The 132041-nt window shown below is 44.6% G+C and overlaps 3 protein-coding genes across 5 annotated transcripts in view; 2 read left to right on the plus strand and 1 right to left on the minus strand.

Moving 5' to 3' along the window:
* HEMK1 (HemK methyltransferase family member 1) overlaps nt 1–5039 on the plus strand; it is a 21144-nt gene extending 16105 nt beyond the window's left edge. Inside the window, exons 6-10 of the mRNA XM_062500839.1 lie at nt 474–523; nt 1750–1855; nt 2501–2596; nt 4326–4439; nt 4767–5039. Of these exons, the coding sequence (XP_062356823.1) occupies nt 474–523; nt 1750–1855; nt 2501–2596; nt 4326–4439; nt 4767–4803 (403 nt within the window). The 3' untranslated portion in view covers nt 4804–5039. The remainder of the gene's footprint in view (nt 1–473; nt 524–1749; nt 1856–2500; nt 2597–4325; nt 4440–4766) is intronic.
* Nucleotides 5040–56734: 51695 nt separating this feature from the next.
* CISH (cytokine inducible SH2 containing protein) lies at nt 56735–65539 on the minus strand. Of its 2 annotated transcripts, XM_062501003.1 has the most exons (4): nt 65460–65512; nt 65039–65337; nt 60200–60423; nt 56735–59722 (listed from the first exon to the last, which is right to left on the minus strand). In XM_062501003.1, the coding sequence occupies exons 2-4, from the start codon at nt 65083–65085 to the stop codon at nt 59220–59222; spliced, it is 774 nt and encodes a 257-aa protein (XP_062356987.1). In that variant the 5' UTR covers nt 65086–65337; nt 65460–65512; the 3' UTR covers nt 56735–59219. The 2 variants fall into 2 exon arrangements, with proteins under 2 accessions (XP_062356987.1, XP_062356986.1); XM_062501002.1 differs by having other exon boundaries at nt 65039–65539.
* Nucleotides 65540–73900: 8361 nt separating this feature from the next.
* On the plus strand, nt 73901–118928 carry MAPKAPK3 (MAPK activated protein kinase 3). Of its 2 annotated transcripts, none has more exons than XM_062500573.1 (10): nt 73901–74125; nt 105690–105829; nt 106649–106713; nt 108772–108851; nt 110274–110397; nt 111843–111918; nt 112098–112222; nt 113922–114007; nt 116654–116734; nt 118139–118928. In XM_062500573.1, exons 1-10 carry the CDS (start codon nt 73901–73903, stop codon nt 118295–118297), a joined length of 1161 nt encoding a protein of 386 aa, XP_062356557.1. In that variant the 3' UTR covers nt 118298–118928. The 2 variants fall into 2 exon arrangements, with proteins under 2 accessions (XP_062356557.1, XP_062356558.1); XM_062500574.1 differs by lacking the exon at nt 118139–118928 and adding an exon at nt 117258–117320.
* The last annotated feature ends 13113 nt before the right edge of the window (nt 118929–132041 follow it).

The raw sequence follows: 132041 nt of genomic DNA on the forward strand, positions 1-132041 counted from the left end.
TCCATGGATATTTTCATTGCGTCTTTGTGATCTTGTCCCTGGCATGGTGCCCTATAGCTCTTGGGAGAGAAGCCAGCAGGACAAGCTGTGTTACTGCTTGACTGACCCAGATTAGATCCTGCCTGCTTTACAGAGCTTCCTTATCCCAGCTGTATTCTCTGGATACTTAGATGAGTCTTACTGGATCAATCCCAGTGCCAGATCCATCTGGGCACATGGCACACAGTGAAGGAATCCCTTCCTTTCCTGATAGGGCAGGACCACAGGCCCTCAGCAAAGGGAGTAGAACTTGGGTGTAAGGCCATTGTGGTGGGAGGAGAGAATATGCTGGGAAGCTCTTGGCAGTTGTGAATATATGTGTATCAGATAAGAGGTGCAATATTTAATGATCTGTTTGTAGAATGTACTGTTCATGAACACAAATACACCTCCTAATCTTTCTTCTTTCTGTTGTTGCATTTGGAATTTTACAGGCTACACCTCCAAGAAAGGATTCACATCATCCACCAAGATGTTTCACACAGTAACTCTTTTCACTGTTATAATCCCCTTTTTCCCTTTTTGTTTTTGATGGGTGGAGGGAAGCATGAGAGCCAAGATAGACTCTGGGATGCAGGAATCAGAAGAGTGTTGAAGTTAATAGAGAAAAAGATCAGTAAGAAGTGAGCAAGTGAAGCTTTTCCCTGCAGAGATTTCCAGGGCAGATGATCAGCTGACAGAAGTCTCTGATTATACCAGAAAGTGAGTTGTTCCTGGGTTTGGGTGTCCCAAGGTTGTGTCTGAGCTGCTAGTCCAGGTGCTTTTTACTGTTGCTGGGGAGAGGCAAATATATAAGGAGTGTAATTCATTCCATGCTGGCATGGAGGCATTAGATAAACGTGTACATGCCTGTCTCTCCATTGATGTCAGAGGGAGCCCATATGTTTATCTTAGATTAAAAGCCCCACCTTATTCACCTGAAATTAGGTTATTTGAACCAGGAAAGGATGATTTTTCTTCCCCAGAGCCAGCCGAAACCAGTTAAAACTAACATTTGGTGGAGCCTATCCAGTTAGGTCGGTAGTGCTTGGTTGGTTGTTAGCAAGTGTGGAGCCAGGAGCTGCAGCACTGTGGTTCATTAGCACACCTTTCTGACATTTGTTTTTGACACTCTGCTACCTCTTAGAGGTGAAAGCCCTGAGCCAAGAGGCTGTGTGACGACAGTGCCACACTCACGTGGCTCCACGAGGTCTGATTCAGGGCTGTCCTGTGTCAGACAGCAGCAGGAGTGTAGGGAGCTGCTCCTGCTCTGCAGAAGAGCACCCCATTGTTTTTGCTGAGGGGCCCTGGCTCTGCAGCTCATTGGAGATCCTGCTGCAGCTCTGTAAGAGGATGGATGTTCATCTGGACAACCAGTCTGAGCTCCCACTTAGGCCTTTGTGGGCTCTCTGAGTTCTGGTTGTTGCTTTAGGTCCAGGTGGGCACAAAGCTCCTGTGCTTTTTTTAACGCGTTTTGTTAAGCAGAGGGGTTTCTTGATATGAAGAAAGGATTCTTTGCCTATGCTTTCCTTTGTATCACTCTTGCACTCCTGGAACAGGGATCAAGGCACACTATTGCAGAAAGAAACAGGATAAAATTTTATTATCACAAAGCAGAACCAAACACATTTACATGTATCTGGAGACAATTTCCTGAGGAGGGTCTTGACACTGAGGTTATAGGGAAGATGCTGTGGTTGAGAGCTGCTTGTGATTATTTTTCTTTTCTAGGTTCTGCCAAACAGCTGCTGCTCTGGGGCCCCATAGATGTCATAGTCAGTAACCCCCCATATATTTTCCATGAAGACATGGCTTCCTTGGATGCAGAAATCCTCCGGTAATCAGACCAAGATTCTTCCTCTCCTGTTCATTGAAGCAAGGTTTTCTATCTGTTTCCTTGTACTACACACAATTGCACACAAAACATGCAAATGTAACATGCACATGCAAAATATAGTTGTGTTTATTTGGGATACAATAATACAGGCTTGCTTTGATACTACTTACAGGTGTGAAGCAGCATCAAAGTGTTTTAAAGATTTATTAAAATGGAAATGTGAGGAGAAAGTCCTGCCCCCACCTCTGTATGAAATGTGCACCAGAATAGGTTCTGACAGTTGAACTTTCTGCAACCCAGCTGGCCCTGCTGGGTTAGCCACAGCCTGAGCTAGTGTTTGGCATGGATCAATCAAGCCTTGCTGTACAACACTCTCTGGCCAGCTTAGAGAGAACAGACCTGTGTGTTGGAGCTGTGAGATCCCAGCTACAGTTGGCCCCTAATTTGCAGAAATCCTTCAAGGGATGTTTTCTGATGGTGCTAAATGTGCCTTCTCCCTCCCTGTATTTCCCATAAAAAGGGGTGAGTGCTGTCACCTGCTCTGGGAGTGCTGGAGTTCAGGTGTGTTACCTTTCTTGGTGGGGTGGTGCATTCTCAAGGGCCACAGGAATTGCTGTCAAATGTCTTTTTCTTCCCACACTCTAGCTATGAGGACCTTGATGCCCTGGATGGGGGAGATGATGGCATGAGAGTCATCAAAACAGTTCTGGCTTTGGCTACTTCTCTTCTGAAGGTTTCTGGGTAAGCACTACCCTCTTTTGAATTTCATGTCTTTTACCCATCCACTTCTATACATTCTGTGTTTCCCTGTATGAAAACAAAACAGAGGGAAAATTGTCACCAAATTGTCTCCTTGTTGCCCCAGTTGTTAATAGCAGTTTTTAAAATGTCATGTGTGTAAGCAAAATTAGCTTGAAATTCATTAATGAAGTGGTATGAGCCCTTTCTTTGGCTGTTAGTGGTGTTTCTTGGTTATTAGTGCAGTGAGAGTCTTTGAAGGTCAAAGCAGCAACAAAAAGAACATGGAAGAGAGTAGCCAAGAAAGAGAGTACAGAAAGCAGGGGAGGTTTCTAAGGTGAGTAACTGATGGAGGCAGAAGCAATGGAGAACTCTGAGGGTGATGTAGATCTCCACTTCCCTCCCACCCTTTCATTAGGGGAAACTATCTTGTTGTACCAGTATATAGTGCTGAATATCCCAGGAGAAAGATCAGTCAGGGATAGTTTCTTAAATGTTAAATTTCTCCATGATGAATATTCAAGACTGATTGTTCCTATTCTCTTTTATGTGGGATCCATTTTGAAGATCAACGTGCTGATATCCAAAAGTCTGAGTATACTGTTCATGTGCCAGGGCATTCACACATCCTGTTGCATATTCCTAACATTTGGCCACCATAAGAGAGGTCGTTGGAATTCTGCTGTTTTGAGAAGAAGAATGGGAATATTGAGAGGCAGAGAGCGTGTAGAATTCATTTCTCACACTTCACATCACCACAAGAGCAGAAGATGCTCCTCAGAATTTGCCACCATTAGAGACTGGTCCTGTGGGGTTGCTTGTTAAGATTATTTATTTTCCTTCTCTATTTGCTTGTTTAATAAGGTGGAGCCCCTGTTGAGGAGTGGAGGTTTTTTAAAGTCAGAAATGAGATCCACACCCAGCTTGTAGTTAGCTGGGTGATTTTGTAAGGAGCATTCAGTTTGGGATGTTTTAAGAGTTCTCAGGAGAGCATTTGATGGGGTTTGGCCTGTGTCCTTTGCCTGCCAAACATGTCTCTTGCTGTGTCCCAGGCCATAACCAGCTCCATCACTCCCCTGCCTGTGAGCTGGGGTGGCTCTGCTTTGTCACGGGAGGGGCCGTGGGGAATGAGCCAGTGTCATAAAGCCTGGCAGAGATGGAAATAGCCCTGCAGTGGCCTGGTCCTGGTGCCCTGACTGAGGTTATTTGATCAGATCTGTGTAGGCCTGAATGCTGGTGTTGTTTTCATAACTGATTTATGGAGACATTTACTGTGGAAGAATGTGTGTTCTGACTTGCACTTCATGTCTCTTACTGCTTATACACAGAGGGACTTCAGTCTGCCAGGCCAGTGCTCAGTGTTCCTGCAGCATAAAAAACTGCCTTCTGCCCTTAAATCTTAAGGGATTTCAGAAACACACTCCTGGTGGTATCTCTGGGTGGGCTTCAGAAGGGCTCATTACATCTCAATACAAGGCTTTAACTGCTCACACAGAGTACCATGAGAATTCCCCCCAGGATCAACACTTTCTCCCCTGAAGGAGGCAGCTGGGATCTGCATCTTACATGGACAGCTATGATCTGGTTTAGGGTCAGTGGATTGCATTGGTTTTACTGACCTTTTAATTTCTTGCACTGGTCAGAGTCATACAGAAAGAAAGACCTTAATTTTATCAGTTTAGCAACCTAAATGTGCATCTCCCCAGTTCTACTCCCAAATACGTCTTTTCAGGAGCGTGTTTCTGGAAGTGGATCCCAGGCATCCAGAGATGGTGAAGCACTGGCTACAGGCACATCCAGACTTACTGCTCACGCTCCTTGCCGTTCACAACGACTTTTGTGGCAAGTGAGTCTTTCTTTGCCTTTGCATTTTTGGAGGTTTTGTGTTCTTTGTAGAATATATCTCTGTACATATGTATTTATGTATTGAGTGAACCCAGCAGCTTCACAGCTGAAGCCAGTCTTTGACAAAATAGGGGCTCCCTGGTAGTATGTCCTGAGACAGCCTGGCAAGTGTTTGAGTCGGAAATTCTGACTCAGGTGAGCATTTCTGATGGGGTGACTGGCTCTGGTGGGGTTATTGCCTTTGGAAAATTACTGCTTTTATAGGATGGAGGTAGAGGCACATTGTCCCTAGTGAGACTTAAAGCTCTGGTCTTTCTTTTTCCCACAGGCCTAGGTTTCTGCACATCCAGAAACAAAGCAGCTGACAACTGTGTCTGACATAACTCCTTGCAGGATGCTTTTTGCTCTTGAGCCCAGCTGAACAGCTTGTTGAAAACTCCTCCTGCCTTGTGAAAGGAATCTCCATTCCCCAGAGTGTTGGACTCTCCACGCAGTGACAGACCCCTCATTTCCTGACACAGACCTCATCCAGAAATGCGGAAGTTCGCCTGAGCATGTGGAAGTGTTTCACCTTCCTCAGGGAACTGCATGAAACATGTTAATCTGCTCTGCTAAAGTGACTCAATCATCTCAGGACACAAGACAGAAGAGTTCACAGCTCCAGATTAAAAATACAGCTTCTCAATGTGCCAAATCACTCATTTGACCTAGAAAGAATTTAATTATATTTTTTTTAAGTTGGCCTTGAGATAGATTTATATAGAATGTGACCAGATGGGATGATAAGCCCAAACCATGGTTTATATTGGCACATGGATTTGCAGGTATAACAGGACATGACTGTTGTGCACATTTCAAATGCAGTTGTGTTCCAGGATCCTGATGCTTTAATAGCAAATCACCCTTTGTTTCCCATTCCTGCTGAGTGATTGTCCCTGAAGGATCAGTACACTTATTACAGCACCTGAATTTACAGCCCTTGGCAATTGGTGGATGCTGCCAGAAACAGTCAAAGCATTGTAATAAAGATAGTGCTTCAGATCAGGATTCTTAAAAGAATTTCACTGCAACTATTCAGAGATGCTGGCAGGCCTCAATGAACATCTGGCACCCACACATTGCTCTGATAGTAATAGAAATGCTTAAATTCCACATGAGGCATTTAATTGCAACACTTTATAGAAAAGGCCAGAGACACTACTCTGTTTTTGCTGATGGAGAAGTTGAAAAACAGGAGGTGAAATGACCTGCACAACATTTGACAAGCTGAGTTTGGAGAAGGACCCAGTCTCTTACAGGCATGGGAGTAGCTGAGGTCTGTCCCTTTGGGAAGGGTGACTCAGACTGGAGCAACCTGCAGCAGCACTGAGAGAAGTCCCTGAAGTGGACAGTCAACATCATGTCAGTGTAAATAATGACAGGACTAAATTCAAGCTGTTGCTGCTGCTTCCAGTGGTGCAGGTTCCCTTCTGGACCATAGCTAGCCAGGGAAGGAAGGAAAGCAAGCCAAGAAAAGGGTCTGCTGTGGCAGTCCAGATGGAAGCAGTTGCTGGGCCAGTGGAGGTGAGCACTCAAGAGGGGTGGGAGTGTCCAGACAGGGCCCTGATGTGTGTGTGGGAGGGGCTCTCGGGCTCTGTCCTGGCCCACCTAGGGCTGCACAGCCAGAGGCGTCAGGCAGGACATGCAGCAGCAAAATGAGTCTGTTGGAAGGCTGCAGCAGGTTCTCAGAGTGTTACATGAGCACTGATACATCTACTCCCTTTCCCACACTCACTCAAATGAGTCTTTCCTCCATCCCCTTAACTCCTGAATGTCGGCCCTGCTTTCCCACAGACACCTGAGCTCTCTCTGCTGAGCCAGCACTTGAGTTCCAGCTGAAACCTTTCCCTACTCACAGCTCTGTTCACAGACTTGCCATTCATCCATTGTACATCTCACACTATATTTATCCACCCCAGTAGTTTACCATGTCCTGTACACTCTTTACTTGAATTTGTGAGTCTTGGGCCTGCAGTACCTGCCCTGGTTAAACACAATAAAGGAAGTCTAGGGAAGGACAGAACAAAAGTAGGTCAGTTAAAATGCACCTGAGCATAGGTTTGGAAATACCATTTCAGTACAGCTGATTTCTGGCCTCCTAGAGCCATGAGTACAAAGTACAGTCAAAGGAGTGGTATTTTGTGTGCTTGTAGATTTTTTTAATAGCAAGTTAGGGATATTTTTTAAGCTCAGTTTCTCAGACTGTTAAAAAATTAAATTAAAAAAAAATGAGTTCTCAGATTTCTTCTGGGTGTTAGCAGTGTTTATGTATGAAATGGAGCATTGCACACAGCCTGCTTCTTCAGGAGGCCTTAAAAGCTGGATAGTCCATGGGCTGGGGGGAATGTTAAGCAGCATCATGCTGCATTCTTGGGGGGGTGGTAGGCTGGGGTTAGGTGGCCCTCTAAGAGTGCCAGTGGCTGGACTGCAGAAGGCAGTGTGCTTTTTCTTGGAAGCATCAATCAATCCCTTGTCTGAGCCCTGAGCAGGACAAATCCCCTGAGAGACAGACTGCTGGTCTAATGCAGTAGGACAAGTGTTAAATTTCTATATTTATCACTAAAACACTTGCATTTCTGTGTGTTTGCATTGCATAGTGGTTATATATCTTGGAAAATCACATGATGCTGCTGAACTTTTCATAAAAGGAAAAATTGCCGTTCCTCCCAGGAGGCTGGATGTTCCTGTCGGACTCGCATCCGAGGGAATGTGTTGGTGTAGTACAATGTGTTCCTCAGTGCTTTCCACAGGTTGGCCTGGGCTCCTTTTGGTACAGAAGCATGGCAAAGCTCTTTGGAGGTTCTAAGGAGCCTGGCTGGAGCCCTGGGCCGTGTCTGTGTTGCCTGGGGGCAGGAGGTGGAGCTGACAGTGGCAGAGCTCCAGACATGGGAGCTCTGCAGAGGCAGAGCTGCTCCCTGGAGCCACAGAGGCTGAGGCTTCACTGGGCATTCTGCGTAACCCAGTATCTGATTTACATTGCATTTTCTGGGAATTTGCTGGGTCTTGGGAACTGTATCAAAATGGTGATTTGATTCCTGAGGTGATGCTGGCAGAGGGAGGCTTTGTTTGCTTTCAGGACCCTGAGGAGCGTGGTTGTGTTTGTGCTCATATCTGTGTTTTGGGGGTGTGTGGTATCTGCAGGGGTGACACTGCCCTTCCCCGAGGAGGAGCTGCTTTGGCAGAGCCCTGCAGGTGGAGCTGCGGTCCCAGTTTAGCTGTGTCCATGCTGGAGGCACTCCTGCCTCACCCTTCCCGCTTTGGGTAAGGTGCAGGCCCAGGGAGAGGAGAACTGGTGTCAGCAAAGGGCTGGAGTGTAGGTGCAGCTGCAAACGGCGCTTTAACCTCAGTTCCTACGCTGGGGAAATGGAACTTCCACAACGGGCTGGTGTCGGGAGGCTGGAGGGGACTCAGCTGTGACACAGGAGTGAGGTTGTACTCCTGCTGGGAGTGGAGGCCCACAGCCCGCCCAGGGCCGGAGGCCAGAGCTAGATGCTGTTCTTGTTCTGGGGTAATGTCTGTGTGAGCACCTTGAAGTGCAAGCACTGACCATGCTTTCAATCTCCACCTGAGATACGGGGTGAAAGGGACTTTGCAGGGACCTTAAAGAGACAAACATTTATCCTCACAGTGTTCTCTGCTGAGCCTGTGCTCTTGTAGGGCTGAGACTCCTTTCCATGAGAGGGACTGACAGACACAGAGGGACTGCATTAGGGTGATACAGGGCATCTCTGGGGTCCCATGTGACCATGAGTGTGTGGATTACTGGCCAGCACTCAGTTTCTCAATGTAGGGCCATAGATCAAAATGTCTTGGAAGGGAGCTTGACAATCATCTAGCCCAGTTTCCCCATCCAAGTAAGCATCAACTTGCCTTAACATCATTCCTGACAGATGTTTGCCCAGCCTGACCCAGAGGCTCCCATTGCTGGTAAGGACTTTAGCATGCAATCTGTCCTGGTGTTTTGTGGTTCTGTCTGCTAGAAAGTTTTCTCTTGTCAAGGCAGCTCTGCTGTGACTAAAGCTGAGCACTTCTAAAGTAGAAAACAGCTGTCCCACTCCCTAGAGCACCTTCCATGTGGTAGTCCATTCCCATATTTCCTCACAGTCTTCATTTTTGGGACAAAGAACTCCAGCACTTCGTTCTGTAGGCTGCTTGCACATCCTTCGCTCCCTGCTTGAGAAATGTAAGGGGGACCACGTGTGCTTCAGACTTGTTAGAGGTGATACTTGTGCCTCTTATGAGTGGGATAATAAAGCTGCTAGAGCTCACTCTGTTATAGAGCAGTCATTTCCCAAGTGAGCACCAATAGAAAACTTGCATTAACTTTTTTGGTGGTGTTTTTTTTTTTTTGGGTCTTTTTTTGTTGTTGTTGTTGTTGTTGTTGTTGCTGTTGTTGTTTTTTGTCTGGGAAAGTTACCAAAAACAAATAAAATACAATCCTGAGGAGCAAATAAGAAGGCTTCTTTCTCACACTGAAGAAGATAATGAGGTACCAAGAGAGGCTTAATCCAGTTTCTAGGCTATTTCCTCTTCCATAGATATTTTGAGATGCTTGGAATTCAGTGTTAGAAGTTTCAGATATTCTGTGGAGGGTCATGTCACAGTCCTTCTCTGTGTCTTTTCCTTGGCAGCTGCTGGCAAACCCCAGTGTGATCCATCCAGTCTCTGGTGAGCACAGGGGCACTTTTATGAAATTCATCTCATCTGCTGCTTGGTGACAGGACTCAGCACCTGCTGCAGTGTGATAAACCAGATTGGCTTTGCTGCTTTCCAGTGCAAACCCAGAGGATGTGGGAGTGAGCAGAGCACCAGCAGTTGCTTCTCTGCAGTGAGTGCCTCTCTGAGCACAATGAGAGCATGACTGGGGCTGCTGCAGAGGGTTGGGAAGGAGCATCCTGTGCACAGCAGTCACTGCTGCTCTGACAGTGCACGAGTGTCAAATGTGCTGTGCTCCAGACAGGTGCAGAGAAGTGCTGCCACGTACTGTGGTCTGTGTGGTTTGTTTCCTTAGTGTAGTTAATGTCAGAACTGTAGCTTTGTTTAAGTAGCAACTTCTAGCTCCAGATATCTGCTTCATCTGCTCCCTTCACCAGCACACCTGAATGGTCACCTTTCAGAGTTTTGTGTGCTCATCTCAGCATTTTGGCAGAGTAGGCATCAATGTGATTTCAGTGGCAGCTGCCCTGTCAGCATTACAGAGATTACCATGAGCAAGGTTACTCCAGGGTGGAAGGCCTTAGAACCACTGCATGTGAGCAAACTGCTGCCTGGGGAGTAAGGGGCCTTGGCTCCATTCGATGTTTGCTCTGGGTTCAGCTTGCTTCTAAGTCTACAGAAGTAATTTCACACTTTATCCTTTCTTTTGTGGCAGCTGGGATGTTCTGAGATCATCCTGTCTATGGCAGGGGTTCTCAGGTCCTGGGCTGAAATTAGCAACATGGCAAAGAAGGGTTTGCCATCCAAACATACAGTGGCAACAGCTATGGTGAGAAACTGAGGCACAGCAAAAGAGCAATGGCAGAGTGACAGAAAGAGCTCAAATGCTCTTCGTGGCAGTTCTGGCAAACACAGCTGTAGCTGTACTTGTTCCTCCGTTTACTGGTGTTTTAAATAGTGTCCATCCCAGCTGTTCCTTGGAAGGATGATGGTGCCTCCAGAGCAGAAGGCAGTGATTGTTATTCCTTGATGGAGAGTGTTACCAGAGAAATGTTTGATTTTGGGAGCCATGGTGTTTGGAGGGTAATTTTCACAGTGTGTTACTGGCACAGCCATTGCTAAATGCTGCAGGACTTGGAGGCACACAAATAGAAGATTGTTTGGAGGAAGGGAGGGGTGCAGAAACCATTACATGATGCTCATCTGGGGAAGAGAAGATTATTGGGAAAGGGTGTGTTGAAATGAACCTGAGGTTTTAGGAGGGAAGGCCTGTGCTGCCGCATTCCTGCTTTGCCACTCTGAAATCATAAGTAGAAGTGTGAGATTGAGTCTCTGTAACTGGCAAGTTGTATATAGGAGGCAAACTGAACGTTTCTGCTCAATGCCTGCACTTTGGCAGGTGAGTGGAGCCCCTTCTGCAGTGTGGATGGATTCCTGATGGACCACAGGTGATGGCAAGCAACAGTGAACTGAGCACAGCACTCTGGTTGAGCAAGAGCAGAGCACTCTCAGTGTGTCACAAAGATATCACAGGTCTGAGTTTCTATAAACAAAGTTTCTTTAGATGTTACCTGACTGGGTGTGAGTATAGGAGAGGCAGAACTCTGCTTCTTGAGGCATGTCCTTAGCAGTTGGGGATTTTTTTGATTCCCAGTTTATGTCAGCTGCTGCCTATAGTTTTAGCTCCCCACCTGTTGCTTCTTCCTTTCTTGGTGGTCAGGTTATCTCCTGTGTTTTGTGCATACACGGCAGCATGCTCACACTGGGATGTGTCCATCAGCTTGGTAGCACAGTGCCTGTGGCTGTGGAGTCCTTGCCTTGGCATCCTGAGCTGCTGTAGGACCCAGCAGTGCTGCTGGGAGACTGGCTTCTGCCATCCTCTCTGTTCTTACTGGGATACTCATGTGAGACTGTCTGGAATGTGAACACAGTTGCTTGGGTTGTTGAAAAAAGGCTTGAATTATTATAAAATTCCTGGCCGGGCATTTGGCTGATGATTAATTCCTTAGATTTGCATAGTACTTTGATGTTCCAGATGTGAACCCAGAGCAAGCTGTTACAACTCTGTTGACCTCAGTGGAGTCATCCAGTCATTCCAGTTGGCACACCTGGTGCTGTGTGGTATTTGTATTCTGTGAAACCAGCATCCAGTCATTGATTTAAGTCTTTCCAGGGACTGGAGGCTGTTAAGCTGTTAATCTTTTTTCCTCTCCTGTATTGATTACTGTGCCACTTACCAGCAGTGACCTTCTCACCACACCTTTTGACTTTGAGCTCGCTGCCTCTCTGGAATCCTTCTCTGAGCCTTTGCAGTTTGTGGTGTTTGTATTGCCACAGTGCTTAGAAACTCCTCACAGGTTGCTACATTATTAAGTTTTCCCTTCTCTACTCCCCTGCCAATATCCTGTTGTGTAACTCTCCCCCAGCCAATGTTGTTGGCTTTCAGATAAATTTCTTGATGCTGGATAATTTGGAGTAACCTTGTGGCAGAAAAATCCCCCTGTTAAATGCAGCTGAGTCTTGCATGGACCTTCAGTGATTTGGCAGCTGGTGGGGTTTGCTGGGTGGAGTCATGGTGCTGGCATGTGCTCTCCCTGCTTGAGAAGAGCAGATGGAGTTCATATTTCATTCAAACAAGATTTCTTCATTTAATGTGGATCAGCAACATGCACACGGGCTGAAAGTAGATTTTGTACTTCCAGATCAGTGGGATTTTTGTCTTGTTTGTCAGATGATAGTAGCCCTTTGTTCAGCAGCTCAACTTGTTCCACATCAGCAACACACACACACACACACACACACACACACACACGTGATGCAGCTCCTGAGTTGTGCAATGAACTCCAGCAAATATATTGTTTGTTCCACTTCAGAGCTTGATTGTGTGCCCTATTGACCAGCAATAAAACCAACACTATGGAGGTAGTTACTTATTCATTTATTTTTGCTTTTCCTTCCATTGTTGCCTGTGTGGGGAAGAAAAACCCCACAAGTATTGTGAGAGGGAAAATTTTGTCTTTAGAGAGGTGGTCTTGGTAACTTGTGAAAGCTGGGTAATTTAATAGCATTAGTCAAGTATTAAATATTTAATTTAGTAATTATGTAGTTTTGCTGCTAAGGAGGGACAGGGTTACAGTCAAGGTAGTTATGAGCACAAAAATTAAAAGATTAAGGTGTCCAGATGAATGTCCTGTAGCCTGCTGGATTCCTGATCACAAAGCAACTGCTTGGAATCCCATCTTTGCAGGGGTTGGTGCTTGCTGGCACCTTCCTCTGCAGAGTCTGGAAAGGCAGGAGGGGATGGCCCATCCCTCTCTGATGCTGGGCCTTTTCCTGAGCCCCACTGGAAGTTGTGGGCAGTAGAGCTGTGAGCATTCCCATCTGGATGGGATCTTAGGTCCCACACAGAGCACGGCACTTCTCCTTGTCCAGTTGTGACCTGCAGCTCCTGGGCACAGGGGTGAAGGGAACCCCTGCTCTCCTTCCTTCTCCAATCTGGCAGTGCCTCGCTGCTCCAGCAAGGCTCTGCTCAACCTGGGGCCAGCTGTGCCTGCCCTGCTGTAACCTCCCTATTTGTACTGTGGATCCCTGCAGAGTTCCCTCCATCCAGATCCTCTTGGACTTTGTTCCCAGCAGAAAATCCTGCTCAGGTTTCTTGGAATTAAGGCACATCAACCTAACTCAGAATTGCTGTTTCCTGGGAAGTTCTGACGCTGTAAAGATTGTTTGGCTTTTTTTTTTTCCCTGTAATCTGAATGAAATAATGTTTAAAAATTCCTATGAGGACACCGTGTCCCAGATTTTGAGTTTTAGAAGTGTTTTGCTCTGGGATTTATGAATTCTTGTTTTGAGTTATATCCATTATAAGTTGTTGTACTGCTTATATTTTCAGTTGATTTGCTAAGTAAGGCCTAGTAGCAGGTCACAGTATGTATATTATATTTTTTAAATGGTAATTAGTTACTTTTTTTTTGATCAATAAGAACAGCAGCTGCTTAATGTGATTGAAACATCTCATTCCCTAGAACAAGAACTGCCCTGTTTGCAATGTAATGACAATCTGGCACTGCCATTACAACACCCAGCAGTGGCTTAATCTAGAACACTGGGTAACATTTTATTATGGAGTAAAGAGCAGTGCATCTAAATTATCTGAAAAGTAATAAAATACTTCACTGTTTTTATCATGTCAGAACAAGGTAATAATGATGCACATGGGATAAGGACCTCTAAGATAAAATTTGGAAGCTGTGGAATGGAGCTTCTGAGCTGCCAGAAGCAAGGCTGTTCCAAGGAGCTTTGGCAGCAAGTTCTATCAATGTTCTTTCAAAAAACAAATTAAAGAAAAGATCTTTTCTTAGAAGAAGTTCTTCCCAAGAAGTTGTTTTGCTGGAGTTTTTCTGCTGTCCTGTCCCAGCAAAGGCCTCCTCATTGCACTCCTGAGCGATGTCAGTAGAGAAGTCTTGGATGTTCTCACTTAAACCCAAGACTCTATAGTCAAAGTCCTGAAAATCCCCTCACTGCACCAGCTGCCCTTCCCTGGCTCTGCAGTGCTTGTGGCACATCATGTCCAGTGTGAGGGAATTCAGGTAATCCTCCTTCTTGAGGCAGGAATGTGCTGTTCAGCTGCTGTCCCTCCTGCCCCTCGAAGGGGACAGGACAACCTGCTCTCCCTGCTGGACTTCTTCATGGAGCCTCCTCCACTTGCAGGAAATGCCAAAGGTCACCATGCCTGTTTTTCTTCTCCAAAGGGCTGCCCAAACATTCAGCAGAAATAAGTTCCAAAAATCCCCAGGATGTCCTGAGCAGGGAAGATAGTTTGCATAACTGGGAGGCCACAAAATTAATGAAGCCAGAGTTTGCTTTCCTGTCCTGCATTACACTGAAATGGGATGTCTGATAGATAGGCTTTGGCTGCTCTTCTGGAGGAAGGTGTTCCTGTGGGTTACATTGCAGACACTGCTGGGAACCCATGGTTTGGGGAACCAAACTGCAGTGTGGATCCCAGCACAGGTGAAGGGTGTATCAGTCTTAAATTAAATTCATGCAGCTATTATGCTGTGTAGTTAAAAGAAAATGAACTGATACTGCAGAAACAGCTTGTTTGTTATGAGCAAATATGTTCAATTTGGGAGTAGCATCCACAGTGGAGGAGCAGATATGGGCTATGGAAGAATTTATTTCCTAGGCTAAGATCTGGATCTAGCTATGTCCAAATGGATTCTTTAAGCATGCATGATAATGCCTTAGCTTGTTCTTAAGTGGTGTTTCATATGCCACTGTTCCCAACCTGGGTTTATTCTGAAAGTGGATCTTGGAAAGGCAAGAAGGCAAAGGTTGGGAACTGGGAGAAAGCACAGCTACATGCACGATGTTAAAAACTGCAGGGAAACCCCAGTGAAATGCAGGCAGCAGGGAGTTTGCCCACAAGCAGGGAACAGATGTTTCATTAGCAAGGAAGCCTGAGGGAAACAGCCTTCTTAGGAGAAGGATGTTCCCACTGTTCATGTCAGCAGAGAGGGTTCAGTGGACCTGTGTGTTCAGCTGCATTTTAGAACTTGCAGAGTCCAGGTAAGGGCTGTGAACTTCAGAGTGGGACAGGTCTGAGATTTGAGGGTCTGTCCTTCTGTCACCACTGCCTGAGCCAGAGAAGCTCCAGATTTAAATGGAATGTGTGGTGGAAAAGAGTCGGGGTTCACATGGCTGTAGGATGGTTTCAGGACAGCCCTGCTGCAAACAGGGAGTTTAAAGAGAGCTGCAGGAGTGTGCCAAGAACTCTGTGTGGGGTTTGGTCCGAAAAATGGGCAGGTGCAGAGCAGGGCTGGGAGAGGAATGAAGGACAGAAAGCCTGGCAGATGAAGGGAAATGAAAAGAGAGGAATTTGTTTTGCCTACAAAACAAAGCCTGGGAAAGAATGGGTTGTCTCTCTGTAAACACTTCATTGCCACGTAAATACTAGAGGGGAAGAAAAGTGCTTTGTAATAAAGATCAATGCTGGCACAAGGACAAAGTGGTACAAATTTGCTATTAATAAACTTAGCCTGGAAATCAGATTTTCAGCCATTGGAGTGAGATTCTGGAGCAGTGTCTCAAAGGGAGAAATAGAAACCAAGGGAGCTTTATAAAGGAGCCTGAGGAGCCTGCAGTAGCAAGTTTTCCCTCTGACACAGTCTCATTTCATTTCATGCATGCAGATGCCTTGGACAGCCTGACCCAGCAGTCCAGACAGGAGGGTGACTTGCAGGAGCAGGTGAAGCAGGAATCAGGAATCAATAGCCAAGGTACAAATCAGCTGCAGGAGAGAAGAGTTTCAGAGTAGCTGAACTCTGCAGGCATCTAGTTTTAACTGTACCTAGTGGTTGGATTCTGTGAGTCCTACATCTGTAGTCTGCAGGGAGAAGGGATTTTCTTTCACTTTTCTTTTTCTGAAGTAATTGAAAAATAGAGTTAGAGATTTATTATTCTATAGAGACAAAAGTTTTCTCCTCAGTTGTCCAAACAATGCCTGTTCAGCTATGACAAGAATATCTTTGTTCTAAGCTGTCGTAGGATGTTTGCCTTAGCAACAGAGGGATTTGGAGAAGCTGCCTACATAGAGTCTTCTCTCCTGGCAAATAGAAGAGGAGCATACAACAAATGCTCCTCATTAAGAAGTTGAAAGTCTCAAGAAATCATAAAAAAGATTAATCTATCTCCTTCTGAGACTTCTCCCAAATTCTTTTGTACTTTCTGTCAATTTAGCATAGAGAATAATCTGTATAGCGGATAGTCAACACACATTTCTGTATTTCTTGCCATGTTTTCTTTCTTCCTCTGCCACTCCATTCTTTCTCTTCTTTTCCTCACATCTTAAATGAAACCAAGAAACGTTCTTGTGTTGTACTGGTTTTATACCTTTTCTTTGTAATTCTCTTAGTTAATGTAAGAAACTTTTGCCCATTGAGGGACTATTTTTATTACATTCTGGCAAACAGCAGTAACAGAAACAAAGGGCTCAGATTTCATTTGCCTTCCCTTTTTGCTACTGTGTATTCCAAACCACAGCAGTGGATGTAATCAACTGTAGTGGATGTGAGAGAGGACTGAAAGAATTCTGAAAAACTAGCAGTTGTAAACTTGGACTTTTGCCCTGAGTACACACTCAATTTTGAAACTTTCAGGGGTTTGCAGGTATTTGAGCTTAGAATGGCAGATCCTCAAGAGTTTGTGTATTTCTCTAAATCCTACTGAGAATCCCTCAGCTATGGATATTCCAGAGTGTCAGTGCCTTTGGAATAATGGAAGATGTTTGGAAAATGTTTTTGGTGTCTCTTTATGTTGTGTCACTGCCACATCTCTCTGCTGCCTGTGGGACTGAGCCACAAAATCCTGTTTAGCCTGGCTTACACAACCACAGGGCTGCCCTACAGACCTGGGAGCTTGTGAAAGCCAACAGTGGGTGTCAGACCCCACCTTCATCTGGATGGAGAGGCAGCTGTGGAGCAGCCCAGGCAGATTTCTCCAGTAAGAGAAGGAAGGTGAATGGTGTTTGCTGGTTTGTACCCATAACTGGGTTGAAAGAAATTTCAAGGTGTATTTTCCCAATTAGGGGGTCCTTTTACCACAGTTCCTTCTTATCCTATCAGAATGACCTGCTCAGCTCCTCCCTCAAGGTGAGTTTCATTCTTTCACTGGTGCCAGGGGTGAGGCTTGTTGCAATGAGGTTCTCCTCGTACCGGTCTGGTTCTGGTTGTGTCAGCCTCAGTTGGACAGTAAGTAATGCAGGGTGGAGTGCATGAATGCCCAAAGGTGTGTTCGTAAATCCCATTGAAGGGACTCAGAGCAGTAAACTGAGTTTGGAGCGTGTTGCACAAGATAAATTGATAAACACAGTTACTGTTGCCTTGTAATCTGAAGGCTCCTGCTCATGATTGTCAAGATGTTTCCATTAAAGGGATAGAATTCCTGCACTGAATAATGAAAGGCCTTTATTCTATAAGTTATGTCCCCTATTTGTGTCTCAGTTAGGACATTAGTGCAGCTCTGACACAAAGAGACCCCATCTCCTGTCCTGTGCTCCCACCAGCTATTCCTGTCTCCACACTCAGCTTGGCAGCTGGGCTTGTTTTTTGTGCCAGTGCAGTTGGTCACTTGTGCTGAGATGGTTTCTTCCTGCTCTGAAGGAAAAGTGAAAATGAGCTCTGCCATTATCCATAAGGCATTAGTAGCCTGGTGCTACTTGTGCAGTGCAGAATTCCAACACCCAATGGACTGGACCTTACCTCTTTTTCTGAAAGACAAGCCAGCCTTGAGGATTTATAAACATTCCTCCATATGGCAAATGTGCAGTGTGGCAGGAGGGAACTTGGCACAGCCCTGTGGCTCAGTTCAGATACAAGCCATGCGAGCCTGTTCTTGAGATGTGTCACTTATATGTGTCACCAGTGCCACATCATCAGATTTTGTACCACTTCACTGTAGAAGAGTCTGGTCATTTTGGATGTGCAGGGTCTCCCATGATCAGTTCAGTCACTGCTTGCAGTCTCAGTGTGAGGATGCAGCAGATCAAAAGAAGGAGCAGATGGCATTAGAAGATTGATTAATGAAATGAGGAAGAAGGCAGCAGGCAATAGGGATTACCCCATCTTTCCTTTTCCTGGCTACACCCGGGTTTCAACAGTCTTGGTAATACAGAGCTCAATGCCCAGCTGGGAGGTATGGCCCTGCTCCTAAGGAGGAGGTAGATTTTAATGCCCACTTCTCTGTCTGACATTATGGATACTGACACTTCTTTGTACATCTGACTGCAAGGAAGTCCAGGCAGCAGTCAGCCTTGTGCAGAGGTGGGATTTAAATGTAATTGAACAATCAGGAAGGACAAGAAGGCAGGGATGTTTGTATGATGCTGCAATCTGTGTTCAAGGCAGTGGTGCCAGACCCTGGAGAGGAAATCCCCTCAAGGAAATGAACTAACATGATGTAATACCCTGATAAGAACTGCACAAATCAGGAACTGCTCTAGCTTCGATGTTGTGCCTTTTGTTCTGACTCCTCTGTGCTGCTGCTGACCAGGAGAAGCAGTGCTAGGCAGTCCCTGCAGGCATTTGCCTTTCATTTCACTGGCTCAGAGTAAAGGATATCATACAGAGTCAGGCCATCATCTGGTAAAAGTGAAGTTCAGCTGCAAATGTCATAGAAGATCACAGTGATATTTGTGTGAGGTGCTTCTAGCCTGTTACTATGAAGGTGTAGTGCTTCTTGTTTCACCCATTTTCTGAGGACTTTACACCTTCACAGTTCAATTTGACACCTGATGAAGCATCTGCAGCACAACTCCTCAGAGTGACCTGTCACACAGCCTTGATGTGCAGCACACCTGTAATTTTCCACCTCCAGCCCCCATCCTGCTGGCAGGGGTTGGTGGTAGGTGACACATGCCAAGTGACTCAGACCCTGCCTGGTGCCTTCCAAGCTCTGATGACATCTCTGCCAAATGGTTTGGAGGATCCCTTGCTCTGATCATACCAGCTCGTGTGGGTGTTGTCTCCACACCCCTGGGTCTGCTGGCAGGCATCTCACTTGAAGCTGACAGCTCACATCAACTCTTGGGCTTTTCAGTGACTTTACCTGAATGAGAGAGATCCAAGAGCTGCATTTATGATGTAGCACACAGTGTCATAGGTTGTGGAGTATCAAAGCGTTTGATGGGTTTTTTTCATTCTCTTTTAAGTGACAACAGAAACAATGACCAGATTATTTGGGTTTTGGGTTATTTGGTTTTGGGTTCTGCCAGTGTTCTGTGCTGAGCTTGGCCCATGCTGGGGATGGTTGACCTCTCTGTGAAGTATTTAGTGACTGAAGTGGTAAGTGGGGACACCTGTGGCCAGTGGCCTTTTCCTGGCTGGTGAGGGCTCTTACATGCTTGCTGGTGCTGCAGGTGTTACTCAGGTGCTGGGTGTAAATCAGGAGTTAGTCCCCTGCAGAGGGTGTTTGGAGCTTGGGCACAGGTCTGCTTTGCTGAAGTGCTCCTTCCCATCTCTGGCAGAGTAAAGGTGTCTCAAAGCAGGTACTGATTCATTTTTCATCTGTTTGACTTTTCCTCTCTGACAGAGTGGTAGGGAGACACTGTGGCACAGTCATGCTGCTCAGCACAGAGTGGGGATAGGTTGCAGCAGTTTGCAGAAAAATGGTGCTGTATTGACTTTGTGTTGATTCATACCAAATATTTATTCTTCAATAGCACTGTTTCTGTGTGAGCAGGGAAAGAAGAAGTGAAGAATTGTGCTTAATGTTAATTTTCAGTGATGCACTTAATTGTAGAGTTCTCTGAAAAGTGAATATATTCCCTTTGCTAGTGTTCCTTCCCCCATTAACCTAAGCATAGGTGAAAGCTTTGATAGCTATCAGCACAAGGCTGTTACTGTTCTGCCTCTCAGTTCCATGTATAGTGAAATGAAACAAATCTAGCCTTACCTGTGTGTCTGAAACATAAGGGCTGTCAGAAGAGAACAAGGAAGTGGGATGGAAGCTGCTTAGTTTCCTCAAAGATGTTTCCCTTTTGTCCCAGCATTCCTACTCCTCCAAGTTCCCTCTGCATGAAAAGGAGCCTTACAGAGCATGGAATTTCTGTTCTTGTCTCCTAGATGGAGGGTCAGGGTGCTGATCTGGAAAAACTTACCCACAAAGACACCTTTTTACTCTGGACATCAGCACAGAATTCCCTGATCACTGTCAACGGTGAGTCATTGCTGGAGACCTCTGTGACCACCACCACCAGGTGTGGTCAGTGAGGGGAAGGGAAGGTGCCTTGTGGGTTTCTGGTGGAAGTGGCCCTTCACCCCGTAGAGTGACAGCACTACAAATAAGGACATGGCACGGGTGAGGTGTCAGACAGCTCACTGACCTCAGTGGTGGCTGCTTGCTAAAGCCAGGCTGTCACCAGAACCGCAGAGATGAGGGGGACTGCTTTTGAAGGCTTTGGGACAGACTTTTCTCAGCTAAGAGGGGCTAAGTGAGACCCAAAAGCCAGAAGCCTTCCTGATTACCACTGTTCCTGTTCTTTTGTAGCCAGAGGAACATTTATGTGTCTTCATAGACACAAGTATTGCCACAGCTGCCCAGCTCTGGTCTTTCTTCTGGAAGACATTGATTGTGAGACCCTACACTGCAATCACTCTGAAAATGAAGCCAGCACCACGTAAGAGCTGCTGGTTAAGCACTGAGTCATGGAGGGAACATGTGGCAGCAGTTTCTCAGAACTCCTCCTGGCTTAAGTGGTAGCAAAGAGGAATTCTGCCTGTGGTTGTAACTGTGCCAGGGGTTCCTAGATTTGTGCTGCTCTAGTGCACAGGCAGCAGGAACAGCCACCACAGGTATTGGTGACAGCTGTCATCAGTCCTGGAGTCAAGGGCAGGGCTGCAAAGGGGATGTTTCATACCTCCAGGAAGCTGTGCCTTTAGTGTCATGTGCTTCCTCCCATTGTGTGCTTTTCTAATCCTTCATGGGCCAAACAGCAGCCTGCTGGAGGTGTCTTATGCAGTTGGGTTTTGCCACCCCAAGGAGGTTTGTCTTTGTCTTTGCATAGGATGATTCAGTGAAGGTGCCAGAAGGGAGCAGTTTGACCGAACACTTCATGAGAGCCTGAGAGCAATAATTTCTTGTTGGGTGGCATGAGATACCCATGGTCCTAGGAGTTAAAAGCTATCCAGGAAATGCTGTTGTTCATGTGGTCCTTTTCCATTCTTGTTGTTTTCCTCTTGCCTCCACCTAGAAGGGTTTTGTGCCAAAAGAGACCAAAGAAGATAGTTCTACTCCTTTCACTGATGATCTCTTCCCTTGCCTTTCCTTTTGTCCTTACCTCAGTCCCCCTGCCCTGAGGCAGTGGGATCTCAGTCCCCAGCTGCCAGCCTGTCAGGGTCAGCACTGTGCAGAATTCAAACTCTTACTTTGTGCCTCTCTGCAATTTTTCAGCCACAATATTTTAATTCCCTTCCTTCACACCCATTTTTGCATCATACTTCTAAGTCCAGCACCAGTGAGAGCAGTGGGAGGATGCTCTGCATGCCAAGGAGAGCAGCAATGTCCTCACGTGGTGCTGGGGGTGAAGGGATGTGTCAATCCCTTGTGCCACATTGACTCAGTGACAGATGGACTCAGGAGTCCAGGAATGTGCATCCTGAGAAGATAAACGTGTGGTGGTTGGTTACACAAATCAGCAGGTGCAGCTTCTCAGAATGGAAGGATTGATGGGCTGTGTGGACTTCCAAGAGACCATTAAATAGTGTTTTAACAAACCCAGCACATCTGGGAGCAAAGGATTTCAGAGTCCAGTTTGGATTGAAACCTTGTAGTGGCTGCATGACTGTGACCTTGTGAAAGATAAACCTTAAATAGAAGACTCTCTTAGCTAATACCATAACATATAATTTAAGCAAAATTAAAAGACTTCTTGAGTTAAACTTTTCAAGTGTTGTGTAAGAAAACAATATTATAATTAGTTATTCTTTTAAAACACTGCAAAAAAGTGTGATTTGCCCTCAGGAAAGAGTTATCTTCATAAAAGCTGATCATTGTTTAGTGGTGAAGACAGCATTAAGAACAAAAAATTGAAAGCAATGTGGAAGGGGTACAGTTAATATAAATTAGAAATGAAGTGCAGAAAATTACAAATGAAAAGGAAAATGTAAAATTATGCTTGGCTGCTATCTTCAAGGGCACTAAAGAATTTAAACATTCTTCTTGAAACAGAAGAATGAATTGTATAAGGTCTCTTTGAAATGGAAATGCTGCAATTGTTAATGATCATGAAAATAAGTAGAAGCATTTAGTAAGTATTTCTGATCCGTGTTTGGATGACAGCAGAATAATACACTAGACTCACAGGAGGACAATGAATTAATTTCTCAATTATTAGTCACCAAAGAAAGTATTATAAAATAATAACTAGTAATAAGAATTTTAGAAAGTACATGTTCAGATAACATGCAGGCAAGAGCCCCAGAAGATGTGTTGAGAGCTTAGGTGGTGTGCATGTGGCAGTTCTTAATAGTGGGGAAATCCAGGACTCTGGGATTTTAATGTGCCAAAACAAAAACTGGATTAGTCAAACAAAACAATCATGTGGGGAGTTCAGAGTGAAGGGCTTCTTCCCTGTCTCCCTCTTTCTCTGTGGGCTTAGGGAGAAGCCCTGAGAGAGATGATCCCTTTGTGTAGTTGCTGGATTTACAGCCTCTTGTGACTCTTACAGGACAGAATGACAAGTCAGCCTTTTAGGAACGGGTTGTTTGGAGTCATGGAATCAAATAAAATTTAAAAATACTCTGGATCAAGAAAATCCCCAGTGTTCTGCTGCCTTGAGAGAGAAGTGGGCTGGCTGAGGTTCCAGGCCACCATTTCCCAAAGCAATGTGGATTTTTGGCAGTGGGTGTGGGGCAGTGGGTGTGGTGCCATGGTGTTCATTCCCAGATATTCTGTCCACCAATGAGTAAAGCTCCTGCTTACATAGGAATTAATTTCCTGTGGAAATACTCTGAGCGATGATACTGAAAACAGTAATTCCTCCTCTGATGGGTGAGGAAGGGGGCATGGAGTCTGCTGAGCTCGGAGCCTCCCTTTGAAGGAAAGGTCTGCCTGCAGGTGAGCTCTTGGGGTTCCTGTGGACTGGCAGGGCTTGGATGCTCTGTGGAGCAGCCTGTGAACTGGGGGAGTTCTCCCACCTTTGTACCTGCTTCAGGACAGGATTCCCAAGATGAATTCCAGGAAGGTCCTGTGTGCTGGCTGTGCCTTCCCTGGGGCACTACCAAGGGCTTCCTTACCAGGGGCTGGAGGCCTGGATGAGATCTGGCAGCCCAGGCTGCTCCTGCTTAGCAAACTGGAGCATAGAAGAGTGAAATGCTGCCCAAGGAAGTTCAGAGATACAAGATAGACATGCCTGGGTGCTGCTTCCAAGCCAAGGCCGTTGAGCTTCTCACTGTAAAAGGGTGGAGCAGGAGAGAGAAATCTCATCAAAGGAACAGCCTTTTTCTGCTTGTCTCCCTTGCCAAGAAGGCAAGGCTAAGGGTGAAGCATTACGTGGTTCATGTGCTCATTCTGCTTTCAGTTTTATGATAAAAGATATTTATTGTATTTTTAATATATAAATATATGCACAGTCCCCCACCTCCCCACCAGCTTTGTCTTGCAGCTTCTCCTATGCCTCTGCTTGGATGAATTCACCACAATGGCAGAGGTGGTAGTTCCACTTTATGTTCTTACAGCTGCCTTGCTAGGAAGGTAATTTGGGTTTTCTTAAAATGCTGGAGTGCTTTTCCCTGAATTGTTATTTAATGTGTATTTTTCAGAGTTACTGACATCTCCAGTGAGTGTTTCATAATTTAAGGGTAAATTATTTCTTCTCAGTCTTCTAGGAAATGCCAGTACCTGTGAATATCAGATAGAGAGGCCTTTGTGCGTTCAGTTAGCTCTGAGATAGGGGCATTCAGTTTCTGTACTCTTGCACTTTGCACCTGGTATTATTCATCTCCATTCATTACAAATGAGCTTCTCAGCCTAATCTTTTGTTCCTATTATCAGGGTGGTATCTAATGCTGATGTAAAAGCAATATTAATTATTGGATGAATGGTAGGAACTAGAAATTTAATTACAAATGGAATTATTAGTATTTATGGAAGCTTAATTATGCAATAATGTTTTGTAGACCTGCATTGGAAAAGATCCTTCCCACACAAGGAATGCTTTTCCTGGTGCAGCTTTACATAATCAACTCTCAGTGTCTGGGGATTTCAGTAGGTGATTTTTAGATTAAGTTTTAGAGCCCAGTGCTGCTTTTTCTGTGTAAGGTGAGGGAGGGCAGTGAGCTTGGGGGCCCTGCTTGTCCTTATCTAATGGGGGTAGAAATACAGTAAATGAAACCAGTTCAGGGAAACTCTTAATCTCTAAATCTGTCCGATCTAGCAGAGATCCCATGCCAAAAAAAATTTCCAGGAATCAGTAGCTTCTACATCTGGGAAGTAACTTCCAGTCCTAAAACTTGTTTGGCACAAGCTGCTTGGAGGATGTTTTTAGGGGCATACTGTGAGCGTGACAGGCTGTTCCATCTGTTTGCAGAACAGTTGTAGGCTGTGAGCAGAAGAGATGGGGAGGTACAAGTGACCTCTTCAAGGGTATTGCCAAAGCTGGAAAATACAGCTCAGAAATCCATTTTAAAATACCTCCTTAGGTGTTAGCTAGGCATCAGTCTTTGCGTGTCCTAAGTGGCACTGTGAGGCTTGGGGTGCTGATATTGCAGAAATCCATAAAAATGAAGCTCCAGATGTCAGCCACAAATTTTACAGTTTCTGAAGCATTTCTGTACTTCTTAAATGTCTGACTGTGATTCTGCTTACAGAATATTTGTCTGATTCTATTAGCAGTTGTTAGGTTAGAATGTGGCGAAGATATTTTTCACAATAATCACGTAAAAACTGGTAACAGCAAATAATTCTTTTTAAATGCAATTCTCCTATTTAGCACTCCCCCAGTAAAAATTATATTATTCACAATAAAAGGCTAGAAAATGAGGTTTTTCAGTTTATCTTCTAAGACCTGTTGCTAGTGAATCTGAACAAGTGCCGTGCTGCAGGCTCCTGCCATTTTTCCAGCTGCAGTGTGACTGCTGCCTGGTTTATGCATTTTGCACACTGGATTTGTCTTTCAGTCACTTCTTTCTTTACCTGTTACTGTGCACAAACTGACAGGACTGACAGATTAGCATTGCTGCAGAGGTACCTGTTATTGCAGAAGTACCTTGGAGCTGCTGTTCCCTTCATCCATTATAGATGGGGGCTCCAAGGACATTCCTATTGTTCAGTGGCTCACAGACCATGATTTTTATCTGCTCACTAATTCCCTGTATGTGAGCTGTGCATTCTCAAGCGGTTCATGCAGTGTGACCCTGGCCTGGGTCACTGTAAAGCCACATTTAATTTAAACAAGGGTACATTCAGCTGGCCAGAGTGCGTGTTTGGTGTTTAAACTCATGGTGGTTTCCTCCTGCCTCCACGGGGCTGATTACCACACATTCCTTTCTTTTAATTTCAGCCCTCCGCAGTTCTAGGAAAAAGTCCTTGATTAAGTACTGAGAAACCAGTCTATTTGTGGGTCCAATTTTATTGCTTCAATTACATTACTGTATGCTAAATACAGGAAGACACCAAGCAAATCCCAGATCCAGGGCAGAACAGGGTGTTCAAGAGTACTGTTCAAGTTTAAATGGTGTGGTTTGGGCCTCTGGTTAATTCTACCTAATGAACCAATTTCTCACAGAGCATAAATGAGCACATCTACATTGATTTATAGACAAGGAGCTGGGTCATCAGTTTGGCACAGCTGAAAATGAGCCCAGTGCCCAATTCTCTGCTTCCTGCTCCTAATTGAAGGGAGCAGAGATAAATGGTGTGTCGTGCTGTGGAGTTCAGAAGTCCTGGAGGGACAGCAGGGTGCTTCAATCTCTAAGCTGGTGCTTGAGTACCTGAAAATCAGAGAGAGGAAAATGTGCAGCAGCCTGTAACCTGGTCTTGGGATTTGCTGCTCACTCTACATTGCTGTCTGTGCTATTCCCTGGGTGGGTTTTTAATAGCCCTAAAATCCATGTGAGATAGCAATGAAGCCTGCTTGTCTCCCAGCCCTGGGAGTGTGGCCTCGGCATGGCAGGTACCTCCAGCATCCTGTATAACCAAGCAGATTGGAACTTTCCTTCCCTCCCGCAGAAAGAAACACCCAGCAGACCCAGAACCAGAGCACAGAGTGCTTGCAGTAGGTGAGAGACTGATTGCAGTGGAGACAGAGCCTTATCTGTGAGCTGAGCAGCTCCTGGGCAGCCCCCGGGGCATCGAGCCAGGCCCTGGCCCGCGATGGCAGCGCCACTGCCGGGGACATGGATTGCCACCCCCGGGGGTGGCTCAGGCCACTGGACTGCTGAGTGCCCAGCTGAGGCACGAACACAGGCACACGGGTGTCACATCTCCCAGCACAGCTGGCACAGGGTTTCTTGTATTTTCCAGCAAGGTCGGGTTGAATTTTATAAAAGCTGTGTGAATTCTCACCCAGCTGCACCACTGATTGCTAATTTTGCAGCAGGATTTCTCCCTCTGTTCATAACTCTGTGCTGCTGCCTTGTATTTCTAGGGAAGCTTGTGGGGAACCCTGAAAAAAACTCATTCTGGTTCCTATGTTTCTTTTTCCTGTGCCTCAAGGCTATTCTCACATTCCCCACAGCTGGTGACTGCTCCATTTCCCTGAGTCTCATTGAGAGTGCTGCTGTACCTACAAGCCAGATATTTGTCATTTCTAAAAGATGTTTGTTTTCCCAGAAGAATAGCAATGAGGTTACTGTCTGCTCCCTTCACAGTCAGCCAGGCTGGGAGAAGTCCAAATATCCAATCGTCCCTTGGAATTCATAATGCTTGAAGATAAAGCAGCCAAAAATAGTTTGTATGAGCTGGATGTCTGTATAACTTTCTGTGTTTATTTAACAGGAAAATGTTAAGAAGCACAATAGGTTATGCACTAAACTGAGCAAGATCATGGGGCATGTGGGAGCTCATGAAGATGAGCTTATTGGTTATTTATTTGATGAACTTAACCTCTCCCTGCTTGAGAATTGCCTTTTTGCACTGCTCTTATGTTTGCTTGATGATTAAAGGAAAACCAACCCAGCTGTACTGTGAGGCATTAATAGATGCTGAAAAGAATCTTCTGGGGAGAGGAGAGAGGAGAGTTTGCTCAGCTCTGCCAGAGCCTTATTTTTTCCTGCCTTCCAAGAACAGGCTGTGTTCCATCCCCTGCCGCCCCCTCAGCTGGTGCTGGGAAGAGCAGCTGAGTTTAGCTCACTGTTCCTGGAAGTCACTGACACAACAAGCATCAAGAAACCAGCATTTTCTGTAGCACTCTCTGCTTCAGTGGAAAAGATGAGCTGATCTTGATCCTGCTTGTTCACTAGCCAGGATTAACCCTCTCTGCACCATGACAGGCTATAAAATGTGCCCTTTCAGAAATGGGCCATGTGTCTGGAACCCACTCTGAAATGCAGTGTTACACCATCAGCAAATGCATCCCTGATGTAGGTTTATGCTGGGACCCCTCTTACTGGCTTTTTTGCCCATCAGAGTTGAAGCAGAGCAATTGTTCACTCAGGCTATACCAGTGGCCCCATCCTCCTCTGTGCTCAGTGAGGGAAGTGCCTTTTGCAGAGCAGAGAGCTCAGCCACAGACTTCCCCAGAGCTGTCCTAGTTAAGATAAACCTTGAGAGGGCAATTCCAGCTTGGTGTTGTGCACTGATGCACAGAATGTTTGAGTTTTTGCTTTTAGAGCCATATAAGAACTGTGCCATTGGGTAAATTCCAGACAGTTAAACTAAATTACTTTTATGAGGGTTACAGATAGGGAGGAGGAGTTTATAGTTTATGATCCTGTAATTTGGGTTCTGTTTCTTGTTGCACGATGGGTTCTCCAGTGCCTCAGTTTCCCTGAGTAGTGTAGGATACACTGATACTGTGGTTCAGCTGGGCATCCTGTGAGTTTATTCGTGCCTGTGGGGTCCCCAGGCAGAGATGTCCAGAAGCACAATCTGTTACCAGACCACTGGAAATGCACTGGTTCATTTGCTTCTTTACTTAGACTGATTCAAAGCTTGTTGTTCCCCAGCTGTGAATGTCACAGCCATAGCCCCAGTGCCAAATTTAGCTGAGTCTGATGAGACCAGGAAACAAAATGACCAGAACAGGCAGATGTAGGCATGTCTAATGTAATTTCCATGGGTGCAATTAATAGAAGTAGTCCAGAGGTCTTTCAGTGTTTTTGGCTTTCTTTATTCAAGGGATAAAAATAAATCCACTTCTTTCCCTGTGCTTAAAATTGGCATAGACTTCTCAACTGTCACAGGTCATCACTGATACTTTACTTTCTCAGTGGAGCTCTGATGAGAGCTGGCCCCTGATTTCAGCTCCTCTTTGCAGTAACCTAGGAACGAAAACATATTTGTCATGTGTGCCAGCATGGGCATCTGGCACAGGGCACCCAAAGGAGAGAAGGTGTTGGGGTAGCCTGGGGTGTCAAAACCACTATTTCTGGTAGCTGGCACTGGTAGCTGCATGTAATAAGACAACTTCTTGAGATGATTTTTGTGCCTGTGAAGAGTTCATGGAAGTGACTGATTTTTTTTTTAATTTTTTTTTTTTTTCTGTCATGGAGGGTGAAGAAAGAAGGGCTGAAGCACTTGGATCCTACAAGATTCTGCTTTGCCCCATCCAGTTCCCTAAAGGGATTTCACTGCTATTCAGTTGAATTTCAAGCTTCAGAGCCAGCATCCCATAGTCCTGTGAGGCAGGGAAGAGACTGTGGGGTGTGATCCCTGGTGAAGGTCTGCCCTCTGGGGAAGGACCTGAGTGACCAAACCCATCTGCAGCCTGCTCACTCACATAACCACTGTGCTTTGGGCAGCTGTCTGGACCAGCAGCTTTCTCCTGGAGTGTGTATTCCAGGGAGGCAGGGGCACAGTGCTGGAGCTGTGGGTGTGCAGAGGGGCTGGAGGTGCTGTCACTGGCAGTTCCCTGAGTGCAAAGCTCAGCCCTTCTCTTGTGTGTGGTCTTATTTTTGTTTGTGCTCATTCTTCTTACAGTGTGGGAAGTTGCTAGAGCAGCAATGTTCATGCTGCTGATCAGCCTGCAAGGGTTTCTTTGTTTGATTGCCTCAGTTCTTGGAATTGATCTAGGCCAGGCAGCATCTTGAAAAACACTAACTAGAAAAATAACTTCCACCTGGTATTTTCCTTCTAGCCCAGATTCAAAGGGAAAACCAGAGCTGCTGCAAAAGACTGCAGGCATCCTGTGTGGTGAGGAGGTGTCAGCAGCTGAGTCAGGCCCACAAAACATCATTTTAACAGAAATCTGTGTGTATCTGCTTGTCTGGACACAGCTCCATCCCTGTGCTGTGCTCACAAGGTAGGTGAGTGTTTGCAGGGTGCAGAATAACTAACACACACTTAGTAGGCAGGATACTAATGGGTTTTCACTTGCACTGTGGCCTTGCAGATATCACTCACAAGAATAAAATACAGTCATCCTGTTTCTGAGTAACAGGTTGATCACAGTGAAATAAGGAATGAACCCATGATAACACTCACAAATTTCCAACAAATTTGTTTTCCAGCAGCCTGGAATTTTCATGGGTGAAGAACGAGAATTTTCTCTGATTTACATTTTATGATAAAAGTGTTCCTCTTTTGTAACCAGAAGTTGCAGAGTCAGTTGCTCCCCTGCACACAGGTCCTATCTACAGTTCTTCCCTGGCTTGCTAGACCTGGGATATTTGGTCATATGAGCTGTGACAATTGTTCTAGAAAGAGGCTTGAAACCTGAAGTGCTCATTATCATTTCTATTACAGACCCATTCAGCAGTTTGTAATCTGGGATGCATCTGATGTTATAGGAAGCCATCTCCCAGAAAGCTTGTATTTGATACCAGTGAGGCAAATAAAGGGGGAAAATGGGCCTGGAAGCCCAGGGTACTGAAGTGGTTTGTCTCAGGTCCAGACAGAAAGGGAAATAAGCTCTAGGTCTTCTGAGTCTCAACCAGCAGCTTTGCTGCTCCTCACCTGGGGGTAAAAGTCTCTGAAATAGATTGTTTGATCACTGCTGGCTCCTGCTTCCTTCTCTCTTCATTCATGTTCAGTAGCTTGTTTGCCCAACAATTTTGTAGGATCTCCGGGAAGCAGAGGGTTGGAGTTTGAGAGTTCACCAGCCAGTTCACCAAGCTCCCAAAGGTGCTTGGGAGCTTTACTTGTACAGCAGAAATTTCCAGAAGCCTACTGGTGTCCTAGACCCTTTGTACCTGGTGGCACAGGTAGTGGCACAGCTTGGGAGTGCTGGCACTGCTCGTGCCAGGAGGAAAGAGAGAATCCTGTATGGCTGGAAAAGGGCAACACTTTGTATCTTGTTGCATCCCCTGGCTTTAAGGCTTTAGTTGTTTTTCAGGAATGGCACTTAGAGATGAGCAGAGACCAAGAAACATGAGCTCTGCCTCTGGTGTGTACTGAGAACTCAGAGGGGACAGAGGCCTCTTTCCCTCAGTGTGAGGTTTCTTTGCTCTCTCCATCCCAGGGGCATTTTGTTATCGCTGCACTTTCCTCATCACTCCTAGAGACTCTCCCTGTGATCTTATCTCCATCCTCCCTGCCCTTCTCTTTTCCTTTGCTTGGCCTGCACTCTTGGCTTCTTTCCTCCAGTATCTTGTGCTCTTGACTGTCCCCTCCCCAGTGCTGAGTAGCACAGACTGTCTCCTCCCTTCTTGTGTCCACCACATTTGTCCTCTTTATTCTTAAATTCTGTCTTTCTTATCCTTCCCTCCACTTTATAACTGGTTGATCTGTGGCTGTCAAGTACTCTTGTCCTCACACCATGCATTGAAGAAGAGCAAACAGACCAAACAAGGTTTGCTAGGTCTTAGCTGTGCTCTTAAAATAAATTTGGTGTTTCTGTTGCTCCTGGTTCTTTCAAGAGTGCAGGCAGGGAGCCCAGCACCCCCTCCCACATGATGAGCTCACAGGGAGCTGTCACACTTTATTCTAAGAAATCAGCTAATGTACAGTACTCGGCAGAAGCACCCCTCCCCTGGGAGGATCAGCAGAATTAGGATGTGCAGAAAGTTATCTTGGGGATTACACAATCTTATCACCTCCTCCAGGGCACCAGGGAGAGGCGAGCTCTGCTCCTAGCACTCTGAGTCACGCTTCCCCTGAAACATGGTACAGGTTTCCTGACTCACTTCCTCCCAGGGCTTCTGTTTCCTTAGGTCTTTTCACCAACATCACAAGAAAAAAAGAAAAGTGACAGAGAAAGGGAAGTCAAGGCAGCCATTGCTTCTGAGCCATGGCAGTGCCTGCCCTGAGCTCCTTGTCTGTTCTGGCTTGGGGTGGGAAGGAGTTCTGCTCAGCAGGCAGGGTATGGAGAGCCACTCACTGCTCAGGAGGTGCTAAGGCTTTTGTTTGGCTCCTTGAGACAGCTGGGGTGTAGCTGAGCACTTTCAGTTACATGGCTGGTTTCTATTATTTAATTTGGCAACACCCCATCATCTGTCTACAAATTAAGTGTACCAGTGACCATCCTCCTGTGACTGGTAGTTTGTCCTTGCATCTGAGTATGGAATGGAGAGAATGGATAGGAGCTGGGGGTGGGGAGAGCTGCTGTGGCACAATCCTGCCCAGGAGCCTGCTGATTACTAAAACCAGATATTCTGAGCAATGATGGTGGGCTTGTCTTGCTGCTGGCTCTTAGTTTAGGCTGGTGCCAGCTCTCAGTCTCTAGCATCGGGGGATTCTCTCTACAGAGTTGCTGTTTTTCTTCAAGCCTCTGGATTTATGAGTCTCGTTTGTCATGAGTTACTCTAGGATATGATTTTTTTTCTTTTATTTTTTGAGCATATTCTCAGCCCTTTTAGTGGCAGGGAGAACTTGGAAAATACCAGTCTGTGAGGGATCAGCAGCCTGAAGGCCCATAACCAGTCCCATGCAGCTGTTCCACCCTGCCGTCCCAACTATGAGCATTTGTTCTATTGTGTTCTTGAGAGCTAACTCCTGCATTGAGAGTACTTGGAATAAGCCTTATGCAGTTGCTCACCTACTTCAGTGGAGTGGGAGGGGATTGCTGAGTTACTGAAATAGCTGCCTCTTCAGTACTTGGAAATATTCTCTCTGCATCACAACCTAGTTCTGGAGTTTACTTTGTGACATGAATAAGTTCAGATTGCCAGTCATCCCCAGGGCTCAATTTTGTCAAGCCTTTATGATAAGAGAAAGGATCCATATGAGGTCTAAGAAGTCCTGCTTATCTCCACTGTGGCCTGCCTGGCAGTGTGGGTTTCCAGGACATGCTGATATAAAGTGAGAGCCTGGTTTGGTGCAGCACTGCCCTGCAGAGCTCTGGATCAGGCTGTAGCTGCTGCTGGACTTGTGACATCTGTTCCCAATATCACCTGTGTGTCAGTAGTAGGAAATCACCCTCCTGACCTCCAGCTCGTGTCTCCGTGCTGGTAGAGGGCAAGTGGAAATGAGCAGCCCTTTCCATTCTGTGTTGGATGACTTCTCTGAAAACACTGGAAGGAGCTGAAAAGAGAATAAATGTGACAGCCAGTTCCTGTGTTTATTTGTGTGCTTGTAGCTTGGCAGGGGAGGGAAGTATGAATGTGTGAGGACTCCTTCCTCCTACCTAGGATGTGTCTTGTTCAGTGAAGATTTACTCACACTAGTAAGTGAATAGATTGTCACAGAGAACTGGATGTGGGTTAGTTCTTTGGGAAGTTTGGCTTTCTGTGCAGGTCAGAAGGAGAACGTGGAAAACCAGACTTTATTGAAACCAGGAACTTGCATTCTGCCTCCCAAAACAACACTCCACAAGGGATGAAATGGCCTTTGGCCTGGGTTGAGCATAGAATTTTCTGTTGTTCTGACAGCAGAGATCAGACAGACAGAAAGTTTGTTTGTTTTGGTTTTTGTTGGTTGTGTTTTGTTTTTGTGTTCTTTAGCAGGAGCAAATGCTGCTCATCTTGTTAGCTACTAATAGCCTAGGAATGCTGCATCCCAGCAGTGCTGGCCCTGTGCCTGATCCAGAGATAATAGTCATGTTTTTCACTCAATTACAGGTGTACAAAGCCAGCAACAGCACTCCTGCAAGAATCACAAAGTACTAACTGGAGTGTTTTATAAGATTAAGACATACCAAAAGTTTCCCAGCTTTCAGAAGGGGGAACAAGGAGAGCCTCTGAGCACACCTGTGTTTGGAGAACAGGAGTAGGAGCTTTGGCTTCTCCTTTAGGTAGAGGGAGATGGTCTGGAGATACTCAGTGGCAGGGGAATAGAAGAGCTGTGTTGTGGAATGTCCCAGCCAGTGTGAGGTCCATTCTGTCAAAAGGAGGGATTACAGATATGGTCAGATCTTAACTGTGAGCATGTGAAGTGGGTGGCATCTCCTCTTGGAAATCTGTAACAGGTGTTTACTGTGCCCATTTCTGTGTGCATTATGTAACTGATTTTTTTTTTTTGTCTCCTGTTTATTTGCCTTAAAAAAAAAAAAAGCTATAGGTTCTAATAGAGTGTCAAATTTATATTAGGAATGGTGTAATCCAACAGTGACTGCTATAGGTGTATCTTAAAGGGCTTCTCACAGGGACAGCCTGACCTAACACAGCAAGTTCTACTGCAAGTCCCTCTTCCCCTATGTTCCCACTGGGTAGCTTGTGTTAGGGGGAAGGCAGTCAGGTGGATGGAAAGAACAAGGAATAGTCTGTGTGTGTCCAGGTCACCCTGCAGGAGAGTGGAGGAGAGGCTGCTCTGCCAACTTGGGAAAACAACCAATTTGGCTCTAGCTGTCGTTAAGTTTGGAGAGGTGGAAGGATTTTGTGATAGAACCTGGTCTCATTCTTTATTCCCCTCTGACATCCCTGAGCATTCTCTGGAACACTGGGAGTTTATCCTCCATGTCTGTAAGTATTGTCTCCTAGTATATCTGATGGCTAAGGAAGTAGTTTTACAGCCTTGTCTTAGAGTCCTTGCTTGGCAGCTCTTGCAGTCTAAATAATGCAAGACAAAACCACAGCTGATAAAACCCAGGGCACAAATCGAAAGAAAGGTTAGAAAAAGGGTGGCTCAGATGTAAAACAAATTAGACACACTGAACTATTTTTATTTTTTTTCCACTGGAATGGTTGACATTAGTGATGTGGGGAGGGTACTTTCCTTGGAGGCTTGTGTTGAGTTTGCAGATCTCATCAGAGCAGAGCTCTCTGCCCGTCTGCTCTGGTGCCTCAGTCTGCTAAACCTGCACAAGGGGAAAGTCTGTGCAGCAAACAAAAGGCAGCTTTGACGTCAAGACCTGGGACTGTTGCCCTGACAGTGGGAGGTGGAGTCCAGAAAAGAATCTGCAGCTAATAGGCTCTGGACTGGAGTGCACTTTGGCAGACGGACAGCTACTATCCCTTCTTTCCAGGAATAATATGTTTATTTCTATCTCACTCTCTGGCTAGAGTTACCCTACTCAGGTTTCATTTCACCTGTCTCTACCACAGAGTCATAAGAGCCTAGGAAAAATTGAATCAGCAGACTCCCTGTCCTCCAAACCATCTCCCTGAAGAGGTATACGTCAATACTGTGTGTTTATTTTATTTCTTTGCTGAGCTCATGACAGCAAATGTCTCTTATTTAAGCTTTTGCTGGTGCAATTCAATAAATACCTGTACATGCAGTTTGCTCAGTTTGTTTAGCTGCATCCATCTGCAGATGCTCGAGCAAGAACCATTCCTGCCTGCTGAATAACAGTGGTGGCTGTGGCTGCCTGTGTGTCAGGGATTCAGTATGACAACGGTGGCTGTGTGTGTGTGTGTGTGTGCAGGATTGACAGTGTGACAGCAGTGGCTGTGTGTGTGTGCAGGATTGACAGTGTGACAGCAGTGGCTGTGTGTGTGTGCAGGATTCACAGTGTGAGAGCAGTGGCTGTGTGTGTGTGTGTGTGTGCAGGATTGACAGTGTGACAGCAGTGGCTGTGTGTGTGTGTGTGTGCAGGATTGACTGTGAGAGCAGTGGCTGTGTGTGTGTGCAGGATTGACAGTGTGAGAGCAGTGGCTGTGTGTGTGTGTGTGTGCAGGATTGACAATGCAACAGCAGTGGCTGTGTGTGTGTGCAGGATTGACAATGCAACAGCAGTGGCTGTGTGTGTGTGTGTGTGTGTGTGCAGGATTCACAGTGTGACAGCAGTGGCTGTGTGTGTGTGTGTGCAGGATTGACAATGCAACAGCAGTGGCTGTGTGTGTGTGCAGGATTGACAATGCAACAGCAGTGGCTGTGTGTGTGTGTGTGTGCAGGATTCACAGTGTGAGAGCAGTGGGTGTTTCTGCTTTGTGCAAATGGCTGTGTCGTGGAGACAGAGGCTTTGTTCTGGGAAGTTACAAAATGTCGCAACGCACTGCGGTGACAACCTGAAGTTCGCTGGATTTGTTACAGGGCTTTGGTTGTTTCTGAAATTATATAAAAACACTCTATTTTTTCATCAGGTTTAGCTAACCTTTCCTGGGCAGACTGTACTAAGTGTTGACTCATGGATCAAACCTATAGTGAACTGTTCAATATTTTCTGTTTTATTCATCTTTCCCTGCTGCTCAGGTCAGTGTGTGTTTGCCCCCATGCCCTTGGGGACACTGTGCCTTTGAAAGTTTAGGAGCTGAATCCCAGCTTCTGGACAGAATGGCAAAGGCAATCTCAGGTGTCACTGTATTTCCCTGCATAGGATCCAGGGAGAGATGAAAGGGAATTTTATGATCTGCTTTGGAAAGCTTTACTCAATAAATTTGAATCAAGTTTGCCAGTCCTGTGAGTTGTAATCCCTGATCACTTGTTCTTTAGGTTGGCTGCAGGGATCAACCTGTAAGGAAGCATTCCCTCTGCTACACAAGGCAATGCTGCTACCCAGACTATACAATTAGAGACTTTTTCACCAGCTCTTGTTTAAACTTTCCAAGATTTAAGCTCACAGAAGTGCATTACCTCTCTTTTTATGTACACATATCATATGGATGAGAAGTATTGAAAATAAGCCTATGAGATATTAATGGCATAAGAGTTTATAGCACTGTCCGGTTTTGAGATTTTTTAAATTAAAGTCACCCCTTTAGTAGACATGAGTTCATTTCTTCCGTTCAGGATCAGTTACTCAGGATTGTCCCTGTGATCTGATTTGCTTTGCTGTGTTGGTGGACATTTACTTCCTCCTCCCACCTCAAATTCAGGCATGGAGATTGTCTTTCTCAAAAAAAAATCCCAACAGTTTAAACCAAGTTTTCAGCAGCTCCTCGAGTAGGAACATTTAACAGAGGTTGTTTTTTCCTTCTGGTTCCTAGCACATGCCTGTTGAGGATCTGCAAGTTTTCAAGCTTGGGTCAGAGCTGTCTCTGCTTCTCCCTGTACTTCCCTAATCTGAATTCCTCACTGTGTGTGTTGTAAGAGTTTATTTGTGTGTCATTCTACATAGAAGCCAGATCCCAAGAAACAGTAAAAAGATTCTTTTTTAAAAAGTGTTCCCTCTTACAATCTCTTGCCCCACTGTCTGACTGGGTGGTTGGCAGATGAGAGATTCTGTTCTTCCCCGATTTCCTGGAAGAGCCTGGCTGCTGCCTGAAGTGACTGCAACAAGGAGGATGGGAGGTACTGCCTTGCAAAAAAGGTGGTGATGGATGAGTGTTAATGGAGAAGAAAGAGTTCTTGGACCTGATTTAATTTCCCTAGCCTTCTTAGGAAAGGGAGGAGAATGAATGCATCTCTCCCATGCTGCAGTGTTCCAGCTGCCTCCTACTTTTCCATATAGGCACTAGCTCCAAGTTTCTATGTTAAGCAACAGAGAAGATGCTCCGGTCTGGACCTAAAGCATCTTAACATTTATGCTGTGGTTTCTCATTCTGTTCTCCATTCTATTCTCCACTGCATTCAATTACAGCCTGTATCTTAGAGCCCTTGTTGTCTCTATAAACTGCCCTGTGAGAAGAGAAGGTGTTTCTCTGGGTGCCACCCAGATGTTTCAGCAGGGGAGGAAGGAAAGGTGGAGCACTTGGAGACACAGGAGAGGACTGGAGAGATGAGCACACTGGCGGGGTGCCCCTGATAAACTGATTGGCAGTGAAGTAATTAGCACTGGCACACTGCCATTGCTGAGCATTGATGCAATTTGCTTGGATCAGGCTTTCAAGGTTTTTTGCTGAAGTTTTGGTTCCAGCAACCCCAGCAAGGAACTGCAGTTCATTACAGGAGAGGGGTGATAAAACTCATGGCTGCCCAGCTGTGATAGGTGTAGTTGGGGGATGAAAAGTGGAGGATTTCTGAGTATCAATAAAGTCAAATCCTGGCAATCCAATCCCTGTTTGGAAACCAGCTCTGTGGGGAATGACTCTACATTTTATGCTGTCTGGGCAGAAAGACCTGCTGGGATGTGCACAGAATTAAAGTCCTATGAGGCAAGCCTGGGACACCAGTGGTTTGCTGGGAAAATTCAGCAGTTACCCAAGTGCTGGCTGAAGGAGTTCTCTCAGAAATGGGCTGTGACTGTTTGGACAGACTTAGAGTTGGTGTCGTGCTTAAACTCTAAGAACCCAAAAGGACTAAAGAGGGCTGTGGAGAACAACTTTTCTCCCTAGATGATTCTTTTCTTATACTCCCATCCCATGGGACCTAGGGTACAAGGCAGGTGTCTGATGCTGTAGCAGTGATGAGCAACTTCAGTCACCATCTTGAGGGGTAAATATTGCTTATAGGTGTGCCTTGATGGCTTCAGAAAGAGTACATCCAGAATGAAGAAGTAAAGAAGGAATACCTTGTTCAGCTGATTCAGTTGTTTTCTGAGAAAAGGTGGAAGCTCTGAGTTCCTGTCAAAGGCAAGACAAAGCAGCAGCACAAAGTTGTGGAGAAACATCATTGTTCTTATTTCTATCAGGCTTGAGAATGCTGTGTGTGCAAATTGGCAGCAGTGATGACACTGTATTGAGAAGTTAATATGTAAAGGCAGGGTTATGTACTCGATTTGTGCAGTTTTATGTTGCTTAAATGGTGGAATTGCATAAGGGATTGTTTTTCTGGGATTCAAAATTTCACTGTTTTGACTAGCAGAATTTGAGTGAAGAATAAGGAAAAATAATGGCTGGGTTTGTAAATAGAAAGAAGAAAGGATGGTGGATTTAGTTTTTGGAGTGTTTCCTGCATCTTTCTCCTCTCCCATCAGTAAAATCACCTCATGTGCTCTGCCTGAGTGAGAGCATTGTCTGTATTGTCTGTAACTTCATAGCAGTTTGAGTTACAGCAGCTGTAACTTAAATAGATTGAAGATATTTTCTATGTAACTATCTCTTACATGTTTATCCTACATGTACCATACATTATTACCTAATAGGTAGGTTTTTCCTAGGATTCTTATAGTAGAGCTGATGAGGCCCAGCTCCCACCTCCAAACAACCTTAAAAATAAAACCTTAAACCTTAAAGCTGTTGCCCAGCTCATCTGATGCTGCCATTCGAAAAGAGGGTTCTACAATACATGATATTGGTACAGAAAGGTTACAAACATGGTTAACCTTTTCACATATCTGGGATGAATCTGTACCCTATTTCTGGTTACATTCCTGGACCTGCTGTGTTTTAGTCTTAGTTTTAGAGATGACTACTCAAGGAAGCTGCTTTGAATTTAAGAGGAGCTAAATTAAGAAGGAGTGAATATAACTCAGTGTATGGGTGGAGGAAGAGGAGCATCACATGACAGCTCCCATCCAAGGCATTCAAAGACTCAGGGAAATTGTTTGCCACTCATCACTAAAGGACTGGTTGTCAACACATTCAACACAAGTAAGTCAAGACTTGCCACCACAAAGTCCTTCTGATAGTAGGCAGTCTTCAGTTAGTCACCTTTTGTGGACGGCAGCACAATCCAAGGAAACCTCCCTGTCCTAGGGGCTGCAGCTTAAAAGCCATTGGTTTAACAAGCTTAAAAGCCACTGGTTAAGAAAGGTGCCTCTGGTGATGTCAGTGTGTTTTGTAATGTCTTTTCTTTCTGTGCCAGAAAGGGGCTTGGATCTGAGGGAAGTCAGGCTCTGCATTCTCATGGGTTCACTGTAGACATTGTGATGCTGTCAGTGTGGGTGGATTTTCAGCAAGAGCTCCTGGCCTTCCCCATTTGGCATGTTCTGACCTCTCAAGGTGCTGTGGGTTTACATTGTCCATTCCAAGGGAGGCTCCTGCCTTCCCTAGCCCACACCTGTCTTTCAAACCTAGTCACAAGGTGTCAAGGAACATGGATTTTTGCTGTTTGTTCTCCACTTGTGTAGCAAGGGATGTTTTCCTTTGCAGTTGTTTCTTCTGGAAAAGTGAGACCAAGTTGTGGACCAGTGTCAGGCTCACAGTCCTCTTGGTTTCTGGCTGTTTCCTTGGCCACTACAACCAGGAAAAGGACTATGGAGACCATGGAGCTGTGAAGAGCAGGCCAGAGTGCCTTTTGAGCACTGTGTGTGCTCAATGGCCTGATTTTACAAACCACATTTCAAGGTGTGCAATAAGTGAAGTTCCAGCCTGTTGAGGTTTCCAAGGAAAGTAAACTGATAAGCAAAGCCAGTGTTTCTTTGGATGCCATGGAAAAGGCAATATTGCACATCACTTTCTTATTGCAGTTTCTGCCCACCCATTTAAACTGGTGTGTGAGCACAGAGGCCCCAGGTGCCTGCTGTCTAGCTTCAGCTTATTGCTGAAGTTCTTCCACACACACCAGTGCCTCACTTGTCTGTGATTCATGGCTTGAAAGATCAGTAGTGTGTTCTGGGATCATTGTACAGTCTAAATCTTGACATTCTCTTCTTTTTCCTCCTGTGTGTAATAAATAATATTTAGGGAAGCTGTTGAGAAGGATGTGGGATTGAAAGCCGTCTTTCTTCCAAAAGCCCCCCCCACCTTCCAATATGTGTAGACAGCTGTAAATATTTTTCATTGCAGTTGTCACACTTGGTTTAAATCCCAAAGGTGAAAGTCCATAGTAAACTTTCTGTTTTACCCAAATACACTTCTTTGACCTTATGAAAAACGAAATAAACACACAGTATTGTGGCCTTGGGGACAGGCCAGGCAAAACACAGTAAATGGAAAAATATCATCACCTTTCTTGGCAGTGCAGATTATTGAAAGAAAAGTATGTGCTGTCAACAGCAGGAAAATCCATTTAGTTTATTTACTTTCCTTCAGGTCCTGATTTTCATCCACCATGTTCTGGGGTTTTCTGGCTGTTACTTGTCAGCTCAGAGATGAGGTTTCCTTCTGTAAACCCTAAATCTGTCTGCAGCTAAATGCTGTGCTGGGGAAACCCAGACTTGTGGCCAGGTTCCTTCTCCATCACCTTGGCAGAGTTTTCTTGATCCAGAGAAATTGCATGGGATTAGCTAGGAACTTGGTCCCAGCTAGGTCTGGCTGATGCTATAGACATCTATTTATCTAGAAATAAATTTTAGAGCTAGGTGTGTGCTTGGCTCTGCACACAGATGAGTGGAGCGGAGTTAGGAGCCAAGGTGGCTCCTGAAAAAGCCTGAGGTAGAAAAGGTGCTCTATAAAATGAGGGCCCAAGACTGCCCTGGTGTGTAGTCCTTGTGCACCACTGCCATAATCTCCAGTGAGCACTGGAGATGATGCCCAGCCCGGATTACCTGTGTTGGACTCAGCCTAGTCCAGACCTCGCTGTTGTATGGCAGGTTTCCATCTTGGTCCTATTAATTATCGCTGATGTTTCCTGGTATAATGTGTGCTGACGCTAGAAAGGATTTTCAGCGTGATACCTAGGCGTGGCTGGTGCCTTTGGCAGAGTCGTTTTCGATTGCAGGGGCTGAAATTCCTGAAAGCAGAGCTGGGATGTGGCAGGGAAGGAAGGCAGCGCAGGGCAGGGGAGCTGGGGGGAGGCGGGAGCTCTGCAGCAAAGCAGACTGGGCTCATCCACACTGCCAGCACCGGGAAAAGCAGGTCAGAGCCATCCTCCCGCGGCTGACAGGAAGGAAGGAATGTCTGGAGAGCTGGAGGGTCTGTGCGGGGTGGGCTCCTTGCTGCCGTGCCCCATTCCCGGGGGATGCAGCCCCGGCGGTTCTAGGAACAGCTCGGCCCGGGCAGCGGGCTCCGGTTCCGGGAAGCGCGGCCCCGGGCCCTGCGGGACGCTTCAGGGAATTCTCGCTGCCATTCCAAGCATGGCAAAAGAGCTCGTCCGGTGACCTGAGGCTCCCCCGTGGCCGGGGGTAAAAGTTTGGAGTTAGGCCAGGGGACTGGGAAGATTACCAGAGACTGGAGGGGCTGGAGATTTATGCCCCACTCAGCTCTTTACTACAGAATGTTGTTTGGCTTTTGAGGGACCGAGAGAAGGAATTTGCTACATAAGTAGTGACCGCAGGAATTTAGAAAAGGGATAAGGAGTTAAAAGGTCAAAATTTCCTGCCATCAGTCATCATCTCCATGGTAGGAGTCTGAGAGGGTGCCAGGAGCTCAGACAGAGATTTTGGGACCCTGAAACCTCCCACAACCACACGACCCTGAATAAGAGAAGGAAGACAGATGGAGTACCAGTGCCTGGTGCTGCTGTCCCGCACTTTGTGCTTCCCAGTGCCGTGACCCATCCATCAGTCCTTGGCCTGTCCCAGGTTCGGGCCTGTTGCATGTTCCTTCCTTCCAAAGCAGGAGATGGTGGGAATATTCTCCCAAACCCTGCACAGCTTCTAAGGAAAACACTCAGCATGACACTGACAAATTAATGTTATTCTTACTGCCCACTTAGAAGTTAAAATTATTTCACATGCTGCTGGCAGCCTGGGAGGAGTGAATTTCTCACAGCACTTGGCTTTAAACACGTCTTTTACATGCAGTTACTGAGTTGCTCTGGGTTGACTTCAAATTAGCAGGGAATTGAGGAAGTTGGTAAGCTGGATAGTGGTTTCCAAGGCACTTCTCTCAGTCACTGTAGCAAAGCTGCAGACACTGCCTGCCTTCTCAGTTTTTGGGGAGGGCACATGTGGAGGGGTCTCTTTCCTGGAGAGGTAAGCTAGCCTACCATGAGTTGCTCCAAGATAGGAAGAAAAGATTCACATTTTCTGACCACCTGGCCAGAACAAATGAGTCCTCTAGGCCTTGACTTCTTCAGTGCTGTGAATTTCATTGGGATGTTATAATTTTGCACAGTTTCCACTAGAGTCCTACTCTTTGAAGACCTGTGAACTCTCTACCAACTCTGCCCCTGAATTTTGATGCTCTTTTTTGACTTGGGCTGACAACCACAGCTCTGTCTCATTGTGCTCCAGCCAGCAAGTGTGTTGTCCTCTGGAGCTCTTTGTTTAATGCCATCAGCTTTCCCCTAGACTTTAGTGCAGGTTGTTTCTTTACTTTCACATTTAATGCCTTTCTCAGGTACCAGTCAGCCCTCAAACCTTTTTCTCCCCATTTATTTATTGGGATTCTGCTTCTAATGTTTGATCAGATTTTCTGATTTTCTGTTTTCTGATTTTCTGATTTTGAGTCTTTTCTTCATTCTTTGTTATTTCTCCTGTATTTTTCCACTGTGGAGAAACTTCCATAAAATGAGAGCCAACAAAGTCTTTCCAGCTCACGTATGCCCTGGGTTTGGGAAGAAGCATATGCTCATGTTTGTGGGAGAGGCAGCTGTTCCTGCTCTTCATGTAAAAGACATTAATGCATTCACAGGATTATGCTGCTGGAGTAGCTGTTCCATCAAAGCCATGGCAACTTCCTTGTTGCCTTTCATTTTCTTAGTCTATTATATGTGTTTGGCTTCTATGAACAACTAATTAAAATGCAGGCGAGTAGCTCTTTATTAAGGTTTTATGAACATTTAATTTGCTTTTCAGTTTTTTGGTAGGAGATGAAAAGGCTTTAGCTCTTTCCTAGAAAGAGAATAAAAGAGTTGCAGTGCTGTGCTAGGATCATGTCCCTCTAAGAACTTCATGTGCTCTGCAGGGAGGTGAGCAGAGACCCCCTGCCATCAGGGGTACTTGGAAGGAGGGCATAGTGGGGTGTTCACCAGATCTTGGGGTCTCCAGGTGCCACAGGCAGGAGCAGCTCTGCCAGCAGCACATGGAGCATCCTTCCTGCCCAGGTCTGCAGGGGGTTTTCTCGCTTCTTGCTCACCTGGACACACCTGAAATGCTGAACTCAACCCTCCAGTCCACCCTCCCTCAACCCCTCTCCCTGTTGTGCTTTTATACCACAAGGGTGAGTGCTGGATAAAGGGTGATTCCTTGGCACAGCTTCTTCCTGGTCTCCCCAAGTTTTGCTGGTGTGTAATTGATACAGGTACTAGTGAATAAAGCTGTTGAAGAAAATATTGCCTGTGAACTCTTCAGCTGGAGTCTTCCTTTTCCCCCACAGTTCCCTTTTTGTTATGTTTCTGTGGAGAGTCCTGGAGGGACTGGGAGATCAATTATATTTGCTGTGTATGTAGATGTTCTGCTCTAAGGGTCTTTCAGAGCAGCTCCCCTGAGCCTGAATGTAGTTAAAACAGCAGAAGTACCTTGTCTTTCGTGCATACACTTTTCCCTTGTTCACCAATTATTCTCCTTTTGGATGCAGGCATGTGTTTAAAACACACAGGACTCCTTGGGTTTGTGACTTGTTTCTTTGCTGCAGCAAAGAGACAGGATGAAGTTGAGGGGAATCCAGAAAATTCTATATGAAGATGGGGGGAAAAAAGAAAAATATATTTTTGTTCTCCTTTTCCCTTTGTACATCTGATGCAGGTGCTCTATGTCGTATTTCTCTGTTATCAGCTGCTGCTTATGTGGATAGACCCTGCATTTCAGCTGTTGCTGACTGCCATGAAAGAGGGGTGGCTTGATTACAGGAGCTTCTTGCTGTTGTTGTAGATCAGTGGCAGAGAAGTAGAGCGATTATCTTGTTTGTTTGTGAAGTCTTGAGGGATTTTTTGATCCATGCATTATTGCATTTTCTATTGACTTTCCCTCTAGCAAAGGTTTGCTTTGAAGTTTGCACATAACTCGTTTGTTACATGTGTCTGCAAAGGGTGAAACAAGTCTCAACTTTTCGGGCTGCTCACTTTCAAACAAGCTGTGCAATGATTCCTCAAAGGAGCTGTCAAGGAGTTATTTTTTAATGAATTTGTTACCTAATCTGAAGGATAAGGAAGATGTTCATCTTACTTTTCCTATGGGAAACTGGAGTCCTGAAGCAAACCACCCCCTCCTTAAACATACAAATTTATTGCTATAATACTTAATTTGTCCTGTAAGAGAACCCCCTTTCTTGCAGATATTAAATGCAGAGATCGTTCCTGCCTGAGCAAGTTTCCTTGTGAGTTATGAGCAATGCCTGGGATTGGGGCACTGAGCATGGCTGTGTCACCTGCAAACTGGACTGTCAGCCCATGGCTCTTTGGCTAACTGGGTTGTGCCATGGGCTGCTTTGGCTCCTAGAGTAAGGCAGCTTTTGCCCTTCCTCCTCTGGGGTGTTCTCTGTGCCACGTTGTCATGGCAAGATTAGCACTGGAAAATCCCACTTGCTGGGCTTCATGGAACTGCTGCTGACAGCTGGGGCTGGCACAGCAGGAAGTGTGGAGCAGCTGGAGAGAAGTGGGAATAGCTACAGGGTAATGTTTAAAGACTGTTCTGGTCTCTTTGTGGTGTCCTAAAGAAGGTGCAGAAGGCATGACACTCCCTGCCTATTTAGTCAGGGGAGACATCTGTCCAAACTGAAATCAGTGCTGTCCTTGGAAGAGGGTTTTCCCTATAAACTGGCTTCTGGGTGGGGTTTGGGGAAGGCCTGTGCAGATTTCTTGCTCAGCAGTGGATAGGAAGCTTCCAAAGGTATTCAGAGCACCATATGGCTGCGACATGATGTAGTGCCAGTGTATTAATTCCCTCCTGAGATTGTGTTTCTCCCCCTCTTTGTTTGCCTTTTTGTTTGTTAGTTTATTCTCCTGTTGCAGGAGATTGTCTGGGAGAAGGCTGAAGGGAGCAGAAGCAGGTGAAACGTTTAGAAACAACACAGTTTCCTGGAATAAGGCATTAGCTGTTGTCTTTATCGATGCTTCTCAGTCCCCAGGGGATGTTTAAGCAGCTCAAAGGCTGTACAAACCATCTGTGATAACAGTAAAGGGCAATGCAGGGGCCAATGCCCCGCTGGCACAGCCCTCTCTGACCCCACAGCCGGAAACACTTGAGCCCCTAAAGCTGCCAGGATGCAGTGGGGGGTGTTCACATGTTTCCAGTTTGGCAGGAGGTGCTGCAGTGCCACAGCTCAGAGCCACCTGCTCCAGCAGCCCAGAGCAGGAGAGCACACACACACCATTGGAGCTCCACAAATAAAGGCCCTGTGTTCGGTGTCCTTGGCCTTACTTCCCCCACTTCACTGTGTGATCACCAGAGATGGGTTTGCACAGTGAGCAGCAATTACTGCCACAGGGTGAATCCTGAGTGGATTTTTGCCCCATAGCTGTCATTAAAAGTGTGTGTGATGCTTCCATCTTACCTCCTTTCTGGGCACTGCTTCCCAAACTGAGACCCCCTTGTCAGTGTAAGGTGCAGGCCAGGTGTGGTTCCTTCCAGACTCCAGAGAAAATTCATTTTCAGCTTTGTGTGCTTCCCTAGGCAACATTTCTAGCTGATCTGTCTTCCTTTCTGTGTTTTCTGTGTTTCATAGAATTTGCTCTTAGATTAAAGCAGTAGATTTTAGTTGGGTGGAGTTTTTTCCTTTTTATTTTTTTTCTTTGTGATAAAGCTGTTCAATTATTTTCCTTAGAAATCTCTCCCTCGGTGCACTGATTGGGTGTGTGGCAGAGGAGGGACTGCTGTCGGCATGGCTCAGTTCCTGGAAGAGCTGAAGCGCAATGGAAATGACCCCAGGGAGCAATGGGCTTTCCACAGAAACCTGATGGGGGAAGGGCTGCCTGAGCCTCCATGGCTTTAAGAGCTCATTTATTTTCCTTTCTGCAGCCTGATAGGGAAAGAGAGGGAGTGCCAGTGCTGCACACAGCTTCAGTCACATCAGTAGAGTGTTAATGCAGCATCCTGTGCAGTAAAGACATTGGGCCATCCTTTGGTGTTTCTGTGCTCCCGGGCACCTCTGGGTGCTGTCAGCATCCTGCTCATCTCCAGAGACCCAAAGGCTCAGTAGATAAATTTGTCCACTCCTTCCTTACACTAGAGATTTCTAATTCTACGTCTTATTCCCATTTATATGTTTCCCTTCACCTTTACTGTTTCACTTACACTGTTCCTGCCTCTCTGCTTTTAAAGGAACAAACAGGAATTGCAAATTTCATAGCTGTGATTTAACATTTTTCCTTGCTTGTACTTCTGGGCTGGGCCTGGACTGATCTTTTTGGACCAGTCATCCCACAGATTATTTGATATTTACAGAAACATTGGTATCTTCTTTTATCTGCCTCATGCTTGGGGGATACCAGGGAAAAAAGGAAAAATACCACCTTAGTCCTTATGGCAGGGGCCTAAGGGAGTTCACATTAAATGAAAAATCTGACTGTGCCACAGTCTGGAAATAAGACAGCAATTGAAAGATCTGGAAGCTTCTTCCCACCCCTGCTTGCTTTGAGTGCAGTGTCCTGTGGGTGCAGCCTGAGGTGTGAGCAGGCATGGGAAGGTGCTGCTGCCTTAGTCCTGTCAGACTGAACTCGCCATGTAGGAAAATGCTGCTTTGCATGAGAGCATTCCTGAAGGCTGCAAACCTTTGGAGCCTTCAGGTGCCCTGAGCTCAGGAGCTTGTCTTTGTCAGGAAGGCAGAGTGAAGTAAGGCAGTGCCTGGATTTCAAGTGCTTGTATAAGCTGGATTCGGTGTCTTCAAAGAGGTTGATTTCATGTAACTCACTGAAATTATTTAATTACCTTATGTGTGAAACTGAGACCAGAACACAAGGGATCTGGGGTGCTCTGAGGTGCAGGGATTTGCCACCTCCTGCAGGTTCTGCTGGGCTCTCAGCAGGACAAACTATTGCTCTGAGAAGTTATCCACTTGGGATTGATTCCAACTCTTGTAGTGTGGGGTGAGCCTCACCTCAGACTTCAGGTGCCACTGGCACTAAGATTTAAAGTTTTCTTGCCTGCAGAGGTTCAGAGTTTAAGCAGAAGGAAGAGATACTGCTACTGATGTCACACTTGATCCATGGATCGTGCTCAACCAGCAGCAAATACAACCCTGCTTCTTGGCTGGAGAAAATCAGAAAGGACTCTGCTTTTGCTTCCTTCCCCAGGAACTGGAGTTTCCCCCACTGGCTCCTCCATTCCCACATCAATGCCTTTTGTTAGGCTTTCTGCAGCCACTGCTGCACAGAGTGGTTGTGTTCTGCCCTTTCCCAAACACTTGGGTGACTTAGGTGGGAACTGCACCACATTTTCCACAGTATGGGAGGAATTCTTCATACATTACAAAGCTTTAGTGCATCATATAGAAAAGGCAAAAAGTACTTTTCCAAGCAGAGGGGGTTAAGTACAATTAAAATTTTATTTTTCCAAGCTCTTTTGGTCAGTGTTGGAGACTCAAAAAATAAGGATAGTATTTGTGTCTGTGTGTATATATATATATAAATGTGTGTGTATATATTTTCATATATATAGATAAATAAGTCTAATACTCATAACAAAAGGACTTGATATTTAACAGCATGGGAAGTGAAACTAATCAGATACATTGTATGAAGACAGCATGAGGAAATGCTGGTTTGTAGTTGGTTCCTTTCCAGGCAAATCCTCTTAACTCTCTTCTGTCAAGTGAACACAGGGTGGGAGAGGGGTTTGTCAGGAGAAGGGTGTAACTGGATGCAATTAGTAACAGAATCCAACTTTCCGTGAAAAGCTCATTAGCAAGGAGTCAGACCTGTTCAGGTGCTCCGGTGCTCCTGCTCCATCAGGTGAGCTCCCAGGGAGCAGCAGCGATGCCTTGGTCAGCAGAGCTGCCTCCACACACTGGGAGCACAGCACTGGGGCTTCTGCAAGAGCAGCACCACAGGGTGCGAGCTCTGGGATCAGAGGTCAAGCCAGAGTTTGCAGTTTGAGAGGGAAAGGACCAAGGGAAGACTTTATATGGTGAGAACCCAGGGACAGCTTTTCTTCTCGAGCGTATAAAGCCAGGGTCAGAAATGTGGCGTTGGTTGCTGCGGGGCTAAGAGAAGTCACCATAAAGGTGCTTTCTTTTATGGTCCCACCCTTCCAATGCCTTTGTCTCCTCTGGCAGTGCAGGGAAGAAGGGAGCTTGGGTCACTTACAAATTGCTCTTGCTCAGATTTGAGGCAGCGTTGCAAGGGCAAGAAAGGGTCACCTTTGCACAGAGTAACTTTGGGCCTGACTTGCTTTGTGTCGAGGTTGCGGGTGTGGGGCTGAGCTCAGCGGAGGCGGTGGCGCGGAGAACCAACCCCTTTGCGTGCTGCCATAAGCATTTCTGTGGGATTGCTGTCGAGGTTGTTTGGAAGCTGCCCTGGGTGAGACTCTTCAGGCCCGGGCCGAGCCCTGCCTGTTGTGGCGCTGGGCGCTTTGCCCACTGTCCGTAAAGGCCGTTCCCGCCGCGGCGCTGCCAGCCGGGCGCCAATGAGGTTCTGGGTCACAGGAGCCACGGGGGGAATTGAGCACAGCTTGGTCCCCTGGCCCCTCACCCACGGTCCTTCCCAGGCTGCCCATGAGCAGCCCCTGTTTCCATGCCACTGTCTGTAAATCCGCTGACCCAACGTGAAGCGTTCGTGTCATCCCTGGGGGTAAAGGAATGATTCAAACTCTGTTCTTGGGTGGTTCGAAGGGTTTTTGACAGGGTGCACGGGGTTGCTTTTAGTGTAGGATAGCAGTAGGAGCTGCCTGGTATCAGCAGAATAACTGGTTTGAGTGAACACAGCTCTGGTCGAGCTGCTTTGACTTGTCCCTAGAAGAAATGACCCAGTTTGGGCAGGGACAGCTGGCCTTTGAAAACAGAATTGTTACTTGGTAACTGTGTAGGGTTTGAAGTGCCTTTAGCATCCCAGTTTATCCTCAGCTTCTGGGCCTTGTGGTTGCCTTTGTGTGTCTCAGGGTCAGGCCAGTCACCACTGATCATTTTGTATCACTCAGGTATTTTCTGATGATATGGAAGAACACCAGCACAAGGAGCAGGAGTGAGGAATAGCATGAAAACTTCACCCATTCAGGCACTTCTGTCAAGTACCATGCAGGAGATGTACACTGAGTCCTGGTTTCCTCAGCCTTTTTGTTCCTGCCTCCCCACTGAAGGTCATGGGGAGGACACACAAAGGCCAACATCTCTGCAAAATAAAAAGAGGAACCAAAGAGGAAACTTCCTCTATTTGCTAATTTTCCTTATGTTTCTTGAACATGCTCATAGTATGAGTTCATAACCTATGCTGAGGTTCATAGATCGAAAAAATCAAAAAATTTAAAAATCCAGAGACTTCTCAGTGGAGATTGTCAGTGTCTGACATTTTGCTGTAGCGTTAGTCATTGCTTCAACTATTTACAGGTTTTCTTCTATCCTTGTACCACCCTCCTTTTCCTTGTTGCTGTTGGAAGGTATCCCAGCCATGGTCCTTTCAGGATAAGGGTAAAGTTAGGTATCAAGGGTCAAGGTTTGTATCCATGGGGCAGGACTTGAGAACACATTTTATGTTGATTTTTAACATAGTCTTCTTGGCATATGTACTGTTCCCAAGGTTTAAAACTGGTGGTGGGAGATGAAGCTGAAGAGAGTCTGTGGGAACTATCTTTGCTCTCTGGCATTCTTCACACAGGTGGAGTTTTGAGGGTGTCTTCCCCAGTAATGAGTTGGGCTCTTTCTTTAGCAGTAATTCTAGCTGGCACGAATACCTGATGGCTAAAGGGCTTGGGTTTTCCTCTTTTCCTTTGGTTGGCAGCATAACATAGATACCTAATTTTACTTATTTCCCTGGGCATCAAAAAGCAATCTCTACAAGGCAAAGGAGACATAAAAAGTCTGTGTTCCCTGACAGAACTTGTTCTGAACCCCAACAAAAAGTGCTTCCTTTTGTAGGCTTTAATCATCAACTGCCTCCAAACAAGCACTGCTGCACTGATTATATCAGCCTTAGGAAGGCTTGAGGGAAAGGGTAAAAAAATAATACTTTGGTTTCCATGACATCATCATTTGAAGTACCTGTCTTGGAAAGCAAACATGTTGGAAGATCCAAGCACTGGGAATATTTATATTATTTATATTATTTATATTATTTATATTTATATTTATATTTATATTTATATTTATATTTATATTTATATTTATATTTATAGTTATATTATCTCTGGAGCTGGGCACAGTAAACCCTGTGAGGAGTGTGACCTCAGCTGGCTGTGTCACATGGTGTTTGTTGGGCTGTTCCATGAGATCCAGGGCGACCTGGGACCACCAGTGCTTGTAACATGTTCCAAGAAGAATTGATGATGCTAGTTATAGGGATCACTATAGGATATACAGTATTTCCTGTAAGCCTTTTGGTTTTTAACTCATGTAAGTAATAGACTGAAGAGCGATGCTGCTGGTGGGGACTGGGAGAGAAAAAACAGCTTCTTTGACAGTTTTCTATTTCACTTAAATCAAGCATAAGGAGAGAATGTTTCTTTGACTCACAGGGCAAAGATTGTGCATGGTTTAAGAAGTTCTTTGACAGGAGTGTTGTTTTTTCATCAGCTAATTTCTCTAAGAAGAGCTGAGACTAAGGAGGTGATTATTGGAGTAATTATAGGCCGAAAGGCAAATACAAAATGAACTGCAAAATTAACATGTGAAATCCTGCTTGTTGCCTCCTACAAACTGGTAGAGAAACATAAGCAGGGTAATATATTATTTTTATTGTTTATTAGTCAAGCAGGTCTGGATTGATAATGTGATGGGGTTGTCTGGTTGTGTTATAGAGTGGATTTTTCTGAACCCTCCTCTCTTTCATCCAAGATGGGTGGAGTACCAGTAGCTGTGCTGAACCATCCCTTTGGAATGATGGTTTGTATAAGCACTGATACCAGCACCATAATCCATGCATATTTTCTGTTAATGTCAATGCATTTCTATGTTAGCAAACAGAAGCCAGCATGTGACATCTTCACTTACTGCACCAGTCAGTGTCACACTGTCACTTGACACTGGCACAAGTTATTTTGTTTTCAACTGCACGCCTGACTTCTTCTGGCTTATGTAGTGAAGTTTCCTCTTTCAGGCTGTGCTCTCCAGCCAGCAGGAGAGAGCTAAGGCATGCAAAACCTGCCTTCAGGTGCCTTCTTCATGTGGCTCTTCTGAACAGGAGGGGCCCAGCACCGGGGCGGGTGTGGACCAGGCCTCCTCCCCACCTGCCCCGGGTTACCAAGGCACAGGGAAATCCCTCCCTTAACCCAGAGCCAAGCTAGAAGGCTGTGTGCAGTCTGGGCTGCATGAGCATGTCAGATGGGAGCTGCTGTGGATGAAGAGAGATGGCTGAAGTAGTAGTGGGGACCAGTCTTGTTTTTGTCATCAGAGGGCTCTGCACTGGAGGGGAGAGTGCAGCTGTTCCCCACCGAACGCAGCCCACACCTTCTGCACCCAAGCAAGCTCCATGGCAAACTCTTCCTCCCAGCTGGTTTGCAGTGTCCTGGGGCACAGAGAGCATTACAGCAGCTGCAGGCTCTGGCTTGGAGCAGCTGTTTGGGGACAGTCCTGAGTCAGCTGCCTGGCAGGTCACACTAACCCTGCTCCAAAGGCTTTCATCAGCAACAAAAGGTTCTGCCTGCACAGGGAAGCCTTCGATCTCCTTTATTCTTGGGAAGAAAAGAGTAATATGGAGTCTCCACGTCGGCCCACACCCCGTTTGTTCTGCCCCTGCTGATCCATCCCCAGCCTTCAGTGCTGTTTTGTCCCTGTTCTTCCCAAAATGCTGCCTCGTGCCTCTCAGCCAAGGTGATTTCTATAGCACAGGATGGGTGGGAACAGCGCTAAAAGAGGTGAATTACAAAGAATCTAAAAAAGCATGTAAGGAGTATTCCAAAACCAAGGGCTTAGATGAGAGTGAGGTATTTTCAAAAAGTTAGAGAGATTTCCAGAGAGTTCCCTGGAGATAATAAATAATATTAGGTCATGCTTTAGGCTATTTCAGATTTATGTTTTAATTATAACAACACCTTTTATTAGTGCTGAGCATTTCCAGACAAGTGCAAACATATAGCATGTGCACTGGGCAACATATTTCTTCATCATATTTCTAGGCTTGGAGGTAGTGTTTTGAACTCTGCCTCTACAGTGTTTGGCAATGACTGTGGTGACACTTGCATGATGGGAAGAATCCTTGCCAAATTGAGTAACTTCTGACAAGTATAAACACAGCTCTGCCTTCTGTAAGCTAGATTTCAAACAGTGTTGCTGTTCTAGGGAGGAAACAGCTCTGACATTAAAGGCTCTATAGTCTATGATCAGCTGTTGAATCTCTGCTCCTTTGCACTGAGTGAGCCCACAAGGAACAGGCAGTGAGGGGCACCTGGCAGGGAAGGGCATCCTAGGAGATGGGCAGTGGGTCTTGCTGTCTCTTTGTCCCAAATATAACCCAGATCTGTTGTTTTTAGGAGTTGCCATCACAGACAGCTCTGTCCTAGCCGAGGTGAAACAAGTTTGCTGGGATCAGTTCAGGCCTGGCTGCTCAGTTTTTCACAGGCTGATGTTTACATTCCTGAAGTGGCATTGCACATGTTCTGATCAGAATTTTTATAAGTGAATTCAAGAAAGCTAGAACTTAATTGTAAACTGCACCATGGGCTTTCCTTCTGCTTTTAAAAGGAAAAACTCTGTATTGGATTTGTGCATGCTGGAGACTGTGTGTGAGGGAAGGGTTTTCTTGTGTTAAATCAGCAGCACTTCAGTGTTGCCATTTCCCTTTAAGACAATTTTGTGTCAGAATTTCACCAGAGATAAAATGCGTGTCTGTAGGACTATGAAGTGGACCAAATTCAGGCCTGAACTAAATGAATTCCCATCCGACTCCTTGGGATTTAGCCTGTTGTGTTTTACAGGTTTCCATGGCAGGGCTGTTTCAGCAAGGGCAGCATTTCTCCAAGAGCCACAGTTGGAAAAGTTGCAGCGTGTCTTCCAGACCAAGGCAGTCACATGATGGAGTTACTGGCCAGGCCAGAGTCCAAGGAACTCCAGGCCTGGCTGAGCTCTGCCACTGAGCTTTGACTGACCAGCTCTTCCTTTGTCCTTCCATCTGGTATATTTATATCTGTTTTTTGAGAAATACCAAGTCTCTGATGATCTGTTTGGGCAATCTAATGCTGCAGTAACCAGTATTATTACAAGCTTTTATTGTCACTGTAGTACCATGGGGTAATTAAAACAAATGGCTTTCCTGGCTAGATAGAGTGTTCTCTTAAAATAGCTATTTTGACAAAAGCTAACATTGTATTTGGTTTTTGCAACTCAAATCTAAGCTGCTGCAAAGTGAATTTACTACATTTAGGAAGTAATGGCATTGAGAGGAAAACCCTGCCAGTGAGGTCTGAGGAAGAGGAGCAAAAGGAGGAAGGTAGTTGTTATTCATGACAGGAAACCCTTCCCTGCAAATCTAGGTTGGTATGTCAGGCTGGAGCAGTTCTGACTGAACCCTTTCCTCTGCTGGGTCAGGCTGCTTCCTCTGGGTCTGGTTCTTTCCTATATTTAAATTAATCAAATGAAGATTTTGCAACAGGGGGATCGATGGGCCAACAGCCTGTCTCCAGCCATGACCACTGCCACAACTGGTTGCAGGGGAATTGAAGGACTAAGCCAGCAGTGGTTTGCAGTAAAACTTCCTCTTTTGTTGTCTCATCTGTAGTGAATACAAGCTGGAGTTCTGGAAATTTGTTGTTTTCCCTCCCCTTTCCAAATCCAAAAAAACACTCTGAATTATTATGTTAAGATTGTTATGATGTTAAGTCCAAATTGTGTTTTAATTTCCATAGTTTTCTTTTGAAATTTTATGCCCAGGCTAACAGCGAAACCCTTAAAATTAATTTTCTTCTCTCTGGTCAGCATTTTCCCTACAAATAGCCTTTTCTTCTGACCAATACATTATTTTTCAAGTAGAAAAATTACTAGTTCTTGCTAAAGTTTGGAAGAGTATGTTTGTGTAGACTCCTTAGTCTACATAATTGGACACTTAAAGACTCTAATTTTATTGCTAGGGCCACTTTGTCATTTTTCTGCAAGCTTGTTTTTTTGCTGTGCAGCAGAGGTGATGAGAGATGTGTGATGGGCAGCAGGAGCCACATGATGGTTGTGTTTCTTGGGAAGTGGGAGATCAACACCAGGTTCATTCCAGGCAGCATTAGCCTCCAGATAAAGCCGTGCCTCCACGTGTTCTGTTCCCTGCTCTCTGGCACCTGGCAGTATAAAAAGCCCACAGAGGCAGGCCTGGGTGTGGGCAGGGAACAGACATGTCTGAGTCTGCACATGTTATCTACACCCAGAGCAGTGCCAGGGCCTCCTCACTGCTGTGTGTTGGGCAGTGCTGGCAGCTCTGTCTTCCCTTGGACTCCCTCTTCCAAATTCAAAACTTGCTGTGAACTGACAGAGCATGAACATTTCTGCCCAAGGACAGGGCAGATCTCTAAGTAATACTTTATTTTTGTCTCTGACTTTTTTTCTGTAAGGAGCTGCCCAGACTGATGGGTTTTTCTCCTGTTTCTCCTGTGAACAATGGGTGGGGGTCACTGACAGCATGGTGTGAATGTTGTGACAATACTGCCTAGAAGGGAGGGAGCTGGAGGATGTTACTCAGCATCCAAAGTTGTTCTGGCACATCTTCACTGGGTACTGTTTTACCCTCCACTCCAGACCTTTGGACTGCTGATGATTTCTGGGCTGAGGAAGAGGATACTGCAATTCCATCAGGATTGCAAGGGTCTCAGCAGCCATTAGGGACAGATAGGAGAGGGCTGGGATATTGGCTTCTGACAAGATTTGAATGAGAACATGTTTGGCAGAGCAGCCACACAAACAGTAACCCACCACACAGTGTCAAGATGTTTTTGGTTTTAATTCCATTAATTTCATAGATAGCAGATAAGACTGACAATGGAATTTGGACTAGAAATGACATGTAATAGGTCAGTAACTGGAAACACCTGACCATGTCTGTCCTAAGAGAAGTACATACACTCTGCTGATCCACTTGATCTGATACTGGTTCTCCTGCCTTGGACTGCAGAATGTTGGACACCTGAGAGGATGTGGAGAAAGGACTAAGATTTCAGTAAGTTAGAAAGGATAGGAATATGTGCATGTGAACTGGTTATTTTACTCTTGCATGAGTTCCTTTTTCAGAAGGCTGATGATTTAAGACAGAAAATTATACCATATGTGCCTGACAAACTGCAGGGAAGTTCTGCTGTGGCAGTGGGCCATGGGAGGGTGGTTTCACTCATGGAGTGGGATTTCTATTCCCAATCCTATCAATCTGCTTTTCAGACTCTGTGAGGGCTGCACACCCATGTTTCTATCTGTAGACAGAAAGTCTAAACCAGGAGAGAATCCAAATTTTTGTGCACTGGTTCAACAAACCATACAGGTGTCACTGGGAGGGAAATTGCAGCTGTACTTCAGTACTGGTAAAGGCCAGTATGCATTGCCATGAATGCTCCTGATTCCAGAGATGTGGAACTCAACTGTAAAAATCAGCTCAGGCTGCACAGAGGTTTGGCACAGTTTTCTTTAATGAAATGTGCTGGAGGTGCAGGAGTGGGAGTTGTGAAGGTAACAGCTGATGAGGTAAAACCATGTGTGACTGCAGCTCTGCACCAGCCTGGCTCATGCCAATCATCTCCACCTTCAGCCTGTGGAAAGGGAACAGCAGGGTCTCCTATGTGTACTCAGAGAAAGATTTTAACCCAGCTAAGAAATCACTCAATAATGTGTCAGAAATGTTGTATTTTTCTTTCCAGATTTTTTATCAGGGTTTGCAAAATTTCTTTTTAAAGATGGATGCAGCTTTTCCGTCTTTTGTTTTTGTGTTTCCGCTTATTTTGTGTTTTGCTTGTATCCTGTGTAGTTCTCTTTCCATATTTCCCATTAAACCAAGAGGGATGTGATTTGGCTTTTTTTTAGCAACTTGATCTGGAACAGATTTTGGCATTGCTAACATTTCCTGATTTGGTGTGCAATGGAAATCTACCCATGGACTCATGTTGATGAGACTGAGGAAACAATATTTGCTAGGGAATGCCACAGGAAGCACAGCACGTGCTTCAGGAATACTTTAAAGCAGTATTTTGAACTTAGAAGCCAGTGGATTCACAGAGGGAGAAGGATGGGAGAAGAATAGTTCAGTTTGTTGGTGTTTTGCTTTTTTTCCTGAATGTTTTCCATTCCCAGCTGGGAGCACATTATGCTTGCTTTGGGCAGGATGGGGGCACATCTCTTGGGCATCTCTTCTGGAAGAGGAGCACGGAGGCACCACAGTGGAGTCACCTCCCACTAGTGGCATTGCCTCAGTGTGTTCCCTGTGTTTCATAAGCTGGACAGCTGGGGTGTCCTCTGTCTCCCTCTGACATGATAGGGCAGATCCACATTCCTGTGGAGTCCCCACCTGCTGCCTGCTGTCTCAGGTGATGTGAGGGGAAAGGCTGCAGGGCCAGGGTACAGGGACACTGCAGCCCAATGGCCCCTACTGGGAGGGAAATGGATCTGCCCTGGATCTCCCACCCAAAGCATCGTCTGCCCATTTGTGTTCTGTCTTCTTTCCCTTGCATTGTATTCGTTTTCTGTGGCACACAGAAACAATACAAGAATCATTCCTGTGTTCTTCCACATCATTAAAAAATGTGCCTTCAGTCCTTATTAATTTGGGACTTGAGATCTGCCACTGCTCTGTATGCAGTAGGAACCAGGCCCACACTGAGGATTTTGGTGTTTATTCTCCCAGTATCTGAAGGACCTTTTTGTTGTTAAAAAGCTTTTTGTCTTGTTTGAAAAAAAAAAGTGGTAAAGAGTTTTCCCTGTGTTCTTCGGGAGGATTTCTCTAAACAGAAAATTGATTCATCCATTTGGATTTTACCAAAAACTTTTACATTGAGTGGCTTTAAGGTATATTTAAAACGTTTATTTAAAATCCAGAGTAAAATGATTTTTTAACAAACGGTGTCAACATAGCAGAAACTGACTTTTTGGAGTAACTGTATTGTTTATTTGTTGTATTGCAGTAGCACCTAGAGATCCCTACTGTGCTAAATGCAGAACACAGAACAGAGCTGGTCCCTGCCCGTGGGAGATCACAGCCTTCAGTTTTGAGTCAACCAGGACTTCCTGGGCTTTCCTGGGGCAGTGAGTCAAACCCACAGCTTGACCTCCCCATCACCCCCAACAAGAGAACAGATCAAGTAGGAGGCAAGTTTCAGAGAGCTGAACGACCTGCCCTTTCCTGCTGTACACTTCCCCAACTGATTTTTCCCAAGCTGTAGTTACCAGACCTGTGGCTGAGCTGTGTGGGCTTCCTGAGATCACTGATGCTCCTTGGAGAGCTGTGGTTTCCTTGTTCCCAGTGTCCTCAGGCAGATAGAGGTGCTCAGATAAAAGGAAGCCTTTTCAGTGGTTTATCATTTATATTATTTTTAAAAAGTTTTCCTTTTTGCCTTCTGAATTTTCATTCTCATTCAGTACCTTCCCATGATTGCTGCCATAGAGGGGAAGGGGAAGGATATACCAAAAAAGCAAACCTGACATCACACGTGCACGCTGTCAATCATCAAAGTATCAAAAACAAAGCTTGCAACAGCACAAACTTGTATAAATGTGGAGGGGGAAGAAAAAGGACACTGACTAAGCACATCAGGCCATCTTGTCCCTTTTGGCAGCTTTAAGATAGGGTGGAAGAAACCCATTTTTTGAGCTTGTCTCCTGGGTCACCTTCCCATCTTTTTCCATCTTTTCTTCCAACACTCAGCTATAGCTGGGGGTTTGTCCATTCTGAATAACAGAGCCTTAGAGAGAGTCCCAGGGAGGGATGAACAAGAAATCCTTCATGTTCATTCATGCTAGAACAAGTCAGCGGGTCTTAGGGGCAAAATAAGCCACATAATAATTTCTGTAGACTTGTCTGTTCCCTCCTCTACTCTAACTCGATGGCAAGGCTGGGGAGATAAGGAGATTCAGCAAATGAACAGGAACGGGGCAACTTGTCCGTGCTGGTTTGGGGCAGATCCCATCTGCTGTCTGTCCCTCCTATGTGTAAAAGAGCAGGGGAAGAGGGGAAGAGACTCATCTGCAGATGGTGAAAGGGATGGGGTGTGAGAAGGAACCCCAGAGCCAAAAGCCTAATTATGGATAACAAACATGCAACTCAGAGCAGGGGGGAGGAGAGGTCTGGACCTTGGCAAACAGAGATGATGGATTGTGGTTTCCAGTGTGTGCTCCGGTCTGGAGCTGGCAGAAGCCACTGGCCAGTGACTAATGCTGGCAGGAGCAGAGCATGCTGCAGTCTGGCATCGTGGGAGCAGGGAGCAAGGACAGCTCTGAGGGCTGAGATGCCTGTGTTACCCCAGAAATAAATAAATAAATATCCTGAAGCTGTGCGTGTCACCGGTGAAGCCCAGCAGAGCTGTCTGAGCCCCTGCTCAAGGAGACCCTGGTCTTGCTCTGTGTCTCAGGCAAGGGCAAGGTCAGGGAACAGCATTTCGAAAAACACAAGCCGAACACAGGGTGCTCTGAAATTAAATCCTTCTGCCTGCATGTGAGAAAATTTGGTTTATAATTACTTGTTTTGAAATGTTTTGTCACAAACTTGCTTTGGAGCTGGAAAAGATGGAAAAAAATGGGATGAGTGCTCCCTCGCCCAACCTCACTATCCACATCTCTGCTTAGAGCTCTCAGGGAAGAAGAGCTTTGTCAAAGAAGTCTCCTGTCCACATGCGATGCAGCACACATGTTCCCACTGTGCTCTGAGGTTGATACCTCAGAGAAAAAACAAATAGTCTTTACCTCTGTAGAGGTGGGTCTAGATACAGTCATCTGAGTCTCACATACCCCAGAAGCTTAGGAGAGCTTGGATATGGACTCCTGTAACCTGTCACAGGAACAGGCTCAAACAGAAGCTGTTTGGATGTGAATCCAAATCCAAATTCCCACAAAGCTTCAACTGCCAGTTGGCTGGAAGCCTTTATGCCATCTCTAATTCCACAAAAGAAACAAAAAAAAATCCAATAAAGTAAAAGGTGCTTTAAAAATACCATGAGGAGAGAAACTGCCGTGGAAATAAATAGCAAAAATAACAACGTTAACGTGTCCGGTGTCACAGCAGCTCTGACATTCAAGTAGTGTGGCCATGCCCACAGAGCTTCTCACAGCCACTGCCGGCACAGCCCGAGGGTCAGAGCTCAGCTGGTGCCCCACTGCTCACTGAAACAGCCCACTCCTCCCTGGGGCTGGAATGGATGCGAAGAGAAGGGGAGAGGAAAGATGGATGCGGTCTGTGCTGACGATCAGGCCTTCGCCGTGCCCACCTTTAGCGGGACGGAGACACAAAGTCCTCGTGGCTGCGTCCCTGTCGTTTGTGCCTGAGAGAGACCGGGCACGCCTCAGAGCTGGAAAGGATATTGCTTCAGGTACTCGCCCATGCGCCGGGGCAGGGGCAGCTGCTCCACGTCGGCCGTGCACTTGTTGATGCGCAGGCGGCACAGGTGCTGCAGGCTGGGAATGCTGTCCTTGCGGCACAGCGGCCGGATGAGCTTCAAGTGCACTGCGGCCGCCGCCATCTCCTTCTGCAGGGGAGGTAGAGGAGCCGGGGGCGGGTAAGGAGCCTCGCTCTTGCTTTCCGTCGTGCAGGACGCGACGTAGTGCTGGATGAGGCTGACCACGTCTGGGAAGGCCAGGATGCGAGGTTTGGACAGGTAGTTGGAGTCCAGGCGGAACCTGCTGTCAGTGTATTCGATGCGCACGTTGGTGGGCCCTCGGTTGGTCTTGACGGACAGGGTGAACAGGTAGCTGGGGTGGGTGCTGTCCCGCACCAGGAACGTGCCCTCAGGCGTCTTCTGCAGATGCTGCTTGGCCTCGCTAGCGGTGATGGAACCCCAGTACCAGCCTGGAAAAAAGAGTTTGTTAGGGCAAGAACGTATTACAGGACCGGCAGTATATTTAGGGAAGCCCTGACGACAAATGCATTCTGGGCCTGGGAAGCGACCAGAGCCAGAGCTGGCAAGACCTTCATAAATTAAGACCGAGTTCTAAGGGTTTCCTGCCTATGCTTGCCACTGCTGTGCTGAGGCTTGGGATGAGGCTGGCGGCTGCTGCAGCAGCTGCAGTTTACAGGAAAAAAAGCAATTTGCTTTTTGCAATTCCTTCTCCCAGGTCAGTTACAAAAGATAAAGCAATAAATTAGTTCATTATGTAAGTTTGTAGAGCCTGCAGATACACTTGCTGTGTGCACAAGAGCCAGCCATGGCTGTGACAGAACCAGGTTCCTGTCTGAAGTAGGATCAGGAAATTCTTCCTGGTGCTCAGATTTTGGAGTTGGGTCCCTACACCCTTCTGACCCTGGGACTTTGCAATTGAGTCTTACCAGATTCTCGCAGGTAGGAGAAGGTTTTTGCAATGCAGAGAAGGTCTTCTTCAGGGTCCCGTGTCTGAGGTGTGTTGCTATCTGGAACTGGAGCTGCAAGGGCAGGTGCAGACTCCTCCTGGAAGGCCATAACTGGGAGAGGCTGCATGATGGGCTCTGACAATTCCTCAATGCCCCTGAGTGACAGCCTCCTGAGCTTTTCCTCTGCCAGCAAAGGATGAGGTCTGAAACAAAAGGCACACTCTGCTATATCTCCTTGCCTCTAGATGAGTTGCAGGGTCTGTTCAGTGCAGGCTACATTGTACTACCTACAACATGTCATGTTTTACAAAGAGATCCTCAGCATCATTGTTTGTGAGAGGCAAGGGAGGAGGAAGGAACACAGCTGAAGACAAGCCCTTAGAAACAGGGAGTTGGCCTCTTTGGCCTTATAAAAGGTGGTCAGTCTTACCATTTAGGATGATTTGAACCTGCTATTTTTAGATGTTGCTTTTTAATACATAGTTTCAAGTTCAGTAAGGCTTATAACAACATTATGGCTTCATTTACACGATTACAATATTGGAGCATTTCTGTTTCTGCCAGTGGGATTGTCATTTACTACAATGTAATTAGAAGCAGAATTGGGAATAGCCTGGGTTTTGTTCCACCCACTTTCTGTTCAAGGATGACCTGATCCTAAATGAATCTGTCAGAACTGAGTGAGCGGATGGTGTAGGAGAACAGTGGGAATTCTTGTTTTAGCCAAGCGTGTGCACTACACCTACCCCACCATTCAGCAGCTGGATGGAGGAGTCAGTGTGGCTGTAACCCCTGCAGGACTGCAGGAGGAGGCTCTGCCATGGCCAGCCTGCTAGAACACATATTCTTCTGTGGCCTAAAGTGGTGTAGCTATTCAGCATCTAAATGCATTACAAGGGAACCTGGAGCTCTCATGGGTCATATGGGTGCTCCTCCTCTGCAGCATGGATATTCCTAAAGGAAAGCAGATCTCCAGGGGGAGGATGGATGTCAGAGGCCAGGAAAGTCTTCATTCCAAGGCAAGCTCCTGAGCAAAAATAAGTTTCTGTCCCAGTGTGTGCAGGCTCTTTGTCTCTGTGTCCCCTGTCCTGCTGCATGTCCTGTGTTACATCCCCCCATCATCCCCAACACACCTGAGTTGTTCTTCAGACACTTTAAAGAAAAGATGGCTGAGAGAAATACACTCAGTCCTCAGTGTGACACTGCCACAGCACCACTGGAGCTGACAGTGATGGCACAGGGTGCAGCCACCTCCCCACATCACTGAACAGAAGCAGGAGGAGGCTCTGAAGTCGTAAGTGCTTCCCTTTGGATCTTCCTCCTTCCCTGTGCTCTGTGTGAACAGGGACACTTCAGGTACATAAATAAACGTCCTGTAAACTGATATGCACCTGATCATAGCTGCACTCCACCACCTCAAACTGCTGAGACTCAAGTATGGGACAGAGAATAAGAAGAAGAGATGTGGAAGGAAAGTAGATTAGTGAGAATCTGAAAGCACCTTCACACCTTTTAAGTGAGAATCACGATCAGTTCCACATCTCTGCATTTCTAATTAAACTGTGGAGATTTGGAGTAAGGTTTTATAAAACCACTGGTAAATCTACAGAGGCTCCTTGCCCTTGCAATACATAGCAAACCCCCAGCTATTCTGTTGGTATTTACAGAAGATATTCTTTCTTTTTCCATGTGTCAAATCACATTTCAGGATCAGGATACCTGCTTGGCTTTGATGGCATCTAATCTGTGTTTCTTAATTTCTGTTAATGGGTAGGAAGCCAGGCTGAATAGAAGTGATTGCTGGCCCTCGTCCTCAGCAGGGACCCTTGGTCACAGGACTTGCATTTTCAGGGGCTTTTGTACGTCTGAATATGTTTTTATACCTGGAGATCATTGTTGGGTAAGCTCTTAGTTCTCTTTAATTCCTCCTGGAGATACATTTATAGGTGTTGAGAGCTCCATTTTTCAAGATATTTGCATGTCTCCCTCTTAATGTCATGGTCTTCACAAATGCCTAGCTACCTGTCTCCTTGGGGAAAGGAGATTCCCAATTCGCCACTACCCCCTTTTTGTACAAGGAGGACCATAAACGAGCTCAGCTGCTTGCAGCATGATGCAAATAACACCATGGATTTGATCACGGATCTGATCTCCATACACGTCATTCGGAGTTGGACTCAATCATCCTTTGGGTCCCTTTCAACTCAGAGCATTCTGTGATTCTGATCCTTGCCTGTGCTGAACCTAATTACCAGTTGGTGCTGTGCAAAGGGGGTGTCCAGGGCCTGCTGGCAGAGCAGTGTCTCTCATACCAGCTGTTCCCTGAAAATGACTGTGACTGAGACTAAGGAAAATCAGTCCTGCACCATTCACTCCCCGGAACTCGAATACCGCAGTCCAAGTGCCAAATCTCTCTGAACTTATTTTCTCCTGGATAATTCTTGTGGCCTACCCTTCCAGAAAGGTTTGAAGCATTAAAAAAAAAAAAAAAAAAAAAAAAAAAAAAAAAAAAAAAAAAAACCCAAAACTTTTCATAGCATGGAACTTTTTTTTCTTTTTATATACCAGCTTCAGAGAGGAAATGAGGAACTGGCTGAGAGGTGAGGAAGGGAGAGAGCTACACAGGGAAACGTCTGCCATAAAGTGGGAAGAAAGTTGTTACTTTCAAGGGCTGTACCAGTTCACAGTTCAGTCCTCCAAAAACCACACCAACTGTGTGAATTTGTCTATAGGTTTCTTTTACAGAGCCCAGGTGCTTGAGATGAGTTTTCCCACTGTACTTGTGCTCTGCTGCCTTAGACTTTGTGCCACACAAGGCTGGAGGAGCCCAGACCCCGTGCAGGCACTGTGGGGATCCTTCCACCGCAGTCAGAGAAGGGCCAGGCTCACACCTTCCCTTTTTTCCTTCTAAACACTAGCCTTATGCCCCTACAAAAGCTCCCAGAGCAGCTGTAGGCTCAAAGGAGCACAGTGGAAGAGAGAAGGATTAGAAATTTTGGCAGACTGGGAGGTGCTGGTGTCCTAAACAACTTTGTACGTAGGTTGAAGAAAGAAGAGCTGCTGCCAGGAGCAAACAGAGCAGCTCCAAGCACAGGAACTGGGAGAGGAGAGGGATCAGCAAGTAATGGCAGAGTACAGCTTTTAATGCAAGGACATTTGCAAAAGGGCTGAGAAGAGTTTGCTGGGATAAGGACAGGTTAAAAAAGGTTTGCTGACATGAATTTCGTCAGCCCTTTGGTGGGGCAAAGAAAGGATTTGCAAATAGTGCTTGTAAGAGAGAAAGCAAAGACATGGAGAATCAGGACTGAATAGAGCAAAGTGTTTGTACAAGAGTTGTGAGGAGGAAGCAAACAACCATATGAAATTTGGCATGTCTAGCTGGGAGTCTGGATGCACTCTCCAGAGAAACAGCAAATGAACTTGCCTGTGCTGTGGCAATTAGAGTTTCAAAAAGCCTTGGAATGTCAAAAAAAAAAATTCAGGAGAATCAGATATGTCTGACAGCATTTAGTGTTGGCTTTGTAGTTACTGTGCTGATAAGCTAAACTTGGAAACACAGCATAAACACTACAAGAAAAAGTGTGGAGCTGCTCTCCCTTCCATCAGCCACATCCCAGCACTCCAGTGGGAGCTTGGTCTGAATAGGACAGCAAGTATGGAGTACAGGATATATGAAATCCTGGAGGATAATGAAAATGGAGCAATAAATGGTCTTCAAAATAGGCATTAAAAGAAAAACATCTACACATCTGGCTCCACAATAACTTCTTGGTGGGTAAGGAAAGCAGCAGCTCTGGCATGTTGACCCTGGAGAAAAGCTTCAGATAAGGGTTTCCTAAAGGCCAAGCTGAAAACTGAATTCCCTTCGCCGTGGCTATAAGAACTGCAGCTGCAGACTGAAAATAAGAGTGAAAACAAACCCCCTTGCCTAGTAGGAGGTTGGTGGTAAGCACAAGCTCTCCTTGCCTGTGGAACAGATTTTTGGGTAGGGAATGGCAGAAAAATCCCCGTGCTTCAGTCACTGCAAGCAGACAAGGAAGGTTTTACTCGGAGGAAAATCCACCATACGCTGGAGTGATAGGAAAATCTGACGCGATGGCTCAGACTGAAACAAATGCTCACAATTTCCAAGTATGCAGCATGTGTAAAAGTATCAGGTGATTCCTGCACACCAGGTATTCTTCTGCTGATGAACCGAGCTGGTCAAAGGGACACTGAAATGCCAGCACATCAGTACTGATACCAAAGAAGGCATTTGGATGTCACCTGTTCTCCTGAGGGCAGATGCAAAACTATCCGTGTACCCCCTGTGGCTCTCACTCTGCAGAAAGCTGTGTATATGTACATACACTTAAACTTAACACGAAATTGCATTGATTTAGCATAAATATCTCCTTCAAAACAGACCAAAGCATCTAGACTCCAGGGAAGATTTTCCCTGTAAGCAGTCCAAGAGGACTTTAGAGAGCACCTGTGGTGTTGGGCTGGTGTCCACACTGGTGCTGCGTCCACCACGCTGAACAACACACTCCAAGTTATTCTTACTCTCCCAAACACTTTGAATGCCATGTAGATTTTAAGCAGTAGAAAGCACAGAAATCAGGAATACTTTATGATTCTGTGATTTTGGCCTTGGAATCTAAAACACAGACACACAGGACAGACACATAGAACTCAGCATTTGGCCGGTCAAAGTCATTCCCATTCCATTACAGTCACACATGGCAATACACACAAGCTGAAAAACTGTCCCAGAGAACCTTCCTAATTACAAATATCAAAGCACAGCTTTTCACAGAAGGCTGCAGAGTATCTTACCCCTGAACACAGAGGATCATGTCACTCCCGGACCAAGGAAAAAGCATTAGGTCTTCAAGAAGGTGGGAAATGATTTTTCCTCTTCTTGCCTTCTTTGCTTCTCCCAAGCAGCGAGTTCAGCCTCTAGCTGGGGTTCACGGTGAGACAAGGCTGGCGAGTCCCAGCAAACCCCTTCTGCAGGTTGTTTCAGACACAGGAAAAGCCAAGCAGAAGACAAACCGCCCGACAGACTTCAGCAACTTTGGCCAAGAAAATGCGTTCACTCTCAGTGCTTTAGAAAAAAATGATGTATTCTTGTTCTGCTTTCCAGAAAAGAGCAGCCAAAAAAAAAAATAAAAATAACCAGAGAAAAAAGAAAATTACATATATTTAAAGAGGAACTGATCTTCCTTCAGGGCACTCTGAAATAATAAATAGGTACCAATAAATAAGATCTCCCCGAGCAGTGCGGGAAGAGCCGGAGCAGCGACCTGTCTCAGCGCTGGCTCCGGAGAAATGAACTCCGTGGAAGGAAAAAAAAAAAAAAATACAAATCTCCTTAGTAATCTTTTGTGTGCCCCTTTTAATCTGTTCCAGGAAGTGAGGGATTCCTGGAATCGTATTGTGTTCGCATCACTCTTCCTATATCAGCCACGAGGGGAGGGGGGGAAAAAAAAGAGAGAAGATATAAATAGCTGTGTCCAGCACAGCCGCGTCCACGCCGCCATGGCCGGGGAGGGGAGCAGAGCGGAGCGGAGCGGAGCCCTCCCGGAGGGCAGGCAGGGGGAGGGAGGGGAGAGAGGAGGAGGGGAGGGGGAGCCGTGTGGGGCCACCGCCGCGCGTGTTCGTGGAAACGCCTCTGATCCATTTCCAAGAACTTTCCAGGAACGCGGGGCCGGCGCGCCGGGCGCTGCCAATGGGCGCCGCCGCCGCATGCGCGGGGCCGGCCCGGGGCGGGCCCGCAGCGCCCACCGCTCCTGCCTTTCATTGACTCGCTGCTACGGCTCTTTCTCCTTCCGTTTGTTTCTAAGCGTTTGTAGTTTCGCGGTGTCATTTTATGCCTCTCTTCCCCAGTGGTTCGGCATCCTCCCCGAGCTGGCGGCGCCTCTCCGGGTCGCTGGAGCAGCGGTGCAGTGGGTGCTCGGGGAGGGGCAAGGGGTTGACAAGGGGCTGGGGCAATTTCCAGTGAAATCTGGGGAGTGGGAGGAGGCTGTGCTGCAGGGTCTGCTACTCTGGGCAACGATTGTGTGGTTGTCACGCTGCACAGGTTGGCTTAAAAGGGTCGCCTGGGAGTCTCCTGTGAATCAGGTATCAGCTCAGAAAAGTCTCCTGGAAAAGGCTACAACACCTCCGTTTTGTCCTGCATTTATAGAACATTGTCGGGTTAAAATCTGGCAACCTACGAGGAAATATTTTGGTTTCTTCTAGCGTTATCAAACCTTTTATTTTTGAACACTTTATAATAAAAGCTTGGTTGCTTTTGTCTTTCCTTCCACGAGTTGTCACCTCTACGCTTATTAGAGATAAGAGAGAATGAGAGTGGTCTGTCTGCCACCTCCACTGGAGTAGGTTGACTACTTAAAGTATTAGTAATCATTTTGCCATTCAGATCATTCAGAAGTGGATGGGGCCGGGAGCAGAGAGGAAGGCAGGATGCTGAAAAGGGTGAGGTTAGAAGGGTGTTCCTTTCTAACTGCATGGACATGAGCCTGAGAGCAGGCAGTCTGTGTTCGGCTCCTGACTCAGCCTTTTCACTCCCTGCAGTTTCATTTGGCAGCTGCTCGGCCTCCTGCGCTCTTCCATCCGCTTTGTGTTCTGAATCAGGGGCAGTGCAGTAATGAGTGCTGCTAATAATACCCAGCTATGCGAAGAGAGGGGTGCTGAGGGCCACCTAAGTATCCTGAGCAGCCATCCATCCAAGTACTTCGAGGGCTTCAGGGCAGTGGGAATGTCAGCCTGCGGGCACTCCTTGACCAGTTTGTTTCTGAGCCTGACACACTTCAGCTCACACTTCTTTCAATGTGTGTGAATTCACAGGGGAGGCGAGGGGCTGGCAGAGGAATTTCAATCCTCGCCTTTCCTGTGCACAGCAAGCACAACATTGAGAATCATTCGAAGGCCCCTCTGTAGCCCTGGCTCGGGTTGCAGAGGACACCTGCGAACCTGTGACCCTTCCCATCGAAATCCCTTCCGTCGGTGGTGCAGCAGCACGATGGATTTGAACAGATCTAGACTAGAGAGGTGGGAGCAGCTCTTGTCTTCGGCAAACCGAAGTGAGCCTGCACATTCAGATGGTATTTAATTCGTCTTCAACCTCGGGGGGACGCTGAGATCCCAGCTTGGTGTGCCGGTAGGAGCGCTGCAGCCCGGTGCCGGCAGTGAGGAGCTGTCTGCATCCCTTTTCTGCTTAGAATTGGGCTCCATCTAGTGATCCTCGCCTGGAGGAGGCTTTTTGTGCCGGCTCTGTGCGGGGACTGAGCAGCCATTTGTATCTACGTAAGGGAAGGCACGCTCAGAACTGTGCAGGGGAAGCATCCCCGCAGAAGCGGCTGCTCGCAGCTCTCCCGCCCTGGTTTTCCAGCCGCAGCCACCGCACCCGTCCGCTCTGCCCACGGGCCTGCAGGACCCGGAGAGATGAGCGGTCTCCAGGTGGCTGATGGGTGTGCGCATCGATGAAAGGAGCTTGCATTTGCATTGGAAAGTTCTGGGGCACCACCTCGAAAACATATTTAGGTTAATGCCTGGGCTGTTTTATCTGAAAAGCCAGTGATAAGTTTTAAGTCAGGAGCACTCAGCAGTGCTTCATCACTCCACGTGAACGTTGTGCTCATTGGCACTCCTTGGGCACAGGGAACAGCGCGGTGTGCCCGGTGTGCCCGTGTCCCAGGCCCTGCACAGTCAATAGAAATTGCTGCCATTCACACAAATTAGTTGTTTAAACCCAGTTTATATTAACATAAACGGCTTTTCAAAGCACTGTCTTGAATAATAAAGACATTACAGAGGCAGTAGCAAGAAATATTGTTGAGTGATATCACCGAGTGCTAGGCTTTAGTTATGAAAGGTGTCAAAGAAACCTCAAAGCTCGGAATAGTCATGGAAGAAAATCCAGAAATAGTGAGGTAGGTAGTCCCTCCGGAAAGTTCATTGACACAACAGCACCATCTGCTGCTAAATGTGTGCTTGGGGAAGCCGGTGACCAGAGTCCCTTCCCACAGCGGGTGTTACACGGCTTCTGCTGGGCCTTTGGACATTCCTGTGATCTTGTAGAGTTGGCGTAAATAAAAAGTGACATCCAGAGCCGTAACTCTTGAGAGGGATTTGTGTGCCTGGGGACTGGATTTACCGTCTCCAGTAGCTGGAAAGACTGAAAGTAAGTCACACCCCTTTGGTTACTGCCTGGCCCTACCCTGAGCTGTAGTTTAGGGAACCTCACCAAGTCACAAACAACAAGCAGCTGTTCCTTGTTTAGAGGGGCCAGCTCGTTATTCGAGTAGGACACACCAATTCCTGTAATCAACAACAGGTGGTGCATTTAATGTTGTGGTTTTGATTTCCCAACCTTGTGAGTAACAATGGAGGAGTCACCAGGGTGTGGGTGAACTGTACCATGGATACAGGGACATCTGAGCTGGCTCCATGAGAAGTAGGGTGTGCATAAAGGAATGGGTTTCATTTCAAGCTGTGAGAAGATACACTGGGTTATTATAAGGAACTCGGCATGTTTTTTGTCCCAAGGCTTGTGGCGGCACACAGTGACCTAGAAGGTGATGGCAGGGTGGCATCTGTTAGGAGTTCTGCTTCTTGATTTGAAAGCTGCAAAAATTGTATTCCTCAGTGGTCTGGAAGGCTGCCCCAGGACTACCAGGCAATGCTGTCATACCCACTGGTTGCAGGATATTTCAATGAAAGAGGTTAATTTCTTCTGCTCCACTGCAGCATAAAATGAAGCACCATCTCTTGCAGACAGATTAGAAGGTTTTTCATGCTTTTGATTTACGATTCTTCTGTGAAAAGAAATGTATTTTTTTTTTTTCCTGTCTGCTGAAAGGCACATTTCTGGCTGGTATCTCTCTGACTCCCCCATCAATGAGCTGTGGAGGAACATAGATGGAGCCTCCCACAACCTTCACAATGACCAAGATGAGGTACCTGTAATGGGGTGTCTGAGGCCAGGCATTAAAAAGCAGCTTATCTATCTTCATCTATATTTCTATATGAAAACACTTGCTATGTGCTAACATGGAGGAATTCATCTTGAGGAACAAAGTTATTAGGAGAGGGTCTCCAGGTGGTGAAAGTGGTGTTCTTGAGACTTCCCTTTCCTTAACTAGAAGCTGCTTCATAGCCAGAATTTTAATTCCTCCTGGAAACTATGTTATAATCCCACAGACACAAGGACAGAGGATGTTGAGAATAGAAGAGAAGTTGTTCTAGCAATAAAGCATCAATAAAAATAGTTGCCTATGAAAGATCTGTATAAACCTGGTTTTGTGTCATCCAGGAGAGAAAAGAGCCAGGCTGTTTGCTGATGAGCTTTTTGAATTTGTTTTTTTTTTCAAGTCTTTTTTGATAAGTCTGAGACAGACACCTCCAGAGCAGAGTCAAAAGACAGGCAAACAACCATGTATATAGTTTGTGTTTCAGACCTCTGTGTACATGACAGACTGAACTAAAGATCCTACAAAAGGCTGCTTTTGTTCTCTTTCATATCAAAATATTGCTCTGTAGAGCTGCCCTTTCTTTCTTTTAGTATCACAGATGCAGTTTCTGAAGAACTTCCTGGGGGATTTAATAAGTTTGTTGCAACTGCCCAACCAGACAAAGCTGTGTCCTCACTTCAACCTGACAGTAGAGAGGATTTTCTCTTTGGGGACATCTCTGTCATGCATTCCGTGAGCATGGATTTCTCATAACAGCATAAAAAAATAGAGAGCTGTTACTCAGACAAAGCAAAGTTTCAGAAAAAAAAAAAAGTCACTAGTTCTCAGCTGATAATTTCTTTATCACAGCTGATGAGATTTCCAAGAGACATTGCTAGCAAAGTGCTGACCCCCAAGTAAATCACTTGTGTATATAAGGAAAGGGAGATTCCTGTACTGTTCAGATATCACTCCTCAAGGTATGCCATTCCTCAGAGAACATTTGATGATGTCAGCTTTCCTAGCTCTCCAGATAATGGTGAACTCAGTTATTTCATTTTTATTAGGAAATGAGACATTTGAAAATCTGAAATGTCTTTGATCCCAATTACTGAATTGTTACAGCACAGCAAAGAGGCAGTGAAAATACCCAGTGGAATAGCCAAAATTAACCTTCTCTGTTTAAACAGAGCTGTAAAGTGGGTATCTGTGATGATAAAATCAGGGAGAATGTATCCAAACTGTGTGCTGGCTAAAAAAAAAAAAAAAAAAAAAAAAAAAAAAAAAAAAAAAAAAAGCTTCACCAGGTTAAGATAATGGTTAGAGGAAAGGGGCTGCTGCCCCAAATCTCATTGAAAGAACAGGACCTTAATATTTACTGTTTTCTTCTATAAGCTGTTTTTTATTTTGGGACAAAGCAGGCATTACTGAGCTATACCAAATTCTCTTTTGAAATTTAAGTTGCTCTGTGTTGTTGCTTTTGGGGACTTCTGGTAAAAATAGGATTAATGTTTAATTTACAGTGTTAGAGATTTTTGTGAAGATGAAAGTTGCTGTACTGGGCTCTTACCCTGTAAACTACTACTGCTTTAGGGGATTTTTTAACTTCAAAAAGCAAACATCAATAAAGAAATAAAAACATGTGTTTTTGAATGAATGAAATGAATGAAAAACGTCCCCTGGCTCAAGGAACTGCAGCGGGCCTGTCAGTGTATTCTCCAGAGGATATTAATGGAGCTCCACCTGCCACAAGCACAAAGAGAGGCTTCAGGAGCTGCTTTTTATTTTCAGGTCATCTTTGTGTAGAGTGAGGCTGTTACTTGGGCTGAAGCTAGAAAAGCTTTTTAGGAGTTTATGGTGATTGAAATAAGTAGAGGGTTGAAGTAAGGCTGCCTTAACCATGATTCACACTGGGTTTTTAGATGTTTTGCCCTGTTTAAACTTATTACTGGCTGCTGGTAAAGTGATGACTTTTGCCAAAAAGCATATCCAGGCAGTGTCAGGTGGTGAACCCAAACAAGCTTTTTATCCAGTGGGATACCTCTGTGACTAGAAAAATGTGGCTTGTATCCTCCCAGTTTAACTCTTCTCATCAGGACATGGCTCATGGCTCAATTAGTTGGTTCTCATGTAGAACCAACTAATTTCACACATCCTGTTTCATTCCCTCATCTTTCCTCCTTACTTTCCATGCACAGCTTATTTTTTAAGAAACTCATAATAGTTAGAAAGAGTCATAGTTTCTTAATGAAATTCTTTACTTCTGACACACTCTAAAAAATAGCAACCCCTTAAGTAGACATCTGCTTGGAATTTTTGCAACATTTAATACTTCCTATAACAGAGCCATAAATTGCCTTCTACCAGCTTTGATGTTCTAGTCAGTGTAACTCCTGCCTGCTCTGGGCAGCTATAGGCTTTTGGGTGACAGTTACATGGAAAGATCCAAAGCCGGGCCAGGAATGGGAGCTACAGATGAGTGTGAGCAAGTATGGTTTTCAAATAAAAATGCAGAGGAGACCAGAGAGATTTTGAAGTTTTCTGGCCCCCAGTGACTGAGCGAGAAGAGGACTAATAGTTACCTGTTGCAAAGAGAAGGAAGTTATCATCCAGGACAAACAGAAAAGCAAAGACAGGCAGAAGCCAACGGCAAGGAAAAACAGAGAAGCTGGTGACCACAGAACCATATTATTGAAGGTTTGCAACCTGGGAGTTCACAGTTACATCTACATTTCTCTGAAACTACTGCAGTGGGAAGTGATGCAAAGACTAAGACAGCTAAACCTGAAAAGATTGGAAATAGCTCTTTTCCTCGGGGATTTGATGAGCCCAGAATAGGTGAACTGAATCAGGGGACCAGACCCTCCAGCAGCTGAACTGCTGAAAGCCTTGAAGGGAAACCTGAAGCAGAATAGCTGTAGCATCACATCACATGGTGATGTACTGCAGATCTGCATCCTGCTAAGTTGAACTACTTTTTATTCCTTGGAGAAAGGGCTCATTAGCCCTTTTAATTATTTTCCTAACTGCTAGAACTCCAGATGTCATTATGTTACATAAAATGACAAATGTATTTTTAACTTGTAAAGCATGTGAACTTTAAGCTCCTTCCAGTGATACGCATACAGCTCCATTTCGACGCATGAGTCATCTTCACATGTAGGGAAAAAAGCTCAGCATTTCACATCCCTGGAACCACACTCTGTGCACCAGCGATGAGCGGCAGTTTCTGTGGGAACCATCACTTTTAGTGTCCTGACTGTGCATCCGAAAGGGCCGAGAACCACCGACCGCGTCCTTGGTCGCGTTTAGTGACTGCGTGGAGCGGGGAGCGCCCTTTCGGTAGCCGGGAGCCTGGCGGATGATTGCCCGCTGTCGACTCTCATTGCAGCAGCCTGTTTGACGCGAGCTTGGGAGCGGACGTGGCGATTGTCCCCTCCCCGCAGGAGCCATCGGGGAAGGGGCGGCGGTGCCACCGCGCGGGCGCGCTGCGGTACCGCCCGGAGCCGCCGCTGCCGCCTCGTTCCCCCTGTCAGGGCCGCGTACCCCAATGCATTTATAGCGTGCTTAAAATCACCGCCCTAAATCACCTTAACATCACCGCGGGGGTCGTTCCCCACGGGGGTCGTTCAGGGGAACCCGAGCACTGGAAGCTGAACGCGAGGCGCTCCCTGTCCCCGCCGGGACCGGCCCAGTCCCGGCCGCTGTCGGGGGCTCGGGCCGGTCCCGGCGCGGCTCGGGACGGGAGGGCGGCGCGGCGCGCACCTGCCCGGGCCGGCGGGGCGGACCCAGGCAGAGCCCGCCTTCCCCGAGCCGCTCCGGGAAGCCTTGGCTGGGGCCGCGCCGCCACAGGCAGGTAATCTCGCTCCGGCGCGGAGCTGCCCCCGGCCGGCTCCCGCCGCCGCCGATTCCCCGCTCTCCCGGCTTCGCCTCAGGCCTTTCCCGCCCTCCGGCGCCGCCTCAGCGCGGGGCACCGAGCGAGCGGCCCCTCTGCTCGTGGTAACGGGGCTGGCGGCACCGGGACCCGCCCCGGGATCCCCCGCAAGGCTCCGGGCGGACCGCTCGGCTTCGGGAGCCGCGCCGTGGCATCTGCACGGACTTCAGTTTTTGGGTGGTTTGGTGGTCCCGGCTGCTCGCTTGTGGAGCCAGGCCATTAAAGCGCAGTCCCAGGGCTCGGTGCCTGCCCAGGCAGTGCCGCTCTGGGGTTCAGTGAAGGCATTCGTGATTCTCTTGCGTAATTTGGGAGTGTCGGGACGAGGCAGGGGACCATTGTGAGGATTTCTACATAAAACATTGAGGCAACAAGTGGTTGATGCAGGTTTATGAGCTCGAAGCTCGGTTCTGTGGGACAGAGCTTAGCTGCAGCGTTATTCCACGACTCGGCAGTCACTCAGTTCCTTTTTGTTGCGGTAGAAGCAGTGATTTACACCCGCAGACTCAGAGCTGTTTGTATCGGAGCTGGCGTGGCTGCTCTGTGAAGCCACGCTGTGCTTTCCTGAGGTAACCCTCCACTTGTGCCCCTCTGGCACCTGGGCATCTTGTTAAGAGAAAAGCGGTGAGGTGGGACAACAGTTAGTTGGCATCGATTATTAACACTTGTTTACGTTTTTACTCAGGACTAAATGACGAGCAAATGGACTGTTTGAAGCACTGGGTTTGATTGCTTAAGAGAGGGGGCTCTGCTGAGGATACCCCACAGGAATCTGTGGGGTATCTCTGTCATCCCAGACTCTTCCCTGATATGGAACAAAGTGAAGGTGAACAGGAATCCCAGGCAGAGAGTCACGTGGAGAGCAAGAGCAGCGTGAAATCCTTGCCTGGAGGAACAGCCCATGTCAAACTAGAGATAAAAAAACATGCAGTTACAGACGACTACAAACTCTCCAAACGCGTGCTAGGGTTAGGAATCAATGGCAAAGTACTGGAGTGTTTCAACAAGGAAACAGGCCAGAAATGTGCTTTGAAGGTATGTGTGTTTTGTCTTTTTTCCCTTATTTATGATTTGGGGGCCGGAGTTCACTCCCAGAACCCTGTAAAAGCTGCTTGTTCTATTGCTTACCTTTCATAGCCAGTGATGGGTGAAGAATGACGATATGTGGAAACTTTTGCTATTGCAACACTGGAGCCCCAGCCTGAGGATTTTCCAGAATATTCTGTGTCGTTTTCAGAATAATGTTACCAGCTGTGAAATTCTCGTGTTCATATTTAAAAGACAAAAAAGCGGGGAAAGGAACCTCCCTCTTGGGAGGTGTCTTGGTGTGTTCTGGGAGAAAACTTGCTAGATTTTGAATGAACATATTATGCAATACTCACGAAGGAAACTATTTTGGATCTTGTGCAGTGAATAGGCCTAAGCTGTGAAATAATTAAATGTTCATTGATCTTCAGTCTTTCCTCTTTTTGAAGGCTTTTCTTAAGGAGCATTTCTAGTTGTTCATTTATTTTTCTACTTTCTTTGCAATCCATTTACCAAAGGATATTTCCTGGGAAAGCACTGATTACACCAATATGATAAGTGAGTTTAGTAGATATTTATGGTGATAAGTACCACTTAAATAAATGGAGCAATAACTATTCATTAGAGAGCATAAAGCTTACTTGCCTTTTGTTCTGCAGCTTTTAAAGTTGAAAATTTCCCTGATGTTCTTAAGCCACATTAGGAAGAAAAAAAAAAGCAGCCTAAGTGAGAGCCCGGATGGTTGAGAACCAGAGGATTAAAAGCAGCTGAAGTAATTTTCATGAGAATTACTTATGGGTGTTACAGATTCCTGGCTGCTGTTAATCTGATGAGTCCAGGAGGCTCTCGGGTATCCTTCCTTTACCTAAACACACTGCACGTGTGCTGGGAGCAGAGTGGATCTGCCAGTGGTCATCTGGAGGCTCTGCCAAGCTCTGGAGATGGTCTCCACCAAACAGAACTGCTGTCCACACCAAAGCCTTTGCATTGTGATAGAGAAGCCTGGAAATACCTGGCAGCTTTGGGTACTGGAAAAAAAAATTAATTGGGGAACTACAAAAGCTTATAATACAATAATTTGCTGAATAATTCATGTGTTTCCAACACTCTATTGTACTTTGTCGTACTCTTTTGTGTTAGCTTCACATAGCTGACTCACAGAAGTTTATCACAGGGAAGCTGGAGGTTTTGACAAACAGACTGCAGGTACTGGGATTTTGCACCTGTCATGGACAGTGTCACGTCTTTGCATCTCTGAGGTGATCCGTTAATCAGGTCCTTCTGGAGTGCTAGCAACATTAATTTCTGAACTTAGCATACTGGGATGAAGGATAATAGTTAATGCTGAAGCTGATCTGCTGTTTATGAAGAGTTCAGTGGCTTTGTTGCTAGTTAGAGATCATTCATACTTCAAAGGGTTTGCAGTCATAAGGGCTGGAAGCATTTTAAAACAGAAGTTGCCTTTCCAGAGGGCAATCCAGTAGCAACAAGTATGTTCCAAAGCAAATTTTGGAGCTCTGGAATGAAGTAGGAAATATATTCCAATGCCTATTAGTAGCTGGAATTTTATTTTTTTTAATTTTATCCCTCAGAGTTGGGAAGAGAGAGAAGAGAATGGAAATTGCTGTGCACTGATAGAATGTCTTCTGCTTGATGGGTTGGAGGAACCTATGGTGGAGTCTCTAATACCTGTTTGTGTTTAGCACAACTGAGTTGGCTGATTTTCTTTCAGAACTTTTAGTATATATTGAGGCCCGAAGTTCCACTTCCCCAGTCATTACAGGTCAGCAATAGCTGATGTATCTCTGAACTTAGCATGTAAATGTGTTTGTCATCCTTTTCCCATCCAGCTGTGAAATGTGTGTACTTTTCTTCTGGAAGGGACAGAAGTATGACAGCAATATTAAGATGTTTATGAGTTATCTAGGGAGTTTGAATGGCAGATAATAGTTTGCTGCTTGCATGTGTGCATTTCTCATCGTTATGGGTTTAAGTGCTGAATAAGAAGTTAAACATGCAATTAAGTAAAACTGCCAGCAGCCCAGAGAGAATCCACTGCTCTCTGCAAAGATGGGCTAGTGAGAAGATTACCCAACAAGGAGGGATAAAAACTGCTGGGTTAATTGGCAAGAATAGAAAGATCTTTTCCCAGCCCTGAAGGTATTTGCAAGGATGAAAATATTCAGAGGAATTTTTCCCTTTGTTTCTTGGGAAACCTGAACTCAAGTCCCAAACACAAGTCCCAAACCTGTTCCAGATGACACTTCAGAGCAAATCATCCAGTCAAAGCAGTTGCATAAAAGGGACAAGAAGCTTGGGAAAAAAATATTCAGAAGTGGCTTCAGAGCAGAATTTTCTGTGTAGGGACAACAGGGCCTTGCCACTGCTTGTTCTTCTTCTCAGGTGTTATGGCAGGGTTATCGTTCACTTACAGGAATAGAAAGTGGAGGCTGATGAAGCTGTCACAGAACAAACCCAACTGGTATGACGGGTAAAGAGAAATGGAAAGACTGAATTGCAAGTTGAACATGAAAAAAAAAGGATGCTGGATGGATCTTTTTCTGGAGGTTGCTTGCACATATCCATTGAGATTTATGCATATTTGTGGACAAATACTTCAGGCATGAGAGTGCTTGCTGTAACCTGCTCCTGGGAAAGGAAGAACATCACTCCTGCTGCTGAAGATAAAGTGTAATAGGCTGTTCCCCTACACATCAAACTTGCCCATTAAAGCAGCTCCTGACTGGGCAGATGGCACTGCTTTCTGCCTGCAGGTTTTCTTTGAAATGGGAACAGAGCCAGCACAGCCAGAGTCTGGATAGAAATTACTCAATGGAAGGAATTTTAGCAGAGGTACTCAAGAGGAAAGGGCTTGAACAGGCAAAAATATTCATCCCCAGAGCCATATGTCAGTCAAGCACTCCATGCAGTAATTGGGAGGTCCCTGTTGTTCTTGTTAGCCCATATCCATAATTGGAACTGGTTAGAATTTCACTAATAATTTTGGTGTGGGAAAACACAAGACATCCTTTTGGAGATACTGCAGGGTTTTGATTATTTTCCTAAAATGCTGTGTGGCTTAGTTTACTCTGCTTGGCATTTTCATTTGCTGCCCAGTTTACAGTGTGCTGTCAGCTTTGTTTGTGTTAAATTGAAATGCCACACGCATTGCTGTCCTGCTCCAGAAAATCTCATCTGGTTTCTCCCTTAGACATAATGATGTTTTGGCTGAGCAGCACTGTTTCCAAATAGTGAGAACACGGGGATTTATAAAAGTAGAAGCATAAACAAAACTGCTGTGCAGGACTGCGGCCTTCTAGAAGGCAGCTATGTTTTGGTCTCTGTCTCCCTTGCAAATAGAAAAGCTTCTCAGATCTCTTTTCATAGTTGATCCAGAAATAGCTGTCAAGTGAAGTCTAGTCACTCTTCTATTTTTATTTTCTCTCTGCCAGCCTGCCCCCTTCTGTTCACTTTACCTTTTGGGGCTTTAGGGCAAGTTTAACCTCCTCTTCTTTAATGCTGACATCAGCCCAAGTGTTCTCTGCTGGTGTTTGCACTCCTCACTCTTTTAGGGAGAGGAGGATACCAGGTTAGCTGGTTACCTGTGAGGATAAATGTGAACTCCTGGGACTTGCCTTCCATTAAACAAACCCCAACCTAAAGCTCCTTGTTCCTTCTTTCCTTCTCCCTCATTTCTTTTTTGGCACAAATTCCTGCTGAGTGGTGTCAGAATAATACTTCAGTGTATTTGATGATCTCCTTTACTTGTGTGGAAGATGGTAGGAAGGGCTCAGAGCTGGGATTAAGATATAGTAAGAATAGGGAGAACAGAGAGAGAGAGAGCAGGGTGTTGGGGCTTCTCTGCTTCTGCAGCTTCAGGATTTTGGTGGATGGTTCAGGATGTAAAAACAGTATTACACATTACTGCCATACTATTCACCTTCAGTAAACAGATGGTGCTTCTTTCCAGAAGGAAAGGAAGGACAATTCAGGCATAGCCACATAACAAAGACCCTTGGGACTTCAGGAAAGCTGAGTACCTTGGTTTTGGGTGCACTGGCACATTTGGGATGAGTAACTCCTGAGCAGCAGTAGTAAAATGCTTCTCTCCTAAGCACTGGGCTCATCTCCTGTGTACTGCAGATACCTCCAGCCACCTGACACTTCCAGGTTCAGGGTGTATGAGTGGACCTGCTACTTAATGGAATTGGTTAGGCTGGAAAAAAGCCTTAAAGATCATCAAGTCCAACCATTAACCCAGCACTTCAAAGTCCACCCTTGAACCATGTCCCCAGGTGCCACATCTAACAAACAGCCTTATCCTCTAGAATAAATAGTGAGTTAAGCCATTCCCTGCCTCATGGAAAGTGTGTTGTGCTGCTGAGTGCCAGCAGAAAAGTGACTATAACTTGCTGATTTGAAGACAAATAGGCATAGCCCAAATGTTAAGTAAGGCAAAAAGCAAACACAAAATTGAACACCTTCCTTGCCTTTTAGGTTTGAAGAATGTTTGAATGATATGATAGAAATGATGATTGTGGAGTAGGAGTTTCTGCTGTTACGCAGAAGAGTATTAGCATAACTTTCTTCTCAAAAAGAAAGAAAACAGGTAATAGAGAAAGAAATTTTGCAAAATAAGTCCTTCCCAAAATGATTCTTGGGACCCACACATAGGACTATCTAGAGAATATTGTTCTGCTTTCCATAGGTGAGTTGCTGTAGATGGAGACAGACATTCTGCCTCAGTTTCATTTAGTTTTGAGCTATGTTTCTATCTCTCACCCCATTTTAATGTTTCTGATTACATAAAATAGTTCTGCATGACAAAAGCTAATAGTGGGATAGTCTGTTTTCAGTTGGTTTACCCTGAAACCAGGTCATGATTGCTCGCAAACAGGAGACTGTAGGGTCTGAAGTATTTGTTTTGCAAGTTATCTAAATAGCTGGTACTTGTAAAGTATCCTGCTTTCTGCCTGATGTAAGATGATGACCAAGGAAAATGATGCAGCAGTGGAGAAAGTGCTGCACACAGTGACAGTGAAGGTTATTTTAGGCTAATGATTGCTTGTAGAATAGGAAATGGTAACAATCTTCTCAGATGCTGCAGATTGCAGTTTTAGAAGAGCGTTATGCCAGATTAGAAATGAAACATTTCAACATATTTGGCATAAGGAAGAATAATGGTGTGCTAAGCTTAGAACTGTGACGACAGTTTGGAGAACCAAGTGTAATGGTTGCTTAGATTTTACCCAGGGTGAAGCAGCTCTTCTGGAATGTGTGTTTCTGGAGGAAATTAGCACTTTCTGCTGAAGTATTCTGTAGTCCCCTCTTACCTACCGTATTTCCTGAAGAGTGTTTCTGCTGGTTTATCTCATGTTCATGAGTAAATTCCCTGTCACTAACACAGCTTAGTCTGAGTGACAAAGTCCGGGAGCTGTGTTGTAGATCAAAGCTGGATACAGCACAGAATGAATATGAGTTCAGAAGAGTTCTAGTTAAATGGCAGCCCTGTCTACAGAGGAGTGCCTGAAATATGGATAGCATCAGACTGGTCCTTGAATTTTATCCTTCAGTGCCAGTCTTGGTGACTATTATGTAAATATGCATAGAATACCTAAAATAACTTCCAGTCGATTAAAAGTGGGTCGTTTCTACTACTGAGAATTGTTTTTAAACCAGTGAGTCATTCAAGACCAGAGTCTTGGAGCACTTTGTACTTATTGGGGACAGACTGGCACCTTTCAAAGTGTTAGTTGGACTACTTAATTTTTTAAAAATGAGGACTTAGCAATTTACTTTGAAGATCTGACGTTCTTGATTGATCTGCTCTTGATTTGAAATACAGCAAATAATTTAAAAAATAAGAAGATAGGCTCGGTCTGAAATAATGAAACCATATGTAATGAGTTTATTTTTTTCAATAGCAATTCATTAAGCCTAAGAAGCAGAAACAGAAAGCCAAACGCTATAAACCATTTAGTCAGCTTGAAAAAGCAAAACTATGTTGATGCTACTTTGCACCTTCTCTGTTCTCCCCCAGTGTCTGAACAAGCTGGCGCAAGTTATAGCCTGACTTGAGTGGCAACAAAGCTCGGGAAGATCAAGGCGCGTTCCCCGCCTTGCCAGGTTCAAAGACCTGATAATGTTCCAGAGTGTTTGTTTCCCTGCCGCTGCGGGAAGGGGCTGAAAGCAGAGCACGTGTGTGCTTCGCTCAGAGCCACTCATCGCCTGCCACCCTCCTCTAAACCAGAAGGTTCTTCTGTGTGTCCCCCTCCTCGCTTTGGGGGTACAAATCCTCCCATGCCATTTAACCAGAGGAAAACTCTGCTGATTTGTGCTACTGGGAGTCTCCTTACAGGTAACTGGATTTTGCAAAGGAGCAATATGCAGGAATTTTAAACTTAATTTACAACACAAGTGTACTTCAGGTGCATTTACTTATGGTCATATCATGTAGTGAGATTCCCAGGCTGGAAAAGCCCGATAACATTTGGGAGGAATCAGTTCCACACCTGAATGTCATGGCTCACACATATCCCTTTTTCCTTAGTACACTTTCCTCTGTCTGTGGTAGCACCCTGTGTAAGAGTGGCCTGGCCTGAGAATAAATGGCTTCTTGTTGTTTGTGCCAGTTCATTTTCAGCAGAAAGCAGAGATTATGTTCATGCTGTGATAAATTCAAGGGAAGCACAGAGAAGGAAGGTGTCACTGTTATTGGGAGCAAAAGCCAATATGAATGTGAGGAAGTTAGTGGAATAATATCTTGCTTATGAAGACTGTTCCATTTTAATCCTTTCACTGTTTACAGTGATTTATCTTTTTCTTTTTAAAAAATGATACAATCTTTGATTTATTTATACCATCATGCAGCATTTTGCATCCCTAAATATTTTTGCACTTGCTCTTTGCTTGACCCTGAAGAAGTTCCCATTTCTCATATGACGTGACTGTGTTTCCCTGTTTTAGATGTTTTCCATGATAAATGTGTTTTTAGAACAGCAGACTTTAGGATGCTGTGTAATACTCTATTAGCAACAGTCTGCAGAGCTTTATGTCGTTTGTGCCTTCTGGTCCTGCAGAGTTGTTTGAAGCCTGTGTGGCTCTTGCACTCTCCAAAGACACAGCAACACTGATTGGAAGGGAAGTGGCAGGAATGTGGCCAGTGCTGGAGGTGGAGAGTAGATGACCTGCTTAATTAATTAGAAAACTGTGAGAACTTCTTCCCGTCAGCAGCAGTGAAAGCTGGTGGTGTGGTCTGTCTGGATTAGGGTGTATAAACTGCAGGGATTGTGGTATTTTACACAGACTTCCTAAGTACTTAAGATGATTCAAAGCTCTGTAAATGAGATTAAGCTGTAACGCTGCAGCATTTTAATACCTCGGGAGTGAAGGGGGAGAGGTTCTTGCTCAGCATGTAAATCATGAGTGCCCTCTGAGTTCCTGAATCTTTGTGATACCTGGCATTTTGCACTGGAGCTTTCATGGCCTGAATGAAGAGAAAACCCAAATATTAAATTTGTGTAAAATTTAAATTTTCCTCCAGACAAGTTTGCTGGCTGAAGCTGTTTTTAAAAAACCCTTTAAATAAAACAAACTACCCTGAGTGTGCCATCTTTATGAGTATTTTCAGATGATCTGGATAAGGAGACAGTTTTATTGAAGTTGCACAGATCTTAAGTCTTGCCAGTTCAAACTCTGGCTCTTCTCCATGGGCTTTTTCCCAGGATTTTTTTTTTTCTTGAATACTCTCTTAAGGATGCTGGCATTCCAAGTAACAGGCCCTAAAGCAGCTCCTGGGATCTGAGTCAACAAGGCTTGAGGACAGATTTATTAAGACTGTTGTAAGGGAAGAAATCAGAAGAAACCATTGATTGTTTATGGGGTTTTTTGGATGGCATTTCTGGGATACATATACTGTTAGGGAATGGCAGGGTGTGGAGAGACCCATGATCTCCATGGGCAGGATTTTGTTGTGCTGAGGTTTTGGCTGGGTGAGTGTTTTGCCCAGGTGTGAGTCAGGCTGGGCTTTACAGAAGCTCTTGGGTGCTGATTTGTACCAGCCTTGGCTTCCGTTCTACTGTGGGGTGGGGTTGGGTGGAATTTTGTTTTCAAAGGAGAGCAGTTAAAAACTGGATAGGGAGCAGCTGCCCCACACACGTGTGTTCTGTGTTGGAGTCCTGTATATTCCTTAGCCCTGAATCTGCCATATATTTCAGGGATGAAATGTCTTTAAAATCCCTTTCCAGTGCCACAAGGCCTCACGTTTGCCAGTGTTCTCCTTGCCTATTGTTCTAACACTGAGAAATACTCCCCTTTACTTGCATAATTTTTACCAAAAATTGTTTTTTTGGGTTTTTTTTGTGTTTTTTTTTATGTAAAGGTTTAATTTGTCTCAGGGCCTTATTTCATTTTCCCACATGTTGCTTTTAGTCAATGTGGCTTTGTCAGAAGCAGTCTGGTTTCCCCAGCAACGAGTTGTTAGCACCAAAGATGTCAGAGCTCCAAGGTGGGGAGGGGAGGCGAGGGGAGGGGGCTGCATTTTCTGGCTCAGCTGCTGTGCCACTGTCCCGGCCTTGCTGCAGCCACGCTACAGCACAACGTCCCCATTGTCTTCCTGAAGAGTAAAAGCCTTTCATTTTGTTCTACTCTTCCCTTTCCAATCAATTTACAGGCAAAATTTGACACTTGGGAGCTAGTAGAGGCTTGATGGTTCCTTGATGCTTTGAAGCTTCCTGTTCTTTCAAGCCCTCTCTCTGTTCTAAGGGCGCTGCTGTGTCCTCTGCTTTTTAAAGAGTTTTTTCTGTGGACAAAATAGGGCTTTTGCATACATACAAACCCTATAGCTGTAGGTTTGTGATAAAGGGGAGCAGAGCACTATTCTTTCGGAGCCATGTTCAATGTCTGCCTGTGAATGATGACACGAGAAAGTGTCAATTCTTTCACCTTGCCCAGTAATGTGAAACCTGCTCCAATTAAACCTGCTTGGTTGGGTTTTCCAAGGCACCCATTTCCTTAGGGTGGGAACTAAGCCTCGCTGCTATTGACCTTAGAATATTGCATTGTTTAGAAGGATTTTCTAAAGCACAGTTAACCTGTGAAATTCATTGCCCCAGGAGTTGAGAGGCTGTGATGCTGTGAAGATCTTGAAAGAAAACAGAGCTCTGAGCCTTTCAAATATGAAGAAACCCCCCCGTAGTTTTAATACACTGTACAAATTTGACTGTGATCTTCCAGATCCTGTTGTTACAACTGATAAGTACAAAACTGTCAGGATAAATAATGAAACTTAGAGCTTCAAAAGGCATATTATTGTTTCTCTAGTGTGAAGTGTACTGCTGCTGCAGGGGTACAATATCCTTCTGTCTAAGGAGAGGGAAATGGAGCAGTGGCCTCAGCTCTGCTGGAGCCTGTGCCTCTGGGTAATATCCATTCCTTACACAATAATTTCATGTAAGGGTGTGTCTTCCTGGGCAACTTGTACTTATCTAAACTTGGATGTAAACTTAAGGTGAAATAGTTTGTTTTTTTTTTTTTGCAACAGCTATTCAAATGTAGATTTTTTTTTTTTTTACCCCCCTTTTCTGAAGGGCAGGGCAGGAAGGCACTTATGAGATTTGGCCTGTGGAAATACAAGCAGTGTCATATTATTGAAGCTTCTTTTCAGCCACGTTCTGCTCTTTATTTTCACCTTTAATATGAATTAGGGTAAAACCCAACTGCTGAAGACAGTTAAAACCAAAAGCTGAAACTTCAGAGACATGGGTAGTTAATACTTTAAACTGTTTTAAATACATGTTGAAATTGTGCAGCCCAGTGCAGGTTTTAATTCAATTTTTGCATGTCTGCTATTGACTTTAAAGGCTAAGCTTTGTATCTGGAACTTGGAATAGAATTCCAAACTACTTTGGTAGCTGATTGTATTCTTACACTTTATTTCACTTTCTTAACAAATATCTGGCTTTGCATCAGATTTCGTGTACATTAAGTTGTGGTTACAAAGGGCAAAATATCTGCATTGCTGCCTTGTGTGCTGGAATTAGGTGGTTTTCCAGATATATCATGTTTAGTTGGGAGGGTATAAAGTTGTTGGGTTTTTTTTTTTTTGATGTTTGAAAACGTACAAAGTAGCATCTCCCATGATTGCTGGCACCAGAGTGCACAGAAACAGACTGCCAAAGTGAGAGTGGTGCATGGGGAAAGATCAGTTAATTTAGAAACAGTCCTAGGTCTGGTGGATTGGTATCAAGTAGAATTTTAGATTTTTTCTCCAGTCTCTTAGCCCTGTAATAACTTTTTTCCTGGTACTGAGATGCTGTTGTTAAGGCAGAGGGAGTGTGAGACTGACTTTATCTTTGCAGCTGTATTTTAGAAACCCTGCTTGCCAGGGTGTCTCTGTTGTGCCTTGCCTTGGACCGGGCCTCTGTGTCTGTTGCTGTTGGAAAATGGGACAAGGCACTGGAGATCTGTAAAGCCTGACCTCTTGGTGCACTTGGGAGGAGGAGCACACAGCAGTACACATTACTGATAAAACACTTGGTACAAGAGCAGTGAGTTCTGAGTCTTCCTCACCTCTCTGCTCTCTCTATCAGCTGTGGAGGTGTGAGGGAAGGTAAGTGCTGTGTTGTATGCACAAAAGCCAAGTCTCCCAGGGAAAATAAGGAAAAAGTTCTCACAAGTGTTGATTCAATAAGACATCCAACACAGCAATAGTAATTTATTGTTAAATGGCTCTTGCTGTTTGTGGCAGTCTTCGTTTTTGGCAGTATGAGGTACTAACTGTAGGACTGCTTGGGTCTAAAACCAAAGCAGGATTTTCCCTCCATCCTACAAGAAGGGAGCAGGTTTCACAGGAGGGCAGTTCTGGAGGAGGAGCTTGGAGCCTGGACAGTCAGTGTGAGACAGGGCTGTGTGACAGAAACCTCTGAGGGTAGTGTGGGAAAGCATCCATGATCCTGCTCAGTGTGGAGCTTCTCCTGTGTCTTCTTTCCTATCTATCCCAAGCATCAAAGCTCGTGAGGAGATTGGTGTTCTGTGGTTTTGTTTATGGAAACCCTCTAAACTCAAACACCTGAGGCCACTCAGTGTGCTGGGAATGTAGTGTATGCTCAAAAACTAACTCAGTCATGCAAGTTCCAGATATTTATTGCTGCTTCTTGAGGATGCTGTGACTGGGCAGACCCAAAGGGAAAATTCTGTCTTTTAAACTTGATCTTCCATCTGCACTTGAGTGAGTTAAAATAGGGATGGCTTGGTAAGGAGAGATGTTGTCATCATCACCACTGGCCACCAACTCCTAGTGTGCACAACACACAACCTTCATCAGAGGAGCTTTGCTCTGTGTTCTATTAAAAATTAATAACATTAATGTGTCCCATCATCCCCTGGTTTCCTGCTGTGTAAGGGATTACCAGGAGACTACTGCTTGTCATTCCCACTGTATGTGCACAAGAGCATTAAATGCTCTTTGGCTGAGATGAACACTGTTAATATATTATTAATGTAAATTAAGGTTCTGGTTTATGTTGCTTCTTATTACCTCACTTTCTCTGAAGACCAGTATCCTTTAAAGCTCCCAAGTCTACCAGGTTTGGGGGTTTTTGCAAAGGAGCTCACCAGGATAGAATTATTTAAATTTCAACTTTTTTACTTGAAACCATTCATAGGAGGACCTTTTCTAATGCAGTGACCCTACTGAGAAATTAGGCTGCATTGAGGTGTCTGTTCAAGCCTTCAGATGATACTTAAACTTTAATTAAAAAATAAATTAACTTTAATAAGATAATTTACACTTTCATACCACATTTAATCTAGATCTGCAAGTTATTCATTGAAATATGTTCTACCTGTGGACTGTAGCAATCTTCGGATCCCTGTGCACGTTTTGTTGCATGATAATACAGGAATCTTGACTGGTGCTTTGTATCTGCACAGAGCAGTCTGTTCCCCTGCTTTAAAACTTGTGGAGGTTTTCTAATTTTCTGTTTACTTCTAGAAAATGGGTTAATTACATTTATAAAGCACTTTCCTTACCACACAATTAGAATCCTGTGCACATTGTGAGCTGTCAGTGTGTACTGGTCACTGATTCCTGCAGCTCAGACATCAGGAGCAATGATCTCTCCCACTTTGGTGGGACTGATGGCCATTGAAGGTCCAGAGCTGACTGCTTGTTTTGTAGGGAGTATTTCTACAGAGCCCAAAATCAGTATTCTTAGGAACTCTGACATCCTCCCCCTTGTTTGGGAGAACTTAATCTGCAAATACTCGTGGTTTTGTGCTTTCATTCAGTTCGTTCCATGCTTTTTAGCTTTTTTCTTCTGTGTAATCAGAGCAGAAGTTGATTCCATTTTCTTCCACCCCCACCTTTTTCTGCTATTCATTCTCTGGAAGGATTACATTTTAGCTACTAAATGTCAGTAAATGTCAACTTTTGCTTCCACCCCAAAACTTCAAATTTTTTATTAAAAATTATATAAGGGGAAAATAATCTGTGAGACATCACTCTTTACATTTTTCTCTTTTTCTTAAATTCTTTTAACAGTAAATAAATAAAAATTATAGTTCTGAAGTATGATTACATTTGCTGCTGATTTTTTCCAAGCTACTAATTTTGGAGTTTTCAATACGTAACTTTTTTTAATAAGGCACTGAAGAAGAGAAAAAGTAAAATTTCCTTGAAAATAAAACCAGAATTTGCAATTGAACTTTTTCTGAGGCAAGAGAGAAATGAATTATTTCTTTACAATTGATACACTCCCCATTTAGTGAGGTGTTTTCCCCTAATTTTATTTTATTTTTACTAGTTACATAGAAATATAAGCTCTGATATATTGTTTGCATGTTTCTTGTTTTCTGAAATCATGGACCTTGTTAGCTCAAAATAAAATGTTTACCCTTTTTTTTCATGTTTGTATATGTCTTTGTGTAAGAACATGAGAGCCAAAATTTGTATTATTTAGAGAAAAGGGAACAAATAATCATTAATTACTGGGAACTGTAGCCTACTAGAGGCTTGTTAGTAACTGCAAATATACAACAAACCCAAACTTCTAGGATGAGTAACTTAACCAAAAATATTAGATACTTTTCTGCCTTTTTCCTGAAAAGCCTGTTGGAGCTTGGCTTGGATTGGGAGTTCAGTTTTGAAGCTCTATTTGTTTGCTCATTAACTGTGAAAGTAGAAGTTAGTAAGCATTTTGGGGAATACTCAGGCTTCCATACATTCTGTAAATCAAGGATATAGGAAAGAGGAGTCCCAAAGCAGATGGTGCTGCTGCTGTTCCACATAACTGTGCCTCTGACCCTCCTGTAACCCAGGGTTCTTATGTTTAACACTACCCCCATGAGGTCTGTGCTCCAACTTCAACATTTACATCTTCCTGTCTGTCCACACAGGATTGTATTTTACATCTTAAAACTTGCCCAAAATGTGCGTGGAAAAATGTGGAGGCTTTTATTCAGCAGAATATGCCAAAGTTTAGCTTATTGTTTTATTCAGGTGTTCCCCTGGAAGACTTGGAGGAGCTATGAGGCACATTTGGTATTTCTGCTCTTTGGCCAAAGCACTTTTTACACGCAGTTGTTACTTTTCCACGCAGTTTTAGAAGGCTGGGAGAGCAGTGGGGAGTGTTCTCTGTGCTAGTTCCTTCCAGGCTGGGCTGTGAGTTGTGCTGCTCTGGGGGAAGAGCACAATCACTGCCCCACAACTCCATGCAGAGGACAGGCTTTGACTGCACGAGGGTGAGGAGTACTCTGGGATGTGTGTATCTGTTCCCCCAATGCACGTGCTGTCCACTCAGGAGATAGCTCCACTAGCACCTCCCAAATGGCTTCTCTGCTGAGGTGACCCAGGCACGAGGCTGAGAGCAGCTGAGTTGATCAGGGAGATCTGGATGGTGACCCCACAGGTGCTGAGGATGGGCCCAACTCAGTCTCTCAGCATGAGTGTTCCTTATGAGGTTCAGCCTGGAGAAGACTGAGGGGAAACCTCACTGGGGTCTTCAACATCCTTTGTGAGGGGCAGTGGAGGGACGGGTATTGATCTGTATAGGGAATAAAATAGGGACTACAGTGGAACTGATAAAGGGGCCTGATTGAGCAGAAACTGTGGGAGAGACAGACACAGATAAATGCTCCCTGGGCAAGAAGTGACCAAGAAACATGTGGTGAAACTTCGTGGTAAAATGATGTGATGTGATGAAGAATGTGCAACCAATGGGAAAGTGTTACCAAAAAACAGAACCCTGTGTAAGTGCCATACAAGTAAAACCCTCTATTAACACCTTCTATGCTCAATAAAATTGGGCTCTGATCTGAACCTGGAGGTCCCCATCTCTCCATCACTGATAATCCTGTCCAGCTCCTGGCCCTGCACAGACACTCCAACAACCCCACCCTGTCCCTGAGAGCCTTATCCAAATGCTCCTGGAGCTCTGGCATTCCCTGGGGAGCCTGTTCAGTGCCCCACCCTGGGGGAAGAACTTTTTTCTGATCTCCAACCTAAACCTCCCCTGACTTCGTGTCATTCCTTTGAGGCCTCTCACTGGTCACAAGAGTGAAGAGATCTATCAGCCATGGAGAGATGGGGACATCCCAGTTTGGATCAGAAGCCAGTTTTATTGAGTGTACACGGTGTTTATATAGAGTTTTACTTACACAGGGTTCTGTTTTTTGGTTTCACATTGGTTACACATTCTTCATGACAACACATTACCTGGTAACATTATCTTACCACGGAGTTTCACCACATGTTTCTTGGTCACTTCTTGCCCAGGGAGCATTTATCTTTGTCTCTCCCATGGTTTCTGCTCAATCAAGCCCCTTTATCAGTTCCATTGTACTCTGTGTTTTATTCCCTGTACTGGATGATCTCTGTGGATCCCTTCCCACTCAGGATACTCTGTGATTCTACAAGGGCTGTAACTCAGCATTGAATACAGGTGTCAGACTTCAGTCTGTAACCTTCATTTAGCAAAGGCAGCAAGGATTTGTGTTTGCAGCTGGCTGATTGAAAACCTGATCCAGCTCACAGGAGGCTTGTGTGCTCCCAGGGCAGCTTCTGGGCACTGTGCATCAGCCTGCTTTGCCTTCCGTGACACTGCTGTTGAACTGGGGTCTCTGCTGGAGCAAGAGACAGAAATATTATAAAAGCCAAGTAGTCTCAGCCTTCTTTAGTCTGATTACATTTGTTTAAAATTTTCTTCTTAAAATATAATGTATTATTTGTTGCCCCACAAGTGTGAAATAAGTATTTTCTAATTTTACCTATTTTATTGATGGTTTGAAATAGGAGAAAAAGAGGCTGAAAATTAATTACCCATAGCTTTTTTAAGACAAAAAAAGTAAGGTACACAGATGATCTGGTATAGCCCAGTAGAACTGAGGAAAATGAAACCAAGTAAGTATAAGTATATAGTATGTCTAAGTATAGTGGGGCTGAAAGACATGGATGTAATGTTCCTTACTGAAAGAAGTGAGCAATCAGATAAATGGCTCTAAGAATTATTGATTTTGTGATTTCAGTTAAAATCAGAGTGGTAGAAAATTGCGTATTTTTTAAAGGCAGTGTAGTGGCAGTTTTGTGTAATATAATGCTGAAATGAAGATAATTCCTAGTTTTGATTATTGGATCAATCAGGCATTAATAAAGGTAGCAAGTCTTTTATTCAAGTCTTTGATTCTTTACTACACCAGAAAAATTAGGCTGTATTTGAGCAAAGGAAATGAAGAAGTTGCAGTAAAAGATGCTGAGAGTAGTATTAAGTCATCGATTCCTCTGCTTTTGTAAATGGTTTTCAAGCAGAAGTATGAGGTACAGATTAATAACAGTAAAGTCATCAATATAATGTTACAAAATCAAAACAAACTGGAAGACATGTCCTTCTCCAGAAGATGTGAGAAATGGGCAGAAGTAAAATATTGAGCCTAATGCATGCAGATACTTGAGTTTATCCCTTCTGGGGATTAATTAATGGCAGCACAGAGGCATTAAAGATGTTTAAGAACTTTCTATGGGGACCCTCATTTATATTTGGTGCATCAGGGTTGATCTGATTCGTTACAATAGTGCTGGAAACACTTAATGTGTGGATAGACCTGCCTTTGCAGCCTGCAAATCTCAGCATCAAGTGATAGATACTGCCTATGAAGGAAACATCAACCATCTGAACTGTTCCAAAGCAGGTCGTTCTGGATAAGGGGTGTTTGAAGGGAGAGCAGTGATGAAAGCTCAATAGATGTAGTTTGAAGACAGCATCAGGAAAAGGCATCTCAGAATGCTGATTACTTTCCTGATGTAATTAGCCTCTAGGGCAGTATCAGAGTTCATTGTGGAAAGAAACAAAAATAACCACCAAAGTCATTGTCCTTGCTCAGGCAAAATATCTGTAAGTTCAGAGAGTGGTTTATCTTGGTGAACACATCAGATCTGTGACTAATTTGATAAATCTTGTGTAAAAAGAAAAAGAAATAGATGTCAGGAAAAATGATGCTATTGTGAGGTCAATGCTATGAGTGCTCTTTCCAGGGAACTCCAGTGTGCCTCTGGAAAGAGCCAGCCTTGGGCATGACCAAGGACTTTTTTTCCTGGTGGGATTGCCTTGGTCTGCATGGCCTTACACATCTTTGTATTCTGACAGATTTGAAGGATGGTTTTTCTTGTGCTCAACTGAAATAGTTTTGTAGGAGTTGTTTGGGCAGAAATTTTCCAACCTTTTCCAACAGTAAGACTAGAGGAAAAAGTTGTTTTGACTATGTAAACTACAAATTTAGTGACCAGTGATTTACCTGTTACTTGGATTTGAGGTTTATTGAGGGGTGAATTTTGTTCCAGGCATGTCTTGGCCTGTCACCCCTAAAATCATCAGAAGTTCAGCCAAGTTCCTATATCTGTAATGATCACTCTGCTCTCACATAAATAGCAGTTTTGTGTTGGTAAACGGAGCATTCAGATGTAGGAGATGTCAGGATCCATGCTGTGTTTATATTTCTGACTATCTTGCACTCTGTATTTTCTGTCCCACTTAAGGATTTTTTGGTGCACAGACAAAAATATTAGAGTGGTAAATTATTGAATTCAATAGCTGGTTTCATTTTCCTTGTTCAGTGTATGGATTTCTTTATCTCAGGTTTGTTTAGACCTGCTCTGAAAACAGGGTTTGGGTTTGTTTTGTTCATTTCCTCCTGGTTGTGTTTGGAGGAGTTTTCACTCTAATGGCTGGATCACTGTTATTTTCACACCGTGGCTTTAAGATAAGTTTGCATTGTCTCTACTTTGTGTGTGTGGAGCAGGCGAATAGGTTAAACTTGTTCAATTCCACTGAATTTTGTGAGCTTTGTATGAAATATCTCGTATGAGGATAGCTTGGTTTTGGTTCCCCCCACAGGTACAGATTGCACTTGAACTCAGTCGAGCTTTTTAGGCCCAAGCTGTGTCCCAGCTGGGAGGAATTTGGCACATCCTGCTGCAGTCCAGGGCCTGAGAAATGAGGAATAGGCAATTAGAGAGTACCTGTGTGGCTCAGCTGACTTCCTGAGCATTGCATGAGACATCAGGGAGAGCAGGAGGAGAATGAGGATTTCTGACAGTAGCATTCAGCTGTGGTTAAACCACAAGACACTTCTTTCTTACACTGCACTTCCCAGTCTATGTAGAATGCAGAGGAGATGGGAGAGGCTACAGATGGCAGCTCCTGTCACTCTGCATCCTGACTGGGTTCAGGTTGTGCTCTGGTGTGAGGATGAAGTTAAAGGGAGAGGAATAGTGTGTAATAATATTGTGTTTAATACGTACAAAGGGAATAATATTCAAGTTACTCAAGCATCTTAATCCTGAAGTTCAGTAACATCAGAAAGACAGTTTTAGTCTTTAATCCATATCGTGGAATCTGTATTTTGCTTTTGGTAATTCTCACAAAGGCCTGTTCTTAGCAAGTAGAAGATGGACAAATGGTTCTCCTGTTTTTCTGCAACATTTTATTTATTATGTATTTATTGAAAGGGTATTAAATGGTTCAGAGAAAACAATTTGGAGAAACAGCAGAACTGATGGAATTGCTCAGTTCTGCTGTGTGCACAGAATTTATCTTATTAGGATTTATTACAGTTTCTGTTGTCTCTGTTGAAGATTGCCAAATAATTTATGCCAAAGCACCCCACTGCAGTAAAATGTGAAAAAGTGACGTCCAGAGACAGGTTTTGTCCCAAACAAAGTCTGTGACCCAGAACAGGATCTGAGATTCCTGACTCCAGTCTCTTAATGGCAGGAGCTCAGGCTCTTGACCAAGCCATAGCAGTCCATGATTGCCTGTATGTAAATCTATTATCCCATCAGAAAAATCCATGGTGAAATCTTCCAGGCAATTCCAGGGCCATGAGCTGCAGGAAACTTGGAGTCAATGCCACATGGAGAGAGTATCACTCAACAGCCTTCAAATGCTGCTGCTCAGGAGTTCAGTGGTTCTTGGATTATTGGTGATGCTGCCATCAGTCCCTTCCAATAAAGCCTCACTGTTCTTCCTTTGTTTCTCTGAAACCTTTCCAGTGAAACCTGCAACCTGGGCCTTGTCTGCTTTACTGCTAATTGATTTAGTTTTCAGTCAGGAACATGCAAAGAAGATGATTCCGTTTTTACTTCTTCATTTTTCTTTACAGAAGTTCCCTCATTTGCCTAAACTGGATCAGAACTTCAGGGTTTTGAGCTGCCAAAGCTTATTTTACAGGTACTTCTGTGTGTGCAGTGGTCAGAAGACACACTGCAAATGGCCCTGGTGGGAAAATAAACTGTATAGGCTGGGTTTTTCTTTCCAATTTTTAATGGCTTGACGTTAACAGCTCAACTGTGTAAAAGAATATCAATGTATCTGAAAAATTTAAACATTTCTGGAGTTTTGGAACCGGCAGCCCTGTGTTCTCTGAACAATGAAATCCTTTTTGGGGTATTGCAGGAGAAATGGGAGGCTCCAGGGCTGGAACAGAGGGAGGGGAGACATGGGATTGTGGATATGGTGCCTGCTTTCTTCCATGTGTTGAATTAGTAGCTACTACTGTGAATGCTACACTAACTTTACACAAATAATAAAGACTTGGAAACAGGATGTCTGAGCTAAAGGTACAGTAAATAATAAATCCCCACTGAACACAAGAGGTTATTGATAGTAAGAAAATCTATGGCAACAGTATTAACAGGCAAAGAGCATGGAGATGGGAAAGATAGGAGAAGGAATGTGACTGTTGATTGTGTGCCCTGAATTTTAGGACAGGCAAGAACAAATGTGTTTTGGAAGGTTTGCATAGTCAAAGCAGATAATGTTATCATATGTGGCCTAGATGAAATCTGGACTGAGAAATATTGCAAAAATGTACAACACTATAGACTATTTATAAATCTGTAATCTTTACATTTGATGATATCTTTGCAGAATGCAACCTTTAAATTTCACCTTTCAAGTGGCAGAGAGCACTGGGATTTAAATATCTTTCTATCTTTTTCTTCTGCCAGATATCTGTTTTGCTTTGTACCTTTTGCAAGGTATGTAAGACAACTGTGTGGTTGTATCCAGGAGAGCAAAGTTATTGCACACATTGCAAAACAGCCAGGGATTCAAGGCCAAGGCCTGCAGAGTTGAACAGAGGTCAGAGGTGGGGAGAATTTATTTACAAGTTTCCAAAGAGATGGGCACTGTGCAGCTTTAAAAGTTGCAGCCAGACTTGCAGAGGTGGGGTTGTAATAGATGTTAGAATTTCAAGTTTCCAGACATGTCTAAAGGAGGATGGCAGGCTCTGTGGCTCACTTCACTTGATTCACATTCTTGGTTTGGTTTCGGTTTCATTTTTAGTTCCTATAAATAATTGCTTAATTTGGTTATGAAACTTTATTTTTTATAACATTATTTTTTTGGTTTGTGGGTTTGGTGCTATTCTGGGGTAGCCAGAATTTGGGTTGTGAAAAATAGGCACTTAGTCATTTGAGTTAAGCATCCAGACTTCAGTCCTGTTCCTGCAGCCAAACCTTATTCCATCTTTCTCAACAGGCAAGATAATTTTTCTTTCTGATTCAGAGGCTGAATCACCCTTTATTAGAAATTGCCTGGGTAAGCATGTTACAGAGTTATGAAGAGGCTTCACTTTCACAGTCCAAGTCCCAGGTTCTTGTGGTCTTTTCACAGCGGGTTCCCCGGGATACATGAGTGAGACAGGTATTTCTGTACCAGTCCTTTGGGAAATAGCAGGAGTGTTTTTCCAGTAGCTCTTGCTGTGGCAGTGTATAACCTAGCAAGTAAATGCAGCTCTGGCTTGGCATCCCCTGAGAGTCCTGGGTGCAGCTCTGCTTCTGCCACTCTCATGAAACTTGCCTTAGGGGTGTCTTCCTTTTTCAGGCTCCCTTCTGAACCCCCCTCAGCCTGTAATGAATCCATGTATCCCTGAGGAAGCTTTCTTGCTAAGGCTCACCGTTTCTTTTGTTGTGTAACAATTGGTTTTGAAAATACCTCCCTTCAAACTGAGCAGGAAGTGGTATTGTGATTGCATGAAAACTTTATCAAGTACAACAGTTTGTATTCCCCACACTAAGAAACACCCAGGAACTTTCAAAACTCCTCAGGAGAAGTGAGAATAGCCATACTCATCCCAAAACAGACAGTGGTTCTCCCTCAGCTGGGCTCTGAGGAATTCAGGGTTATGTCCCTACTTTGCCAGTTTGTGTTTCAGGTGTGAGAACTGGGAGACACAGCACACTGTAGGCATGCAAAGAGTTTTCTGTAAGAGCTGGAAGGACTCAGGTAGTGAAGTGGAAGACCCTCATCTAATTCAGGCAGAGCAAGGATCTGGAATAGATTTCTGCAGCCAGACTCAATAGGAATTTGGCTGTGTGTTACCTGATCTGGAACTCCAGGGTCTCTTGGTGGTTTTTCATAGTGGTTCTGTCCAGGACCTATGAATCCTTTTCTACCAATCTGCTGTATATTTTCATGTGGAAACTTCTAGATTTGACTAAAATAGTTCTAATCTTGCAGTTGGAACTACAGATAGTGATAGATAATTACGAATTCTAGCAGAGCACCCCTATGTTCAAAATATCAGTCTCTTAGTTTAGAATAGTCACTTCTAAGAAGAAACTGAGACTTAAGGAGCTTTGAGTTTTAATGTATTAAGGTTTGAAAAATGTCTCCAGGTCCTGCAATAGTTGATATCATCATTTAGCATTAAGAAGTGTTTTGAAAGGGATTGCATTTGATGGCCAGGTTGAGCTCGCCCTGCACAGTTGTGTGATGAGAACAATGCATCACTGTCTTGATGTTCTTTCCCTAGACCTTCAGGGATTCTCCTCCCTTACCCAAAACAGAGCCCTGGGAGTGGAGAAGCCTGTGGAGGCAAGGACACGGGGATGTTCTTTGGAGCTGGTCTCCTGCTGGCTGTGAGCAGCCCTTGTAACTTCCATTAGAGACTAATGGGGGGCAGGAGGGTCAAATGTGTGTCTAAATTTACAAATAACCCCCTCCCTTGGTTATGAAATGGTGAAGATGGATCCAGAGACAGTTTCTAAAGGTTTTCAAAGTAGCCCCTGCTTGGGAAAGTGTTACATGGCCATATATAAATAAACATAAAGCATTTTTGGTGATGGGAGAAGGATTAGCCCATGGAAGTTGAAATTTCCACCACCTGATGGGTCTTGGACAAAACTCTGTATATTAAGCAGGTGTCATCCAGATCTTCTGGGGTGTGGCATGATGTCCAAAATCTGGAAATTCCCCTTCCCCTTGCAGTCTCCAGCTGGGAATCTGTCTTCCCAACCAGAGGGAAGAGCATCATGGCCAAGTGCCTTCTCCCCTGGAGGGAGCAGCAGCTGCACAGTCTGTTGCTGTTAACATGGCTTTAGTGCAGGGATGTTTTCCTGTTTCCCTGGTGGGTCACATCCAGGAGGATGAGACTGGATGAGCACACATTGCTTCTGTGAAAGCATCACCTCAGGATTCAGGAACACTTCCATGGGGCAGCTGTTTGCAGGGTACTGATGTTAGCTGGAAGCAGGCAGGTGGCTTCTGAGTCCCTTTTCTGTTGCCCCAGCTTTGCCACTCCCTCCTCCCCCTGCTTCAATCCAGGCTCTCTCTCAGACACGCTGACTTGTGGAAGTGAGCCAACATTGCAGTGTACCACAGGCAGCTACTGCTGCAGGGAGAGGAGGGGAAGGACAGTGCCTTAAGAAATGGAAACGGATATGCTTCAGCTTGGAAAGATGAAAAGGATCTAATTCCTGGAATGATTCTTGTTCTGCATCAGTGCTTTTGCTACATCTCATTTTTCTGACCCCTGTGCAGTCCTCTCAGCATGGTGCTGCTTTAAACAGGACATCAAAACATCAGACTTCCAGATATTCCTGAGATCCTTCTCCTCTTCCTTTTTCATGTACAGTCATGAGGCAGCCAACACAAGGCAGGGGGAGAGAGGAAATTATTCAGAAATGTGAAGGAAATGCTCTTGATTTTGGCAAAAAAACACCCTTCCATTTAAGCTGCTCTGGTCTACCTTTGTGGTCTCTGCTTCCTGTGAGCAGGGAACATGAACCATTCCTCTCTAACCTCTGCCAAAGAAATGGGACATGGATGTTGGGGAAGGAGCCCTCTGCTCTCTCACCTCTCACTCCACAGCATGTCCTGGTATAGGGAAAATCTTTAGAGTAGGCAATGTGGCTAAAAACTGAAATAAAGCAGGCAGCAAAATGGAAATATGTTCTCCTTAGGATCACTGGGGAAATGAAGTCTACTAGCCTGGAGTAGCTGGGAGCTGTGGCTCACCAGGAACAGTTCTCAGCTGTTGCAGGAGTCTCCAGGGCTTGGGTGCTGGACAGGCAGGGTGGGAGCCTGGATGGGTTGGGCAGATGCTAGGTTTGGATGGAGAAGGGGAGCTGTGGTCAAGAGGCTGTGGATTAGGAGGATGGGGCATTTACCTGGTGAGGAGATCTTGATTAAAGGTGGGTGGCAGGATGTTTAAGGTTTCTGAAAGGAAGTGTGAAGGAGTGTATTGCTGTGTATGAACTGGCAGATCTCAGCGGTGTTTTAAGAAGTGTTTTCCAGCACTGTGGATATTAAGGAGCACTTAATGAAGTAATGAGTTTCGTAAGGTATTAGCTTCTCCACGAGTGTGCTGTGGGGCTTGAAAGGAAAGTCGTGCTGGATTCTGCTGGCATTGTGGCAAAGCAGAGCTGTAACCGGGGGTGGCTGAGCCAGAGCACCCAGCAAAAGCCATCAGTGAGAATTGTAACATAAATAACAGTTTTACTGCAGTGTCACTTGCCTGTGTTGATTCCATCTGTTGAATTCCCCCTCCCCCTGGAGTATTTTTCTTTTCATTTCTTTTCTTTCCTTTCCTGTGTACTGGTTTACTTAGCTTTAGAACATACCTTCAGACAAAATAAGCACAAGAAGTCTTGGGACAACAATCTACTTTCTCTCTTAATGGCTTCCTTTGCATTTCTAGCTTTGCTGAATGCCGCAGTGTTTTGTTTCTGTTCACAGTCACACTATTCTCTGTCATGTTGTGACTACACAATAAGCAGTTCCAGGGATCTTTATGCCTGGAGGACCATTAAGCTTCCATCCACAGAGCTATGTACTGAGTTGTGCCTTAGAAACAGATACAGATCTTTGAAATTGCTGATGGCAGAACTTACACAGACACGAGTGTGGAAACATATAGCAGTGATTTGAAACACTAAAGAAATCTCACAGATGTCCTTGCTGAAGGCTTTAGGGCTTTGTTGTATTTTTGCAGACAAGCTAAGTTGCCACAGGTGACAGCTTTTAGGATTGAGTGATGCTGTGCTGGCCAGAGTGGCTCCAGTGAGATTCCCAAGAACTGGGTCAAATCTCAGTGTCTCTGCTGCAAGAGACTTGAGGTGGAATTGCTGTCAGTGCCACTGATGTTAGGGATTTAGCTAGTCTCCTCTTGAGGTAATGCTTAAACAGAGTAGATAAGCCCCATGGAATAGGAGAAGGAAGATTTGTGAGTTTTTTGTTTATTTCTGGGCTCTTTGGATGATTTAGGAATACTTGAGACAGGCAGAGCAGCAGGACAGAGACACTGCTTGGTCATGCGACAGAATGCACAAACGTGGGTGTAGAGGAAGGAGATGTCAAGGAAGAACTGCTCTGTCTGAGAAAGAGCAGAGGCTCTGGGGTGGCACATTGCCAAGCTTTGCATGCATGGATGGCAACCTGAAATTCATGTGGAAGGGGGTGGGAAGTCAGCTAAAAGGGAGTTTAGGTGTGTGGGCAGTGGTATGACAGGACAGTATCTTCTTTTTAATTTCTCTGCCAAATGGTGGGGCCGTGGAGGAGAACAGAGCTGCAGGTATGGGGGGGGAGCTCATTAAGGTGTCAACTGTCCCAAAATGGGGCTGGTGTGCAGAGAAGGGTGAAAAGACAGACACATGGCAAATGGCCACAGCAGCAATCCAGCAGGCAACCCAAAGAGCCTCTGTCAAAGCCTTCCTGGGAGTTCTTGAGCGATTTAATCTTCATGACTGCAGTCACACATGCAAAAAATACAGAGAAAGGCTGGGGGATAGCTCAGGTTTCCCTCAGAGCTACTGTTATCTGTGGTTAATGAGATTAAGCATGTTCCTAATTTCTGCTTCTACCTTGTTCAGTATTATCACATCTGTGTTAAATTTCATACTGCTGATTAGTGTGAAGGCCAGGAAAGAGAACATCAGACTTAGATCTTCTCAGTACCTTCTGCCACATCCTGCTCCAGCAAAGCTGTGCCGTGGCTTACTACTGTTGGTATCACTGCCCTGCTGTCCCACACAGCAGAACAGGTGATTTTCATGGCAGTTAGAACTGAAATTAGAGCACTTGGAATAACATCTATCTTTACTCTTTCCCCTTCTTTCTGTGGAAACCGTGTGTAGAATGTTACTACTAGTTAGGTATGCTGTAGAGGAGTTTTGGGGTTTTTTTTTTTAAAGAAAAACAGAGGTGTAAGACAAAAATACAGCAAAAACTGGCACTTCAGAAAATACAAAGAGGTTTTTTTGATGGCCATAGTTCTTGTGGAAATCTGTGTCTCAGTCTCAGACTGGCCCCAGGACAACTGAGAGTCCTGGACAGGCTGGAAGTGTCCTCATTGTGGGAGATTTCATTTTGGCAGGTGTCAAAACTGTTTGCTGTAGGGTACATCTTAAAGTTTTAAGTGATCCTTTATTTGCTTTGATTCAAGGCATAAAGATCTTAGACATCTGAAAGATCAAGACTGTAGTCTTGAATTTACTTTAGTGTTCTATGAATAGCTAAAGTCATGGCAGAGGGAAGGTTTGATTGGCTGAAGATGTGAGGAAGTGCCACAGTATTTGGTACTGCTGGAATTTTCTTACAAAGCAAGGTTTCAAGTTTCACAAGCAAGGTCCATTCATTTTGCTCAGCCAAGGACCCAATATAAATTATTGATGCCAAATCACCTGACTCCTTTTTATCAGAATTTATGAACTCATGGCTGGCAGGAGTGAAGTTTGTGTTGAAGAGGGGGTTGATTGATTTTCTTTCTCTTTTTTTCTCTTTTTTACTTTCCCCTTTCAAAGGCAAACCTTGTATTTGACACTTGAGTGAAATTATAAGGTAACAAATGTCTTAATTTTCAGCTGGGATTTTAGATTTCCTTAATTTGGGAATTTAAGAAGAGTGAAAATAGTGGCAGAGCTAGAGATTGTTTTATTTTAATCACAGGTTATTGTGTCTGGTTTTTGGAAAGGGCTTTACAGCAGGTCTCCCCAGCTGCTGAATATTGACTGCAGGTGTTGAAGGAAGTTGTCAGTGCTGGCTAAACAGCATTTTGTGGTAGAAATTGTCATCAGAAGAAGGCAGAGAGAGGAGTTGATTTCTAGTATATATATATATATATATATATATATATTTCTTCTTGTATAAACAAGTGTTTGAGGATGTTCCTGTCTGGTAGCAGCATGTTAGTAGCTGTTGGTGATTTATTTTTCTTCTAAAATCCATTTGCAGTGTTTTAAATACAACAGAAGCCACATGCAGCTGGTTTGTAGCCTGTCACAACTGAGAATAGCTGAAATCTTATAGTGCCAGTAGGAATATTTTTTCCATCTACACAGAACAAGCACAGTATTAAAATACAAAGTAATATTATGGTTCTAGCAAAACACATAGCATGTTTTTTATTTAATTCTCTATATACCCCATGGTATTATATGTACAGTTGCATATGTTGGCTGAAGTTCAAATACATTCATGTGAGATTATCAGAGAATCAGGAAAGTCACTTTTCTTTGTGGGCATTTTGGCTCATTTTTGTGCTTCCTTTTATGTCAGCCTCACGTGTGCAAGGGGATACCTTTGAAATGTATCCTGGGCCCCAGCTTTGCCATTTGAGTTGCATTCCCTGTGTCTCCACTAACATTTATGAGCAAAGACAGCTGACCTTTGCAGAGTGAATGGCTAGTTGCATGTGTACTTAGAGCATTAATAGTGCTATGTCTCATTTATTTACCTCAGGTTGTAGAGTCATAGCTAGTGCCTGGTGGTGATTCAAGTACTGCTACAATAAATAAAATTCAGAAACCACACCAAAGTTGTTTTTGAGAGGCCTGGTTCATTCACTGCAGGAGAGAGGCTTGGAGCAAAATAATATTTATGTGGTGTGTGCTCTCTAGGGATGGAGAAGCAGGAGTGAGCTAAGTCCTTCAGCAGACTTGCTGTATGTGCTCAAACTCTTAGGAAAAAAAAGGCAAACTGTTAACCTATTTCATTAGTTGCTCGTGGTTGAAGACAGAGATGACAGTACTCTCACAGATCCATATGACAAAAGCTCTTTTATTGTTCCCAGACCCCTCTATACAGAGGGTTTGAATCTCCCAGATACAACATGGGAGTGGTTGGGGCCTTACCACACCCATTTCCCTGGCCAATGATACACCTGCACTTAGGGTTCAATGAATTGGCTGGGGTCCTTTGTATGTGTTCAACCCATCCTATGTGACATTAACCTGTTCTTTTTATCTTTGTCCGTTCTAGCTTTTTTCCCTGTTTTCCCTTCAAAACATCTGTGTAAGGAATTTGAAGTTGTGTGTGTCAGTGCTGCTTTCAGTGTGGCTCTGACCCCGTGTGCAGAGAGTCCTCCCTGAGCCCTTTTCACTTCCACTTGTGCTGGCAAGGTCCCAGCAGAGATCTGCTGCAGCTTTTGCTGCTTCCAGGACTAGCTGAGTGGAGACTGGAAGAGTGGAGGGAAGAACTGGCTAGAGCAGGGTTCTTCAGTGCAGGCAGTACAACCCTGACACTCAGTAGGGTGAGGCAGAGGATTCGATACCACGGGCAGGAGTGATGGAAAACTGTGCTGCTCGACTGTTGTTTCTGTTGTCAGCTTGGAGAAGCCCACCTCTGGGACTGGCTGGCTGAGCCCCCATGGAGAGGCCAGGGAATAATGCCAGCTGTGGTGGCAGCTTGGACAGCTCTGCAGGAATTGGGATGACAGTTTGTTTCAATGAAGCCTCCAAGCAGGTTTCATTTCCAACAGCCTAAGCTGGATTTGAAATAACAGCAGCAAAGTGAAAGGTTTACAGATGACCCTCTGCCTGTGCCTGCCCTGGTTTTAGCCCTTAGCTGTAGACTGATGCTTCAGTACTAAATAATTCAAGGAGAAATGTGTTGTATTGTTTTCATTTTAAAGAAGAAAATGGGTGCTTTCTTGGAGATTTGCAGGATTGGATCCCCCACTCACTGGACTGCCATTGCAGGTGCACACATGGTTCATGCTGCAGCTCCACTGATGGGCACTGCTGATGCATGAGGAAGGAAAGAAACCTTGATCATTTCAATTCCTTGAGAGTTCTAACACAAAGGATGGCTTTATCCTTTCTGAAGAGACCTGGAAACAGATAAAGATTGTTAACATTGAATTAAAAGATATATTGGAAATAATCAGGATGTAATAAAAGACAAAATATCCAAAGCCATACTGATAGCTCTTTTTTCTTTCCTTTTTTCTTTTTTTTGCCCCCTTTTCTTTTAGTAGCATAGGGGAGGAAGGGGATGAAAGAGACATTATCCAAGCATCTTTTTTCCATCTACTCCTCTTGAATAAAGAGTGACTGGAAGAACTGCTCTGCTGCAAATGGTGTCGGGTTCTGTGCATCAGCGTGAGTTTAGTTCCCAAGACTTATTTGTAGGATTCAGCATTTTTGTAACAGCCACACATAAGGAGGAAAGCAAGCAAAAAGCCTTTACATTTAGCCCCTTAGACCTTTTATTTCCCAGCTAGAAACATAAATAAGCTAGATACAAGTATCTAGCTTAGTCAATATTACGTGCTGAGGATCCTTAGGACTGAAAATTTCTGCAGGTTCCATTTCTGTTCTAATAATGGGAAGCCTTTCTGTGAGGAAGATAGCAGAGGTTATAAAATTGATTGTCTTGTGAAGGGGAGTTGAGATTCTGGAGCTGGTGCATATAAGGAAGACGTGGTTGCAGTGTCAGGTGCTGCTTCATTGCAGCACATGGAGTAGATGAGAATTGAGCCTGTAACAACTCTGATCCAAGCACAGCACCTGTTTGGAGCTAGGAAGAACTGCTGTAGTTTAAAATAAATAAAAAAGCATAGTGGAGTCTTAATGTCCTATGTGGGGAGCAGATAGGAGGTCTGACAGGAATCTGTGTAATCTGGCAGTGCATATTAAAGAGAAAGTCACTGAAAAGTGGTTGTTTCCTGTCCTCAGCCTGTTCACTACCCATGCCCATGGATATCTTCCTTCTCAGTTGCTACAGTTTCAGAGTCCAGAAGATCACTTGCCACTCCCTGGAGCCCTGAGGTTATTTCCTGTATAGATCAGACCATTAAGGCATGAGAGTTCTGCTGTCCTTTGTTGTTACACCGCCCTGAATCAATGGAAAAGCTATTAGAAGATACTGTGTCTCACTTTTTTTCTTCTTTTTTTTTTTTTCCCTTTCTATCAAGAAATTCTCCACAGGAGGAAATTCCACAGAGCCAAGCAAGCCTTCCAAACTGCAGTTTAGAATTTGTTTGGCAGGTGTTCCCCAGCCCAAGTCAGGTCAATGCCCCAGAATAAGTGTTCAGGCCTCCCTGCACAGCCAAGGCCCTGAGCTGGCAGCACATCCTGGAGTGTCTGCTGGCATCTGCCCTGTTGTTCCTCAGGAACAGGCTCAGCACTCCCACTATGCTGCTCCTTTCCCTCTCAGCTTTTTCAGATATTGAGACAGTTTTGGGAATCACATCCTGTTCTCTCTTACCTTCCATCCGTCACCCGTTTTCGTGACCTCCCTGTTTCATCTGCTGCTTTTAGGCAGTGGTTTGGTGATGCTGAGCTCCAGCAAACCTCCAGTTTTCTACTGAGCAGCTTCTGGTGTAAACTGTGTTGTCTGACCACACACTCGTGGAGTAGTGCAAAGGGTGCTGTGCTTTGTGTCATCTGGTCTCATGAAAAATTGGGAGATGCGGTATTTCTCTTGGGCTTTGTGTGCTTTTGAAATTGGGCTGGTTCATGATCCTGCCCCCAGCTTATCATGACATGCTGTGACTCTGCTGAACCCCTTTAGAGCAGTGACTGGGGGCTCCTATTCCCAAAGCTGCTCTTCCCTCAATCCAGCAGCACTGGAAAACTGATCTGAAATTCTGGGTTTGTTCACAACTGCCTCTGCACTTTTGTACAATATCAGGGAACGTGGTTCAAAGCTGTTGCAGCAATAGAATCACAGTTGCTCTTTGGGCTCAGGAAGATGGCAGAATACCCATTTGGGTTCTTCGCAAGTTTGTGATATTTGATCACAAGTCTAAAATTTTAGACTGTGTTTCTAAATCATCATCTAAATTTTGCAGAAATTGGTGCTTTCAAACCTACATGGCTTTCATTTTACAAGTGCCTGTGTCTCTAAAATGTCTGAAAAGGTACAGCTCTGCCTTCCAGTTTTAGTCATAAAGAGAAAATTTAATTTCTTTTTGAAGTTCAGAAGGAGAAATCCAAAGGTTAACAGTTGGTTGGTATATCAGATGTTACTTGGTATGTGTATCTGCTCTTTATTTTTGAATTTTCCTTTCTCTGCTCCTCCAGGTGTCATCCTGACATGAGTACATTCAATCTTGGCACGAAGAAGTGTACAAAACTTACTGTAAATTTACTCTTTTCTCCACTGAAGGGTGGAGAAAAGAAACTGCAGCATCCTTGTGTGCATCAAAATGCCCTGTTAAAGCTCTTCAGAGAGTAAGAATTCAATTCTCTGAAACAATTTTCATAAGCACTTGGTACAAACCTGAAAAGCAGCATGTCTGTGCACTGTGCAAGCACAGTGGACACAGATGATAGTGCAGTTACATTAGTATAGAGAATGGGAACGTGTGATCAGGAGCACAGGATAGAGAAGCTTTTGGAAGTGTCCTGCTCAGAAGTGGCATTAATCCAGTAATATCCCAGCAATTAACACTGTAAGGCCTGGATAGTCTTGAGAGTGTTTGGCTTTATTGTGGCATACGTAATTTAATGAACTTTTGAAGAGACCTCTAGGCAACAGCCCAAACTCAGAAGGGCAGAGGGGAAAATCCTGATGGACAGTCCTAGTGAGCTGGAACACAGTGGCTGTGAAGGAAAGGCTGCTGAATGGGCTGAGGGCTGAAAGAAGCAAAGCAACCACACTTGGACTCAGTAGTGGGCTCTTTGTCCAAATGGGAGCCATCTCTTTGTTTAGGAAGTTATTTGTGTTGGAAATGAGGCCGTAGCCAGGCTGGAGCAGGAAGGAAGAGGCGGACAGGGGTCTCAGAAGGCTGTGCTCTGGGTGCACAATGACAGCCCTGCACAAGGAGGCTGGCTCTGGGGGCAATGAACTTGGCCAGAAAGCTCCTCCAGCCCCTTGCTGTGCTGGTGCTGTGCAGGAGCTTTGGAACCTGGCTGAGGGGCCCGGGGTGGGCACGGTGTGGGACTCTGCACGTTCAGCTACAGAGCCAGCTGCCCTCCTGAGTCTACTTGTCCCCTCCTGCAGCCTTCCTGTGCTTCACAGAAAAACAAAAATGTGTAAAGAGGAGTAGTTGTCACTTTTCCTGCTCCCGGCCTGGGAGAGAAGCATTTGCCCTCTTTCCAGTTGTTCCTGAGCACTTCCCCAGCGTTGTATGAAGGGCTGCAGACCTTTCCTGCCTCGTTACTGTGTCTGCTCTGCTGAAAGGGATGCTGAAGCAGCAAAGAGGTGTAAGATTCTTTTTCCCAGTGATGTAAATTGTCTGTACTGAAGTCAATAAAGAAAACAGAATTTGCATTTAAACGCCTGAGAAAAATTTGCTGTTTCCCATCCAGAAGTGGGTAAAATAGACCTGTCTCCATCTCAGATTCAAAATCCCTCCTTACTGTCATTCAAGGCCCTTCCAGTTCCAAGGGACCAGTTGTCTATGTATTCCTCAGGGCAGCCCAGAGAAGGTGAAAATATTGTGATGGATTCTCCTCCTTTGGCTGGAAAAGGTTTTCTCATCTGGAGCTCATCTTTGAGCCCCAGTGCACGTTGGTGCCAGTTGGTAGCAGGGTGGTGGTGCCTCGCTGACTTTGCTCCCTGCTCTTTCTCCACAGCTCCTGTATGACAACCCCAAAGCCCGTCAGGAAGTCGAGTATCACTGGCGAGCCTCAGGGTGCCCTTACATTGTCCATGTCCTGGATGTGTATGAGAATATCCATCATGGAAAGAGATGCCTGCTCATTGTCATGGAATGGTATGGACCAGCAGCAGCCCCTCACCAGGGACTGCCTATGGTGGGATGGAGGGAGTAGGAGAATGCTTTGGCTCAGGTGGCAGTTGGGGGATTTCTCAGCAGCACAGTTTTGGTTTGCGCAGGAAATCTCTCATTCCCTTTATGGAACTGGTAAGGAAATGTGCAGCTGCTCCAGCCATCCTGTGTGCTGGAAGTATGAGGAACCTTTACCAGAAAATAGATTTTCATTGTGCTCTGTAGCAGTTGTCCTCATTAAAGCACTGACTGACTAATACACCTTTGAAAGATGTCTACCATCTGCTTTGGTTGTGATCAGCTTCCAGCTTCAGATGTAAATCCAATGATCCAATGTGATCTGTCTTGTCATAACTATTTTGACTCTGACTTTCCCTATTCTCTCCCTGGTCTCCAATACCACAGTTATTGTCCTTTTTACTGAGGGCAAATTAATAATTCTTTTAGGTGTATTTGCTTCTTTCTTTTTCTTCCTCTCCTGAAACAAGATTATTGTCAACCTCCCAGTGCTGGCATATCTGACTTCCCATCTTTGTGTGTCGTGTTCCCTGTGACAGGGTACATTAAACTGAAAGCATCAAAACTCTCTGGTCTTATTTTATTTTCTATTTATGCCATACCAGAATGGCTTTTTTGCATTGATGCAAGTGAGTGTGATGTTTAGGAACTGCTGGCATGGGAGGCAAGCTGTAATCTTTACCTGTTCCTGCTGTGGTTCCATGACATTATATGGATTTACAGTCAGGTGTTAATTTTGTCCTTTCTGCTAATGTAAGGTGGGGGGTTTTGTGTTCTTTCTTTCAGTATGGAGGGAGGAGAGCTGTTTAGCAGGATCCAGGAGAGAGGAGACCAAGCTTTCACTGAGAGAGGTAAAATATCACAAGTTTAATTTTAAAGTTTGCAAAAGATTTTTCTTTTTTCTCCATTTCTCTGTCCCCCATTTCCTTTTAGGAATTTTTCTTTGATTTTATTTATGGTGGTGGTAGTTGTTGTTATTATTGTTATTTATCCCACTGTGTGTTATGTGTGATTTTGAAAAGTTCCTGAAAACCAGGAATTATGAGAATTGACCAAGTTCAGGTAAAATGTGGAAGGTTTAGAGAAAAATCTTTCTACAAATCTGCTCAGCTTTTTCATTTCTGTACCATGAGAGCATCTGTTCCTCTGATCCCTGGTCTTGTGCCAGACCACCTCTGCCATGATCAGTGCAGCTCCTGCTGTGATCTCTCTCTGGCTGTCCCTCAAGCAGCATCACTGCACACTGTTGGGTCATGAGTATAATGAGCAAATCACATCTGATGAAACATCTCCTGTTCAAGGGTTTTAAAGCACTGCTTGAAAGGAAGTGTTATTAACCACACTGCAAACAAACCTGCCTGTCTGTAGGGGGGACTGAGCAAGTGTAAAGCCCTGCCACAGTCAGGGACAGAGCTTGCACCAGACTAGTCTTGCCATTTTTATTGTCTTTGCTACTTATTCTTGACAGAGAACCACAGGTCTGCTTGACCATGGTTTTTCTTGGCCCCTCACAGCAGACAAGAGCTTGTTTCTGCTCAGATAGTTGATAGTGCTTGTAACTGTTGGCCTGAAAAAAATGATTAGAAGCAGAAAAATGCACACCCAGTCTTATAAATTACTGTGAATTATTTTACAGGTCTCATGTAGAGGCCAGTCTGTTTTCTTCTGTGTTTCCTACCCTGGGATTAATCCTTTTTAGTCCTATAAGAGACTTGTGCAGAGAAAATGAGCATTTTTAGAAACTTTATTTGTTCTTCTCTAAAATAAGAATTCATGGGAGAAAACTGGTTCCATGAACATTAGCCAGTGCACTTTACTAAAAACATTATTTTCCTATGTTATATATATAGCATTGTATAACATTATAAATACTTACTCAGAAATCACCTGGTTAAAAAAAGAACCATCTTCATTCTTTCCTGAGGTAAATGAGGTGGAATCCTCCCTGTTTCTATAGCCACAGCTTCCCATTAGGACCAGGAAGGAGGAGGCTGTGCAAGGTTTTCACCACAGAACAGGAGTGTTTCTGCATTCTGATTGTCCTTGCCTGAGATTGTAGAGTTTCAATCTCAAGCCACATGAGAAAGGATGCCAGATTGCATTACAAGTTCTGCCTGTGCAGAACCAGAGGATCAGGTTGAAGTTTCTATTGTTCCCTGTCAATGGAGATGTGATGTAGTGCTCACATGGGAATGTCATTCCTCCCTGCCCTGAAACCCCCTCCCTGTGTAACTGAACCTTCCCAGATTCCCAGAGTATTGCTATTGCAAGGCAGCTCCACCACTAGAATTTCCAACTGGGGCTTGTTAAACTTTTGAAACTTATTATTTCAAAGGTGGCAGTTTGGGCTTTGCAGAATAGAACTGTTGATTTTTTTTTTCCTCCTGATGAAAAGCTTCTAAAGACAACGAGAAATTAAGATGTGACCTATGCTAAAATTACTACATTGTTATGTTGCTCTATTTTAAGAAAATCTGATAGATCATCCTCCTACCCCTAAACTAGAAGGTGAAAGTTAAATTTCTGTCTCAAACAACCAAGGACATGTCCTGGACAATTAGAGATAAATTCTGGTTGGTGCTCCTTTCTTAACAGTTGCTGCTTGTGTACCTGCTCTGCTCTGGCTGCTATTTTGGTGAGCAAATGAAGGCACAGATTTCAGGCTCCTGAGGAGTCTGAGCTGTTGGGCTGCAGTGCCTGCTCAGGAGGAGACTGAGCAGCAGGGCAGTCGGGGGCTCGGTGCCTGCAAACCCAAAACACAGCTGTTAGGGCTAATTTTAGGGTTTCTCTAGACTTGACGCTTGCCCCGTGTTCCAGCAAGCTGTTTGTAAGCCATAAGCATTCCCAAGCATGTCCCTGAGTTATAGTGGGAATGTTAATGTGACCTTTCTGTAAAATTGTATTTATAGAGGCCTCTGAAATAATGAGGGACATTGGGACAGCCATCCAGTACCTGCACTCCATGAACATTGCACACAGAGACGTCAAGGTGAGTCCCCAAGGTGTGTGGGCTGGGGAATAGAACTTATGGCAGGAAAAACCTGGGCTGATTTGAACAGAACTGGGAGTGCAGTCACATGGTCAAAGTGTCCCTGTTCCTCTGCCAGTATGAGAAAGGATTTGCTCACTAGTTTGCAACTAGTCCAAGGTTAGAATATTCATGTGTGCTAATGCCTTCCAGTTGTGTACAGAATGCAGAAAAATCTCATGATAGTCAGATGCTTAGTTAAAGAGGTACTGCCCACTTGCAATCCATTAATTAGCAAGAAAATAGCACTGCTTCAAGTGAACCTATAACTTACAGATGCCTTTCTGTATAGTCTTTGCCAGCTATTAGTTGCTTTCAGCATCATACTTGTATTTAAAAAAAAAACCCAAAAAACCAAAAAAACCTGCCAAAAAAACCCCCCAAAAAACCAACCACAGATACCCCAAACAGCAAAACCCCTTTCAGAAAAAGGGGAAACTTCTGGGAGGAATAATATAAATTTCGTGCATCTAACCCACTTCAAGAAATATGTGAATATTTGGGAAAATAGGGAGATCTCAGTTATGCCTGTGTTTAATGAGGTAAAGTTTGAACCCCAATCTCGTCGTGGGGGTTTGACAAAGTTTGTAGGGTTGTATTTTGTATTCATGCTCTGAAGTGCACAGCACAAGCAAAGCCAAGCTTGCTGCACCCCAGCATTTCCAGTGCAGGGACACAGTGAGGGGTGGAATGTGCTGGAGAGCAGGGCTTGTAGTGACAGACTGAGGCATCAGGTCAGTTCCACAGCTCTGAGCTGGTGGATTTACTGCAGACGTTTGTGTCTTTAGCTGGAGGGAGAACTGACACATCGTGGTGTCACCAGGGGGTAAACTGGGAAACCAGTTGAACTAATTGCAGATAATGGAAATGCCCTGTTGTCCCTCTTCTTGGGCACAAGAGCTTGTATTACCCTCTCTGCCACTTCTCCCTGTATGGAGTGTGGAGCAAGTGTGGAATTAACTCAGGGTTCAGGAGACAGAGAGGGGAGCAGCAAAGGGACTGTGTCTGTATCAGTTAATTTTGATGGAGCTGTGTCAGTTGCTCATGGGTGCTTTGGCTGAGGATTTCCCTTGTCCTGCCCCTTTGGGATCAGATCAGTCATCACACAGTTCAGTCCCAGGAAGTTCAGGGAGCTGGGAGAGGTTCAGGAAGCCTATTGGATGCCTATTGGACAGGGTCTTTTGCTTTGCTCTCCCAGATAGCTTGCTAAGAAGGATGCTTAGTCTGAGAAAAAGTACTGCACGTTGGGAGGGAACTTTCTGTGTGTTTGGTGAGGTTGTGGTAGAAGTAAGAAGACCTAAATGCTGGTGATGAGTTTGACCTGTCAGTTCATTAGAGACATCTCCTCATTGTCCTGTTTATCCTCTTTTGGTGGCCTTCCAGCCTGAGAACCTGCTTTACACATCTAAAGACAAAGAGACCGTGCTCAAACTCACAGACTTCGGCTTTGCCAAAGAAACCACTGTGAACGCTCTGCAGACCCCCTGTTACACTCCTTACTATGTGGGTGAGTTATCCAAGGCACATTTCTTCTGGGTTTCAGTCATTCCTTCCCTTACATTGGGTGGGAGATTTTCTATTGTAATGTGAAGTGCTGGCCTCTGGGATTTAAACTGGGATCTAATCCAAACCTAGTCTGGTTCCAGTGGAATCCAGTGCTCCTGATTTCTGCCTTGGTGGCAGAGGAAACAGCCTTCACAGGAGATACAGATGAGGATATACAAGGAGAGAGAGGGAATCCCTTCTGATTACACTTGAAGTAATCCTGATGTTTCCTCTGAATGATGCAATAAAAGCCATGATTTGAATTGAGCTTTGTGATATTTGGGTGTTTCTGTGCAAAACTTTCCATAGTTTAAATTAATGCAATAAGAGAGAAGAGTATTGCCTCAGCTGTAAAACTTATTTAAGCTGGCAAATCGAGGAATTAGTAATAAAGAACCAATATGACTTAACTGCAGCAGAATTTTTCCTTCATTTTGTCCCAAGTTGAAGCACTGTGTAATGAATGCCACAGCAGACTGTCCTTTATGCACTCATTTTAGTCTTGAGTTAATAGTCATTCATCATATGGTTTGACTGGGGCAGTCCATGTTTGGAATTTCTTTGCTGGATAAAGGACTTAATTTGCTCAAAAAATTGCTTCTCTGATTAAAGTTTGTATAGTTCTCTATATTGAAAGAGACTTATTCCCTGGGAGCAGATAATCACATTAGCCATTCTCTTTTTCTGGTGCCTTCTTCTGTATTTCTGTAAGATGGGTTTAGTGATAAAATGTTAAGGAGTTTACACACGTATGTTTTTATGCCTTTATTTGTGTATAAACAAGCTGACATTTCTCTTCTCAACACCTTTTTATAAACCAGCATGATTGCTCATATGTTTAAAGAATAATTTTCCTTACAAAATCAAGCTCCCTGCCAGTTTACCTGCCCCAGGGGACAAAAGAAAAATCCCCTCTAAATGTATCTCTGTCCGATTTTGTTGCTTAGTGGAAAAAATATAATGCTCTGGAGGCCAAAGAAAAATACAGTGCCCTGTAGCTGCTGGAGCTAAACATACCATCCAGGTATCATTCAAAGTTTTATCACAGCTCCAGTAGGGCCTTTCTATTCTGATTGCTGGAACATATGCTCCTGCCTCTTTCAGTGCAGTGTCTCCCTGTACACATTTAGCTGTAGCTCCTTCTGCTTTTTGGTAATCTTAGTGCTCCCTTGAGCAGAGAGACACCAAGGTGAGGAGTAGGGCATTTTTCCAGCTCTGTTCCTCCTTTTTTAAAGCTACTTTAGATGCCTTTAGGAATTTGTCAATCAAAAGTGCTACCCAGTTCCTGCAGTGAGTTGCATTTTTTTTGCTGCCTCTGATACCTGTTGCTGAAGTGTGCTGCTACTTACAAGGTGATGAAGAGAAGTACCTGGTACTCTGTTTACTTGTGGTTTTAATCTTTCCCAGCCCCAGAAGTCCTTGGTCCTGAGAAGTATGACAAATCATGTGACATGTGGTCATTGGGTGTCATCACTTATATTCTGTAAGTATTTGGGAAGGAACTTGGCGAACAGAAAGAGAACACAACTTATTAAATCTGCACTCACAAGTAATTGTACACTGGGATGGTGGAGCCTGCAGTAGAATATAAGCTTGAATAAAACTTTTTTAGAGGTGATAGGACTTTCCTAGTTATGAAGATTGTTTTGTCCACTCTTACAGTCTGTGTGGGTTCCCTCCATTCTACTCAAACACCGGTCAAGCCATTTCTCCTGGGATGAAGAGAAGAATTCGGATGGGGCAATATGGATTTCCCAATCCAGAGTGGGCTGAAGTGTCAGAGGAAGGTAAAAAAGTGTCAGAGTGGGCTGAGGAGTGTGAGCCTGGTTGTGTGCAGTGCTGCAGTGCTTACAAAGAGACTATTTCTAAAAATCTGTCTGAGCTTTTGTTTCCCATTCTTCTACAATTTAAATCAATTTTTGTAAGGTGCTGCAGAGAACGACTGGGAGCTCAGATACCAGCCAGCAACCTCAGTACTACAAAAAGTAAATGACTACTGAAAACCTTCTTTCAAAATCCAGCTAATGCTAGTGAATGCTGATATTAAACCCTCTGGAAACAGAAGTCTCTAATCCTGAGAAAGGAGACAGCCAGGAGAGCTCCAATGCAAGCTGAGCTGGAAGAAAGGCAAACTGTCTTAAGAACTTACTCAGTCTTTGCCTTCTGTGGTAATCCAGCCAGCAGGGATGGCAAGTTTTCATGCTGGCTTTTTTTGATGTGGGAATTTTCTTGCCACCACTTAAATCAGGGTCAACAATTTATTTTGTATAAGTCATTGACCAAAGCTGATGGGTTCAAATCAGTTTCCTGAAAGTGGGTATTTTTGATTCCCTCTTACCCTGACAGTCTCATAAGCTGGAAGTCTCACCTGCCTGTCATATTAAAGAGAAGAGTCAGCAATGTCTGGGCTTATCTGTTTTCCTTACAAGCCCTTTATATTGCTGTGATCCTGGTTTTGTCTGCTGTTTACCAGTAACAAATGATCCTTGGACCCTGCTGTGCTCTGTGGCATCTTCACCTCTCGCTGGATCTTGTGGCTGTGTGTGCAGCACAGCCTGCTGAACATTGTTGGGGGAGATGTTTTGGTCATGGGTTTCTGGCTAAGTATTTTCTCTGGTTTGGGTCTTGTTAGTTTTCCAGCAGTTAAAAGCAGGCTAGAGGAGCTTGGTGAGAGAACATGCACTTGGACTGTGTGTAAGGTTTCTGTATGCTTGTGTGGATGGTGATAGGGGCCCTCTACCTTTGATCCTATTAAGATCATCTCATCTGTGGGTGTTCTTTAGGCTGATGAGGCACCTTCAGCAGGTTGCTGCTTTTTTCCCCTGCTTTTTGTGTGAGTCCTTCTAAATAACTTCCTTTGGAGGCAGGATTTCCAGTCTGTCCACCCACATTGATGGAACTCTTGTCTAGATTCTCACATCTCATATCTCAGTTATTATTGCTCTTGTTTTGGCAGATCCCATGTTCACAGACAGTGGTGCAAAGCCTGCTTGTGCAATCCGTTTATTTGACTTTTTTTATCTTTTTGGTGGCCTCTCAGTTGTCAGAGTTTGTTGTCCCTTTTTTCCACACCCTGTGCTAGTTGTTGCCTTCCACCATTTCTCAAAACATCAGCTTATGTATTCATTCAGCCCATAATGCCCAGCTTGTTGCCAGCTTTGAGGCAGACAGCTTAGCAGCTTTCTGTTCATGTGCTTCTTTTTGCCTCCAGTTGTTACTCTCAGAGCAGCTGGTTTTGTGATGTAGAGATCATAGCTGGAATCCTTTTCTTTCCTTCTTGCCTCTTGTTTTGGATGTTTTCCTGTTTCACCACTTTAAACACAGTAAGCTGCCTCACTGCACATGGCTTCTTAACACAGTCACAGCAATCAGGAAGTGTTTTCAGTTCTGCAAAATTGTGTTTATTCAGCAGGTCCTTGTGTTCCCAAAGTTATTTGGGAATTCAGTCCCAGACTACACCATGCCCTGTTGGTTTCTGTTTTTCAGCCAAACAACTCATTCGCCATTTACTGAAGACTGACCCAACAGAGAGGATGACAATCTCTCAGTTTATGAATCACCCTTGGATTAATGTGAGTCTTAGATCTCTTTTTATACCATGAATTGATTCTTACAGGCAGACCTTAGGTGTAGCTCCACACAGCACAGCAAGAGGAGGGCTGTTATTGCTGCTGATCCCTTAATTAACCTCCTGTGCCCTCCACGCAGGGTCACCTGCCCATAAAACCACAATTCTTGGTGTTAGCAGAGGACACGCAAGGGAAGACACTCACAGTCATGTCCTTGGAAGCAGCAGCCCAAGATGTCTCTGTATTCTGTGAGCAGACAGTCTCTGTTGATTCTGCAGCATATGCATGTGTTACTCTCTTTAAAAATATAAAAATAAACTCTATGTGCTTACTTCATCAGTGCAGGATTTAAAGAGCTATTATTAGTGGTCCCAGGCACCATTGTGCATAGCTGTGTTAGGGTGAACATGCTCCTGTGCTCAGGGGGAATTCTCATCCTTGACAGAGTTTGGAAATGCATGGGGGAGGAGCAAGGGTCTCTTGTTGCCCTATGAGAGATTGCCAGGTAGGATGGTACACAGTGGTCCCAGTTCAGGTTTCATTCTATGACTTGGTTGAATTTGCTTCTCCTTAAAAGAAATTTTTTGGGGAAAAAAGAAAAAATTACTTTATTAATGCAGTATGGACTACTTAAAATATGAACACAAATCCCAGAAGTTACAAGACTGAGTTTCATGATACCATCTCTGCTTTGTAGGTGTCCCTCAAAATAGTAGGTTATACTTCTCACATTTTGTCTAAAAAAATACCAGTCTTATTCTCACTGCCCAAAAATCATCAGCCAGAAAGAGAATCAGTTCTGCTGTAGAATTCCCTTTGTTCCCATAGTGCTGGTGTGTCTGTGCTGGTCTTCAAAGGATGGGGCAGAAGCAGAGGAGTGGCTGATAGTCCCTGTTCCTACAATGCCTGCTGTAGGATCTGAAAGGCCTTGGAATCAAGTGAAACGCAGCTGTAGGACATCCTGATGAAGCAGAAAGGTTTTGTCATTCTGAATGGAGAAAGCTGAGAAACTGAGTTTGTAAAGACTCTAGAACAGACCCCAGACAATGTTTCTGAGTCTTTTTTAACCAAATAAAAATGTAATCACTGCTCAGAATAAATACCTCCAGCTTTGAGTGTCTGAAGCCCCAAGAAGGTGTTTCAGAAGTCAGCAGGTGAGGAATTTCATGAAGTGAGTGCCTAAGCTAAGGAACTGCCACCTACAGCGACACTTGTTACTTGGAATATGCACAGAGCCAATTAATGAGGAGGAGATTAGAGACAAGGTCTGCAGACTGCTGCACCTGCTCCAGTTGGAGCCTTGCTCCAGTACCCTTCCTGGAAGAAAGCTGCAGGTTGTTTTTTTTCTTTTTTTCTGCTGAACCTATTGCTCCCAGGGGGCAGAGGGAGGGAGAGGGAAAGACCAATACAGTGAATGTCTTTGTTCTCCCTTTTCCTAAATCTCAAAGTGGAAACATGTCTGGGGAGTTGCACAGGCGGTGGAGGAGGGTGCTTATGTCTCTTTTTTTTTTCTTTCTCCTCGTTTTTTAAAATTAGATGGATGGCAGAAGTATTTTACTGTGAACTAGGCAAAAATTGTCAGTTTAGGTAGAGGACAGACTCATTTAGCTCCTTGTATATAAGATTTTTTTTTAATAAGCAGCTGCTCACAACAGAAAGGAGAGCACCTTCCACAGGGACAGGGACACCACTGAAACCAGTCTGCTTGTTTTCCATTTCTCTTATCCCAGCTGTGTTTGATAAAACTGTACCCTGGACATCTGGGGTCCTTGTCCAGAGGATGCAGGAGTTGGAATTTCTGCTTCACTTCTGTGACAGCTGCACTGCTGCTCTGAGCTCAGGGGAACATAAGCACTGATTCCAGTGTAGGGTTTGTTTTACAGGGATGTACAGGGATCTCCTTAGATTTTGTTGACATGCAGCTGTAGGATGCCACAGCAGCAAACAGCAAGTGTGGGTAGAAAGCATAAGGAAAATAGAGCATCCAAATTAAATTATAGTTTGGGTTATGGACTGGCAAGAATTGCCATGATTCTTGCTGAGTTTAGTCAGGGAACTGTGCTTCATGCTTTAGAAATTGTCCTTTATTCTAATGTAAAGTGTCTAATTATCTTTCATGGCAGGTGGGCAGAGATCTCAGTTTCATGTGGATGCACTGTCTTCTGAGCTGTGCCTTGCTCAGAAGAATTGTGTCATTTCCTCTTTGGGGCTCACTTGGCCTGATGAAGTGGTAATCTCAGTTAATGCATACGTGCAAGAAAATGTCTCCTACAACAAATCCTAGGAGATAAAGGTCAAATTAACCACTTTAAGACTTTGACTAGTGAATAGTGAAATGACAGTTAAAATCTAAAACCTGCATAAAAATTTATCCAGCACTGGTTAGATAAACTGTTTGGACTGGAAGGGAGTAGAGTGAAAGAACCTCAGCACCGATTTCTCTCTTTTTGTTCTTTAAATGTTGTGTGGAGAATGTAATCCTTTTCTCCTACACACATGGATTCATTTGTGGATTGGAAGCAGGAATAATGAGGGCCATTGGAGGATGTTGTATCAAGTTTTATGCCCTTCATACACAGAGAAGAGCAAGAAATCACTTCCCAAATATTGTTTTTCAGAACTTCTTTTGGTATTTTTCTTTGTTCTCAGAGATCAATGTCAGTGCCACCAACTCCTCTTCACACTGCACGGGTCCTGCAAGAGGATAAAGACCACTGGGATGAAGTTAAAGTGAGTCAATCCAATCAGATTTCTTTAAGTCAAGTGTGATAGGAGATGAAATGTGCTGCCTTCTCTGAGGATGTGCATTTCCTTAGATACTGTGGTTATATTGAATACAATCATGTCAAACAAGGGAGGCATAAACAGTCTTGGTTAGAACAGTAGTGTGTATGATAACTGTTTAAAAGAAAGAAGGAATGCTATTTGAGCTTCATCTGGCAGACTTACAGCTGTACCAGATGTCAACAAAGATGGTGTTTCTGGTAAAAGGCATTGATGATGCTCCTGCTGAGCCACTACATGTACCCAGGAAGGAGAAGGACAGTGCTGGGGCAGTTTGAACTTCATTACAGTGAAGAACGTGATGGAAATGTAGGGGAACAGGTGGGAGGGCTGAGCTGCATTGTGGTTTTCAAAAGCAGTGCTGTAGAATTGTGCAACAGCACTGAATAACCTAAGTCTTGTCTTGTTATGACATTGGATAGAGGGAAGAGGAGAGAAAAGAAATTTGTCTTTTCCTTAATCTAAGCAGGTACCTCACCTACTGTGTATACCAATGACTGCTGAATGTGTTTCCTGCAAAGTGAAATTGTAGGGTACACTGAAATCCTTAACTCTTTCCTGCTGGCCTTTAACAGGTTGGCATGCTTTTACAATTAATTCTGAATTTTCTGCACTTCAAATTCCAGGAATTTTGAAAATGGCAACATTCCTGTAGTGTATTTTATCAATTATTGATTTTATTTAAATCACTGATGGGTGGTCTCATCTGTTGAGCTATGTCATGGTAAAATTTTGTAGGACCTAGGCAATATTTACCTTCTGAGTCAGAGATCAGGCAGATATTTTCACTTAACTGTCTGATTTTCCATGTTTCTGAGAATTTCTTATGCTTGTGCTTTTGTATAGGTCCCAGAGGTATTCCCTTGAGCTACCAACATACCCATGATATTGAGTTGTTTTTCCTTTACTGAACCAAATGCAAACAGAATTTTTTTATAACCTTGTTAAAAAGTTTGAAATATTCCTGTGCTTAAGCATTAATTCAGACTAAGGAGACGTGTGAATTTGAAGCACATAACTTTTAAAGATCTTTGAGTGGGGGTGCAGAGCCAGCCAGGGAGAAGTGCTGGGCACAGGGACACAGTGGAATTTAGGCCAGCACAGAGTGGTCCTGCGTGCTCACGTGTGTGAAATGCTGTGTGAACAATTCCTGCTGCCCGAACCCCTGGTGAAAGGAAATGTTTGTTCCTTCCTGGTGGAAGGAATCTTTGTGCAGTGCACAGAGAGGGCTCAGCTCTCACTGGCAGGGGGTGACAGGGCTCCTTGTGTCCCTCCTCTCCAGGCTGTAGTGTGGGCTGGCTGTGCACTTGCTGCCTCAGGGCCTTCACCACATTGCTTGTTTGCTTTCAGGAGGAGATGACCAGTGCTCTGGCTACCATGAGGGTGGACTATGATCAGGTGAAAATCAAAGACTTGAAGACGTCCAACAACCGCCTCCTGAACAAGCGCCGCAAGAAGCAGAAGCAGGCAGGAGCCTCCTCTGCAGCCCTGGGCTGCAACAACCAGTGAGGCCAGAAGCCAAGGACCTGTGGGTGGAGGGTAAAAGTTAAAGAGAGCAATTTAAAATCAAATTATCACCTCAGTCCACACCACAAAGGCAGTGAGACACTGACTATGATATCCTGCTAAGAGGGAACAGTGTGGTAACGTGTTGATAACTTGAATCAGGGCTTTGCTTTTGAAGACTAATGGATCTGACATGATTCTGTTGTGTATTGCCAGGGAAGGTACAGTAATGCCAGAAATGTTACAGGTTCTTAGTTTGGCTCTAACTGTGTTGGACAAGAGGAGAGAACAGGAGACAGTCTCAGCATACTAATGCACTGAAGCTTTAACAGCCATCTACAAGAGTAACTTCTGCTGCTGTTTAAAACTAGGAAATAGAAAAGTGCCAAGTGTTCTGCTAAGAGTATTTTAGTAGTTCAGTAGAATTGGTAATAGTCTGTATTTCCAAACTTACCTCCTATAGTTACAGAATATCACCTAACCTGTAAACAGTTACTCTTGTTAAGCATCCATAAGCATCCATACATTTCCATTTCCATAAAGTCTTTGTGTAGTCTCATGCAAAGATCTGAGTTTGTCGTGGATTCCCATTTGATAACATGTAAATTTTCTGAGCTGTAGCCACTGTGTTGTATCTTTGCCACTGTCAGACCCCTCTCTTGTAATGTTTTCAATTTAACTGCTCTTTTATGCGAAGAGTTTCAGAAAGGGTTTAAGTAGTTGAATGTGTCCTGCAGAGAATATTGCTGTTCCCCTTGGATCCACAACCTCCAGGGCTTGCAGCTGGACATGCAATGGAATTGCTTTAGGAGACTTCTGAAATTTGGGAAGAAGTGGCAAATGCATGTTCTCTGAATGGATCCTGGTGTCTGCCAGCATCCCTTCTGGTAATTATCTCCAGATTCTGTGCCTAAGATGTGCTGATCACAGCAAATTGTGGGGTGTTTGGGTTGGTTTGTTTCCTGGGGTCAGGAGGGAGGAGGATTCTACTTTATTTATGGTGATTGGGTGGTGTCTCAGGATCCAAAGATTTTCACCACTTAAGGAGGATTACTTTTAACTACATCCACCCATTGTTTATTTTCCTATTTTAATTCTTTTTATTTCATGGGAACCTGGCCTTGGTTTGCTGGTATGTTTTATTTTGTGATCAGATATTTATCTCACTGTATTTTGGGGTTTGGCTTTATTTTTAGTTTAGGTGAAGCAAATATTTGTGAAAGTGTTATCAGAGTCTGGGATGAAAATGATGTGCTTCCAGTGATGCAGGAAAATACCACTTTGAGGTAGGCACACAGTACTGGTGTGTTAATAGGCTTGGAAGAATGTAAAAAGACAAAAAGGAAAACAGGGCTCCAGAGTGGATCTGAATTGTCAGATGAGGGTGACACACAGCAAAGGTCAGCTTGAGGCTTTGGACCTCGTGTGGGGAGCCCAGTTTCCATCTTCAGGGCGGTGAATGAGACCTCAATTCTCCATTGTGAGCTGGTCATAGGGTTTTGTCACATGATTTATTAAAATCAGTTTTTAACATTCCTTCCTCCTGTCATCCCTGGATTTGTTGGGTTGTTGCAGAGTTTGCATTGCTTTGCAGGATGCCTCTGTGTTGAAGGTGACAGCGAAGGGGAGAGGGAAAGTGTTGCACATTCAAAGGCTGCCCAACTTTGAACATTTTATAAAATCACAAGGTTTTGGTTTTCAATATCAATCTCTGTAAAGTTATATTTTTAAACTATTTCATGTTTCATGTGTCTGTGATTATAGCATGTCCTGTATGTTTATGTTTTGCCATGTTACTCCAATGACTTATGTAAGTATTATTCACTACCTGCAGATGAATACTGCAAATGAAGGGCTGTGATGTCTTCTGGGTGCAACAGTTGGAGTTAGAGCCAGCTCCAAGTTTCTGTCCCTTTAGCTAAATTTTTTGAGGGAGGTATGTGTATTATTGCTGCCATTCCATCTCTGTGTCCCATGAGGGTGATGGATGTTCCCAGAGGCAAGCAGTGTATAGTGTGCTGTCCTGGCTGCCTCAGGGACAGTGCCACTGAAACTGTTGCAAACCAGCTTTTTTTTCTCTGCCTCCGCTGAGGTTTGAGCAGGAGCTCTCAGTTCCCACCTGGTGCCTCCTGGCTTGCCAGTTCAGTCTGGAGCTTAAAGATGTGTCTTTTGCTGGGTAGTTTTCTGTAAAACACCTGGAAAACACACCTGGGCCTGATTCCTTCCTGTGGGGTTCCAATATTTACTGCAGATCAGAAACTGGAACTGAGGCACCTGGCACAGCACCTTCAGCTTGCTGTCCTGTGTGGCAGGACAATACCATCTTATTAAACTCAGACTAACAGTTCTTGCTTTTGCACTACAGCACCCAGGAATGCTGTAAAGCCTTGCAGGAGCCAGAGGAAGGCCTCAAAATGGCAGACATGTAAGTGCATGCAAGTATTGGACAGGAGGATTTGTGTTCATTGTACAGGGGGAAGGAGGAGACTCCTTGGGAGCTGGGAAACAGCTGCCCTGTGATGTTTGGAGCCTCAAACCACTGCCTTCTGCAGCCCAGTGGAGCAGGACAGCTTGTGTTTGACATGGTTCTGTGTCACCTGGAGCTGGAAGGGTCTGCCAGGGATGAGGTTTGGTATGCAGGCATTCCCCCAGCAGGGCCTGTGCTCCATGGAGAGGTAGAGATGTATGGAACATCTGATGGACTTGGCTCCACCCAGCCCTGCCACAACACCTGTCCCCTGCCCCACCAGCTCAGAGAGCTCCCCAAATCCAACCTGCCACCAGCTCCCCAGATCTGAACCTGGCATCAGCTCCCCAAACCCTGCAGTAGCTCAGGCCCTGCTCTGGGTGTGTGGCTCTGCAGAAGGTGCTGTCCCTCTGGCTGCTAGCAAAGCTCTGGGGAGGACCCTCCTCCTTCTTGCATTCATGTGTTATAAAGAGCTCTGGTGAGCTGGTGGTGGTGTTTGGGTCTTGCCTCTTCCCCCAGCCATGTCATATAAGAGGCTTTTTAGAGCCTGCTGCTCAGGATCCAAATTTATAGCTTGTTTTTAGAAAGGATAGGCTATTACAGAACTGACTATGCATTTGCATATTCATCAGCCGTATAGAGGAGGTAAAGAGCTGGGAAGGGACAGAAGAAATGAATGGTCAATAGAGAAGGCTTCAAGGAGAGCACAGATTAAAAGGTCTATTTATTTTTTACAGCAGAAGCTAAAATAAGGACTGTGCACAATTCCCCACCCCCATCCCTTTTCACAGCGATTGCTCATGGGTCGCTGCCTCCCCTTGTGTTTCTCTGCACTCTGCTCCTCACACACGTGGTTCATGTGCTCTCACCAGTGCTCTTGCTCTGATCTACACACAAATGTGTGCCCAGGCACTCAGGAAATTTCCTCCCTCTCTTTCCCAGCTTTTGCACTACACGCTTTCTTACCTCTTTCTTATATGGTGAACCTGGGTTTGACGTGGTTCAATTAAAATCTCACATTAGTGATAAGTTCTTGGCCAAAGTCTATGTTTTTCTGTTTGTCACAACCCAGCATGGGATTGCTTCTCTGTCTTAACACTTCACTGCCTTCAGTCTGGAGGCCCAATTATGTAAGTGCTTCTGACTTGTCTGACATGAGGGATAATGAGAATGCTACATACCCAGTTTGATCTAATTTCCCTGTCCTCTTTTCACTTCACACTTTATTTGGCCCTTGTTTAGACAAAGGAGCTTTTGAGAAGAGTAAGGTTTAGTGAGGATGAGAGAGACAAAGGCTTTAATTACTTGCAGGGAATCATGAGCATTTGTACTGTTTTAAACCTGTGGTCCAGGTGGGGAGGAAGTGTTAATGTGTGCTCAGCTGCTCTGGTGTGTTCTCCTGCTTAGCCCAAGGATGGAGCCAGCTCAGCTAACAAACCTCGGGGACAAAGAAGGAAGTAAGCAGGGAATGACTTCACATGAAGGAGAACTCCAGTTTTTCTAGGAATAAATATTTTGGGGAGTTCTACTGTGGAAACATCAGAAGCTCCTTTTTTCCTAGGTTCCAGTATTTCCCCTCTTCACCCAGCTGTTCTCAGTAATGGAGCTGGCATAGGAGGGAATGGACATGGTTAATTCTCTTTTAGAGAGCCTAAAAAGAATGAAGGCAATGAAGCAAACTTGAGAGCCTGTCTCAGTTTGAAAAGACAGATGTCTGCTAGGGAAGGCCAGACCCTATCTTGGACTGGAGACTGTAAACCCCCCCTCCCTCCAAATTATTATAATTTTGAAATTAAGGGGCTCTCAGATGAAGATATGAGGGTAGGAGTAACAGTTGTCTACTAGTATGTATCATAAAGCAAATAAACAACAACTATGGAATTAATAAGAAATAGAACCAGGGACCCCCTGACAGCCTTCTCTGCCGAGACAGGGAAGGATGGAGGAGAGGCTTTGGTTCACAAACCCTGGGACAGCTGATCCCAGTGCCCAGAGAGGAAGGGATGGGAGAGGCTTTGGTTCACAAACCCTGGGACAGCTGATCCTGGTGCCCAGAGAGGAAGGGATGGGAGAGGCTTTGGTTCACAAACCCTGGGACAGCTGATCCCAGTGCCCAGAGAGGAAGGGATGGGAGAGGCTTTGGTTCACAAACCCTGGGACAGCTGATCCCAGTGTCCAGAGAGGAAGGGATGGGAGAGGCTTTGGTTCACAAACCCTGGGACAGCTGATCCTGGTGCCCAGAGAGGAAGGGATGGGAGAGGCTTTGGTTCACAAACCCTGGGACAGCTGATCCCAGTGTCCAGAGAGGAAGGGATGGGAGAGGCTTTGGTTCACAAACCCTGGGACAGCTGATCCTGGTGCCCCTGCAGGACTCTTGGGAGCACCAAGCTGGGCCGGCAGGAATGAGCAAAATATCCTGGGCTGGTGGATGAGATGTATCAGGAGCTCTGTGGCAGTACCTGGAACTGCAGGATGTCCTGGCAGGGCAGGGGATTACAGCTGGGGTTACAGCACAGAGAAACCAGAGCAGTGCTGAAGGAAAGGTGGGCAGTGGTGACCTGGCTCTGAGCAGGGCAGGGAGAGGAGAGCTCAGGATTTCTGGGCACAAGAGCAGATGGTGATAGGTGCCTCTTTTAGTGAGGTAGGTGATAATAAGGTCCCAGGTCAGTGGCTGCTCTCACAAGCAGAGGGTCAGCCCACGGAAGAAGGAGAAGACGAGGATGACAAAGATGATGAAGAAGAGCAACAAGAAGAAGAAAAAGAAGAACAACAAGAAGAGGAACAAGAAGAAAAATAAGAATATTAACAAGAAGAAGAAGAGCAAAAAGAAAAACAAGAAGAAGCAGCAGCAGCAGCTCCGGGGTGGGTTATGGTGAATTCCTTCTCCCAAGCACCAGCAGCTCTGAGTGTGTTCCTGAAGCCACAGCTGGCAGCTGCCCCCTGCCCTCCCTTTACCTGGGCTCAGCCAACCCTTGGTTTTTCATAAGTACCAGCAGTCAGCATTTCCCAGCAACTCATGGGAAAAATTCTGTAGGTAAGAAGGAACAAAAGAAAAGAAACCTAACCCCAAAGAGAGACAGAACACACATTCAAAACCTCAAAACAAAAAAATATTGTTAAAAATTCTTACAAATTCTAACAGGTAAGTCTTCAGCTCCATACTGATATTTATCTCACCTGTGGAAAATTCAGGTTAGAGCAAGCTGGGGTAATTACGTTTGCTGAAGACATGTTTCCCTGAAATCTTTGCACCAGGTAAGAAAATTCTTTTTGAGAATTACGTCCAGCTTTAAAATAGGATTATTGCTTGTCAGTTTGTTTGGTTAGAGGAATTTAATGTAGCAAAGGGAGCAGAAATGGGGGATGATATGTCATGTTGAAGGATAAGATAAGAAATGTCTGCTGTTCTGTTCTACTCCAACTTTTTTACTGCAAGTGCTACCTTTGTACAGACATAGCAAGATAGATTCAACTCTTTATTAGTCTATTTTAGCACTGGAGAAGGAGGATGTTGCTGCACTCTAGGGAAATGTGGAAGATAACCCTGTGACTGTAGATGAACGTCTATTCTGGTAAATCTGTAAATGATGCCTAGCATTACATTTATTTTAAAATTTCCTGCCTCATGAATCTGCCAGATGCCAAAGTCTCACAGGTCTGCTCTAACTGCATGAAGGCACAGAGGCATCACTGTCAGTGAGTTTCCTCCTGCAGTTTGGGACCACAAGAAGCAGCAGTTGCTGAAGTGTACTCGCAATGGTTTTAGTTTCCAGCAGCCAAAAGAGGGAAAAGATGTCTTTCAAATAGCTGGAGATGACAGAGAGGGCCAGGTTCTCTTTTATCTGGGGAGGGCTGTCCTGAAGGTATCTTGACCTTTGGTTCAGTTCCCAGAGCTGCTGATAACAAGCATGTTTTAGCTGTTGTGGGGCTGCAGGCCCTGGTGAAATCTCTGCTGCCTTGACACCTGCTGGGGCTTTTCCCATTGTGAGCCAGGGAAACGCATTCATTGGGGCCATGGTTGCAAACCATTGAGAATTCTTGGTCCTGGAGCTGCAGTGAAGATGCCTAAAAGGAGGAGCTGTGTTGTTTGCTTCCATGTTAGGCTTCTGAGTGTATCTGTTGAATTTTCCTGTCTCCAAGCTCCATCCCAGCACTGCCAGTGTAGAAGCTGTTTCTTCTTTTGTTAACAGGGAGCACAAATGCTTCTTTTGGGGACTGCATTTCTTTCTCGGAGTTTCAAGGCTGGAATGAAACTCTTAAACAGCATGGTTATTTTGCCTAATGTGTTCTCCCCACACTTCCAGGCTAATCCATTTGGGAAACATGGAAGATGTTCCCAAGAGACTTCTTATTGCCTAGCTACTGAAGCACCTGCTAAAACTGAGCTCTTTTAAAAACTGAAAATTATTTAAATGTGAAAAAGAGTGGGTTGATCTGGAAAAAAACTTCTCAAAAAACTAAAATTAGAATAGAATGTGTTAGAAGAGAAATACTGGTGGGGGAGGAGGACTAAGGGGCTTTTTTAAATAAAAATGCTACTGCTTGAGTAATGATCCAGGAAATTCTGGTTAGGATATTAGCTGCTGCTCCAACCCAGAGCAGTTCCTGGATTCAGAAATAATTATGTTTTCCTAAAGATAGATCTACAGTATAGACTCCAGGGTTTTTTTTTCTGAGTTGGTCTAAAGCAAGGATCAGCTTGATATTTGTAAATGAAACTTTTGAGTAAATGCTGATAGTAAACCAAATAAATAGAGCTTTTTTTTTAAGAGCAACTAATAACTGAATAAATAAGCTTTGTAGATTACCTTTGCTCTACTAAAGTTGCCTGTGTGAGCTGCTTGCAGAAACCTTATAAGGTGAGGTTACCTTTCGTTTTTGCTTTTGGAATTTTACATTTCTGTCTTGCATTTTCCCACTGGATGTTTGACTTTTGTCTTGAGTAAAATTCTAATTAGTTGTCCCAAGGCTACCATTCCATGATGCAAGGTTTTTTCTCTTCTCTTGGCTCATTTGCAGTTGTACCATCACTTCTTTTATTTCTGAACTCCTTGCAGTATAAAGGATTGGAAGAGTTTCAAGGAATCCCATTACCTGGCAGGAAGCAAACAACTTCATTGTCTGTAAGATGGTGAGGCAGAAAGTTCCAAGCAATGGCTAATGGCAGGAAAAAAATCACCCTCTGAGGAAAAGAGAAGGTCTCTACAAAGAAATGCACCCAACTAGAAAGAGTAAAATGAGATGGTCTGGTTATCTTCCTTTTAAATGCTCTTATTTTCTTCTCCTCTTTGATTTCAATAGTCTGATGTATTTTATGCTGTTTGGGAGTCATGAGTGCTTTCTTTAGAGAGACCTGACTACTGTATTTCAGTTTCTTCCCTAAATATATATTTTAAAAAAAAATCCAAAAGAAGTTTTATGCTGTAGGATATTTTAAATCTGAGGGGTAGGAAGGAATTGCATTTCCTGATTTAAAGTGACTCAGCTCGGTCTGCCTCGTTGTTTCATAATAGATTCTCTGCATCCAGCTCAAGCCTTGGCTGGCACTCAGGAGAGCTATCAGATGTTTTCTCCAATGATTTGTCATTCCTGCACAAAGTCAGTTTTTAAGCTGTTCCTTGAGGATCCTGGAGCAGCCATCTAGTAAGCAGTGATTAGCTCAGAAGGTGCATGCCTGTGTCACAAAGCATCTGCTGCTATTCCTTGGAGCTTCTGTCAGCTCCCCTTGGAAAGTGACCTGCCTGGCCAGCAGGAACTAAGCAATCATCAGTCATTACTTTATTAATAGTGATTGCTATATAGTGTCTGCAGTCACTCAAACACATCAAACCTTATTCCCATAACCACAGTCCCATATGAAGTGTTTCTTTTGTTTCTGGGCAGAACCTTCAAGGTGGTCATGGTCTGTACTAAGTGAATGAATTTTGAAGCATTTTCTTTTAAGCCTGATGCTTGTTTTTTCTAGGATTCCTGAGATTTTGTGTTTTCTTTTGGAGCAGGTATTGTTCCCACCACCAGAAAATAATTTACAGTGAGAATTTGAAAGGAAAGATCATATTTGTTAGAAAGAAAGTTGATATTTGTATGCCGTGTATGGATGCATATGACGAAGTCATAATGTGGAAGAATCTAATTAGTGCTATCCAGGCAACGGAAGACCTTGAGCTTGCTTGATTAGAATTAACTGCTGCATACATGAAAGGAGAAATTTAATTCAAATTTCTATTAATCAGAAATACCATCCTGTCTAAATGATTAAAAAAAAAAAAGCCATGCTAATTTTCTGTTTGGATGATGATGTCCATGTTAAAAATTATTTTTGTGTTGCTTTGATCTTTGAAGTTAAATATCCTGAAGTAATGTACAAACAGAAGTATTTCAAGTTTTGCGACCCGACTGTTTTCAATTCAGAAGCACAAATAACTATTTATGTACACAGAAATAGGTACTCTGGCACAAAGCCTCCAAAAATGTTGTTAAGTCCCCTTTTGCCCTCTCCCACTGCATCACGCAGGTAAGGTTCTCCCTGCCAGTGAATGTTGTGTGGTTCCATTTCTGTGTTTTCTCTTTTCTCCTCTGCCACTGGGCATTGCTTTGTCCACGGAGGAGGAGGAGAGCAGCAGAGGGGAAGAACCTGGCTGGAATTGCCTGTGTTATTCTGCACATGCAGGTGAGGCCTGGCAGGATGGGGAGTTGTGGCTCTGTAAATGTTGCTCAGTATCTGCACCTCAGCTCTGTAGGAAACTTCAGTGTTGTGGGAAGGTCCCTGGCAGACCATGATGACTTCTGTGTCATATTTGGGGTTTCTTCTGCTTTTTTCTGCAACAATAGGATCATAAGAAAACTATGCTCTGTTGCAATAGTCTTACATTAGGGAAAGGCTGTTTGGCATGCTACATGCCAGCTTTGTGTTGGTTTGTGTGTCACAAGCTATCAAGGAGTGTGATGAAACAGTGATTCTTGATGTCAAATGCTGCTAGCCACAAGGATGCCAGCATCCTGTCTCATATAGGTTTGGAGTCTCTCTGTCCATCTTCGTAAGTCTTGAGAAGTCCAGGTGACACAACTCACAGTACCACAGACCAGGAATATATTCTAGGCAGATTCCTCTGTTTATGAATAATTGGGTCAAAAACCTGACATGTAACCAATTGTCACAAAAATGGAAATACACCACTCACATGAGGAGTCATGTACAAGCTGCTGTCCTGATGTGCAGTGGGAGCAGGAAAAGAAGTCATCAGGGAATGGCCAAATGTTGAATTTCATGTTCTGTTGGACTGTGTGTTTAGCTGAGAGGTTGAACATCACCCTCCTTGATATAAAAATTAATGGATTCTCTTTGAAAGTGGATCAGAGCAGGGTATGTTCAACTGTGCGTCAAAGTGCAGAAATAAAAACATGAGACTAAATTCCAAAATTTCAAGTGTATGTAGCAACAAAGGAGAAAGAATATGTAAAGTGCACAAATTTAGCTTCATGCCTTATTTTGAAAATAATTCATAGCAATCTGCATGTAACTTAGAGTGCCATCTCGGGGCATCAAATGCTTGTTTTATGAAGGAAACATTCCTATCCTTGAAAGTTGAAAGGGACTTACTAAACAGCTTACAGTGTTTGAAATAATGGTCCTAAGGTTTAGCTCTGTCTGTGCTTTTGAGGGAGTCTCATTGATTCTGTCAGTCCCAAATGAGCTGGGATGCAGTGTGGGCTGCACTGAGCATCAGTTCATCTGTACCTGCAGCTACAGAACTGCGAGGGACAGACAGACAAACAAGAGACAGACAAACCCAGGCTTCCATGATGGCAGATAGACCTTGAATTCCTGTAGTTGGGAGGGCAAAATTGAGACTACACTGATTTGTTTCTCATTTAGTCCTTGATCTTGTGCCTTTATTCATGTCACTGGAGATAGGATGGCTCTGACAGCTCTGGAGGGGGAGCAGGACATTTCAGGTGGCTGCCAGCCATATCTGTGATAAATGGAGAGCCCTGGCCATGTGCACAGAGCCAACCCCAGGACTTAGAGCATGGGCTGAGTTCCAGCCTGGTTCACATGAGATCTAACCTTGTGCTGCTGCAGGCAGGCCCCTGTGTCTGGCATCACAGCTGTTTGTGTTTCTCACACCTTTTTTTTTAAAATATATATATATGTATGTTAATAGGAAAGGTAAAAGATTCCTTTGCTCTTCTCTTTTACTTGCATGTATGTTCCTTTCCACTGCTTCTAAGGTCCCTTCCAACCCAGACTGTTCTGTGACTGCTCTATGATTTACAGTCATTGCACTCACCGTGTGAGAGTTATAAGGAGCATGCAGAGATCATCATCTGAGCCTGCAGTGTAGTCACTGGCTGAGCCAGGCACCAGCCATTGACTAAGAGGAGATAATGTCCCTTTGAATGTCCCCAGTTAGGATAATTCTGTTTTTCAGCTGTTCATTCATTAGCAGAGAAGTAAACAATGCAGCAGAAGGTTGTGAAGCAGGGTGTTTATTCACTTGTTTTCTGGCCTTCTCTCCAGATTAATGAAATGACTCATGGACAGTAATAACATGCTCAGAGAGGGAAAAAAAAAAGGAATAGAAATATCTGGAGGTGGGACATATAAGGCCAAATCCTTCTGTTAGGACACCCACAACTCACCTTACATATGTGATCTGATTCTCTTTGTTAAATATAAAGAATGAATCACAGGCAAAACCCCAGGGCAAAAGAATGAAATGAGCATCTAAAATGTGCCGAGTGGTCTAGATCTGCATGAGAGGAAAGGCTGGTGAGAATGTGAGGCTCAGCAATTGCTTGTAAATGCTTCTGTGCAACTTGGCCTTTTCTCATAGCAATTCCCCTGTGCCCAAGAGCAGGGACAAGTGTGTGTGATGTCCCACAGAGGACAGGTGAGGAACACGACACAGCTGACCTGTTCTGGCTCTGCTCTCTGGGGTGCCACTCACCCCCTCTCTGCTTCCACAGTCCCATCCCATGGTGATGCTCAAAACCTGTACCAGTCTCACAAAATGATGAAAGGAGAACAGTGAGACTGCTCTGATTTCAAAGATACTCAAGGATTCACTGTCCTTGGAGAATTTGAAGCTGAAAGACTTGGAAAGGTTACATGGATTTTGTGCAGAGAAGGAAATTAAACACAGAACCAGGTATCACAGATGCACTTGGAACACCCAAGCATCTCAGTCCTCTCTACTACAGGTGCCCAAGGAACACTCAGACACATCTTTGTGAAGGTGATGTATCTGCTTCTCAATTATTTACTAATAAAAATCTAAAATTCTCCATATTAAAAGCTGCATGACAGATGAAGCACAGGTACCTTTTAGTTTAACAGCACAATTTTTTCAGCAAGGTCCAACAAACTGAAAGCTGGACAAGAGAGGAATAATAATTATGGAATCCTGAGAAGAATTAATTTAGAGCAGATACTACCAGGCAATTCTGATATTGGAAAAAAATAAACAGATGCACCTATATGATACTTTCAAATACAGAAAATGCTTCTCAGCATTCGTATTAGAAATTACTATCAATTCAGAATCCTTGTCATCTAAGGGAAATTATGTATGAAATGCTGTCCTAAAGACCTCTCTGGGTTCTGGCTTTTTCTCCATGGTAGTACTGATCACATGAAAACCTAAAGCCATCAGCCAGCTTCTGCTCTGAAAAATGCTTAATTTATGAATTCGTCAAAAAAAATTGGTTTATAGCCAAGATGTTCTGCTATTTAGTGTATATTTAAAACTGTTTGCTGTAGTTTCTATGTTATTTCATTTTGAGAGGAGCCAGTATGTTTAGGGTTGAGATTTAAGCCACATGAGATGAAAAATGTGGATGAAGCTGGAGAAGAAAGAGGAACTTGTCAAAGCCTGTAGAGAAGAAGTGAAGATAATTAATCAGACAAATGGAGGAAGAAAGCAGGTGTGCAGAGAGAATAATCTGATGGAACAAAAAGGCAATGGAAAGAAAATGAATGTCAGCAAAGAGGTGAGTATTTTATGCATTATAAGCTGTAACAAGAAATGTTTTCCTTAACAGGATGAATTTTTATTTTTTGAAAAACAGCCTTACAAACACTAATCAAAACATGAGCATTAAATTTTATTTTAGTTGTTAATTGTTATTTAATATAAATAAATTGATTCAGTGCTGGCCACCTAAACATTGAAGATGGAGTCCCCTCACAAACCTATGAATTCCAGCAAATGACTAAAACATATTATTTGAAAAAACAGGTTTCCACAGTTTGGGTAAGGGAAATATGTTAGAGATACTAAACTGGAAAGACGAGGGGGAAATGTAGAGCAAGGGCAAAACCAATTTTCCCTTGCTATGTTTGTGAAGCAGACATTTTGCAGTATTTAGGTCAGCACAGCAGGCAGGACCACAGTTTGTAAACTGCAGTGAGAGGGAGCAGTTGAGGTTCACCCTTGAGCAGGCAGGGGAAGGGCAGGTCCCCCTTTTGTCTGAGCAGCAGAGCAGTGTCACCTCCTTCTCCAGGGAGCAGGATGTGGCTGCCAGCCCAGGGTCCATCAGAACTGGGAATTCATTCACTGCTTGTGCAAAGAGAAGCAACTGGTGGCACTTGCTGCTCGGGGATGGAAGGGAAACATTCCCTGGCTCCGTGATTTCCTTGCACTTGTCACACAGAGCCTGTGGGCTGGATTATAAGTTTTTGTGTCCTGCCTCACTTCTTCCCTTCTCAGGGCAGCACTGAAGTGTTTTGTTGTTCCCTGGAGGGCAGAGGGCTGGGAAGAGATGAGCACACCCAGAAGGGTTGGCTTTCTCAGATGATTGAAAAGGAAAATTTGGAAGAGTAATTTAAAATAAATAAAAATAATCAGGAAGGAGGGAAGCTTGAGGGATCCAGAGACCACGACCCCTACAGATTTGCAGTTGGGATCATCTCAGGTGATAACAGACTCCAGCTGGTTATCTGTGCTGCCTGCCCCAGGTGATGTTCTGATTCAGAATAATTTCTACCTTTCATTTGATGGAAGTCCTGCCTTCATCCTAAAATTTAATCTGACACTAAATAACAAAAAAAAAATATATATATATATATATTGAGCCAGGTGAATATCAGTTTCTAATCATTACAATCTAATGGTGTGATTGTCTGTGTTCACAAAGATTATGGCAGAGGCCCAAGGTGGTTCTCTAGGTGTCCCTGATGTGCTCTGAGTTTGTAGAAATACTTGACTTATGAGATATTAGTGTTCCAATAATCACAAGCCAGATTTCTGCATGAGCAATCAAAGGCTGTGTTCTAGA

Source organism: Cinclus cinclus, chromosome 12 (genome assembly GCF_963662255.1).
Source record: "Cinclus cinclus chromosome 12, bCinCin1.1, whole genome shotgun sequence".
Classification (NCBI taxonomy): Eukaryota; Metazoa; Chordata; class Aves; order Passeriformes; family Cinclidae; genus Cinclus; species Cinclus cinclus.

Coding starts and splice junctions, on each gene's coding strand:
- CISH (XM_062501002.1), bottom strand. CDS start 65,085: ATGCTTTTTCCTTGGTCCGGGAGTGACATGATCCTCTGTGTTCAGGG. Junction 60,424..65,038: donor ATGATCCTCTGTGTTCAGGG/GTAAGATACTCT, acceptor CTTTTGTTTCAG/ACCTCATCCTTTGCTGGCAG. Junction 59,723..60,199: donor CTCCTACCTGCGAGAATCTG/GTAAGACTCAAT, acceptor TCTTTTTTCCAG/GCTGGTACTGGGGTTCCATC.
- MAPKAPK3 (XM_062500573.1), top strand. CDS start 73,901: ATGGAACAAAGTGAAGGTGAACAGGAATCCCAGGCAGAGAGTCACGTG. Junction 111,919..112,097: donor GGTGTCATCACTTATATTCT/GTAAGTATTTGG, acceptor CCACTCTTACAG/TCTGTGTGGGTTCCCTCCAT. Junction 112,223..113,921: donor GGCTGAAGTGTCAGAGGAAG/GTAAAAAAGTGT, acceptor TCTGTTTTTCAG/CCAAACAACTCATTCGCCAT.